Genomic DNA, 144179 nt, shown 5'->3' on the forward strand with positions numbered 1-144179 from the left:
TTAAGATCTTTTCGAGGTTAGCAGTCAAATTATTACTAGAAACCCAATTATGCAATCAATGACTAATTTTGCTAATTGCTTTTCAATGAATGATAGATAACACCATCATCACAGCCACGAAAAATCCCAGGCATGGTAAATAGCGATCACATGTTTTGATAGCTATGTCCATCCAGTGCTGGATACATAGTATAGTGTTCTGTTTATTTTACTAGGTCCACACAAAAAGCTAAATTATTTGCAGGCTGATACCTTGTAATTAGACCTATGACGGAGAATAATAAAACCTTAATCACAAATTGTATTATTTGCATAACAATAAAGCAATTAAAGGCATAGTGATACAAGAGAAAAGACAGCGCAAACGCAATAGTGAAGTACTTTCAAATTATATTGAACAAATGAAAATGTATAATATCTGTGTACATCAAGTTAGAACATATCAAGCATGTCATGCACTCAGGCATAGGTTACCAAGCACCGCTCACCGTGGGCATCAGGAACACTCCTTCGCAGGGCCACGCAGATGTAGTACAGCTGAACCCTCAGAGTGGATGTCTGTATATTATGTAGCTGTTCTCATATCGACATCAGGGGACTTCCCCCTGGCATATGGAGAACCTCCGTCCAGCTGGTCGAAGATGACTGTGTGGTAGCAGCACAAGCCGCAGTACAGCTCACAACTCAGCTTCTCTGTGCAGTTGCGCGACAAGTTGCAAAGTGATGACAGCTGTCAGCTGTTTACGGCGTCGCTCAGAATGGCAGTGGGCACCCGTAGAGTTTTGATTACAATGACTGGAGATACCCCTAGATAGTTGGAGTCTCTCGTAAAACAGTAATCCTACGCGTTTCGTAGCCAAAGCCACTCCCTCAGGGATTATTGATCATTTAAATCATAGGGTAGTGATAATTGATTTGTCTTTCAAAGAAAGAGAAGATGTGACAAAGTTTATTTCCCAAAAGAGTACTAAATGCATGGAGCCATCCCCCAGTAGAAGGGGTGAATGGATATTACAGTAAATTAATTGCAGAATGCTTGTAATATTCACATTGTCACATTAAGGGATTATATGCACAGAGTATACAACTAGCTTCATCTTAAAACGGATCTATTGTGTAAAAGTATATAGAGGAAGAGAGCAGACTTGGGGGCTAATTCTATATCCGCTGAACAGGCTGTTTGCAGCCGAAAATGGTCCATTCAGCCGCTTTGGCGGACATAGAATAAGCCCCATAGTGGGCTATATAGACCTTAGCTGTCATCAATGTGTAGAATGCCTGTGCATCAGAAAAACAAGTCCTTTGATATTTGAACATCTGCAGTTGAACAACTCCCAATAAGCTATATTGCAATAAAGTTACTCTAATAGGGTTTGAGGGACTAGTACTTAATGCCACAGGCACCAATAAATAATAGTACAACCAATGTCCCAAATAGTGAGAATAAGAGGGTATGGCAACTCACAAGTATAACTCACTTTTTGAATTCCAGGATCCAGGGAAGTATTCCACAGCAGGGATGAGTAGCGTGCAGTCCACCAGTATAAGAATAAGGAACAGGTAGAAAAAAAGGCAGTGCACTGCCTAGAAAAACAGGAGGAGGCTCACGGAAGCAAAAGCAAATATTTATTTCATAAAAAGATCAGACAAAAGTCCCCCCTAGCCACAGCAAGTATCCACCTACGCGTTTCGGGCTCTATGCCCTTTCTCAAGGTGTACCCTACTCTATAGAAAGCCGGTATTTAAACCTGCACGCCGATCGCGCTACCGAGTGACGTCACATCCCAATTGACCAATCGGCTGGCGTCTCCTACTATGCGCGTCCCTATTGGATAAGGGGATCGCGTCACATTCAACAAGCTTTAATAAGAACAGACAAATCCCTCTGTCTTACCAGTGGGATGTAAGCTCTAAGGAGAAGCCCTCCGATTGGCCAATGAACTTGTCAATGTGTTTAACTTTATTAAAGCTGACAGAACATCCTATAACTATGTCATCTGTGACGTCAGTCATTCGGCTTTCTCACCCTGTGCAAACAAAACTTTATCAAACAAAAAAACATATTTAGAAAAATAAAAAAATACATAGAAAACAATATTAATCTAATGTTTAAAGGATAAATAAATAACTCCCAAACATAAACAAATCTTATTATTAAAAAGATGCAGTATTTACACAACAGCAACACACACATTAAAAGGGCAAAAAGAAAAAGGATTTCTTTTACACATCTCTTTTACACTTAGCTGTCATCAGTTTATATATTTTAATTTTCAGTTGCACAAGCATTACATATAATGAACAATTCATAATTGTAACTGAAAGCAAAAGGGGAAACAACAGCTTACCAGCAATCTGAAATACTGCTGCCCATAGAGCAAAATAGATCACAAACACACTCATGGTGTTCTCAGCATGGCCTTCTACACATTATTTGTTTTATGTTTTACTTATTGTTTTTTTTTTTTCCTACGGGCAGCATTCATAGGACCTAAAACAACACAATGACACAAGTGTGATCATCCATAAACAGGAAATGCAGAAATAAAAGTTGTTAGTGGTGACATAATAATGCACAGAAAATATTCCTTTTTCCCTTGGCGCAAGACTGCACATTTTGTAAAACCTTAAAAGTGTAAGTCCCCTTTTGGCCGAGATAACACAGAGTTAAAGGGCAATACAGGAAGTCCCCACTAATACGCCGTGTTCCGTTCTGAGGACCCGTCATAAAGCGAAAATTGGCGGAAAGTGGAACCGGCGATTTTCGTTGGGTGCGCATGCGCAGACCGGCATTGCGCCGTTCCGCATGCGCGACCCCTGGCCGGCCCGTTCTGCGCATGCGTGACCCCTGGATGGCCCGCTCTGCGCATGCGCGGACATGGCGTCAACATGACGGCCCCCTTCTCGGCACCGCCGTATTGGCGAATCGCCAAAAAGCGGAGCGCCGAGAAGCGGGGCCCTGCTGTATGCTTCAAAGTTCCCGGCTGCAAAACTTTAGGAGAAAAACTGCACCGTATTTATCAAAGTAAAAATTCCCAATATGGGGCATTATGCTTTACTAAACGTGGTGCATTTTTTGCCCTAGTCTTGCAAGACTGATACACAGAGTATGCTACAGTAAGTGAAGATTGCAGCATGTGAAATATCCGGCCTGCCAAAAAAATTGCTTTCCACTATACCCAATACAATAACCTCTAAATCACCCTTTTTGTGAGAATTAATACTCGTGCAAGGTCACAGAAACAAACACCTACTGTATATACAGACCACTCTTGAACAACTAGAATTTTATTTGTGAACAATGGGTTAACAACAACCTCACTATTTTCCTCAGAAACGTAAATACAGCATGAATTCCATAACACATCGCTGCCTACAGAGCTAATACCTATCAAAGGGAGGTAGCATGAATGGAATTAGACAATCACCACCTGACAAACTTACCTGACCCCTTGTCCAGATTACTTCTCAAGCCTGCCAGCTGCAAGACCATTCGTGTGAATGTATTCCCATTTGCATGCAGTATCCATTGGCTCACAGCTGTTAACATTTGCTCTATTTGTTTTTCAACTCCAAATAAATTTTTTTTCTAGTGGCTTACAATAAAATACATATTTATCACTCTAATATTTTGTTTAGTCTTTCTGTTTATTGAGTGCAACGATGTGTGTAATAATAACTTGACACAAAAATGGGTCATATTCCTCGACCAAGACTCAGCATAGATTCGCTATTATTTATTATGGGGTAAATCAAGAAAGCCTAGTTAAATCAGGGCTCATAACGGGATGTTACCAAAAACAGTAATGGGTGTTATTTTCCTGAGGTTTTCGCATATCCTCAAGGTTAATAACATGCAAAACCCACGGTCGTTGTATATCTCAGTAACATAAGCGTAACATAATGTTATTGTAGCACAACATTGCATTAGCTTCCAATAATGTGATAAGTATTTCTTACTCTCATCCAGACCCTGAAAAGAACTGTGTTGGTGGTCGAGGAGGAGAAGATCCACCACCATCACAGTCCTTTTACTGGGTCTGGATGTGAGCAACGCCAAGTTTAGATATGACTTAACCAATGTAACATGAAGTCCCTACATTAACCTTTATTTATTAAATATTTTACTAGGAATTATAGGGTAAAGCTGTTTAATTCCAGGCATTATTGAAATCCCTGCTCTCTGATTGGTTAAAATTCCAGGCATTATCCAATCAGTAATGGCATGAAATATTTGGCACCTTTCTGCGTTTTTCAGCCAATCAGCTTTCAGTTCTCATACACACAGAGTGAGATCAGCTCTCAGACAGGGGTGGTGATTGGACAGGAGGCTCTTGCAAGGCACTGGCTCCTCCCCCGCCCTGCCTGCAGAGAGCACCGCACAGGAGAGTCAGGGGAAAGGTGTGTGTGTGTCTGTCTGCTGTGTGTTTTGTGGGTGTAGAGGGGAGCAGCAGAGTGTTTTTTCCGTGTGTGTGTGTGTGTCTGCAGTGTGTGGGTTTACAGGGGGCTGCAGTGGGTGTAGAGTAGGGCTGCTGGTGTATGTTTTGTGGGTGCAGAGAGGGGCAGCAGTGTGTGTGTCTTCACTGGGTGTAGAGGGTGGAGGAGGTCTGCAGAGTGTGTTTTGTTGGTGTGTGTCTGCAGTTTTGTGGATTTACAGGGGGCTGCAGTGTGTGTTTGTGGTTTTAGAGGGGGCTGCTATGTGTGTTGTGTGTGTCGTGTATGTTTGTGTCTTCAGTGTGTGTTTTGTGAGTGTAGAGGGTGGAGGTGGGATGCAGTGTGTTTTGTGGGTGTAGAGGGGGGTGGGGGAGCCCTGCAGAGTGTGTGTAGGGGGGGCTGCAGAGTGGGTGTGTATATAGAGGGGGCTGGGTATATGTACAATTTCATTTTAATAAACACATGCAGTAAAAGCAAAAGAATATAATCAATCATGCTGATAAAAAAACAATATGACATTAGTATTTTTTCCACCTGTGCTGCCTGCTGCTGGGTTAGGATCTGGGCTTGCTGCTTCAGTAGTAGTCCGTTTTGGTTCGCCTGTTGGTCTGCAGAAACTCCTTTAAAAAAAAAAAAAATCTGTGTGGCCCTTTGGTTGCAAGGGCCGCTCAATATCCCACTTCTTACACCATATGAGTAGGCAACGACACATGGGGTTCTGAGTATAGGTTTTTTATTTTGCCTTAAAATGTGCAACACAAAAAGAGTTTGCATTCAGCATATGTGCAAAAGAACATAAAGCAGCATCCTTTCAGCAGGGTTTAGAATAGTCCATTCAAACAGTCCATAACGTGGCTGAGCGCTTGGTCCGCAAGGCTCAGTCTTTACACAAGAAAAGGGTTCTGTGATTCCAGTAACTGCATGGTCCTTCAGGGTTCCACAGTCAGCCACAGACTGCAGCTGGTTCCAGGTCTTTAAACCCGTGGATCACAGGCGTGGATGCAGTGAACTACTTTTTGGAAAAGGGTGTATACTCTAAATTGAGTTCTTTTCAGGAGTCCCAAAACCTCCCATTTGTGCCAACGCAATGAGTTACAGCTATGACTCCACTGTCTATAGCCAACTCTAAGGCTGCGTTTATAGTACTGGCTACAGCGACTGCGACATTGCGCAGCGCCATAGTAAGTACATTCAGTCCGTCGCCGGTGCCCATAGTTGGCGTGACAGCGATGGCTGACGTCACGCGGTCGCTGGAAGTCAAAGGATTTTGACTTCTTCAGCGATCGGTGCGTGACGTCAGCAGTTCAGCCAATGAGGGCGAACCACTCACTACCACGCCTCCGCCACGACCCCCGATCGCCCTCTCCTGTAGCAGAGTGCAGGAAACGCTACAGGGACGGCGACAGCTGACGTCACACTGTTTCGTCGCGGTAGCCCTTACGATAAACCCAGTCTAAATCAGCCCCCTGAAGATCAAATCTCTGTATGTACAGTTTACGTACATTTTATTGTAACACATTAGGAACAACAGGCATGCATTCATAAACACTATTTTTAACATGGTGCTATTCCATTATAATAATATTTTTGTTCTTTCTTGTATAGCACTGACAGTGTACACAGCACTGTACATATAATTGTAACGGGTATTCCAACCCACCCAATCGCAGATATAGTGTGAGTGCGGAGAACCTACAGTTACCAGGTGTGGTGCTTTACCTGTTAGGCTCACAAGAGGGCTGAGCTTCCGCCACGGGGAACCTGGGGCAATTATATTAAGAGTAACCCTGTACTCGGTGCAGCGCCTCCACCTGCGATGGTTCCTAGCAGAGCAGGAATTGTTCCTCGCAGGACACATATATATATCACTCCACACAACGTATGTAAACAATCAATGACTTTACTTTGCATATAAAGCCATAAGCAGATGCACGTATATCAACAGGTGTCCCTCCCTAGAGGAGACACTAACAACCGCGTCGCGCAGGACGCTACCTTCTCTCACAAACCCCACCGGATGATCCCACCCAGTGTCCAGTAGCCCCACACAGTATTACCCCACCCTTCAAGTGAGATGTGTATGTGTGACTGCGCACCCACTATGTCCCGTGTGAATGTGAGAGGAATCGTTGGTGCACTTGTGGATTACCTGCCGGACACTCCGGTGCCCGGACCTGCCAAGGAACTTCACAAAGGATCCGAAGAATGATGTCGGCTGAATGCAGGAGCTACGTCCGGGGCGATCCCACCCGGAGGGCTACTGCAACGACAGCGAAGGTCTGAGCCCAAACCTCTGGACGGACGCGCAGCTTCTGCTGTGTCCCTAACTGGCTCTAGAAAGTAAGTGGCAGGGTCCCTAACCTGAGGGCTGTCCCTGACACAACTCACTCTACTGGGTGGTTTAGGGCTATCTCGGGCCTTGGGGGCTGCTGGCCTAGTGCAGGGAGTCACTGACTCCTGCACCCTACCTCCTTCCCCGGGCTGCTCCTGGCTCTAACTGAACTGCGTGCTCCAAGCCCGCGAAATGTATCTATTTGCTCCTGCAGGGTCATCCTCCAGCCCTATTGGCTCCCTGGCGTCATGTGGGGCGCTACAGAGGCTCATGGGACTTATAGCCCCTTCCAAGAGCCTTCCCTGGTAGGCTAGCGTCTCGCACGCTATCACTGCGCATGCGCGAGCTTCCCTGGTGGCCACCGCACAAAGAGGTTCACTGCGCATGCTCAAACTCATGCGAAATGGCGCCGCCCTGCCCTGGTAGCGCCGTGTGTCCTCGGGTGCGCACGTCCCCGGCAACCCCCCGAAGCAGATCCTACCGCCCCCACTCTTGCGGCTGCCCGACGGGACCACCATTGGGCTCGGCGGCCCCCGCAATCGCCAGCAAGGTGGGGGGGGGGGGTTGGACTGGCAGGGGGGACCTGGCTACATAATTTTTGCAGGCACAAGTCCCTGCCCCATAAAGCTTACAATCTATGATTTTGGTTGGTGCTGCTAAGGGCATTCTTACAACACTACACTTTAGATAAATTGGCTCCTTTTTTACAACCAGACACAAAGTAAGTTAAAAAGTGACAAAAACACTCCACTGTACAATGGGCAGGAAATATCACTTGGGAGTACATTCACGTCGCAGACAGGTCCACAACCTGCCTTTCACTGTTATCTCTTAGCATAAAGTGCTTCCACTACAGCCAGGGATTCTGGGTAATGACATGCAAATAAGCCCCCACAGTGAGTCACTTTTTGCTTCTTGTCCATTTTAACAGGGACCCCTAAAAGCTTATGCCTGCCGTATTAGGCCGAGACCATACTGTGTGAACGCGTGGCGTCGCACGCGCCTGTAGCAGAGGCGATTTGTGGCCTAGGGGGAGAAGTGATGTGGAGGTGTGGCTGTGGCGTTGCCATGACGTCATGGAGCTGGTTCGCCCTCATTGGCTGAACCGCTCACGTGACCTGGCCGTTGTGCGACAAAATCAAATAATTTTGAAGCGGAAACATCAGCTGCACCGTCGCCCCCACGCACGCTCTATGGCCGTCCTCATTGAGGCACGCCCATTTGTTCGCACACACCCTCATGCTAAGGCTGGACGCAGTGAGGCGGGGGGAGGCAGAGGGAGGAGGGGCAGTGACGTCGCTGGGCCAATCGCCCGCAACGCACCGACGTCAACGTCACGGCGCCGTGACGTTGATGCTGCTTCGCGCTGATTGGATATTTTCAGCCGACAGTGCTCTGAAAAACAGCTTGGCGCTCGGCTGAAAACTCCAGCGCCTCAGCACGCCTGCGGACGCTCGCGTGAGCCCCCTCTAAAGACATCCTCATGGAGGATGCGGTGGCTCATCGTGGAGCGTCCGCACGGCTCAGCGCGGCTTGTCCTTTTATGGACGTGGCCAAACACAGCTTTTTCAGCACAGCCTGGGTTAAATAAGTGCATAGCCAGTAAACCTAATCACTCCTTTAACTAAACTGCAGTTTTTGCAAATTATGAAAACATTTATTGAACGAAAATAAAAATGATAAATAGATGTTACAATACGTGAGCTTTCAAAATTACTTCCTTGTCTTGAAATACTGCTTAGGGCAAGGGTGAGCAAACTGGGGGGCGCGAAATGTGCTAAGGCGGGTGCCGAACCAAGCCCCGCGCTTACGGACACCCCTTGCTCTTCTCCACAATATTTAGGCCCGGGCCATAGAGGGGTGAGGAGATCCGAGCCGCGCTGACGCTGAGGCTCGCCTGCTGAAATCTGCGCGATTTCATGCCCATGCAGGCGAGCCAGCGGGCGCGATCGGAGGCTTGGGGAGACTGAGGGAGGCGGGACAGTGACGTCGCTGGGCCAATCGCCCTCGCCGCACTGACGTCGACGTCACGGCGCCGACGTCACGGCGCCGTGACGTTGACACTGCTGTGCTGTGATTGGAGGTTTTCAGCCGACAGCGCGCTGAAAAACAGCTTGGCGCTTGGCTGAAAACTCCAACTCATCAGCATGCCTGCGGACGCTCGCGTGAGCCCCCTCTCAAGGCATCCTCATTGAGGATGCAGGGGCTCAGCGCGGAGCGTCCGCACGCCTCAGCACGGCCTGTCCGTCTATGGACTCGGCCTTAAACTGATTGCCGGGGGAGAGCGCGGGGCCTCCTTAACAGTCTCTTACCTTCTCTTTGGCTTCTCCTCCTTCATCTTCTGATAGCGATGGCGCATAGCCATGACATGGGGGGGGAGGGGGCAGGGAAGGAGGCGCGACTTAAAAGTTAGCTCACCCCATGCTTAGGGGCTCCAGGCCACTCGCACAGTTCTAGACAATCAACATTTTTAAAGCAGCCTAGAATGTAATAGGCTTGAAATGAACAAAGTTGATTGTTAGGAATCTTAGTATGTACAGCAGGGCCCCGGGTATACGGCGGGTTCCGTTCCAGGGGCCCCGGGTATACGGCGGGTTCCGTTCCAGGGGCCCCGGGTATACGGCGGGTTCCGTTCCAGGGGCCCGCCTTATAGTGAAAATCGCCGGAAAGCGGATCCGGAGTTTTTCACTTCTGCGCATGCGCAAACCGGCCTTTTTGCCGTTCTGCGCATGTGCAACCTATGATATGCGCGCACAATCTATGGTATGCGCGCGCAACCTGCGGTCTGCACATGCGCGCCGGGCGCCCCCGCCCGTTCTGTACATGTGTGATTTACAAACCAACATGGCGGCCCCCTTCTCGGTGCTGCCGTATCAGCGGATCGCCGAGAAGCGAAGCGCCGTGAAGCGGGGCCCTGCTGTATGTATGTATGTATGTCTTTATTTGTATAGCGCCATTAATGTACATAGCGCTTCACAGCAGTAATAGTTACATTCATATAAATACCAAATAATACAAATAACACATAAAGGGGAGAAGTGCTTCAGACATAAATGTAACATTTAGGAAGAGGAGTCCCTGCTCCGAAGAGCTTACAATCTAATTGGTAGGTAGGAAGAACGTACAGAGACAGTAGGAGGGCATTCTGGTAAGTGCGTCTGCAGGGGGCCAAGGTTAATGTATGAGGTGTTAATTATTAGATAGGAAGTCCCACATAGTCCAGGTTACTTTGTCTCCCAACCTTGTTTAAAAACCTGGACTGTGTCAGTCTGTTTACTGGAAGTGGGTGTCTATCATGTGTGCTCTTAAAGAATTGTGTGCACAAATTACATTTATGTATTTTTATGTTCTTTTTTTTCCCAATAAAATGTGTCTCATCTTAGAAGTGATTAATTATTCAGTGGCGATGCCGTTTATGTAGCTCTCACCACGATGTATTATTTATACTGTAATGACTTCAATCTGTTTGATGACTGCTAACGGAGCAAAGGAAACATTATTGCATAATAAATACTATATACTGTATATTAGATAAGTATGTAACAGTAGTGGAGTCTGCTCCAAAAATATTGGGATCCCTTTTATTACAGCAGCTACAGGAAAGGAATAATTCAAAGGATTTAACAGAACAACTAAACCAACGCAAGGTTGAAAATGAATAATTATATTTTGTTTTGACATTGGCATTTTATATTGAGGATACAAGTTTGGCTTTTCTTTTTCCTTCGGGAATGTAAGTGAGCATATGTTATGGAACGGAAAGTCATCAAAAACACCTACCGACGAGCAGGCAGCGCAATGTGGTGGAGCTGCCTTTGCTATGATCTATGTCAGATTTAGTCACTTGATTGTGAAGGTAAATAACAAGCAGTACTCTTAATATCATGCTATCAAACCCCACAGGGCTAAGCGGCTATCGAGAATGCATGTTTCAATGGACTGAAGCAAATGAGGTCAAGGGACTAGAAATAGCTATACTTGAAATAGATATCAAGTCTGTATGCGTCATGGAGATAAGGTTATCGTTTGACTGGCACATTCCTTATAAAACCCACCTCCTATATGATGTCTCGCAGCAGACATAACTTATATTGACCATATTCAACATGCTATGAAGTTGCTTCTCAGGGCAGGAAAAGAGTTCAACGCTACTGAAATGAATGGGACTCAAATATTCTTTGTTACATGAGAGCATGATGGTGGCTTTATGTCATAACGAATACAAGGACAAAATCCACACACTTTGGGGATAAAAATACTGAAGAAAAATCTATTTAGTTCAAAATGTAAAAAGTGTTTGCTACTTTTTCCCCCCAAACAAAAACAACATCTAAACTGGTTTTATCCCATTTAGTAATTGTTTGAGATAAAATGACATTTTCTGTTGCTTAAAATGTATCATATCTATTTTAAGACTTTAGTTTAAAAAAAAAATAATAATATAGAAATGAGGTGTAGTAACAGTTAGTATATAGCGAGGCTGCTAAACGTAACAATAGGATTCTAAGGGACTTGTTCTATATCTGCCAAATCAGCCGATCAGGCTGTTTTCAGCCAATGTTTCCCATTGACTTCGATGGGGTATTGTGGCTGAAAAAGGCCCAGTCGGCTGCTTCGTCAGATATAGTATAATTCCCTAAATCTAATACCGTGTGCTGTGTGCTGTGTGTCTCCTGCTGGGGGGTAGGGGGGACTACACTGGGTCACTCGACGTGACACAGAGCACTGGGAATGAGCACCTCTGCTTTCCGTAATTGCTAGAAGATTAGCCTAATAGGAACGTTTCCCCACTCCTACTGTATATAGAACTGGGAAGTCAAGGCAACTTCTCCGGGTGCGTTTCTCAGCCATTTGCAAAATTATTCAAAATATGTTTGTGTTACAAGTAGTTTGAGTAACACAACAGTCATACAATTTGAATAACATTATGAAAACCAAACGTAACTAAAGACAATATGTTTAATGGACCATGCAGCATTGCATTTAGCACATATTTGTAAATCGGGTTACTACTACAACATCGGCCAGTAAAAAGCTTCATGGAGATTATGTTGCTATTGTTTGTCAGGTGAGTTTTGCTGTTAACACCAGACAGTATGAGGGTTATGTGTCAATGTCTCTCAGTTACAAACTGGGGCAAAAGTGGTTTAAAAAAATAAATCACCATCTGGCCTCAGCACCGTCTCTATTAACCCTTATATTTGGAAACCCAGAGTTCCCCCCTGGTTGATCACAAAAATACTTCACGCAACTTAGGGAATTAAATATCAAAATAGCAGCCGACTTGGTGGAGGAATGGAAGATCTTGTCCTTCCAGGAGCTACAAAAATAATACCGCACACAGGATTTTCAGCCCTTTAGATACCTCCAGGTTAGACACTTCCTGCAGACAATTTCACAGAAAAGCAAATTTCCCGAATTTGACAACATTCGAAAGGTTAAGCGGAAAAAGGTACATATCAGAGGGGTCTGATTTCGGAGATATACACGGGAATAGCATCGTCAGCGGCGGCTCAAAACCACAATTATATGTTGAAAGGGTCGGAAGACCTCAACATCGAAATAGATAGAGACGACTGGGAGGATATCTTGGAATCGGCAGCCAAAACTTCAATTTGTACGACCCCAAAGGAAAACATATATAACATTTTATTTCAATGGTACTTAACTCCGAGTAGGCTGAGCCAGATCTTCCCGGGAACACCGGATCTATGTTGGAGGAGAAGGTGTGGCCTGAGAGGAGATATGGCACATATTTGGTGGACATGACCACAGATACAGAATTTTTGGATTATGGTCCAAAGAATGATTCAGGAGATTACAGATCTGAGAGTTTAGTTGGATCCGCTGACCTTTTTGTTGGCTAAACCCATAGTAGACCTACAGTCCCCCATGAGAAAACTGGCCTCCTTTATCCTAACAGCGGCTCGCTGCTCTATAGCCGCGGCTTGGAAGAAAATAAAAAGCGCACCGTAATCAAAAGAGTGAACGAGGTCTGGCTCATGCAGAAACTGTCAGCCCAATTAAATCAAAATTTGGAACAATTTTATAAGATTTGGGAACCGTGGCCCCAGAACTAGAAAAGCGTCAAAGTAAATAAGAAAAAGGGAAGTGATGTAGGATACTAAAATAAGAAAAAGGGTATCTAAGAGTTTGGCAGCTTTGGAAGCCTGGGGAGGTTGGGAGGGGGGGGGGGGAGACGGTGCCCTGGCTCTTCCCCCTTCCTTTTCCCCTCGTCCTCCTCTACATCTAGAAATCCGCCTGACCGACCCCCCCACCCATCCCAGCTTTCTCCCCCTTTCTTTCTTCTACTATTTATCACTTCTCTTATCCTTTTCAATCTCTAGAAGGGTTTTACTGCATGTTAGTCCCTTATAAATACAGTATGGAGGAAGTATTCTATGCCTCTTGGAAGCAGAAACGGAACAAGTAATATGTGATCTGTTTAGCATAAATCTTTCTGTGGAAATGTACAAAATTCTCAGATGAAAATACTTGTTCAAGCTAACGTTAAAGCGTAAAAATTGTAAAACCCTGCAAAAATCAATAAACAAGATTTAAACAAAAAAAAAAGATCACCAGATGTATTATTGAAAGTAATTGAGTTTTTTTCTTTGATAAGACCAGTGTTATGCATACCCCTGCACACATCTCTTGCATATGGTGTCAGAAGTTGGGATGAGAGGTGGCCCTTTAAGTTCAATGGGCCCCCGGGGACTGCCTGTGAAAATGTTTGTGCTTTTGCCTGCATAAGTTCCTGCAACAGTCTGAGCAACAAAACACATGCAGAAGTGACCAGAATTAAAGGACTACACATCCAGACAGGAAAACTAAACTGCACTGGAGAAATCCGCAATGCCACAGTTGGACTGGGAGGACTGCTACAGACAGTGACCCACACAAGGGACTGATGCTGTGACCAGAGTCTACCCCACCACTTGTGGGAAAAAAAACCCCATGGGATTTTAAAATGGCTGCCCAGCTGAAGTCAAATACAGACTGTGCAAGAATGGGGAAGAAAATGTGTTCCGGGTGTAAAGAGCCCAGCCACATGGAGCAGTGTCCCTTCAGGCTTTATTCGGATGATGAGGATGATCCCTACGGCCCCAGAAAAAGGGCAACAGCCAGAGGAATATTTTTTCAATGAGCCAAGGAACGGCAGCAGCAAGCAATGCGCTGTCGTCACAAGGAAGGTACAGAAGTTTTACGTAGCAAGTGCACATCCAGAATTACTGATGATAAAGAATGTGTGCACAGTACTGCTGATGTTTCAAAACATACCAAAGTAAAGAAGAAAAAGAAAAAGTCTACAGAGACGCTTGTGAGAGCTACAAACTCTGCAAGCAAAGTCTGCCCATCTGTAGCACTACCAGCGAATACAGTGAAAACAGCTGCAATAGCGCCTCCTGAGGTCAAGAAGAAAAATACTCCAATAGCACCAAAATGGAGAACAAGATGTGGAGTTCCTGTATTGAACCCTACCCCACGGATGAGTGGCCCTTCCAGTCCTATGAGGATAAGGATGAAGATATCTCTTATGGGGAACTCGATACGAGTCACACCCACAAAAAAACCCATGGATGGTGGAGGGGCCTGAACTCAGTACGCACCGAAAAGACCGCTCTCTATGATGACAGATGTGATTGGTGGGAGCAGCAGATCACTGAATATTTACACCAGCTAACGCAACTGCAAGAAAAGCCTGGCAGATACAGTGAAACTGCTGAAATGTCAAATAAAGACGGATAACCCAGTATCCCTGATGAGACAGAGTCGTCCAAAACAAAAAGGCGGAAAAATAAAAGAGGTTCTCCACTTACCATTTAAGGATCAGACACGGCCGCATATCCCACGGAGATAAATGGGGGCCGAGATGCCCTGCAGCCTAGAACAAATGGAGAATTCGTCCCGCGGATGACAGAATATGCAGAGGGCCCAAGGCAGAAGTCGTGTACCCCAAAGAAGTGTCTGGTGCTGACAGTGATAAACCCTTAAACTATATCAGGGAAGCAGAGCCGGAACCAATGAGTGACAATCCCTTGGCCAGCCCTGAAAATGCAAGGCATGACTGTGATCTGCTCCTTGAACCATTGAAACTGGAGAGGAAAGATAACGATGAGCTACAGAAGACTGTTCTCGCAATGTACTCTGAATCCGGTACTGAATTGGAGGATCTACGGACAGTTCTAGATACTGCAAATGTTGCTATTACCGCCATGGAGGAAAAGCAGAGCCAATCTGACTGAATGATTGCTAATCTGAAATAGAAGTATGAGGAGGCACTGAAAGATATTACAGTCTTTCAGCAAGAGGTTCACGATTGCCATAGAGAGTTGGAAGTCTCTCAGAATGAGGTTCATACTCTCTGCATAGAACTGGATGCCTCACACCAAGAGATCAGCAGTTGCCGCACAGAATTGGAAGTCTCTAAAAAGGAACTTCACAGTCTCGCTGAGGAGCTGGACATCTCTCAAAAAGCTGTATACGGTCTAAGTATGGATCTTAAAGTCTCTATGTAGGAGCTTCACACCCTCAACTAGAGATAGAAGTCTCACGCCAGGAGACCGGGAGTCTCAACTCAGAAATGCATAAATGGAAGGAGGTCTACAAGGAGGCCCTGAATATTATAGAGACTGTAAGAAGAGAAAATACAAGGCTGAAAGATGAAAGGCAGAAGCATTGGAGCAATGCACACAAGCTGAGCACCTACTGCAAGGTCTGCGTATGCACTTACAGATTGCCAAAGAGAAGCAACGATCTCTGCAGGAAGAAAATCTGCAGGCTGCTAAAGAAGTACAAGTGCTGCAGGAACGTCTGATTACCCAGTGTGTCCCCGCAAAGCAGCATGAGAAACTGATGGCTACACTGAGCATCAACAGAGCATCGCTAGAGGCCAAGCTTAGAGACCAGGTGACTTGGTACAAGAGGGAGTACAAGAAGGTCCAGAAACTGAGGCAAGCAGCTGCAGCCCAAGCGAGGAAATCCACAAAGCTCCAAAATATAATGGAGAATGCGTTGATGCACACTCAGAGTAAGCTCCAGAAACAGGATTCTCTCGCTGATGAGCTAAACTTCTTAAAAAGGGAGAAAAGCAGCAGAGTAATTCAGAAGTACTACAAAGCTCTTGTCCAAGCAAGGTTGGAATGAGAAATGTATCTGCGCAAACGCTCTGCAGCGCTCACCATACGGGCTGCCTACAGAGGAATGGAAACTCGTCGGCTAAATCACCAGAATAAAGCAGCCTGCCTTCTCCAATCCATATGGAGAATGCAACGTCAATGAAAGAATGATGAACATTTGAAGCAGTTTCTAGTCTTACTTCAGTCAAATGTTAGGAAGTGTTTACAGCAAAGATACTACAAAAAAATGAAGGAAGCTGCTGATGTGATTCAATCCAGATATAGGTCCTACATCACAACCAAGCAAGCTGTGCATTGCTATAAGCGTACCCACAATGCCATCTCTGTACTACGATCGGCTTTCCACGCAAATCAGGAAAGAAGAACCGAATTACGACTGAGAAGCGCAATACCAATACAGTCATGCTACTGTGACCCCAGGGCCCAAGCCATATTCCTCACAATAAAGATAGCCGCTAGAAAGATACAGTCTTTAGCTATATTGAGGCAGAACTGTTTTGGTGTTCACACCTCTACAGGAACAACACTAGGTAACTACCAAGCTGAGATGCCACAGAAGTCAATTGGTATGGATAAAAACTCCGGCCAGCTTGAACCACCCGTGAATATGGCTACAGAACCCGATGCAGGTGGTCACCCTAAACTCAGGGAAGAAAGGATCACCTGACGCAGGGGAAAATACGTGACCAAGCGGTCAGAAGAAAGACTGTGCTTGGGAAAAGTCCTCCTCGAGCAACTAAAGAGTGCTGAGCTCAAGCACCTTCTTGAGGAGACATTACTGACCTGAAGAAAGGGCTCCAATCCCAGCAGGACTGAGTGTTTTCGTTCTCTATCCACTCTCATTAAAGCCGCAGGGATATATCTAGTGAGAGTGGAAGGATGGGCTTTAGACGTGGCAAGTCCAAGCTTCCCACAAACAGGGGAGGTATGTAACAGGGACTTATCACTGTTTGAGAGAAACAGCCTCTAAATCCAGCAGTGTGCTTCTTAATTGCACACAGGCAATCAACCAGACTCCACCTGAATAATTAGGACTTTTAGAAAAGCTTGATTTGAGACACAGAAAGGAGATTTTCCTCAGTACACAAGGGTGCAAACAAGAAGAAAGAGTGTAACGCGTAGCTCACCACTAATGAGGTGCGACCGTGGGGCTGAGGTAGGGATTGGTATAGAACGCCGACTACAACCGCGAGGGTGCGTCTAGAGTGTAGGATAGTCTTGCAGGCTGAATCAGGGTAATAGAGGTCAGCGTAAACGTGGTACTTGCCGGGTCTAGGAGTGTAGAGTAGCGGATCGTTGGGGTACGTAGCCAGAGTCAGGATTGGAGAGAGTAGAGTTGTCGTATAGCCAAAGCCAGGGTCAGTGCAGGAGCGAGCAGCGTCATCGTTTTCCAAAGCCACGGTCAGTGCAGGAGAGAGTAGAGTCGTCGTATCCAAAGCCAAGGTCAGCGCAGGAGAGTATCACAAAGTCCAAGGTTCCAGGCAAGGTCAGGCAGCAAGGTAAGGCAGACAGGCACGGAATAATAAGGTTCAGCGTCACACACAGAAGTTATGCTCAGCAAGGCATGAGAGCACAGAGAGCATATTAAAAGGACCTCCCACCAATGGGAGGCATCCATGAAGTTGCAGTCACTGATAGACTGTTGGACCGCGCAGGTGCGTCCTATTAGACAGCCGATTGAGACCGCATCAGAAAGTGCGCGCAACCCGCGAATCATGCTGGCGACCCGGTTGCACGCCGTCAGTGCGCGCCATGACATCCGCGCCAGTCCGGGGGGCGGAGACAGGAGGCGGGACCCGCGGGAACAGAGGAGGAGCGCTGAGTATAGCCACGCTGTGTAACTCTGACGTCAGGACAGGGGCAGGGATTGGTAGCAGGGACCGCAGATCGCCGGGGAGACTGTGCACCGCTCATGCATCGCGCATCAATGCCCGAGGACCGGGAGCGCCCCCTGAGCCCAGGAACAGAAAAGACCGACGGAACCCGCACCGTGCCCGCGCGCCGCGCGTAAGTACTACCATTAGGTTGCCTCTCTTGAGTGCCACAGGAACCAGATAAGCGAGAAAGGGTTAAGGGGACAGAACTGCCAGAATGGCGAAACCTCACAAAGAGGTCTTGAGTGCACCGCAGGACTGGGCATTGAAAAGAAGACAGAAGGGGAACAGACCTCTTTTTCTGGACACAGGACCCAGGAACCTGCCAGAGGCTGGACCTTCCAACACACCAAGACACCTGGACACCACTGACCTGAAGGGCCACCTGCTTTAAGGTACAACTGAGACTTTGGGGGTAGTATACTTGTAAGGAGCTTTCCCCCCCAGTCTAACAGATAGGGACTGGGGGGTGAGTTAGCCCTTACACAGGGATAGGTGTTTGTTGTTTTATGTATATTTTTTTTAGTTTGCTGTGTTATTTAAAGGAACAGGCAATAAAGCCTTATATTAATTTCACCCTAAAAACTGTCTCCATTTTGCATGCCTCTGCACACATCTCTTACAGTGTTACAAGGAGAAGAGTCCACAGTAATGAGAGTGACCGAATAATGGACAGCCGGGGGGCTTTTCCTGCAACTTGAGTATTTTTTCCACTTGCATGTTAGCAATAAAATTGCTTTGTGGGGCACATCTTGAACCGGCACAACGGAGATACAGAAAGCGGCATATGGTCTCACTGCCGTGGCATCCAGATACAGGTCTCCACCTTGGCATCTGGTGTAGCTGCTTCTGTGTCACATGATGTTCCTCTTATCTCGTGGTGTTTGGCGTGAGCATTAACATTTGGCCAGTAGGATCTCCACTCATGCGCAATAGGTCACCCTACGCGTTTCGCTTCAGATTCTTCAGGGGTATTGAGACTGATACTTTCCCTTTATTCCCTCTATCAATGAGGATTTAAAGTGACGGTACAGGAAATTGGGAAAGAAATAATATTGGACATAGAAAACAGCTGGTGATATGGACATGATGAAACAAAACAATTAAAGTGTAATAGAAAAACATTTTTAAAAATATATAACGATGACAATACTGAATTTTATAAAGATGGTAGTGTATCGGTATATGGATTGGAAAGAGAGACTCTGATATTGTACTCTCTTACTGTCCAAGCATTGACGTGGACACCAAACATCGCGAGACGGGAGGACTATCACGTGACATGGAAGCAGCTACACCAGATGCCAAGGAGCAGACACGTATCTGGATGGCATGACAGTGAGGTCATATCCCGCTTTCTGAATCTCCGTTGTGCCAAGTCAGGATGTGCCACAAATGCGTTTTTTTTATTGCTAACATGTGAGTGCAATGTGCATCTCTGTTACATTTTAGAATTGTATTAAATTGGATTATGCTATGTTGGCATTTGTTCTCTCTATCCTACATATAACCGTTTGATCTGAGCCAAATATCCATATCCCGGTGGAGGACGTAAGAAATAGGAATCCATCCACAAAAATCTGTTGCTACTTGCTCAACCAACAAGCCTTTCTGTGAGTTCCACATTTTTGTAGTCAGGGGGACACTTTACTTATCACAGTTCATGCTGTTTCTCTTTTTTGATTATTTTTCTCATTCGCTTTAGGTCTTTTTTTTAATGATGTTGGTTTATATCTCTTGGGATGAGAGAGACTACTTGGCTGCATGGAAAGTGAGATTGTACCACTTATGTTGTGCACGGACACTGTTTGACTTAGTTTAAGTCTCACTATAGCACGCTCGAGTGTTACCCAATTATTGTTTTTGAGTTGCGCTATTCCAATTTTCTCTTGATTATTCTTTCTGTATAACACAAACCTCACAAACTGTGTCACCCTTAATAACAGGAATTCCAGAAGCGGTAGACAATGCAGCAATCAAGGAGGCGTTGGCTACAGTGGAAATCTGGGAAAGAGTACAGATAAAAAGAAAAGTGATGCAATATGATGTAAAATTTTTTTATCAGTATTTGGTGTGTGCTCTGAAGTTATTGATCCTGCACGGGGAAATGGGAGATGGAGTGTTATTAATCGACATAGCCCTCCTACTGGCTCTATTGTTTCTGATCACACCCCGGTAGTAGAGGTGTGCCTAGCAAAGAAGAAAAAACTCTGGAGTGTGATGGTGCTCGTCTAAAATCAGGAGGCGGACCCGCAGAGCTAAGGTAGGGATCTAAATAAACCGACGAGAGCCCTGGGACAGAGTCTTGTAAGAGTATTCGTAGTCGGTATGGAAGCAGAGGTCAAGGCTGGCGACAATGGTGCAGAGTCCAGGGGAGAGGCAAAGGATCAGGGCAGGCGGCAGTGGTGCAAAGTCCAGGCAACAGACAAAGGGTCAGGGCAGGTGTAAGGCAGCGAGGCCATGGTCACGGTCCGGAGTAAGCAACAAGGAATCCAAACAGGTAACGGAAAGGGCAACAGCAAAGACCGACAGGAGCTGCAGCCTTATATAGCAGGCTGCCAGTAACCAAAATGGCCACATTGAGTAGAAAGGGCAGGCAGCCTAGAAACACGAACTGGCAGCAAAACCTGGCACTGATCAAGCAGAACCCTTACAATACCCCTCTCTAGGAGAGCCCTCTGGGAGATCTAAGCTGGTTTGGCAGGAAATCTCTGATGAAATGCCCGTACCAGTTTGGGGGCATGGACATCCCTGGATTTGATCCATGAATTTTCCTCGGGTTCATAACCCTTCCAATGGACCAAGTATTGTAGCCCGCCACGGGCTCTTGGGAATCCAGTATCTGGCGTATTTCAAATTCCGCCTGGCCATCCATCAAGAACGGTCTAATGAACTCGGGCCTGAGTTTGGAGGAAGGCAGTTTCAGCCGGGAATTTGTTGTAGCCAGCCAGACCTGATTGCCCACTTGAAACAGGGGGATGGACGTCGCCTTTTATCCACCTGGGTCTCTTGTTGGAGGGCGGCTTTGGCTGGATTCGCCTGGATCTTCTTCCAGAGTAATTGGAGTTCTTGGATTTTATCATCCACTGCAGGAACTCCAGAGAAAGGATTGGAAGAAGGAAGGGCAGTAGGGTGGTACCCATAGGCACAGAAGAACAGTGATTCCAGTGTGGAATCATGTTTCAGGGAATTGCGGGAAAACTTGGCCCACGGGAGCAGATCAACCCAGTCGTCCTGTTCAGATGCAAAACATTGCAGGAATTGCTCCAGGGACTGGCCAGCCCCTTCTGTGAGTCCATTGGACTGGGGATGGTAGGTAGAAGAAAAATGAAGGGAGATGCCCATTCTTTGACAGAACACCTGTCTTGAGACGAATTGGCATCCGTGGTCTGAGACCATAACAGTCGGGACTCCATGAAGGCGAAATATCTTCTTAATAAATTAATTTCAGAAAGTTCAGAGGCTGTAGGTAGCTTCCTGAGGGGAACAAAATGGGCGATCGACTACGACCAGTATGGTAGTCATACCTCTGGAGGGCGGCAATTCCACGACAAAATCCACGGATAAGTGGGTCCACGGACGGGTGGGAATAGGAAAGGGTTCTGCCTTGATTTCTGGTTCCGTAGGGGAGTAACGAGGAGAGGGGGGGGGTAATGAGGAGAGGGGGGGTAACGAGGAGAGGGGGGTAATGAGGAGAGGAGGGGTTAACGAGGAGAGGGGGGTAAAGAAAGGAGGTAAGTGCGGCCTCTAGGGGGGGGTGGCTCTGGGAGCAGGTTGATGGTACAAACGTGAGATTGGTGTGGCGGTAACTCTTCTGCCTGTTTTTTGTCAAATGCATCGGGAAACTCCTGGTAAAAAACTGGAGGGCATGACGAAGAAGTCTCAGTGGGTGGTCAAACCCCGGAAATGGTGCAAGACCTCGAAAGACAAGATTCATGGCAATGTTGTCCCCAAGCTGTGACTTGACTGGTCGCCCAATCGATCTTGAGGTTATGGTGCCGCAACAAGGGAAGGCCTAGGACCACTGGAGTAGAGGGAGAGCAAATGACATAGAATGAAAGTGCCTCCTTGTGGAGTGCCCCCAGCAAAGGCTTAGTTTCGAGGGTGATGGTCACAAGTATCAGAGGTCTTCCATCAATGGCCACTACCGCTACCGGGGTCTCCCTAGTATGGAGGGGAATGTAGTGGAGTTCCGCAAATGCAGGTTGGAGTGGAGAAGGAATAGAAGAAATATTCCTCTATCTTCACTAGGCACTGGGGTTTCCCTGATTTAGAATAATTACAGGCAAGATGACCTTTGAGCCCACAATACAGACACAGCCCCATTTCACGTCTCCTAGTTCTCTCCTGCTCCGGTAATTTGGTATCACCTAATTGCATTGGTTCCTCATCTAGGAGAGCTGCTGGAAGAGGAGTATTGAAGTGGGGAACAGGCCGAATTATTGGAGTTTTTGAAGGACGGTCTCGCTCAATCTGCCGTTCTCGCATCCGGAGATCTATTCTGATACAGAGAGCAATCAATTCCTCCAAATCTTTAGGGGTGTCCTGACAGGTCAGTTCGTCCTTTAAATGCTCAGAGAGGCCTGACAAAAAGCTGCCAGCAGAGCTTCATTGTTCCAGCCCATCTCCGCAGCAAGGGTATGGAATTCAATGGCATACTGGCCCACAGTGTGGGTTCCTTGCCAGATTTTTAGGAGCGTAACAGAAGAAGAGGACCCACGACTGGGAGCGTCAAAAACTCTTTTGAATGCTTGGAGAAAGTCAGCGGCGTTGTCAATCAGTGGGAATTCCTTCTCCCAGAGAGGGTAGGCCTAGGCCAAAGCCTTGTCTGTTAGTAGAGAAATGATGTATGCTACCCTGGAATGATGGCTGCAGAACATGGAGGGCTGGAGTTCAAACTGGATCGAACACTGATTCAAAAATCCTCTGCATGTCATAGGGTCCCCTCCATAATGAAGAGGTGTTGGGATCCGTGGTTCCCTGGGCGTAGGGGATGACAGAACTGGTGCTGGAGTAGCTGCCAGAAATGGCGATGCAGGGGTAGAACCCATTTGGAATGTATCCAGCTGGGGGATAATGTCATGAAGCCGGCTAGAAATGAGTGACAGCTGTTGGTTTTGCTGGGCGAGGCGTCTTCTCATGATCTCAAAGTAGTTCCCCTTGGAGAGATACGGCTCGCGCTTCCACAGCGGGGTCCATGTTTGGACGAGCAAAATGTGACAGTGCTCATCTCAAATCAGGAGGCGGACCCACAGGGCTGAGGTTGGGATGTAAATAAACTGACCAGAGCCCTGGGACGGAGTCCTGTAAGAGTATTCGTAGTCGGTATGGAAGCAGGGGTCAGGGCTGGCGGCAATGGTGCGGAGTCCAGGGGACAGGCAAAAGGTCAGGGCATTGGTGCAAAGTCCAGGCAACAGGCAAAGGGTCAGGGCTGGCGGAAGGCAGTGAGGTCGGGGTCACGGTCTGGGTGTAACATTACTGACTGCAAACAGGATATGGACCCACAGGGCAGAGGCAATACACCGACCTTGGCCTGGGATCAGAGGCTTGGGATGCAAGGGTAGTCAGGTCCGGTTCCGAGGTCGAGGCTGGCAGCAGGCAAAGGGTAGTTAGGTCCGGTTCCGAGGTCGAGGCAGGCAGCAGGCAAAGGGGTAGTCAGGTCCGGTTCCGAGGTCAAGGCAGGCAGCAGGCAAAGGGTGGTCAGATTCAGTTCCAAGGTTGAGGCAGTCAGCAGGCAAAGGGTGTTCAGATTCAGTTCCAAGGTCAAGACAGGTAGCAGGCAAATCAAAGGCAACAGAGAGCTCAGACAGAAAAAGGTATCCAGTAATTTGCGCGAGAAAAGATTAGTAGCAACTGCCTGCCTTTTAAAAGGCCAGTGGCAGCTGCAGGCAATGACAACCAAAGAGAGGTAGAGATCCAAAGATTCCAGCGGTGCACAGCTCATAGGAATAGGAGACCAGCAAGGTGTAAATTTAAAAATGTATATTTATTGAAAAAACATGGTATGGGGGACACCCTCTGACGCGTTTCGGACTGGCGTAGTCCTTAATCATAGTCCTTTATGATTAAGGACTACGCCAGTCCGAAACACGTCAGAGGGTGTCCCCCATACCATGTTTTTTCAATAAATATACATTTTTAAATTGACACCTTGCTGGTCTCCTATTCCTATGAGCTGTGCACCGCTGGAATCTTTGGATCTCTACCACTACATTGCACATTGAGCGTGGATGCACGCACCCAGGGAAGCAGCCTTATGTGAGTATTGCATGTCTCTTTCCATTAGAGACTTGATGACCGGCAACAGTGCAGCAACACAAGGGTCATGTATGGCGCAGTCCTACAAACTAACGGTATGTTAACCCTTATCTCTTTATTTCAAAACGCTATTGTGGATGCATTTATCCAGCACTGGGTCCAATATCTTGCTGTGTTTATAGGCTGACTTCCTGTCAATGGACTTTATCACTCATTCAAGTTCAGACTTAGATTGAGCACTGTACTTGGGACACATGCCCCAAAACTACACGACAACCAAAGAGAGGCTGATTTCCTGTCAGGGGAGTAAGGGCAGGATTTGCCAAGAAGTAGGATGGTCGTGTTAGCTTCGGACCAGATGATGTCACTTCCTTTATGTTCAGACAGACACCTTATAGTATCCCCCCCTTCAGGGTCGAACTCCGGGGTGACCAGGTCCTGTTTTTTCTGGCTGATGACGATGGAACGCCTTGACTAGAGCTGGGGCATGAAGATCCTGAGACTTCACCCAGCTCTTTTCCTCAGGACCATACCCCTTCCAATCAACCAGATATTGAATCGATCCTCTGGAGTTACGAGAGTCAATTATCTGCCGCACTTCATATTCAATTTGACCCTCAACATTTACTGGAATAGGAGGGGGAGGATCCTCAGAAAAGGAATTCCTCACCACAGGTTTCAGGAGGGACACATGGAAAGTGGTGGGAATTTTTAAAGAGATGGGGAGCTCCAGCAGAAAGGTGACCTAATTTATCTTCCGGATGATGCTGTATGGACCAATGAACCGTGGTCCGAGTTTAGCAGAAGGCTGGCGTAAACTGATGTTTTTCATTGAAAGCCATACCTTATCCCAGATGGAGTATGGGTGTGATGGCCTCTGGTGCTTGTCCGCTGATTTCTTTTGTCTCTCGGTAGCCGAGCGAAGGGTTGCCTGAATCCCCTTCCAACGGTCCTGTAAATTCTGTGCCCTGGTATCCGCCGCTGGAACATCTACTGGTGGAGAATGAAGGGGAAGTTTACGGGGATGGTAATCCCAAGCTGCAAAAAATGGGGAACAGCCCAGGGAGTCATGTGATAGACTGTTGCAGGCAAACTCTGCTAGTAGTAAGAGCTCTGCCCAATCGTTCTGATGTTCATTTGTATAGCACCTGAGGTATTGCTCCAGGGATTGATTGGTGCGCTCGGTTTGCCCATTAGATTGTGGGAGGTAAGCAGATGAGAAATTTAGGTCAATCCCTAATCGCCTGCAGAACGCCTTTCAAAATTTTTAGATGAACTGAGACTCCCTGTCTGAGACGATTTCTAAAGTCAGTCCATGCAGACAAAATCTGCATATACCTCCTTGGTGATGTCTGCCAGTTCCGGGAAGGAGGGAAGCTTTTTTAGGGGTACAAAATGAGCCTGTTTTGTGAAACGATCCACAATAACCAAAGTCGTAGTCATGCGTTGAGAGGGGGGAAGTTCCACAATGAAGTCCATGGTGTGTCCAAGGACTGGAGCGTATAGGCAGTGGCGCAGAAGCCCACAAATATGTTTGCGAGGAACCTTAGTTCGGGCACACACACTGCAGGCCGAGACGAAGTCCTGTACTTCAGTTTTTAATTCTGGCCACCAAAAGGTCCTCTCCAGGAGCTCACGTTTTCCGAATCTCCGGGTGGCCTGCGAGCTTGGACTCATGTCCCCATCAAAAAACCTCCTGCCAAAGGAGTGGGGGAACGTAAAGTTTGGATGGGGGAATGGTTATTCCAGCGGGAGCCTTGGTCTGGGCTTTTTGAATACGATGAAGAATCGAAATAGCAGACACAATCTTGGATGAAGGAATTATGGGGCTTTTGTCTGTCGAATCAGTGTCATCTGTGGAGAACTGGCGTGATAGGGCATCTGCCTTTACATTCTTGGAACCCGGCCGGTAGGAGATCACGTAATTAAAGCGAGTGAAAAAAGAGTGCCCATCTAGCCTGGTGAGTGTTTAATCTGCGTGCCCCCTCGAGATATTCCAAGTTTTTATGGTCCGTAAGAATCGTGACTGGTCCGGCGGTTCTCTCAAAAAGGTGTCTCCATTCCTCCAGGGCCATTTTAATGGCTAGAAGTTCACGATTGCCCACATCATAGTTGTGTTCCACAGGAGAAAACTTCTTAGAGAAGAAGGAACACGGATGTAACCGACCCTGAAACTCACTTCTCTGTGACAGGACTGCGCCTGCTCCAACATCAGAGGCATCCACTTCGACGATAAAGGGATGACGAGGATCGGGGTGTTTTAGGACGGGTGCAGAAGAGAAAGGTTTCAACACAGGATCTTTGAGAGGTGACAGACTTTTAAGATTGAGAAAACAAGAGACCTATTGGATATTCAAATTACAAACATTACAACCAGGAGGCCTAAATGAAGATCCGGATGCCCTGGCCATCCAATAAATTGTTTATCTAAGATAACAAGTCACAAATGGATCTACTTTATGTGTTACATATCTTATCATGTTTTAACTGACAAGGGGGATTTTTTTTAAGATGCGCTATAGAGGCATCATGGAAAAACGTAAACCCACCATCTAGGCGCACAGTGATTAAAAGTGTAAACAATGTCACACTTATGGAAAGACTGTCGGCCTAACTGAATCAATCATTAGATTGCTGTTATAAGGTTTGGGAATTATGGCCACCGGACTAGGAACCCCTCCAAAGCAGGGAGGTAAGGTTTAGCCTGAACCCCAAAATAAAACAGAAGAACGCAAGAAAACCGGTCTGCGCCAACCCAGAGAACAGATCCGTTTGTGGGACAGAATGGTAGACCCCCCCCCCCGTCCAAACCTAGCTCCCCCCCACCGCTCTCCCACCCCGCCCACCACTTCCCCATCACCCCTCTTCTTCTTGTCCTCTTCTTCCACCTCTATCTCTCTTTCCTTCTCTTACTTATTGGAAAAAATTAAGGTTTATTTTAAAATTCTTAATATAATCCCACTGAAAGATAATCTGAAACTAGAACACAAAGTAGAAGCAAAAAGCTGAATGTGCACAATATGTTTATCCATCAAACATTGGGTAGAGCAATATGTAAGAGACCACAACTGTACCGCTTCTAAAGAAAAATGTTTGTTAAAATGGATATGTTAGATTCTGTCAAACCTAATAAAAAAGATTGGGGAAAAAAAATGTGTCATCAAGTTATGTAATATGAATGATTCATATGATTGCAATGTTCTCTGTTTTTATATTTTTATACAATATATGTATATATATTTTATGTCAACCTTTTCACCTCCTCATTTTAAACATATTGCACACCCGTCCAACCATTAATTTTATAGAACATCATTTTAGTTATACGTTTGTTTTAGCTATCCCTCATTTTAAATTATCATCCATTCCCTCATTTCATTTTCTCCATTCCATTTTATTTTTCATTTTATTCCAACTCTTAGCATATATTTATGCTATTTAATACATTATAAACCAATCACACCATTTTTTAATTCCTATCAATCAAGTTCCTTATTATTGGTTTTGCAAGGAGAAATTTTAGAGAACAGATTTTGCAAGGATCTAGTTTATAGCACAGATTCAATTACAATTCCCAATCATTTATTGATATACAGTATCATCTCTCAATGTTTCAGCATTGGAAGCATTAGATAGCCCCCTTGCCTTAATTTTTAAGCAAACAACTGAATCAGAATAATTTGAAACCAATAATTCAATCTAAGACATTGTTTTGCTCTCAATGAGCTAGTTTATTCAAGCCTGTTTGTCATAAACCAAAAGCAAGCAATCAACTATAAGAAGTGTAATACACCGTTTATCTCTGGATATCCATTCTTTTGTTATGGTTTGTAATTTTGTAATGATTTTAGCAGAAAAATGGGAACATGAATTATATATCAGTCATTAACTCTGAGTAGAAGCATTTGGTTGTTCACAATCAATGGATATCTTTACATACACTTTTTGAATCATCCAAAGATAAGGAAAACAGCATTGTACCAGTAATTTCATCTCATTTTTTATGTTTTAAGACATTTTTTTATTATCTTTGTGACATGAACCAATCATTAACTGTTGTGAGTCTATCCCAGGGTGATTTGTTTACCCCAGGAGTCAGCAAAAGCTAACTGATACCAACCGCAACTGATTACAATCTTTGCTTAATGGGGTATAAAATCACCCAGGGAAATCACTCCCATTAAACCTGATGAAGCCATTTATATAGGCGAAACGCGTAGGAGGAGGAGCCTATTGAGGGTTACGATCCTATCTACAAGGAGAGCAAACTATTCCTGTGAGCTCTTTGAAAAAAAATCAGCCAACAAGCCAGCCTGAAACAAAGTGACTTCTAGCCAGCCTTTGAACTGTATCTCTCACACACGGGCTAAGCGTCACAACTTGTTACTGACGCCACACCCGCAGCCCCATGTCATTTCCTGTGCTTGGAGAGGAGGAGTAAGCACCTGCCAGCCGCAGAAGCTACCAGCTAACGAGTGAGGCAGTGGGTAGATTGAGACCACTCAGAAGACAACCACTCCAGCCCAGCAGCGCGTTCGAGATCGTCGAGCTAATACAATCACCCCCCTCCACTCACCTGGTAAACATCAGACGGAGAAGATCCCAGGCTCATGCGGGAGAAGGAAATTGGTTTTACCACTACCATTGGCACATTGGCAGCAGTCACAGGCTGTAACGCGTAGCTCACCACAAACCAGATGCGACCTCGAGGCTGAGGTAGGGAATTGTATAAACGCCAACCCACAATCGCGAGGGCGCGCCTAGAGTGTAGATTGGTCTTGCAAGCCAGGTCAGGAGTATTGGAGGTAGAGTAGTCGTTATACTTACAGGGTCTGGATTGGAGAGTAGCGGATTGTTGGGGTACTTTGCCAAGGTCAAGATTGGGGAGTGGAGAGGAATCGTTGCGAGGATAGCCGAGGTCAGGAGTAGAGAGTTCAGAAAGGTTGTACGTAAGCCAGGTGAGGAGAGATGCAGAGTCCATGTACGAAGCAGGGGTCAGGCAGCAGCAGGAACAAGGCAGGATGCAACAAGGTACATGGCAGGGATGTAGCAAGGCACAGCGTCACACAAGGTTATGCTCAGCAATGAGTGAATGAGCAAGGCAGCTATTTAAGGAGCCATCAACCAATGAAAAGCCATGGTGGAGCAGAAGAGGGGAATCCTATAGGCTGCTCGGTCACATTGGTGTGCCCTATGACACAGCCAAATTAGAAGCGGAGGTGTAGCTACGTGTTGCGCATCTCGCCGACGTGGAGGACTCATGACCTGGTCGCGCGTCACTTGCACCCCGCGCATGCCTCTCTGCAGAGCATGCCGGAGTCTTGGAGGCAGTACCGAGCTTGCGCTGATCCGTGAGCGGCACTGGGGTCAGGGGTCGGAGTCCAGTGTGTGTGTGTCACTCCCGCGCTGGGCCTGCCTGTCAAAGGAGCGGGGGCAGAGACTGAGAAGGAGGTTAGAGGGGAGGCTGGGTGAACGAGTATGCCGCACGCCTGTGCGGAGGCGGGGCTTGGAGGTGGAGCCCATGGGAAAACAGATTGAGTGCGCGTAGTCTGCACGTGCGTGCATAACAGGGCCATGAGATTGTGCATCCTGGGCGTCTGTCGCAGCAGGGGTTCTCAGGTGAGGAGAAGGTCTCCAGCCACCAGAATGGCGAATCCTCACAGTACCCCCCCACCTCTAGGAGCGACCTCTGGATGACTCCATTATGGCTTGTTTGGAAATTTTGAATGGAAGATACAGACCAACCTGGCTGCGTGAACACTGTGTCTCGGAATCCAGGATCTTTCCTCCGGGCTGAAACCCTTCCAGTGTACAAGATAATGCAACAAGCCTCTTGAAAATTTGGAGTCCAGAATGGATTGTATATCGTACTCAGGTTGACCTTGCACCATGTGAGAAGAAGTAGGTGAAATTGGAACCGAGTGTACATTCTGGACAACTGGCTTGAGTAAGGAAACATGAAAGACAGACAGAATCCTCATAGAAGAAGGCAGCGAGAGTCGGTATGCGACCGGATTGATCCTTTCTGTGATAGGAAATGGACCGAGAAATCTGGATGCGAATTTCATGGCAGGAACTTTCAGCCTGATGTTTCTGGATGACAGCCAGACCTTGTCGCCGATTTTGAATTCCTGAGCAGGTCTGCGGTGCTGATCTGCCTGGGTCTTCTGCTTATTGGTGGCTGTCCTGATGTTTACCTTGACCTTTTTCCAGAGATTTTGCAGTTCTTTAATCCTGTTGTCTGCAGCTGAGACTCCTGATGAGGAAGAAGAGAGAGGAAGAGTAGACGGGTGGAACCCATAGTTCATGAAAAATGGGGACTCCAGGGTTGATCTGCTTTGTGCGTTGTTATGAGCCAATTCTGCCCAGCGCAAGAGCTCGGACCAGTCGTCCTGGGAATCGGACACAAAACATTGTATGTATTGTTCTAGGGACTGATTGGTCCTCTCAGTCTGACCATTTGTTTGTGGGTGATATCCGGAGGAAAAATGTAGAGAAATGCCCAGTTGTAGGCAAAAAGAGCGCCAGAAGCGAGACACAAACGGAGAACCTCTATCCGATACAATGACCAGTGGTACTCCGTGAAGACGGAAGATTTCTCTGATAAAAATATCAGCTAATTTGGAAGAGTTGGGAAGGCCCTTGAAAGATATAAAGTGGGATTGCTTTGAGAATCGATCCACCACCATGAGGATCGTGATCATGCCCCTGGATACGGGTAAATCAAAAATGAAATCCATGGACAAGTGTGTCCATGGCCGGTCGGGAACAGGTAAGGGCTGAAGACGTCCCGAAGAGAGATTCCTAGGAGTTTTAGTCCTGGCACAAGTTGGGCACGCGGCTACTACGTCCTTGACATCTTTTTGAATCTCGGGCAACCAGAATGTTCTGGAGATGAGATCTAAAGTTCTCTTGGTCCCCGGGTGACCTGCAGATCTGGAGGAGTGACTCCATTGGAGAACTTTTTTGCGGTGCAGGGGAGAAGTGTAAAGACGACCCTCAGGAACTGTAAGATCGGCACAGATGTGATCCTGTTGCCGCACGATATTTTTAATGACGTTGAAGGTAGTTGCAGAAAGGATACATTTGGAAGGAAGGATGGGTTTTTGTTGGTCCTCAGATTTGTCATCCAAAGAGAATTGACGAGAAAGGGCGTCCGCTTTGACATTCTTGGTTCCAGGAAGATAGGAGATTATAAAGTTGAATCTTGAGAAAAAGAGTGACCATCTGGCTTGGCAGGCTCCTAGGCGACGGGCTCCTTCAATGTATAACAGATTTTTATGGTCGTCAAGATTGTTATGGGATCCTCAGTACTTTCCAGAAGGTGTCTCCATTCTTCGAGTGCTAATTTCATGGCCAAGAGTCCACGATTCCCGATATCATAATTGCATTCAGCGGAAGAATTTTTTTTTTTTTAAACGCACAAGGGTGCAACCTGGACTGAGGAGTTTTCCTCTGAGAACGAACAGCGCCAACACCGACATCAGATGCATCGACTTCGAGGGTAAATGGAAGTTTGGGATCGGGATGGATAAGAATAGGTGCGGACACAAACGCCTTTTTAAGGCGAGAAAAAGACTGAATGGCCGTGGGAGACCAAGATGTGGGATCTGCTCCTTTCTTAGTTAATGCTGTAAGAGTGGCTACTAAGGATGAGAAGTTCTGGATAAATCTGCGATAATAGTTGAAAAATATTTTTTAGCGCACAACTTTTACGTAACTGTTTTCTTCTTATTGTATTACGGAAAAAAACATTACAATGCAATCTGTTTATTTTTATATTTTCAATAAAATTACAGGTAACTGCCTGCTTGGGTGGGTGGGTGGTTGACTGCGTGGGTGGGTGTCACGGTAGACCCAGCTTATTAACACTTTACCATCTGGATCCTTTCATTGAATAAAGCATGAAATAAAATAAATTGTATTTATTCACATAAAGAACACACACAGCTTGAATTAAAAAAATTAACACAAATAACACACTTACTGGCATGGGGCAAAACAAAATAAAAATGTCCACGGAATGAAATCCACAGAAAGCCAGTGTCTAGGCAGGAATTCCCACACGTGGGGTTGCTACACAAAAAGAGCCGTGTAACAGTCCTTGGTTAGGGGCGCTAGCGGCAACCCCTGTATCTCCGCCAAGAGTAATATTTTCATTCCCCCAATGCAGGATTAGTTAGCAAATCCTTAGTCCTTACGAATACTGGAAGCTGGATACAAATCTTTGGTTAAGATGGAATCTTCGTTACATGATGGAACTTAGATGGAACTTAATCTCAGATGACTCTGACCTAAGATTGCTGCACCAACTTTTAAAACTTTCACATGTCCCATTTTTTCAGTCTGCAGCGAATCACTGCGTGGGAACCAATTATCCCACCTATAGCAAAAGTTTGCCAGTCACTCCAAAAACTGTCACAAAGCCTCAGTATCGCAACTGAGCCTGTGCAACAAAAATGTCATCTTCCCCCCACTGGCCACTTGCCACTTAGCATATGCCATCCTGCTTTCTTAATGAATGGCGCTCAGTCTAGCTAGGCCAAATGGACCCTTTGAAGTGAGGATAACGGTGTTCCAATTAGCCTTTCCTGCTAGCAATAGATTTAACACCTCTAGGACAAATGTCCCTTTGATCTAGTATCCATAAGCCCGCCCCGCTGAACAAATGGCCCTCACACCTCTATTTCTTTGAAGCTCAGAGGTTTCTTTTTTCCTGCATTTCAAAGCCCAGGATTACACACCCTACATGTCAACAAAAGGTTTAACACCTCTAGGACAAATGTCCTTTTATGTGTTCGTACCTCAGTAATGCCCACACCAAATATCATCTTTCTAGGATGCTCCTAACTAAAGTTAGCTATCGGCATTCATGTGGTTTTAATCTTTTCTCCTCATTCAGAAAACATTGTTATCATAATTCATACATTTAACCCCAATCCTGGATTCAGAGTACCTGGGCATTTATGTGGGTACCTCTGCTATACTGGGTAGGTTGGGGGTATTTTTCACAATCACAGTAATGCATACGCAATGCCCAGGCCCAAGAGCTGACATTCTACATTTGAACTTAAAACCCCTATAACTCTTTTCACCTTATCCCTGGTGAGAGATGTACTGAACCCCACACTGGCGTCTGGGGTTAGGGCATATTTCAAGAACCTTTAATGCAATTCAGTTCCCTGCCCGGTTTTACTGTCCTGGTTTGTGCTGAAGCAGGGGGATATGGCGGTGAGGTGCAAACTGCGTTCTAGGGAGGATTTTGTCCGGTGATCTGTGTTACTCATGTCCTCAGGAATCTGGGGGGATTTCTGAGTACATGTTTCGGGGGATCCCACAACAATGGCCCCTGTCTACCCAAACACACCCTGACAACATTTGGCGGCCCTGAGTTACGGTTACGGTATTACCTCTCTTTTTTACTGGCCAGTGTGTCCAAATACAGGATAGTCCGGTTTGATACTGGACACCTAGGCATTTAATTAAATTGTATGAGACTTTCTGTGTAGCTTCTCAGACCTCTCACAACAGCTCCATGCAGCACTACCTACCTGTGGCATAATGAGCCTGCTATGTATCTTAACTTTGTTCTTTCTCGTGGCCTCATGGAAATGTTACTCCCTCTATCCACTACAAACTCCTCCCTCCTGGCCCACACCCAACATCACCATACACCCTGGACTACTCAAAAGCCTTGCACTATCTACTGAATGTTGGTGGAATACTCTAAAAACTAGCACACCAACAACTGCTCACTCTAATGGCAAACATCACAAATTTACAACTTGCAAACAACTACTCAAATTTCTAGTCATACTATTACTCTCTTTAGCAGGTGATATTGAACCTAACCCAGGTCCTCCCATTTCAGCTCTGTCCCATACCCCTGAGAATTCCACCTTTAAATTCCAAAAAGGGCTATCTGTCGCCCATATAAATATTCGGCGCTACTGCCCAAACTGGATGAACTAAGGGCATGGTGCCTTATGCATAAACCCAAAGCCATTGTTCTCACAGAAACATGGCTAACTCCTAAAACTACCGATGCAAATATTGCCATTCAGGGATACTCCATTTCTAGGAGAGATAGGTCAAAGAGAGGAGGATAGGTGTTATTTTATATTGCAGACACCTTACAATTTACACTGTTAAATTGTCCCCCAAGCCCATCCTCTTTTGAAATCCTAGTTGGCAGAATCTGCCTCCCCTTTTCTAAGCCCATCTTGCTTGCTGGCATCTACCGCCTCCCTAAAGCCCCTCTACAATCCCTGACTGATATCACCCAGTTTCTTGGCTCCATTTCCTCTCTAAATGAGAAGAGTGAGCTGTTAGTTCTTGGGGATTTCAACTTCAATTGGCTTGACCCTAAAAACCACAAAATCCAGATACAACTTAAGTCACTTAACCTATCGCATCTCATTTCCCAACCCACACGGACAAACCTGAAATCGCATAACCATTCCTTGCTAGACTGGATTCTCTCCTCAAATCCCAGCAGATTCCAATCCTCTGGCATCCTTCCTGACATTTTCAGTGACCATGCAATAGTGTACTGTGTAAGGAAAATTAAACCACCCCATTCAAGCCCTAAAGTTCTCATCACTAGAACATTTAGAAACTTTAACTCACAACAGTTTCTGTCTGACCTTACCAACTGCCCTTGGCACAGAATCGATTTAATTCCCGACCCTGATTCTGCGCTCGACTATTTCCAATCCGAGTTCATAAAACTCTGTGATACCCATGCTCCGCTACACAGAATAAGGGAACGGGGGGCCCACCTTCCATGGGTTACAACTGACGTTATAGCGCTCTACCAGTTCAGGGATGCCTTGTGGAAAAGCTACAAAGTAACTGGCACAACGAAGGATCTCAATCACTACAGATGCCTGCGGAACATGTGCACAAGGCAAACAAGGCATGCAAAAGCACAATATTACTCTGACAAACTCCACCAGAATACATCAAACCCAGCTAACTTCTGGAAGGTTATTGTAAGAGCTGTGTGCAGAGGTACGCAATGGAGACTGGTTTTAAGGTGAAATTAAATAAGGCTTTATTGCGCCTGTTGCTTTAAACACAGCAAACATGTGAAAATCCACAAACAAAATCTGCTCCACGTTGGAGTATATTTACACTTGTAGTCCAGCGATTCACCAGCCCAAATCATAGAGACATTTATATATATATATAGCTAAACCCCGTTATAACGCGGGTCTCGGGGTCCACCCCGAGACCACCGCGTTACTAACGGGGTCGCGAGAAAAAAAATGGCCGCCGCGCTTTAGCGCATATTCATCCCGCGGGACAGGAGATGGGAGCGGGCATGTCCCTCCGCTCCCCGCTTCCCCCTGTCACCGCGGGACAGCCCGCGGGGCAGGAGATGGGAGCGGGGATGTCCCTCCTGTCCCCGCGTCCCCCTGTCACCGCGGGACAGGCCGCGGGGCAGGAGATGGGAGCGGGGATGTCCCTCCTGTCCCCGCTTCCCCCTGTCACCGCGGGACAGCCCGCGGGGCAGGAGATGGGAGCGGGGATGTCCCTCCTGTCCCCGCTTCCCCCTGTCACCGCGGGACAGGCCGCGGGGCAGGAGATGGGAGCGGGGATGTCCCTCCTGTCCCCGCTTCCCCCTGTCACCGCGGGACAGGCCGCGGGGCAGGAGATGGGAGCGGGGATGTCCCTCAGGTCGCCGCTTACCTCAGATCCCGCTGCCTGCATGGAGGTGGTAGCGGGGGGTTTCTTCTCCCCACCGCTGTCCCCGGTGCTCCCGCTGCCTGCGCGGGAGGAGGGGGGGGAGCGGGTGGTGGTGCTGGTCGCGGCCTTTCCTCTGCTCCGACCCCACCCCCCGTCTGTGTAGAGTGAGAGAGTGTGTGTGTGTATGTATATATGGGAGAGAAAGTGTGTGTGTGTATATGGGTGTGTGTATGTGGGTGTGAGTGTGTGTAAGTGTCTGTGAGTGTGTGTAAGTGTCTGAGTGTGTATGTAAGTGTGTGTGAGTGTCTGTGAGTGTCTGTGAGTGTGTGTGAGTGTCTGTAAGTGTGTGTGAGTGTGTGTGAGTGTCTGTAAGTGTGTGTGAGTGTGTGTGAGTGTCTGTAAGTGTCTGTAAGTGTGTGTGAGTGTGTGTGAGTGTGTGTGAGTGTCTGTGAGTGTCTAAGTGTGTGTAAGTGTGTGTGAGTGTGTGTGAGTGTGTGTGAGTGTCTGTAAGTGTGTGTGAGTGTGTGTGAGTGTCTGTAAGTGTGTGTGAGTGTGTGTGAGTGTCTGTAAGTGTGTGTGAGTGTGTGTGAGTGTCTGTAAGTGTGTGTGAGTGTGTGTGAGTGTCTGTAAGTGTGTGTGAGTGTGTGTGAGTGTCTGTAAGTGTGTGTGAGTGTGTGTGAGTGTCTGTAAGTGTGTGTGAGTGTGTGTGAGTGTCTGTAAGTGTGTGTGAGTGTGTGTGAGTGTCTGTAAGTGTGTGTGAGTGTCTGTGAGTGTCTGTGAGTGTCTAAGTGTGTCTAAGTGTGTGTAAGTGTGTGTAAGTGTGTGTGAGTGTCTGTAAGTGTCTGTAAGTGTGTGTGCGTGGGTGTGCGTGAGTGTGTGTGAGTGTGTGTGAGTGTCTGTGTGTAAGTGTGTGTGAGTGTGTGTGAGTGTCTGTAAGTGTGTGTGAGTGTGTGTGAGTGTCTGTAAGTGTGTGTGCAGTGTGCAGTGTGTGTGCAGTGTGTCAGTGTGTGCAGTGTCAGCAATGAGCAGTGTGTGTGCAGTGTGTGTGCAGTGTGTGTGCAGTGTGTGTGCAGTGTGTCCAATGAGCAGTGTGTGTGCAGTGTGCAGTGTGTGTGCAGTGTGTCCAATGAGCAGTGTGTCAGTGTGTGCAGTGTGAGCAATGAGCAGTGTGTGTGCAGTGTGCAGTGTGTGTGCAGTGTGTCAGTGTGTGCAGTGTGAGCAATGAGCAGTGTGCAGTGTGTGTGTGCAGTGTGCAGTGTGCGTGCAGTGTGTGTGCAGTGTGTCAGTGTGTGCAGTGTGAGCAATGAGCAGTGTGTGTGCAGTGTGCAGTGTGTGTGCAGTGTGCAGTGTGCGGTGCAGTGTGTGCAGTGTGTCAGTGTGAGCAATGTGCAGTGTGTGTGTGCAGTGTGTGTGTGCAGTGTGCAGTGTGTGTGCAGTGTGTGTGCAGTGTGTCAGTGTGTGCAGTGTGAGCAATGAGCAGTGTGTGTGCAGTGTGCAGTGTGTGTGCAGTGTGCAGTGTGTGTGCAGTGTGTCAGTGTGAGCAATGAGCAGTGTGTGTGCAGTGTGCAGTGTGTGTGCAGTGTGGCAGTGTGAGCAATGAGCAGTGTGTGTGCAGTGAGTGTGTGCAGTGTGTGCAGTGTGCAAAAAAAAAATGTAAAAAAAAAATTTATTTAAATTTTTTTTTTTTTTTTTAAAACGGGAGCCACGGGAAAACCGCATTATAACCGAATCGCGGTATAACGAGGCGCGTTATAACGGGGTTTAGCTGTATATATATAGACAGACATAGATAATCAGTCATAAGAAAGGTCTTATCTGTCTCGTAGTTGTAGGGGGAAGGCTTCTCTCTTTCCTGGGTTGCTGCCTTTTCCTCAGGTTATCTCAGCATTCAGGTGTAGAAGTCTTGTGAGCTCCAGACATCTGTGATCCCTCTGTCAGTCTCATCTGTGAGACTCAGGAACCTCTGCTCTGTCTGTTTCCTTGGTCAGCCCAGTTGTGGACTAAGGAATTTATATTCCTGTCTCAAAGGCAGGCTTTTCTAACCAACCTCTAATCAGCCAGGTGGTGTTGGTTAATTGACTACGAGCAGTTAACCACCACACTGCTGGATTTGAGGCACCTTTTTGAACAGGGACAAATCCCCTGTTACATACCTCCCCTGTTTGTGGGAAGCTCGGGCTTGCCACGGCCAAAGCCCATCCTTCCACTCTCATTCGAGATATCTCAGTGACTTGAATGAGAGTGGATGGAGGAGGAGAACCCTCAGTCCCGCTGGGATTGGAGCCCTTCCTCCAGTTTAGTAGTGTCTCCTCTAGAAGGTGCTTGAGATCAGCAGTCCTCAGTGGCTCAAGGAGAACCTTTTCCAAGTCCAGTCTTTCTACTGACCACGTGGTCATGAGCTTTCCCCTGTGCGGGAGCTCCTCTTTTTGTAGGCAGACTGTATGGCGACAGTCGCAGAGCGTTTATGCAAATCGCTTTCTCTCGCCATCTTTCCCATGTACTCCACTTTAGCACCAAATGTCCACTTCATGGTATCACAAGAGCGCCCAAGAATAGGCCCCTGAGCCCTCAGTTCTTAAAGCTGTCTTCCTGCACTTTTCCCATTCAATGTAGTTGCCAGTTCAGCTTCTTTGGGATTGAGTTGCGATTCCAGCTCCATTTCCAGAGAACGTCCTATCTTTTCAGCTTCCTCAGCTAAGGATTCTTCTGGCTTTGATTCTGCACTCCTACCTCTACCCTGTTGGGCAGCTGCAGGTTTGGCTAGTGCTTTCTTAGGTGGCTCAAACTTCGTAATCTTGTTTTGAAGGTGAGTGGTGTCCCCAGCTCTCACTTTACCCTTGTCCTCACGGGCATTAGTTACTGTGGGATACCGATGCTTGGGCAGAGCCAATACCTTTTTCCGTATTGAAGGCATCTGTAAGTTACTGGTCTGCAGAGTCTCACTCTGTTTCTTGAGTGTATCCTGCCATTCTCCTTTCAGGGTCTTTATTTCTTCCCTGTGCTTTCTCTGAGCTTGCTTCCACCTATCATTCATTATTTTGTGGAGCACTGTGAACTTCTTCGCTTGGGCCGCCGATACTCGTCTCAGTTTCTGGACCTTTTTATGCTCCCTCTTGTACAGAGTCACCTGGCCTCTAAGCTTAGTCTCTACCGATGCTTTGGTGATAGTCAGGGTAGCCTTCAGTTTATCATGCTGCTTTGCGAGGACACACTGGGTAATCAGACGTTCCTGCAGCTCTTGTATGTCATTAGCAGCCTGCAGATTTTCTTCCTGCAGAGTTCGTTGCTTCTCCTTGGCATTCTGGAGGTGTGTATGCAGACCTTGCAGGTGGTTCTACAGTCGGTGCTCTGCTTCAAACTTCTCATCTTCCAACAGTTTCTTTATTTTTTCAAGCTCGTGCAGCTTTTCATTCTTTCCATTGACGTGGTCTGTCAGGAACAAATCCTCCCTAAGTCTGCTGGTCAGAAAGCGTATCGTACAGCAGATGCCAATGCCAATGATCAACTATGGAGACATAGTATATGGCTCAGCACCCCAAACCCACCTTTGCAAACATGACACCTTCTACAATTCAATATGCCGTTTTGTTCTCCAATGCAACTACAAAACACATCACTGCGAAATGCTCAAAGAACTTGATTTGTCATCACTCGAGTCTAGGCGCAAAGTTCACCTTTCCTGTCTTGCCTTCAAATACTTTCTGGGCAAGCTACCCATCTATCTGAACAAGCTCCTCACCCCTACCACATGCAGCACTTATCATCTGAGATCAGACTACAAAAGACTGTGCATGGTACCAAGGTTCAGCAAAGTATCCGTTCGTTCCTCCTTCTCTTACCGTGCACCCCAAAACTGGAACAACCTACCGGAGACTCTCACATCCACCACCAGTTTAAGTTCTTTCAAAACGAAAGCCGTCTCACATTTTAATCTGGTCAGTAACTGTTTCATACGCCTATAATATATTTTTTCTTTAAATGTGCATGCAATGTCTTCTATATAATGTATACCCTGTTCATTTATGTAACTGTATTTGTAACCATGTATTATTTGTCTTATTAACTATGTCCAGGACATTCTTGAAAACGAGACGTAACTCTCAATGTATTACTTCCTGGTAAAACCTTTTATTTATAAATAAATAAATAAATCACTCTTATGTGAGTTCCTTGACCGCCATGTCATTCTGACATAATGCTAATGTGGTAGTCTTGGTGCCTACTGATTCTTGGGATAAACGAGACACATCTCGATATAAAAATACTCCATGTTTTTTAAACACAAATGAGCAGGTCTGTTGTAAATAAAACAAGAGGAAAAACAGCACAAACGCATATAGTGAAGTAAACTCAAATTATATTGTAAAAGTATATGGTAAGATATCTGCGTACATCAAGTTAAAACATATCAGGCATGTCGTGCACTATGGCATAGGTTACCAGGCACCGCACGCTGAGGACATCAGGAGCACTTCCTCGCACAACCCCTCAGGTGATGTTCAACTGGAACCTCAGGGTAGATTCCTGGGCTTAGGTGGCTGTTCTCATGCCCACATCAGGGAACTTCCCTCTGACGTGTGTAGGACGTCCGTCTGGTGACTGGCTTGTAATGGCCATTTCGAGCGATGCTGTAATCATCCGACGGTCGTCATCGCTTGGCGGCTTGCCGCAAAATCGTGCGGAGCAACTGAACTGCAAGCTTGACTGCGGCTCGTATTGTTCCTGCACCGTAACCATCAACATTACAAGCCAGTCACCAGACGGACGTCCTACACACGTCAGAGGGAAGTTCCCTGATGTGGGCATGAGAACAGCCATCTAAGCCCAGGAATCTACACTGAGGATCCAGTTGAACATCACCTGGGGGGTTGTGCGAGGAAGTGCTCCTGATGTCCTCGGTGTGCGGTGGCTGGTAACCTATGCCATAGTGCACAACATGCCTGATATGTTTTAACTTGATGTACGCAGATATCTTACCATATACTTTTCCAATATAATTTGAATTGACTTCACTATATGCGTTTGCGCTGTTTTTCTCTTGTTTTACTGTCTCTAGGGGTGCCGAGCCACTCCACATGTAACAGCCGCAGACGCCCTACCAACAATAGAGGTTGTTGTTAGCTTACCATTTCACAGATGTGTTTAACAGGTGAATAATTATTCACATTGACAATTGAGGATCACCATAGTAGCGCACTGTATATATCTCTGTTGTTAATAAAGCTTTGCTTCAGGGATAAAAAAAAAGAAGAAAAAAAAAAAAGGTGCGGTGGGGCATGACGTCACGCTAAGGGCGGAAGCGGCGCCATCTTGTTTAGCTTTGCCAGCAGTTCCCCCTCCTTCCCTGTGTTTCTTCTTCCTGAGGTGAGAGGGCGCAGGCTCCGGGGCGGCTCCCGCTGTCTGTTGGGCCGTGCGGAAGGAGGAGGAGGCGGAGGCATCTAGGAGTGTCGGCGGAGACACCAGGAGGGAGGCCCGGGAGGAGCAGGGCGGCACGACAAGCACCCTCCTGCGGGGGGGACAGGCACGGAGCGGGGAGAAGAGACACCTGAACCGGCCGGGGAGCCTCCTCCATCCTGTCACCGACTGAAAGAGACAGCCCACCGAGGAGGGGACACAGGTACAGTGCTGTGGCAATGACTAGTTACTGACAGACATCTCTCTCATATGCATGTATGTGTAGGAGTGGTGAAACGTGTGTGTATGTGTAGGAGTGGGGAAACGTGTGTGTGTGTGTGTGTGTGTGTGTGTGTGTTATACGTTATACATACACACACTTGCTACAACCCTCACCCACGCAGCCACACCTAGATAGATATAGATGGATATATATGGCCATTTCTAAAACGTGTGCATCTATATAAATACGAGAGACCATTCTTTTCCCTCTGTGGAAGCCATCACATCCCTAGGTGTGTTGCCACCTTCTTGATTTTCTTGCTGTGTTCCTCATTGCTGTTGGTCTTCCTTCCTTCGTTCTTAATTTCATCATAAGGAGTAGTGTGACAGTTTGCCCCCTTCCCTCTCTCAGCTCCCCCTTCCTTCTCTTCCTTTCCACTCCTACACTGCAGAGAAAAGCTAGTTTAATGCTGGTGGATTCAGACTGGTGACCTGACAGAGAATACTGCTCACTGCCTTCCTGTGCTGAGGTCAGGAGAACAGGGGCTTCCAGTACTAGAGGAAGTGTCAACTGGTGCCATTTAATGCCATGTGTTTCTTTTATTGTACTTTTAGCATCCTAATGCCTCCAGTGCTGAAGGGTTTGGCACCTGACCCCTTCAGTGTTGGAGTTAAAATGGGTGTTGCAAGATCGTTTAGCAAAGCAGGGGTTTGCATATACAGATCTTCGTAGATGTTATTACCTAGTTAACTGAAGCAATAATGCAGAATATAGCACATGCGTTAGAGTATGCATGTGTTACGACTGGCTTCAATGGAGCCATGGTATTTCTTGCGTTAACGGATGCAATAACGCATACTACATCTATGTAACATCTCTTATGTCACCCTTTCTCATTCTCTATTGCTCTTCACAACTGGCAATGCTGTGATTGTCCCACCCAGCAAAGTTGCATACCATATAGTATTTTGTTCACCTTGCTTGAACGTCTGTGGAAAGGAGGCCCGTATCCCTTGCTTTGTAGTAAAAAAAAAAAAACCCTGACATCTCTTGGCTGCTGTAGGTGCCTGCAGACATTGCTGTCAGCATTGCATTGCTCAGCAAAAAAGGGATTTAGCAGGAAATAGATTAGCACTGGTCTCCAACCTACAGCGCTAGTAGTTTGTTTTGGCACACACTGCGGTGTCCGGTGGTGCACTGCAATTGGGGAAGAAGATTAATAACGGTAATGTAGATACAGATCAGTGTGAACTTTGACAAATATGCAGAATGAAAGCATAATAATAAACAGGGCGAATAAACACTGCATCAGGGTCTTTAAAGAATGCGTTCATTTAAAGTGACAATCCAGCAGACTAGGAAAATGAATTATTTGGCAAAAAAGTTAAATGACTTCTAGTTTGGATACACCTGGCACTTCTTCCAATGTTATGTAACAGTGCATTTTTTGTGTACATTGGAATATTTGTCCTGTGCACATGGTTGAGACCTCACAAGCCTTGAATGCATTTGTACATTGTGTGTGTTTATCTCTATCTATTTTAATATTATACAGCTGGAGCGCTATCTCTCTCATTTCAATTAAGGGAGGAAGACTTTTAAAAAGTGCAGTCCTTCCTAGGAGTAAAGGAAAGCAGGTTTAAAAGGTTGAATGCTGCAAAAAATAAGACACTGGCGTTACACCCATTCATACCCTTTAAAAGCCCCGCTTCAGGGTCTGGATGTAAGTAACGCCAAGTTAAGGTGTGACCTAGCTAACGCAAGGTTAAGTCCCCACATTAAATTTTTATGCACAAGTGTGAATATTTGATTTTACTGTAATGCCTCGGTTTCATCTTCTTTGCATGTCATCACCATTGCCCATTTTAGCTCTTTAAGGCAGAAAACATGACTTGGCGTTAAAATGATTGTCCTTTGACGATACGGTTAAGCTTAATTTGATAAATTAGATTGTCACTTTAAGTTACTTAATGGAGGTTTGTGGATCTGGGACAGAATTTCATTTTTTTTTTACTTGCTACGTGGGATTATCTCCTTGAGTGCAATCGCACATCTGAAAATATATAAAATACATTTGTACCGTGCTTCAGTCTTGTAGGGCGGTACAACTGTAATCATGAATACTTGCTGTAACTGCAAGACTGCCTGAGTTGAAACAATAACAATTGCATGGTTACTTAAATATTGGCTTCTCTCTGCCCATCACCTTCACCGCTGCAGCACATGGCAATGCAGGAGCCTCAAAGGATTTAGAAAACAGTTGTGATCAGCACATCATTTATCTCTTTACTGCTTTTTAAAGGTACATTACCATCTTGGGACACCTTATTGAAAATGTGTTATACAAAGCAAAAAGAGGTTCTCCATATTAGCAGAAAGGCATCACTGCCTGGAAGAATTACTTTTTTTTTTTTCCAACCCCCGTTCTTATTTTAAGCAAGCTCTTGCCATCCGTTTCTTGTATGAAAACCATGCCTAATTGATATAGTTTCACTGTCACCCAGAATACATTTTTCTGAGGGTGAATCTCTGATCTTTATCGGTACTTTTGGTAATTTAAGATCTGTCAGGAATAATCTGTCAAACCAGTTGGTACTGCAAAGCTTCTCAATCACTTTCACTAAACGGACTCGCCAGCAGGAACTTGTAGCCATTTTGGAAAATGACAAAAAGTCCTTTTAAATAATAAAATGTCACTTTAATTGAGGGGTGATATATGCGAATTGCTGCTTTTTAAAGGTGCAGTTCAAAGCTCAACAATTTATTTTTTTATTTTTAAACTTGGTGTTTTGGGGGGATTTTCAAATAGTGAGTGGTACAGAAATTAAAATTGGGAGAGTGTGGGTGGTAGTTGGGGTTACAGAAATGAAGCACGGACGTGGGTACAGTTCCAGTAGATCAAGACAACATTAGCTGTTACAATTGGTCATACAATTCACTCATCACTGTTTCATGTAAAAGCCAGGCCAGGTTGCTTTAGTCTGAGCAGGATTATTTTGTATTTGTTTCTGGTGTCTGGGGAAGTGTTCTTTACAAGGTGGGGAGGATCGCCTGTCTCAAAGCTTCCTTATGTTGCTTAACCATGGCTCACAAACGTTGTTTAATGTAGTCGAGGAGTCCTCGAGGTAAGCTGTTATATTTTTCTATGTAAAGCCCTTGCCAGACTTTATTGATGATTCTGGTATTTTTCTATAGTAAAGCCCTTGCCAGACTTTATTGATGATTCTGGTGATATCTGGTACCGGCCCCTTCCAAGAAGCCGGTATAGTGCACCTGGTGGTCGCTAAAAGATGGGCAATCAATTTATGTTCCTAGTATGTGGCATTTTGGGTCGGCCTGCTGAGTAATGCCACCCATAGGCTGGTCTCAATTGCCTGATCTATTACCCTGTTATTTCGTTGGAAGACCTTTTTTTGCCATAGATCTGTAGGGCAGCTTCACTTTTTATATGATTTTTTCTTTTTCAACCAATAAAGTAAGATACCGTGAAAGGACTTTTTGTTTGCTGGTATTTATTATACTTTCAGTTCTGTCTGAAACATGGAAAGCAGAGGCAGACGCTCATCTGTGAAACCAGCCATGCAGACTGGCGTGACCTGGAAGATGTAGTGGTGCACCCTCGCTACAGTCTCTGCCTGACATCACCATTATGTGTCTGCCCCTTGTTTCCATGTTCCCAGCAGAACAGAAAGCCAAATATGAAATATAGGGAGGTGGGGAGGCGATACTGAAAACAAATTTTAAATTGGAAAATCCATACACTCGGATAACATGATTGCAGAAAGTTGTGTCCATGTAAAAAACGAAAAGACTAAAAAGTAGTGGCACTCCAGTGGACTTCAAAAAGAAGCAATATGTGTATTGTCCATAGATCTCTGCACATACTTCTTGCTTCTTTTTGAAGATTGTATTGTATGTCTTTATATAGCGCCATAAATGTACATAGCGCTTCACAGTAGTAATACATGTGGTAATAAAATAAATAACAGATAATATAAATAACAGATCATGGGAATAAGTGCTTTAGACATAAAAGTAACATTAAGGAAGAGGAGTCCCTGCCCCGAGGAGCTTACAGTCTAATTGTTAGGTAGGGAGAACATACAGAGACAGTAGGAGGGAGTTCTGGTAAGTGCGTCTGCAGGGGGCCAAGCTTTGTATCATGTGTCCAGTATTATCCACAGTGCTATTCATATGCTTCTTTAAGCAAGTGTCTTAAGGTGGGTCTTAAAGGTGGATAGAGAGGGTGCAAGTCGGGTACTGAGGGGAAGGGCATTCCAGAGGCGTGGGCAGTCAGTGAAAAAGGTTTAAGGCGGGAGAGGGCTTTAGATACAAAGGGGGTAGAAAGAAGACATCCTTGAGAAGAACGCTAGAGTCTGGATGGTGCATAACGAGAAATTAGGGCTGAGATGTAAGGAGGGGCAGAAGAATGTAAAGCTTTAAAAGTGAGAAGAAGAATGGAGTGTGAGATGCGGGATTTGATCGGAAGCAAGGAGAGGGATTTCAGGAGGGGAGATGCTGAGACAGATCTAGGAAAGAGTAGAGTGATTCTGGCTGCAGCGTTTAGGATAGATTGTAGGGGAGACAGGTGAGAGACAGGAAGGCCGGACAGCAGGAGGTTACAGTAATCAAGACGGGAGAGAATGAGGGCCTGAGTCAGAGTTTTAGCAGTCGAGCAACAGAGGAAAGGGCGTATCTTTGTTAAATTGCGGAGGAAAAAGCGACAGGTTTTAGAAATGTTTTGAATGTGAGGGGCGAATGTGAGAGAGGAGTCGAGTGTGACCCCTAGGCAGCGTGCTTGGGCTACTGGGTGAATGATTGTAGTTCCAACAGTAATGTGGAAGGAGGTAGTAGCGCCAGGTTTGGGAGGAAGTATGAGGAGCTCTGTTTTAGCCATGTTGAGTTTTAGGCGGGGGAGGGCCATCCAGGATGATATAGCAGAGAGACATTCAGAAACTTTGGTTTGTACAGCAGGTGTAAGGTCGGGTGTTGAAAAGTATATTTGTGTGTCGTCAGCATAGATGTGATAATTAAACCCAAAATATGTTATTAGGTCACCTAGAGAAAGTGTGTACAGAGAAAAGAGAAGAGGTCCCAGGACAGAGCCCTGGGGTACCCCCACAGAGAGATCAATAGAGGAGGAGGTGTTAGCAGAAGAGACACTGAAAGTACGATGGGAGAGGTAGGATGAGATCCAGGATAGAGCTTTGTTCCGGATACCAAGAGTATGGAGAATGTGAAGGAGAAGAGGGTGGTCCGCGGTGCCAAATGCTGCAGAGAGGTCGAGTAATATGAGCAGAGTGTAATGACCTCTGTCTTTGGCAGAAGGAGGTCGTCAGTTATTTTAGTGAGGGCTGTTTCCGTGGAGTGAGCAGTGCGGAAGCCAGATTGTAGAGGGTCTAGGAGATAATAGGTGTTGAGAAAATGGAGCAAGCGAGAGAATACAAGACGTTCAAGGAGTTTAGAGGCAAAAGGCAGGAGGGAGACAGGTCGATAGTTAGAAAGACAGGTAGGGTCAAGCTTGCTGTTTTTGAGTAATGGTATGACTGTTGCATGTTTGAAGGAGGATGGAAAGGTTCCAGAGCAGAGGGAGGAGTTAAAAATGTGTGTGAGCGTAGGGATTATAGTAGGAGCAAGAGGTTTTAGGAGATGGGAAGGAATGGGGTCAAGAGGGCAAGTGGTAGAGGGAGAAGAGGCGATCACTGCATTGCCGCTACTTTTTTATTCTTTTGATTTTCGACGGTTTGTAAGATTACACAGAACTTTTTTACTCAGAACTGTTGTTGCTGAGCACCTGGGCATCTATTTAAAGTACCGTGAGTGCACCTTCTCTTGGACAATGTAAAAAATGAAAATATTTAGCAAACCTTATATTTGTACAATCGTTTTATTGGTCTCCTACACACATATTCTTGCAAGGACAATAGGTCATTCACATTTTCCCCACATGTCTGTTTGCCATTCTTATATGGTGACCGATTTATTGCCCAAGTGGGAAGCTAATTGTAACTTTGAGAGACCCAATCAATATTTCTCCTGCCCTTGACAAGTAGTCATTCAGAAATGCAATACTGTGATTGGTAATCTTTTATTAAGTTGATGTATTCTCCATCTTCTTTTTCCATAGAAAAAGCATATTATCAATATGCTTTTTCTATGACAAAAAATGGAGGAACCACCATTAAAAATGAAGAAATTACATTCATGGCAAAACCCCTTGGAACCATGTTTCGGCCGCAAGAATGAAATAATGGAAAAACTTTCCTTGAGAATATAGTAGAATAATCAAATGTTGATAAATTGGTTCTTGTTAAACCCATCTCTGTAAATACAAAGCGTAACAAACTTTTCCTTTCTTTACTTCTAGGCAGTCCGATAATACAGACCTTGTGAAACGGCTAAATACAAGGCTGTTTTTTTTCCCCGTCTTCACCCCCAGGTCTGGACATCTACCTGCAGACTGCTAAGTACCAACAACTAAAATACTTGGATTGAAATTCTGGACGAGAAGCACTTTGACCAATTGTTCAAGGCAAAAGAAGGCATATTAGTTAGCAGTCTGTCGAGTATTCATAAACTGTTGAATCAGTGATTTTACTCTGGATTATAGGCCCAGTGCCTGCAGCGAGAAGAGACCAGAGCTTACTATATACTTGTGTTATTACACCAGGCTGCGGGTGTTAGAGGCTTATTTGGGTGGAGACGTACTATAGGATGCTGCCATTCTTTTTCCGACGATAAGATGCAGCTCGGCATTGGAAAGGTAAGCTAAAACTTTGTATTTCCCCACTTGGTGGTAGAGCAGCTCTATGGGTTTTTTTTTTTTTTTTTTACGACCGAAAAATCCCATTGACTTCAATGGGGATTTTTGTCCAAACCCGTCCCAAACTGCTGCTTCAGTGGATACAGAATTACCCCTTAAAAGTCTTTGTTTGAAGATGGAGTGATAAAAAACTGCCAATTGGAATAGAAGCTCACAAACCTGCCAAAACAGCGATCGTTGTGCTTTTTTTTTGTTTATTTTTTGTTTATAACATTTATTTGTGTTTTGTAAAGTTAAACAGTCTTTCAATAATTGCAATGTCGAGTAAAGATGACACAGACTTTCCTTGCCACTAGTCTTGGCTTTTTGCTGATTCATCCCAGCAGGACTGCTCTGTGCTACGTGATTAATAGCCAGTGGTGCTGACTTTCATGCCACAAATAAGGTGATTGCCAGGCATAAGCAGACACAGCCAGGTATGTTCTACTTTTGAACACTGAGTTGCGGATGGGTTGGAGATATGAAGACGGTAGGGATTCCTTTATTCATGTAATATTAGCAGAGAGTATTGCAAGTTGTTTACACTTTTATAAGCTATTTTGAGCAGCTTGTTTCCGGTCTGTATGCGCTAGTATAGAAATGTAATTGATCACGTGACTTGGAAACGGACTGTATATTGCTTCTGTGAAACTATAATAATGCAGAAATTGATCCCCTGTTGGATTTTAAACCACAGTAGAATTTTAGAAGAATACAATTGTCTTTATTCTTTGATCAAATGTTACCGTCCTCCCGCTCCCAAAGCAGTTGATTATCCCATAATAAAATAAAAAATATTCAGTCACCATATTAGTAACTCATGGAGAGTTAGAGACCAAGATTGGGAAATGTACTCTTATCGTGAACAGAGCTCAGAATGCAGTTTTCCTGAGCTTGGTGGATATCTTTTATTAATCACAGAGCAAACACAGTGGCCAGGTCTCGTTTTGTCCCTGAGCTGTCACTTGTTAGACTTTGCTGACGACTTTTTCTAAGGCCTCGATTTTATAGTTGCTCCGGCTGTGCGCGCGCAACCTTGTGACGTCACTCGATGTAGGTTTTCAAATTCACTTCAGTATCAACAGTCTACAACTTCAAATGCACCTTCATTTATCAGTTGAGAAACAATGGTAATCAGCATAGTGTAAGTGTGATCTGGTGTAAGCAACCCTTTGCTTCTTGAAAGAGGCAATCCAAGCTGTTCATATATATATATATTTTTTTTTAATAAATAATGGATTGAAGCAGGGGGTCTCTGGAGCTGAACCCCATTAATTTGAGCTCTGTGGACCTCCTGCTTGCGGAGATACAAACCTCCGTAGTGGGTGCTGGTAGCCACTCCAGGGTTCACAATGTGGCTGCTTTTTGAAGCTCCCGGACTCTGTGAGCCAATAGGAAGCCGTGACATAATCCGATGCAGCTTCCTATTGGCCCGTTTGACTCTGGGGCTTTAAACAGCAGAAAACTGCAGGAGATACCTGCGTCCCCTTTGGCGGTAAGTGTGTCTGGAACAGGGGACCCTGGAGCTGAAATTAATGGTGTTCAGCTCTGGAGATCTCCTCCGCCCCCCCCCCCGACGTCCAAACCTGTATTGGAAAAAAATCCGGCTTAGTTTGAGCGATTTTGAAAGGTACCTACCTGCATGTCATTGCCACTGAATAATTCCACATTGTCACTAGCACAGGAAGCTTAACATTTGGAGAACTCTAGCCAGATGAAATAGACCAGCTGCTGTCTAGAATATAGTTTCACAGTGAGAATCCCATTCCGTTAAGAGATTTCTGATGTCATTTAGAGCAGGGGTGACCAGTCAAGGGCCACTAACAGGCCAGGGCTTGAGGACATCCCTGCTTCAGCAAAGGTGGCTGAGTCACTGATTGAGCCACCTGGGCAGAAGCATGGATATCCCTAATACCTGACCTGTTTGTGGCTCTTGAGGACTGGAGTTGGCCACCCCTGATTTAGTGTAATATAACTGAGGGCTGGTTTTTCATTGTGGGTCTTGTAATGAGCGTAAATGTTTCTACCATTTCCTCCTTTACACTGGTATAAATGTAAGGTCCGTTTAACAGAATGTGAAGAAAAAAAAGACAGCGCACGACCTCATAGTGTAAAATAGTACAATTATAAATATTAAAGTGGTATAATATGCACGTACAGCAAGGACAAATCAGTTGGACAGGGCATGTTCAGGGTACGTTACCGCTCTGATGATGAATCAAATACGTCTGGTGAGCGTCAGATAATCCTACGGCTCTCCTGCTCCAGGCACTGCAAAAGGTCCTTTAAACAGGCTGAACAGGGCTTCGGTGTGGACACTCAATCCAGGAACAAGTCTGCTTCTACGCGTTTCGTTAGTCAAACTAACTTCATCAGGAATGACTCCTGATGACGTTAGTTTGACTAACGAAATGCGCAGAAGTGAAAATGAATAGTTTATTGGCAAGTATTATCCCCCCAGCTTACTACTGTGACTTGTCCGGTTAGCCTTCAGCTTTGGAACTGAGCCATCGCGGGCTGGTTGTGGTTCACGGCAAAACCCTGTGACATCGGTGTGCTGCAAGTGGCGCTGTGGAGTCAGAGCTCATACTGTGGGACTCCCCCAGAACCGGAAGTTTATTGGGGTGGCATTGATTCATTTTGCTGAACTGGTACAGAGTTTGCCGCCTTAAAGGGACAGTAAACTTGTGAATCTTCAAGCAAGACTTGTTCCTGGATTGTGTCCACACCGGAGCCCTGTTCAGCCTGTTAAAAGAACCTTTTGCAGTGCCTGGAGCAGGAGAACCGTAGGATTATCTGACGCTCACCAGACGTATTTGATTGGTCATCAGAGTGGTAACGTGTACCCTGAACATGCTCTGTCCAACTGATTTGTCCTTGCTGTACCAATTGAATATTTATAATTATATTTGTACACTTTTACACAGAGGTCGTGCACTGTCTTTTTTTCCTTTTTTTTTTCTTCACATGTGGCCTTTATGGTGTTGAGCCATCATTACTGATGAGCAGACCATCTCCACATCACTTAAAAGGTTAAAAAGTATTTTTCCTTTGGTGCACACATATGGTTTAACCACTGAGTTTTATATAAGGTATTATATATAAGCACTGTCACATTCACCTAAAGTTAATTTTACAATTTGTGCACGTTTTTTTCTATTTCTTTCTTTAACCGTTTAACAGAATGCAAGTTTGCCCCAAGTACATCTCCTTGGTAAGTTTCAGGGAACATTGTGGATATTTCAGAGATAAGCGGCAGAAATCCCCTTTAGGACTTATGGGTACGAACACCCACAACAATTGTGACGATGCAGGAAACAACCATTTTTTATTTTTTTTAAATGAACACCATAACACGTTTCTTTTGGATATTAGCAGCAAAATCATTACCTGCAAGAGAAAATAGTTGCTATTGTAAAGCAGCAACCACCTTACTAGGAGCACCATTTTTAAATTCGATTTACAAGAGATGGAGTACAGAAGGTAAAAATGGGGGGGGGGGGGGGAAGGGTACCACCTTTGTCAGGGATTTACAGTAATGTAGATATAGTGTTATAATACTTATTTTTATATATTCTATCTTTAGGCACATCATTTTATACACAAATATACATTCAGATCATTACCTTTTTTGGTTTCTAGTCTGCGACGTCGGCTTCCTCATACCACGGTTATTACTCTCTCGTCCCAGGGCTCCCAAATTTTATAGAATATTTTTGTTGTGTGCTTAAGGGAGTCTGTCGGCCTCACCATTAGCTTGACCTCACTAATTCTCTGCACTTCTCCTCTTTTTGACGGCGGGGTAGGTTTCTTCCAGGCCGTTGAGATTGAGCACTCGCCTTACATATGTGAGATTAATTTACCTATATGCCAATTTTTATATTTTCCATATTTTTGGATAAAATATAGATGGGTCTAGGGGGATTTTGACCCTCATCACCTCTTCTATTAAATTTGGTATCAAAGCCCAGAATGGCTTGATCACAGGGCATAGATAACAGATATAAGCCATATCTCTTATCATGCCGCAACCTCTATCATGGGTCTGATGTTTCTGGGAATATTTGTTTCAATCTCTGGGTGTAAGGTACCACCTATCTAAAATGTTGTAACTATTTTCCTTTGTGATATGTGCATATTAAAGTCTTTCCGCTGAATATCTATCAGCTTTAGGTTCCCCCCCAGGTACCAGAGATACTAGGTTTAAATCTCAGGCCAATATGAAGCCTGTAGAGGTTGGGGGTGGAGGGGGGATTGTTGCTTTAAAACAACACTCATGGGACACCATCTATATATTATTGAAGTAAGGGATCTCCGGAGCTGAACCAGATTAATTTCAGCTCCGTGGACCCCCTGCTTCCTGAGATACTTGTCTCGGAAGGGAATACCGGTAGCAGCTCCAGCTGTTAGTTGAGGCTAACATGGAGGCTTCAATGTCCTGCGGGTCAATTGGATGCTGGAACATTATCCCTTGCGACCTCCTGTTGGCCCATTTGACTTGGGACATTTAAACTGAGCAGAGATACCGGCACCCCCTTCCGAGGGAAGTATCTTGCGAAGCCGGGTTCCCGTAGCTGGAATCAAAGTGGTTCGGCTCCGGAAACCCCCTGCTTCGAACTTATGTAACGAAAAACCTGAAGATGAGTTGGGAACCTTTTTATTGTAGAGCAACTCTACTGATGGGTACGTGCAGTGCAGTGCTGTTTGCCTCTGAGTTAGTTGCGCAAGCTCATTAACATGCTTTTGGTAATCCTTCAGAGGTAAATGTTCCTGTACTTTCCATTTCCAAACTCGGTTTGAGCTGTTTATGCGAGCAGGCTAACACCTGTTTGAGCCAGACATTGTCCGACCGCAAAGTTATAAAGCATGCCGTGGCAGTAGCTCTGACCCTTTCATTAAAAGCTGCATCACATTAAAGGGTTGGTCAGCAATCTAGTTTGCTTCCTTAGCTGATCTAACCACACTAAAAGCAAACACTTGGCTTCTTTTGTTTTTCTGGAAATGAATTACAGGGTGCATTTCTTAGGGAATTTTGAATCATTGAGTTTTTTAACCTTTTGGTCCTTCTGATCCTTACCAGGGTAGGGGCTGTGCCTGTGCAAACTCTTGTTGAACGTGGTGATATCAGACAAGATGGAGAATCCTGAGGAAATCAAACCTTAACCACTTGTTTGTTTACTAACTATAAAAGAAAAGAAATAAAATACGTATAGGTAATATATCCATTAAGAGGCATTAACCACCCCATATGGATCTGCTTAAATATATCGCTGCCATTATTACACTTTATTCCTAGGAACGGTTACATAGTTACATAGTAGACGAGGTTGAAAAAAGACTTCCGTCCATCAAGTTCAACCTATGCTAAATTTAGACAACAGATACATTATCCTATATCTATACTTATTGATCCAGAGGAAGGCAAACAAAAAAACCCCATTAAGGGGAAAAATTAATTCGTTCCTGACTCCAAGAATTGGCAATCTGATTAATCCCTGGATCAACATCCTTCCCATGTATACTTATTTGGTATATCCCTGTATAACTTTCCTTTCTAAAAAGATGTCCAACCTTTATTTGAACAAATCTATTCTATCTGCCATCACAGTCTCCATGGGTAATGAATTCCACATTTTAACTGCCCTTACTGTAAAAACCCTTTCCTTTGTTTCTGGAGAAATGTCCTTTCCTCCAACCTTAAGGGATGGCCCCGAGTCCTTTGTACTGCCCGTGGGATGAATAGTTCTTTTGAAAGCTCCTTGTATTGTCCCTGAATATATTTGTATATAGTTATCATATCCCCTCTTAGACGCCTCTTTTCTAATGTAAATAAATCTAATTTAGCTAGCCTCTCCTCATAAGTTAGAATGTCTATCCCCTTTATTAATTTGGTGGCTCTTCTCTGCACTCTCTCTAGTTCCATAATGTCTTTTCTTAGGATTGGTGCCCACAATTGTACTCCATATTCAAGGTGTGGTCTTACTAATGCTTTGTAAAGGGGCATAATTATGTTTACTTCCCTTCCATCCATTGCCCGTTTGATGCAAGATAAGATCTTGTTTGCCTTTGCAGCTACTGCATGACATTGGGCACTATTGCTAAGCCTGCTGTCTACAACCACTCCTAAATCCTTCTCCATCAAGGATTCCACCAATATATCTCCATTTAATTTGTAAGTCACCTTTTTATTCTTGCTTCCCAAATGCATAACCTTACATTTATCTATATTAAACCTCATCTGCCATTTACCTGCCCACGTTTCCAGTCTCTCCAAGTCCTTCTGAAGAGAAATTACATCCTGCTCTGATTCTATTACCTTACACAATTTAGTATCATCAGCAAAGATGGAGACTTTGCTCTCGATCCCAACCTCAAGGTCATTAATAAACAAGTTAAAAAGCAGGGGTCCCAGTACCGATCCCTGAGGTACTCCACTCACGACTTTAGCCTAACCTGAAAAAGTTCCATTTATGACAACCCTCTGTTGTCTTTCCTTTAACCAGTTTTCAATCCAGGTGCATATATTATTACTGAGTCCAACTTTCTTTATTTTGTACACCAACCTCTTGTGTGAAACCGTATCAAAAGCCTTTGCAAAATCTAAGTAGACCACATCAACGGCATTACCCTGGTCTAGATTCCTACTTACCTCCTCAAAGAAACAAATAAGGTTAGTTTGGCAAGATCTATCCTTCATAAATCCATGCTGACTATTACTAATAATTTTATTTTCCATTAGGTATTCCTGAATATTATCCCGTATTAAACCTTCAAGTAGTTTCCCTACTATTGAAGTCAGGCTTACAGGTCTCTAATTTCCCGGTTGTGATCTAGCTCCCTTTTTAAATATAGGCACCACATCTGCTTTATGCCAATCTTGTGGTACTGAGCCTGTGGAAATGGAGTCCTTGAATATTAAATATAATGGTTTTGCTATTACTAAGCTTAACTCCTTGAGAACTCTTGGATGTATGCCATCGGGGCCAGGTGCCTTATTTACTTTAATTTTTTCAAGTTGCTTATGTACTTCTTCCTCAGTTAACCAATTGTTCATTAATATGGAGGTTGTGGCTTCCTCCTGCGGCACTACTATTGAACTTGATTCTTCCCTGGTAAACACAGAGGCAAAGAATTTGTTTAATACCTCAGCTTTTTCCTTATCTCCAATAATCTGCCTACCCATCTCACACTGAAAGGGTCCTATATTTTCTTTTCTCATTTTTTTGTTATTAAGGTACTTAAAGAACATTTTAGGGTTGACCTTACTTTCTATTGCAATCCTTTTTTCATTATCCATTTTTGCTAATTTGATTGCCCTTTTGCAATTTTTGTTACATTCCTTATAATTCTGATACGATGTCTCCATCCCTTCTGACTTAAAGAATCTAAACGCCTTCCTCTTCTTGTCCATTTCCTCCCCAACCTGTTTATTTAGCCACATTGGTTTTGACTTATTTCTTTTATACTTATTACCCAAGGGTATACACTGATAAGTGTGTTTTTCTAACAATGTTTTAAAGACTGCCCATTTATCTTCTACATTTTTCCCTGCAAAAACATCATCCCATTGTATTACTACTAGATTAGACCTCAGTTTATTAAAATCTGCCTTTCCAAAGTTGAAGGTCTTTGTTGAACCCAAGTAATTTGTTTTTTGATAATTTATTTCAAATGAGACCATGTTATGATCACTATTACCCAAATGTTCCAGGACTTGAATATTTGTTATTACTTCTACATTGTTTCATATGACCAAATCCAGAACTGCCCCTCTCCTGGTTGGTTCCTCAATAATTTGGGTCATATAATTGTCTTTATTATTGCCCCTTCAAGTTGTGTTCTCTCCCCCCACCTGTGGAGTTGCCCAATTGGAAGCTGCATTATGATCTCAGACGGTCACCACTTCCTATTGGCTGCCACAGTGAGGATGACCTCAAGGATCCTTGGAAATTGGGAATTTCAGAATTAAATTGGGAGTGCTGCAGTTCGTATCTGGTGGACGCCTTGTTTATAATTTAGAAAAAAAAAATTACATCGGGGATGGAAAAATCCTGGGTGCATAAAATGTCCTCCCTGTACTGATTGACAGGTCAAATCACCGCTGCGCCGCTTGATGAGGATAGAGGGGGATTAAAGTTGGGGGACGGGGTTATTCAGCAGAGATGAGTGTTTGTTTGTGTCACACACACACTCGTACAGAGCTGACAAGTGGGGAGGGATAGTGGGTTAGCCAGAAAGCCCCCTGCACGCTCCTAAGTATTTTATATTTGTGGCCACCCCTGATTTTAGGTATATTTATAACACGAGCAGCGTATATTGCTGCATTAAGGTCTTGGGCGAGTGTGGTGTTTGCAGTATTTCATTGTGCCTGTGTTCTATGTTGTATAGCTCTGTATGCGCCAAACAACTGCAAGATCTTCACAATGCCCGGTAATATGGCAGGTATTAAAGTTCTCAAAAATAACCTAACAACTCGCTGACAAACATCCAAAACCACATGTTTTAATTTTGCTTTTGTTATCTGTGCACGTGGAAATTAAAGTCATACAGTAGTAGAAGTGGTTAAGGGACTTTTCAAAAGAAAAAGAAAATAAAGTTTCAATTTGTTCAATGGGCCATAGTAGATTTATTTATGTAGGACAGGTAATGAGGGAGTGCACATGGACCACACATTTTAGGGCTTAAAAGGCCCATATTTTAATAATCTGCGACTGTCTTCTCTGTGCTCATGTTCATTACCTGTGCTTTGGGAGGTAGTTACTATACCTATATTACTAGTGTTACTTCACGCTATTAATTTATTTCCAATATGACAAGTCAGATGACTGCCTGTTTTCGCATATTTTAAAGTTGAAAACTGCAGTGTCAAATTTTGTCACTGCGACTGTCTATTTTCATTATTTAGATTTCTTTTCAAAGCATTTAATGGAATAAAAATGTCATCAAATATTCAGGTGGTTGTAGTTGGTGCGGACGTTTCTTAGGGCTGGTACCCGCTGCGCTCGGTGGCGCGGGCGGCCACACGAGCGTTCCCCACCAGCAGGGGAATCCTCCCGAGCCGGTCCCCCCTGGCTGCACAGCTCACTACACGCTGTGACGCGTCAGCCATTAGGGGATTCAAGAGAATTGTAATCCCTAGTGTCGACGCGTCACGTGGTGTGGCTGTGAGCCAATGAGGAGGGGAGGCTTCGGGAGGAGGGGTGGCTTCGGGGAGCGGGGAGGAGTGTGGAGGGAAAGCAGCGTGAGTGCCTGTCTGTGTGTGTTTGTATGTGTGTGTCTGAGTGCCTGTCTCTGTGTGTGTCTGCCTATCTGTGTTTGTGTATGTGTGTGCCTGAGTGCGTGAGTGCTTGCCTCTGTGTGTGTGTGTGTGTGTGTGTGTGCATGAGTGTCAGCGTGTGAGCCCGCAGCATCTCCCGAGCCCGAGGAGGGGGGGGGGTAGCGGGTCTCTCCGCTTAAACCACGCCTCCCCTCCCACTCCAGCCCCGGCTCCCGCTCCCTACAGACCGCATATCGCGGTCTGTGTCTGTCTGCAGTGCGGGCGCGCCGACTGAGGGAGCGGGGCCTTAGCCTTAGGCTGCGCTTATGGCGACAGCGACGTTGCGTCAAAACAAATGTATTGCCACAGTCGCGTGCGCTTATAGTAAGCGCGGCACGGCGTGACGGCTTGGTCGCGATTGCTGGAAGTCATCTCTATTTAATTTTTCCAGCGACCGCAGCCTAACGTCACCGTCGTGTCGCCGGCACTATAAGCGTAGTCTTAGGGTCTCCTCCTTGCATTTCTATTTGATACTCGCACTTTAATATATTATCCTCTTAATTTAGTAAAGTAGCAATCCCCTCTTTTAATTTATCACCGACACATGGAAAGTGAATACTAATTTTTTTTGTGTGCAAAATCCTGAGTGCGCTAATCATGTGTCTGGGTTTAGCGATTTCATGTTGTCGTGTGCCGGGTCCAAGTTCCCTGTCGGCACAGTGCCTTCCAGATGTCTTGTTTGTTTATAGGATGGGGCGTGCCGTTGCCGGTTGGTGCCAGGGGTACATTTTTTGTTTTTGTTTTTTCATACGGTGTGTATATTATTATTTTGCACCACCCCGGGTTGGTGGGGTATGTCTGTCACCACTCTGCTAAATGATGCTGTCCCCACAAGGCCTCATATAGCCGTATCTGTTGGGTGTAGCTCCACGTCACCCCTTGGGGGAGGGGTAGTAAGTATCTGGAGAGCCTCAGTGATATTTTTCAAGCCCCTGTTCTTGTTTGCTTGGTCACTATTCAGATGGCTGATATTTTTCAAGTCGTCCATCTGTCCCCTGTATTTTTGCATCAGCAGTTCCATCACTGTGCTCAGCATAAAAAAAAGTGAAGTGTAGCAGGTGCCTTATTTTATTATTTATGATTTCTTGGCATTGGACGTGGGTGAAATTGTACGTTGGTAAAATGTATGAAAATTGACTTATGTGCCTTTGAGAGTGAACGCATGATTTATGAAAGCCACGTTTAAAACGTTACCTGCTGTGAAATAGCCAGCTGTGCTGCCACTCCAAATCTGTTATCATGTGTGCAAAGTGAGCGTGTTTATTCCCGCTGGTATTTCTGTCGTTGTGGAGGTTAAAGTTCATTCCTATCTCTAGTAAGCAATAAAAAGGCACCAAGCTCAATGTCTAGGCAGGTGTGGCCAACTCCAGTCCTCAAGGGCCACCAACAGGTCAGGTTTTCAGGATATCCCAATGACTGAGCCACCTGCGCTGAAGGAGGGATATCCTGAAGACATGTCCCGTTGATGGCTCTTGAGGACTGGTGTTGGCCACCCTTGCTCTAGGAGTTGATGGTCTTTGTGTAGCGAGCAGTAAAGCGCATTAGGACATCTTCACACGTAAATTACTTCTTTGCGCCTCTGCCCTGTTCGGTTGGTATGAGCTTAAAAGTGGCAGCCTGCTCTGCTCACTATTAACCCTTAAGGTGCTCCAAGACAGTCATGTCATGGGGTCCGGCACACCAAGAGCCCCATTACGTGTTGGCCTCGTCACGCCCTTAGGGGAGATTGCGTGCAGGAGCGCAGGGCGCGTTCTGTACTAGAGGAGTGGAAGAGGACGCCTTTTCCGGGTTAAGGGAGGCTGAGATCATGTACATGATTGCACTTTTGCCGAAGGGGCCGCGGCACTCCGTTGCTATGGACCTTTTTGCAACCAAAGGGTTAAACAAATGTCTGTCTTTTTGCCATTGCCAAGTGCATGTGGTGCAATTCGTAGCAATCCCGTCCTTTTTTCAATTCTGTAGTTGCGTTCTGGATAGATCAGCTGCTAAAAATTTGCCTCTGGGAGGTTAAAATGGCTGTTGTCATTAACACTTTATTAAGGCTACAGCAGTTGCCAAATAACGGCTGAGATCTCGGTCAAAAAATTAAGAATGAAAAATGTTTTTTTTTTATGCGGTGCTAATCTATTTCTATCAGGTTACGGTAAAATATATTTTATTGTTTTAGGGGATCCGACAGCGGATTTAATATTGGATTGCATTATTTTTAGCTAATGTCTTGTTGCTGTTGCGTGCAGTAAGACCATACACGCAGTGATTATCTACCACTCACAATTCAGCCGTTCCTTTTACATATGTGATTTTTGAACCATTGAGTCATAAATATAGATGGATATATTATAAAGATATATTATATACATTTTTTTTTTTTTACTGAATTAAGAGGTGGCCCCACTTATTCAGGGAACCAAAAACCAGCAAATCTGTATAGCTGGGTGCTTGTGTTAGCTAATAATCTTGATATACTGTACTTTCTATATGTTTTTAATTTCCTTTTGCAAAATACAAATCTATTAAAGCAGATCTTTAATGGATTAGTAAAACTGTGTTGATGGGGAACTGTTTCCACGTATACGATAAGCTATTTGTAATTTCCAATTATAACCATCTGGTTATTTTCTGTATAATAGGAATTGATCACGACAGAGCAGCATAAGTGAACTGCATCCGCTAGCCTGTAACCCTTCAAAACCTATCCATTTCCATTAATCCTATATGGGCCTCTTCAGCTGGTCAGCCAGCTCTGAGAAACCCAACAAATAGGTTGTCGTACTGAAGAAGAATGTAGTAAAACAATACAATACAATTAAAACAAAATATGCACAATAACATTAAACACACCTGTTGCTTTGAGATTCTTTTCAAGAGCCATACACTAACACATGCTTAAAATAAGTCATTTGTGTGTCATCAAGAAGTAGAAATATTTTGCAAGGAACAGTAATGTCACATAAACCTTTCCTGTCTCTGTCTCTTCAAAGAGATGTGGTATATGTGGTGCTCAGAATCGAACCGGTAACTTCATGTACATATTATTAATAAGACCATAAGCTTGGTGGTCTGACGATGACGGAGTGCCCCTCAATAATGCAATAAATGCGTGATGACTGTAGGGGAAGTGACAAGTGGAGTCAGTTGGGACAGCCACCGTGATGTACACAATAATCACCCTGACAGTATAATAAGAAAGGAACTATGTCCATTGAGTAGCAGGATTTGGATAAGGCACATTGGCACTTTACCTGCTCATCCAGGGGGTACTCTCAGGATCAGTAGCGTGCAGTCCATCAAATGAGGAGTCCAAGAGGGTGGTTGGTGTAGACAGAGCACAGCTTCAGACGCCCTGCAATGTGAAGCAGGGAAAACAAAACCAGGCCACTACGCAGTAGTATCAAAAAAAATGTATTAAGCCAGAAAACACATACAGGGAACAAAAATAGGACAGATAGAACGCACCTACGCGTTTCGTACAATAGTAGGTGCGTTCTATCTGTCCTATTTTTGTTCCCTGTATGTGTTTTCTGGCTTAAAACATTTTTTTTGATACTACTGCGGAGTGGCCTGGTTTTGTTTTCCCTGCTTCACATTGCAGGGCGTCTGAAGCTGTGCTCTATCTACACCAACCACCCTCCTGTCTCTGTCTCTCTCTGTCTCTCTCTGTCTCTGTCTCTCTGTCTCTCTCTCTGTCTCTCTCTCTGTCTCTCTCTCTGTCTCTCTCTCTGTCTCTCTCTGTCTCTCTCTCTGTCTCTCTCTCTCTCTCTGTCTCTCTCTCTGTCTCTCTCTCTGTCTCTCTCTCTGTCTCTCTCTCTGTCTCTCTCTCTGTCTCGCTCTCTGTCTCGCTCTGTCTCGCTCTCTGTCTCTGTCTCTGTCTCTCTCTCTCTCTCTCTCTCTCTCTCTCTCTCTCTCTCTGTCTCTGTCTCTGTCTCTGTCTCTGTCTCTCTCTGTCTGTCTGTCTGTCTCTCTCTCTCTCTGTCTGTCTCTGTCTCTGTCTGTCTCTCTCTCTCTCTGTCTGTCTCTGTCTCTGTCTCTCTCTCTCTCTGTCTGTGTAAATTATACGATATCATACAGAAATCGAACCCAGGACGTTTCATATGCTAGTACCAATTCTTTACCTGCAAGCCAAGGGATTTGTGTGATGTCAGACTCTAAAAACAAACTTAATATATAGTACACAGTGCAATCCACTGTGCTGTAGATGTTAAGTATATTTATAGAGTCTGTTTTATCACACCAATCCTGGCAGGTAGGGAATTGATACCAGCATATGAAAGGTCCTGGGTTCGATTTCTGCATGTATATTATATAAAATGTGTTCTTGTTCAATTCTCACGTGTGTGTGTGTGTCCCCGTTAGGAAATGTTTTTAAATCAGGAGCCACGCTCAGACCGCGTTATAAGCAGATCCACGTTGTAGCGGATTGCGCTATTGTGTGTGTGTGTGTGTGTGTGTGTGTGTGTGTGTGTGTGTGTGTGTGTGTGTGTGTGTGTGTGTGTGTGTGTACGAAATGCTATTTTCTTCATCTCTAACGTGTGTCCTCCTGGGCACTTAATATTCAGATGTTTGTATCTCCTGAACAGAGCATCACATTTTTAGAAATATTGGAAAGGACAAGGCGAGCGATCTCAAAGTAAAATACAGAAAGGCAATTACCGGTAGCGCAGACTTTAAAAAAAATAATATAATAATAAAACAAAAGCTCATACAGCCTGTATTGCTACTTTGAGCTGAGTGACCTGGGCCTTAAAGCTGCAGACTAAACAATATCCCACATGTATTTTTTTTACATTTTTATTATAATAAATCAGTTCTGTACTATGAGAAAATACTTGTAGTCGTTAAAAAAAACAACTCTGACATTTCTGATGTATTATGTAACAAGCATTTTTGATTCTATGGCAACCATTTACAAAGTCACCCTTCCTCTTCTGAAACAGGCTCTGGCACACCCCTTTTTGAGCCCTGCCCCCTCTCTAGCAGTTCACCAATTGTATCTAGTGACTGCCTGGTCACATGATCTTCCCCCCAGAACTTTGCATCTTTGGTTCTCTTTTGCTGCACTGACAGCCATTTAGTGAACCCCCAAGCAAAATCTTCGCCGATCGATTACAGGAGAACGGATCACTTGGCAATTTAGCTAATTACTTATTGTGTGGATTGTATTGATGCACATATTAAAGGGGAATATAAATGTAAAAAAACAGCAGCTTGGACTGCTGCCTTAAAGCAGCACTCCAGTTTTCTTTCTTCTAGTATTAGGATTGAAGCAGGGGCTGTCCGGAGCTGAACTACGTTCATTTCTGCTCCGATGACACCCTGCTTCCTGAGATGCTTGCCTCCGTAGGGGGTGCCAGTATCTCTCCTATTGGCCCACAAGACGCGGGGTATTTAAAGCCGCTATTGTTATCCATACAGCCCAGTTGGAGCTGCTATATGAAGATATCGGCACACCCTACAGAGTATCTCGGGAAGCAGGGGTTCCCAGGAGCTGAAAGTAACACAGATCAGCTCCCGAGACCCGCTGCTTCAATCCTGTAACGTAAAAAACAAAACCAGAAATGCAACCTGGAGAGCTGCGTTCAAATGGGTCACAAAAGATGTTCACATTGGTCGTCCTGTTATTTCCCTGCTGCTTTCTCCCCAGTTTTTCATGGTTCATGTCGCTGTAGCTTTTAACATTTATTTTTTTCTTTTTCCCCGGAGGGACTAATAATGCATTCCATAGAAGCGGTAAAGTTTGCAGAGCAACTTGTAATGTAGTTTAAACTTAAAGCACTACTGGTATACCCCACCCAAACAAAGTGCCCCCACCCCCAGGTTTAAAGTAGGGGATCCAGAGCTCAACCACATGAATTTCAGTTAGTTGCTAGAGGTTTATATACGGTGTATTACCCCTGGAACTCACCAGGTAAGGTATCTTTTTCAGGTGCTAGTAGAAACCACTACAGGATGATGCAACTATAAACTATAATTAAAGTTGCTGCACACTGTTACAATTCAAAAATAGTATATTGTCACAAACCTTAATATAGCATCAACATGTATATAATCTCTTCATAGAGAGAGAAATACAGTGCACGCACACGCTACAATATTCAAATTACAGAGATTATGCTGAGATTACAAACGCAGACGTCCATTTAGTCCCCACCTAGAGGGCAAATTGCACATTAAGGAGTGAGGACATTAATTTGTAAGCATTATTTTTAAGATTGTGTTAGTGACACGATAAACAACAACAATCGCTTGAAGGTAAGACGCAAGTAATAGACTTACAAAATGTTATAAAATTAAAAAAAAAAATTGTTTTTGATCTTTTTTGTAACCTACAGTTTATTGTATTCAGTCTTAAATAGTATAATGATAAACTGGAACAATAGTGATGTGATACCGACCAATCTGCTATTTGGGATACTTTGAGGAATAAGTAACTCATGGCATGCTTGTTGGGGCCTGTTGTCACCGTTGCTGCTTTCAAAACTTTGTTCCCCTCCTCCCCCTTGACCCATACCTGCATCCTTTTTTTTTTTGGTGTGTTTAACACCCCACCTGGGAAAAAAAATAATAGTATTTGGTCTAAATAATGTATTTTGTCTCAAGCCCATCCCCTCACATAAAAAGAAAACTTGATCACAGTGGATCCCTTAAACACAGGGTGTTGGACTACCTGAATAAATTGTATTCTTGAAAAAATAAAATAAAGATAAGCTGTAAATTAAATTGGTTAAAGAAGAATACCCAAGAAAAACTCCCTTTTCTTCCACGTCCTCTGACAGGCCAGATTGGAATAGCTTCTCCTTCCAGCTGGGGTAGGACAAGAACTTCAGTGACCAGTATAAAGGTGTGGTCCATCCCTGGTCCATTATTCTTGTCCTACCCTAGATGGGGGATGGATGCAGGCGTTCCGCTTGCTAAAAGGTTTTCCTCTTGAGGAGGGTTTCCTCTGAATTATCTGCTGTATGGCTGCCGTTTGCGGAGGGGATCCAGCGGTACTGCAGCCCCGGTAATGGCGCTGCTCTGCAGCTTCCGGCTCAGCGCAAGGGCCCGTGCAGCCTGCAAGGGTATTAGAACTGGTCGGAGTCATTGTGGCACAATGCGGCTCCGTCCATTTCCGGTTGGAGGGACATGGAGAACGCTGGATCTGTACACCAGGTAGTTGTCCCATTTTCTTCCTTATCCACTGTTCCTATGGGGCAGGTGTACTGGTGTTTTTAAAATGGCAGCTGTAGCGAGGGACCATTGGCCTTGGCAGTCTCAGCAGGCGGCTCACGTGATTTTAAGCCTAAAAAGGCTGTTTAAGAATTGTAAATATTGTGCTGAATCTGATGTGAAACTCCACACTTTATACGAAGAGATTTTGTTCAGACTGCCTTAAAGTGATGGACGAGGAAGGGCTTTCTCCGTTACGTTGAGTGGATGAAGACGTTGCTTCAGTCATTTGACAAGGTTCAGTCTGACGCACCTGAAGAGATCCAAATCTACGGGATCTCTGGATCTGGAGTGTCACGTACGGCTCACCGGATAGCACATGACCTGTATATGGGACAAGAGTTAATACAGAGCTACGCATCTGATTCACTTTTCTCCATACATAGACCCTCAAATGAATCCCATTTCCCCTCAATGCATCCCAATATACTATCTGTCAAGAAAAGCACACTTGTGAGCATGTGACATACAGCAAGGCCCCGCTTCTTGACGATCCGCTGATACGGCGGCACCGAGAAGGGGGCCGCCATGTCTCCTCAGAAGCTTTTGCCACCGGCGCGCATGCGCAGAACGTAGCTTGCGCGCGCAGAACGTAGCTTGCGCGCGCAGAACATAGGTTGTGCGCGCACAAGGAAAAATGCCGGGTTGCGTATGCGCACAAGGGGGAAAATGCCGGGCTGCGCATGCGCACAGCTGAAATTCGCCAGTTCTGCTTTCCGCCGATTTTCACTATACTGCGGGCCTTTAGAACGGATCCGCCGTATGCCTGAGGCCCTGCTGTATATGCAACCAGGCTTAATACACACATCCAACTCACTGCCTCAACTTTCTCCATCGAAAGGTACTTAAAATGAGTTAATCTTTATCCATGCTTTGTTACAATATATATTTAACCCACTGCCACCACTCAAGAAATATCAAATATGTAATAATTTGCAGTCTCATGATCCCTGTTTATTAAGAAAATTATGCAAAATGTGTCCGAAAATGTAAATTACAATCTTCAAAGCATACAACAGTTCAATCGGAGCCCAAAGTATTACTTAAACTTTAAAAACCGGTGCCTTAAAGTCCAAATATGTATCCAAAACTGCAGATAAAAGTTGTGACTTAAACTTTAATATACAAAAAGTACAGAGCTTCTAACACCGGTATATCCAATTTCATCAAAAGAATAAGGATAAACAAAGAATTCCTATACGTTGCCTCTAAATATGTATAAGGTTTCTTCCTCACAAAGGTATTGAGTTGAAAAATATGAAACTTCACATCTTGTTGACGTCAGATACTCCCTTGGTTGAAATCTACTTCATAATTAAAAGTAGGGTTTTATATTACAAATTCTCTTAATTGAGAACATAAACCCACCTTTGTGTTTTCAATCCACCACTTTCATCACTCTGACATTTTTACGATTTTAGAAAAAAAACCTTTTCTTTTGACATTTAAACGTTGCCTTAATATATAAAATACTTCATAACTTTGTTTCCATAATACTAAGATAAACACTATCTTCTCTGTTGCGTCTGTGTACATAAGATACACACCTGAATGACATATGATCACCTACTGTCTATTTTCACAGGATAAACAGATTTTAGAGATCATACATAGAAAATCTAGGGTTTTGGTATAATTTGATTTGTGTAATTGCAATGGTTACAAATATCTATTCTTGTAACGTTTGGCAAACTATCAACTTTTGGGTCTGTAGTGCTAGATGTGCCCCCATATACTCTGCAGAATCCCTCAAAGAATGCCCTTTTGGGTACATATAAAAGGGTCCTGTTTATTCTAGTCAGGGAAGCCATATTTCAAGCCCCCCCCCCAACCCCCCTCATACAAAACCAGATATCCTTTATCCTTCGATCAGTACCTAAAAGTAGTCATGGATGGGCAGTTAGTCCTGCAATAAAACAATTGATGTATCTTTAAGATGATTTGTAACCAACGTTAACCTCGTGTCAGATTTGATTAAAATGCTTAATATCATGAGATCATTACATGGAGTATGAGGTTTTTACAAATGATCAAGGGAGTTATGCTGAGGTGAGGAAGAGGAATGATCTTCATCTGAGTAAGGAGGAACCCAGAATGAAATGGGAGCCTTAAAGTTAGACTCCATAGATAAACTGATTAAGAATGAGGGCAATTCTGAATAGAAGACGCAATGGTAAAGTAATCTTCAATGTAATTCCTTAGGCTGCGGCCCAGCTAGCGCTGAGCGGGCGGTGCTTGGCGAGGTGACTTGCATATATATATATATATGCAAGTCCCCGCTCACGCGATGCACGCCCGCGTATGCGCGGGCACACACGCGATGCGCTTAAGTAAATAAAAAAATTATACTTACCCGCTCGCTCAATATTCTGCAATGCCACCACCTTCCCCCGCGCGCGAGCAGACGCAGGACACCCGCCACGCATGCTTTGAGCGCAAGCGCGCTCAGCGCTTGCAGGGCCGCAGCCTTATTTAACATTTAATTGAGACCCTTTCAGCGTTGGCATTGTTTAAGGATATCTATCCCAGATAATGTCAGCACTAAGTCTGGACATACAAATTGTATTTACCTGTTAAACACAGGCGTCTCTTACCAAATGAGCCGTATGTCTTTGATCCAAGATATATATCAACTTATAGAGCCACAGATTTAAGGACATTTTTATTGTTTAAATACTATTCCAAGTGTTTAAATATTTTTTTTTTTAAAGCTTTTGTTTGCATTCCAGCCATTCATTCCTTTTACTGTGCACAGCCACTTGTTTTGCTTCGTTTTACCTCTCCATGCCACAGGAAGCACGCTAACGGAACTTCCATCATCAGGGATCCTGAGAGTATTGTGATACGCACTTAGCTCTGTGGGTACTATTCAGCTATATATGAACTTTGGAGAGAATTTTGTGTTGTCCTTTGGAAGGCAGGTGACACAATTCTCGAGACACCTGCAGCCCAGCAGTTCTCTGTTTCTAATAGAGCTGACCCCAGTACATGCCTAATTGTGAGCTCACCCTACCTGCCAAACATCTTAGATCTTTTACTCATGATCTATTTACAAATTATTTTGAAATAACCCCAAGCCACTACAGAAACATTTTGTTTATATCATATACCATCAACACGGTACCTTGTACCTTTAATTTTGGCTGATACAACACAGCAACTGCCATATAGGTTTTGAAGCACTGGTACTGGACTTTGGTCCTTCTTTTTTTTTTTTTTTTGTATGCACATGATGATTTAAAAAACAAAACAAAAAAAAAACTTTTTATCCAGATTATGGCTGGATTATTAATGTAGAAAAGAGTGATCCAGTTCTTTGTAGTTGTCAGCCAAAAAGGACTTGTCCTTGCCAGTCACCAAAGCCCTCCAGATCCATAAAAGAAGGTAACGTCTTCAGGAAGTTTCCAAGGTTGTCAAAAATGCAGTTTATGCATATGATGGAGCGCCTCAATTCGGTAATTAAAGTGGTATCTTGGGCCATGTTCCATTCAAGACAATTACACAAAAATTTCCTATGATTTGGAGGTCAACGAAATCCCACGAATCACATAATGCGGTTATTCTGGGCCATGAAGAGCAGTCTCCAGTCAGGGACCAAGAAGCAGAATTTGTCTGCATGATTTCTGCTATCTGGTAGGTGTTAAAAACCGACACGTGTCAAACGATGGGTAGCTGTCTACCATAGCAAATTACTTCCGTCAAGCCAGGAGAAGTCTATTCCCATCAATCTGCTGGAGGTCCAAGCTTTATTTTATTCCATTAAAAGTCTGCAAGGCATGTTACGTGGTTCCCCATTCAAAATCCTGTCGGACAATGTTACATCGGTAGCATGTCCCAACCTCCAAGGTGGCGGCGTTCAGAAGCGTCAAAGATGTTGGCCTGGGCAGAACAAACGGTTTCATGCATCTCCGCTACATATATTTTGGAAGACAGAGTAATTGCGAAGCAAACTTTCTGAGCAGACATCTGGTTCGGCCAAGACAATGGGAACTAAATTAACAGGTGTTAGATCAGATAGTACAGAAGTTGGGCCGATCGGTGATGGATCCGATGGTATCGACACACAACAGACCCGTTCAGATGTATTGAGATGTTGGGATCCGTGTGCAGTGGCATGGGATGCCTGCACGATGTGCTGAAGTTCTCATCCGGATTACATATTCTTTCCGTTACTGCAATCAGGAGGGATAGGACGCAAGTGATATTAATAGTCCCTTACTGGCTCGTGTGAACCTGGTTTGCGCATCTCGTAAGCCAATCTGTAGCAGTGCCATGAACTCTATCTGCAATCCCAACGTTATTGTCCGGGTCCTATACATCATACAAACCCTCAATTTTCTAAAATTGACGACATGGAAATTGTGAGGGGAAATTCCTAAAGTTTCTGACCAGGTAATAACCTTGATGCAGCCTACCAAAGTGGAAACTTTCCAATGTAATTTTTAAATGGTCTTGGAGTTCTTACAACAAAGAATTTATTGGATTGAAACCAGCGTCCGTAAAGGTCCAAGTGGCAGCATTGTGAGATTGCTCTGGTCCCCATCATTCGTATGTTTATTAAAACTGCAACCAGGATCAAACACAACTCCCCTCTAGTCAAACTGAATAGTGAAACATTCTTGTTACAATGACTGGTTCTGACGCAGAAAAGTGATCACACACAAGTAGCACTGTGATCGAATCCATGGGCGCGCAAACTTATTTTGCTGCGCCCCCCTGTCTTGCTACCTCCGTTCCTGTGTCGTCAAATGACGACACCGGGTCTTGTGACGTCACATGACCCCGCTGTGTCATTTGACGCCACGTTGCCATGGTCACGTGTCCAGAAGCCGGCTAAACCTTGGTAAGTAGAGGTTGCAGAGGCCTCGCGTGGTCCCCCGGCATTTAATTTAAATGTCTCAGGGAAGAGCGCGAGACCTCTGCAGCCACCTGCACCCCCCCCCCCCAAAAGAAAATCTCACGTCCCCCAGGTTGTGCACCTCTAATTAGTGAAAGATTTCAAAGTGTAATTCTACCTATTCTGAGAACAGTTTGAGAATCGGTGCCTGTGGCGCTCACTGGTGCCTATGCAGTGAAACTATTCCCAAATGAACTCAATGAGAACGTGAATAAGAAGCTAGTGACCATAAGAGAGCCTTTCTCTCTCTTTTTTTTTTTTATTTGTCGAAATTGATATAACTCGAAGTACTGTTGTAGGGCTGCTTTTACCATGCAAAGCTCCTTGTTCTTGAACTCCTGGTTCCCTACACCCATAGATCATTGCTGCTACTTTGTGACTCGCTAGTGTTCTTGAAATCATGTAGTATTCTTTTTAAATTCTGTTTTTGCACATTTAGGATTTCATACAGTTCTGTTATCCAGCAGGAAGCAAATGTCAGCGCAGTCTTTCCCTTTTAATTTGGAAATGAGCTCAACAGGTATTGCCCATGTTCTGTAATCCTCGGCTTGGAGCGATGGTTCCAAAACTCTTTCCATACTTTTTAACAACCACAATCCCTTTCATGACCGCCTCAATTTTGTATACAGTACATCTATATTGGTTGTTTAATTGAAGAATAAAATAATTACGAATTATAACCTCCCTATTTAGCAGTAGCTTGTGTGTTTCCCCCCCCCCCCCCTCCCCCCATCTCTTTTCCACACACTGATTTATTTCTAAACATGTTTTCTTCGTTTTAATGAATCCCCTCCTGCCTGGCTCTCCAAATCTGTAACAAAGAAAAAACACAAAACAAAAAACCTGCATTTTATGTTCTTAGGGGAGGCCTAAAAGAGACACCCATACATGCGACTATCAAAATATTGTATTTAAAATCAACCTACTGTTACTATATAGTAGTTATTACAAACTGCATGTTGGAACAGGGGTCTCCAAAGTGTCGATCACGAGCGACCGGTAGCTCGCTGGCTGCCGGGGGCCCAACCGGCGCTGCAAGTTGGGCTGGCCAGAGATCAAGCCCTAATTCTGCGTCTGACTGCCAGGCCTCTAGTTGCTGCCGGCCCTCCCGGGCCCCTCTGCTGTTGGTTCGTACCGGACGTTAGTGCGTGTTTGGGGGGAGTGTTTTCAATGTTGAAAGCTATGTCTGATAAATGAAAATTATCTGAAGCTACTACATTACAGAAAAGGTTGGAGACACCTGTTAGAATAATGCATATTACCAGTTGACCTCTGGGAAGATGAAACGGCATCCCGCATCCCTCATCCTCCTACCCAAATCATTGGTGGTGTTGGATAATTTCTCTCTCTGGAGCTGCTCCGGTCTCTAGCTTTTTATGCTAGTTTTCGGGTACCTCTGCTGACACATGTCCGTGTACAATTCTGATTTGAGTAGATTTTCTGGACAATCACACTAGTTCCAAGATACTGACAACTGGTGAGGTGAGAACTTGGTATTAGATCAGCCACCAGTGCCTCGTATTTATGGCCCTCTTGTGCTAGTATTACTATACAGCTGTGTATGGTTAGAAATGTTATAGTATGAATGTTTGCAGTTTCTCGTATAAATCAGGAAGGAAGCTGTTTTCCCTGTGAATCAGATGCTACTGGAATGCAGTTTCTTTCTAGATTTCACACCTTAGTGTGTGTATCTATATCTGACCTGAATGTGTTTACATATGCGCGCGCACACATTTCAATATTCAATTTTTGTTTTGTCTGTGATATCAGCATTAATGCAAATTTCTAGAAAAGTGGCCCTGACTGACCCTATGGGACCCAAAACATTAGTACTTCATTCCATATGTATTCCATACATTATTGATTAAGAATGTTATTGAATGCTTTCACGGTCACCTAAAAAGCTTCTCGGAAACACAGGGCTCTTTAAATTGCTAATCATTTCACACTTGTAGAATTTTCCAAGAAATAAATTAATTACCTTGGTAGCATAAACATATTTTTTCCCTTCCTGTCCATGAGGGTTGTCTGCTCTAAAAATATACTCTAGGCTCGTATTGAAAATCCTCTGGGGTTTGCAGATGCTGTTCAAGAATACATGTAACCTAATCATTTCCTCTGCTGCCTCCCAATTTGGGATTTTTTTATATTGCTGGTCTTAGTTAGTGTAGAAAGAAATTCCCTTTTGGTTTACAGCAATTTTGAATTTGGTGTCAGTAGAAACGCTCGCACGTTGCAAATTGGCAATAGCCGAGGTGGAAATGTACATTTCATATATATTTTTTGGACATCTAGAATGAAGCTCGAAAGCGGCAAATTTTAGGGGTTGTATAGATCCTCTAATCTCCGAGACATACTTCAGATTTTGTGCAATTGACTTCTGAACAATTCCACGGTTTCTGATGTTCATTGCAACCAAAAACACAATGACAAGGCCATAAAAATTCTGTGAACGCCAGTTGCCAGAAATCAAAATTTATACCTGAGTTGAGCAACAGCCATGTAGGACTTTGCTAATGAAACTGCGATACAGCCAAACCGTGCACTAAGCGCAGTCTCCAATTTTAAGTCACTGGGATTTGCCATGCGATTGTTCCCCGATCGGCACCATCACAGTTTAGTGAATAACCCTCTTGGACATCTCATGCACCTATATATTGGATATATTCTTTAAATCCGGTGTAAAGCTAAAAAAAATTGATAAATGACCCTTCGTATTTATCTATTTCCGTGTAGTAACGCCAAAGTACTACAATAAAAAGCAAAACAATGTTCAAGGAAATACTGCCCATATTATGGCTGTTTTAACTTTACAAGTGTTCGATGTGTTTCTGGACTCTTATTTAGTAACAAAGGAGTGACGGGGTAAGGTGGTATGATGCCTTTTTATAGAACCAACACGTAGTTATGTTACAAGCTTTTGAACCTCTCGGGGTTCTTCATCGGGTATGACAGAAAATTCTGCCATACCTGATAACCCCCAAAGAGGTTCCAAGGCCGCGCTTATAGTGCCGGCGACGTCGCCCGAAAACAAATACATTGCCGCCGCCGCGTGCGCTTATAGTGCACGCGACGGAGCGGAAACTGGAAGCCGGCAAAATGTCATTTTTCAAGGGCTGTCGCGTCACGTGACGGTCCTTGAACAAATCAAATTGCTGGAATCCCGCGACCCCCGCCGCCCGGCGAAACATAATTTTCGCCGGTGGTGACGGGTGGCGTCGCCAACGACGGCACTATAGACCCGGCCTAAAGCTTATAACATAAGCTACTTGTTGGTCTACTAAAATGCATCATACCACCTTACCCCCTCTCACTCCATTGTTACTACATGGTAGAAAGGACCAACACTGCTACCCTTTCTATGAGCTGGGTACGCATGCCGGTGTCCATTTAAATCCGCATTTTGCAAGCTTATTGTGTCTGATATGCATTGTGCTTGTGCCTGTTTGTTGCATGAGGTTTTGCTAAGAGCAGCTGCCTTCCCTCCTCTGCTTTGTACCATCTCACGCCCTCGCCAGCTGCGTCTTCACCCATACAAGAAATCGTGGCGTGCCATGGCAACAAACTCTGTAGCACCGTGTTTTGCCGGTGGCACATGCTACCGACTCAATCACCAGTAAGTGCCAAAGTGGAACTTTTATTTCATATAGCTGTTTGCCAGGGTAGAGGCCACAGTTTAAATTTTTGGTTACATCCTAAATGTCTACAGAGAATGATTGAGTAATCCACAGTGCTTGAAGCTTCCATCTTCTCGTAAGTATGACAGCCAGAGCTGAATAACTATGATGGCGATTAATTGCATTAATGCTTTATTTAAGAAGCCATATTGGCATTGATTTAAGGGAATCTCTGAGAACCACGTTTAAATATTCTTGTAAATGTGCATTCCCAGTTAGATGACCATTTTTACGCATGTTGGCAAGTATGCCAGCTTTTATTGACCCCATCACTACCAAAAGGATTCTGCATTCTTTGTCAGTGTTGTCTGGCCCTTTAGCAGCAAAGGGGTTAAAATGGGTGCAAGGATCGCACAATTGCGAAGTCTCTGCTGTTTTGTTGTTAAATGGATCTGAGGCAAAGCCCAGGACTCGTTAACTGTCCCTTTACAAAACGTACAGATTTTCATCTTCTTAAACCCTTTGAGTAAGACTAAATTCACAGTTTATTTCAACAAGTCCACTTCCATACATTAAATAACTCTAAAGGAACAAAATGTTTGAAGAATTATGTTTAGATATTTAGCTTCAAATCGTACAACTAACGAGCAGAATATTTTGTGGGCAGCGGGGAGTATCCCACGGGCGACGGGCAGGGCGGGGAGTATCCCACGGGCAGGGCGGGGAGTATCCCACGGGCGACGGGCAGGGCGGGGAGTATCCCACGGGCGACGGGCAGGGCGGGGAGTATCCCACGGGCGACGGGCAGGGCGGGGAGTATCCCACGCGCGACGGGCAGGGCGGGGAGTATCCCACGCGCGACGGGCAGGGCGGGGAGTATCCCACGGGCGACTGGCAGGGCGGGGAGAATCTCACGGGCAACGGGCAGGGCGGGGAGAATCCCACGCGCGACGGGCAGGGCGGGGAGTATCCCACGCGCGACGGGCAGGGCGGGGAGTATCCCACGCGCGACGGGCAGGGCGGGGAGTATCCCACGCGCAACGGGCAGGGCGGGGAGTATCCCACGCGCATTTTTTTTTTTCTCCCTGGCTACAGATAAATTGATACAATGCTCAGTGACGGCTGCAACTTTGGACTCCTGCAGCAATCAAAGGCCTAACCTCTCTCCACCTGAGTGTTAACCCTTAGCATAAGTGTGTGCGTATTAAACCTCACCCTTTTTTTTTGCTTCCGTACACACACACACACACACACACACACACACACGTGTACACACACACGTGTACACACACACGTGTACACACACACGTGTACCACGTGTACACACACACGTGTACACACACACGTGTACACACGTACACACACGTACACACACGTACACACACGTACACACACGTACACACACGTACACACACGTACACACACGTACACACACACACGTACACACGTACACACGTACACACACGTAAGGAAGAAATGTGAAATTAAAAAAAATTGTAATGAATGGAGTGTGTATTTAAAGGACCATTTTGTTGTCCTTACAGTAGGGCATATCACCAGCTGATTGCAGGGAAAGTAGAAGCTGGGTGCTCGGCAGTGTGGAAGGAAGGAGCACATTGCCCAGTCACACTGACTTGTACAGATTGCACCTCCGTCACAGCCACTTCCTGTTTCTCCTTTAAGGAGCTTTTACCCAGAGTTCAGAGATTGAGGCGTTTGTGCTTTTTGGGCTGTGACCTCAATTTGTCTGAGGACTTTAAGAGGACTAAAAACAAATTCCTATAGTTAACCCATTCAGTACTAAATTGATGAATCTGTTAACACATAACACTTATTGTTGCAGTATCATACAGGGATTTATTAGAGACAGTCCCTCCTACAACCAGTGGGAACTGATGCCAGTGACCTGTTTATGGGGTTACATCTCGGGGATGGACTGGTAATTTTAACCCATTTCTTACACTTATAAGGATTTTAAAATATATATTTTGTTATTTTTTTAAACATGGTGATCTGAGGTTTGGGAGATGGTTTGATTTCCTCTGGTTTGCTCCCTTTTGTGTGATATCTGTGTTCAGCAAGTGCTTGTTAGCCCGATTCCCCGCTCCCCACCTTCATATCTTTATTGACTCGCTGATCATGACTTTGGTCCAAGGGAATGAAAATCCCCTTCCCATTCAATGTTGTAATTTCCCCAATGTGAAAGCAGAAACATATTTGCCATTAGCGTGGTTCAATTGCCTTAAGGAAACCATTTGGACGGTTTAAAAATACTTACAAAAGAATGGCCGGCTAATTGGCATGGCTCCTTCAACTGAATATAAGCCAAGCTGTCCTTTACCTGTTGCAGCATTGTAAATGGCTGGTCACTAATGAAGCTCATTGTTTTCTATTTGTTCAATTCTAATAACTTTGTCTTTATTATATTGTGTTACTTAAAACCTCTCTTAACAATTCTTCATTCGTTGGTAATTGGCTTTCTGTTGGAGCAGGGGTGCTTAACTCCAGTCCTCAAGCACCACCCCCTCTACTGGTCAGGTTTAAGGATATGCCTGCTTCAGCACAGGTGGCTCAATCAGGTGGGTCTTTGACTGAGCCACCTGTGCTGAAGCAGTGATAGCCTTAAAGCTGCAGACCATGGAATATCCTACATTTGTTTATTTAAAAAAAAAAAAAAACATCCGTTTTGTACCATGAGAAAATACTTGTAGCATTTTATTTTTTGGAACTAATTTCTTTTTTTTTATTTTTTATTATGTATTCTAAAGTAACAAGCATTTTTTAATATGTATTGGGGGGGAGCAGAGGTCTTAATGTGTTTTGTTTGGGGGGGTTGACAGAAGGTGTAAGAGTGAGACGCGTGGGGGGGATGTGAGTGAGACGGAGGGGAGAAAAATACATGGGAAGACGGGGGAGTAGGGGGGCTCGGGAGGTGTGAAATGGGGGGGCTCGTCGGTGTGACAGGGGTGGGGGGATCATTATACCGCCGACGGGGAAAAGAGGGTCCGGAAGTAACTAGTCCTGGGCCCTGAGATGTGTCAGTGGCCCTGCCAAAGATTGTTCACGTCAGGTAATCGCTCATCTTGCTGCACATGTAATGTTTCTAATTGGCTACTTTAGATGCCACCCAGTAGTTGTGTAATTTCTGCGCGTGTGTGTGTGTGTGTGTGTGTGTGTGTGTGTGTGTGTGTGTGTGTGTGTGTGTGTGTGTGTGTGTGTGTGTGTGTGTGTGTGTAGATAAATGATACTGCACTAAAAATTGTAAGCTATCCAACACTAGGCTAAAGCAGAAATGTTACAAGAAGCTAAACCGGAATTTTTTTTTTTTAATGTATGGACCTTTTTGGAACAGAACCTGTATTAACCTTACTCTTGCTGCTGAAGGGAACTTGTGTTGTTGGGCTGCGTCCATCGTGCAGGATATGGCGCGAGCTGCACAGCTTGCGCCGAAACAAACACTAGGACGCCAATGCATATGCACATAGTTCGCATGCACATTTGCTACAGAGAGAGTGGTGCTTCGCGATACAAACAAGTTTGTATTTCCCGCGCGACTCCAGATCAGAGTGCGGAAGCAAGCGCGTTCTACTGTGGACGCAGCCTACGTTCTTGGCCCAGGGGTTGACTACCAATAAATACATTGTGTTGTAAAACGAATGTGCATACATTTTCTACTTCATTATTATACCTGTTTTAATATTTTTAAAGATGTGTGACCGGTCTGTCTGTTTCTGGCCAGTCACTTTACGCAGTGCTCTTTATTTCTGATATTTCCTATGGTAGACAAGTGTTTTTGTTGAGTGAAATTCACCGAATTAACAAAAGATTAGGGAGAAGTCTCCAGAACATATCAATAATATAACAAATGGAAATGTTAGCACTAATCCCCCTGCATGGATCCGGTTCTCTTATATATATATATATATATATATATTTTTTTTTTTTTTGCGGCTTGAATCGGATGGGATCATCCTCATATTCCAGACTTGTTGGCATTCTCTCCTACGTTGTGTGTTTAAAAAATAAATAAATAAAAAATGATGGAGATGAAGATGTATATATTGAACTTCTGTCATGGTGGCCACTGACCATCTTCCTCCCTATGAGCTAAGCAGTAATGGTGCGGTCCTACGTTACTGTCCCTGACTGGCTAACTGCCCGCTTCCTCTATTTAGTGAGCCGTTTATATTCTCAGTGTGTTGGTGCAATGGAGTGGGTTGTATCTTATTTCTGCTGCATGGGCTACTTTTTGTTGTACAAATGGGACGCATTTTGAAGGCCAGTTTAGTAGACTAGTTTTTGACAGGTCTGGAAAACAGAGGGAAATATCTTGGAACGCTTATCTTCCAAAAAGACCACATCTGGTGTGCAAGATAATTTGCAGTGTTTAGGGAAGTTTAAATTCCACCAGAGCTTTGGGGAACAGCTGAGGCAGCCAGAAGAAGCAATTGTGATGTACTGGAATTCAGCAGACAAATGGATATATTCATTTGCATCGTGATGGTGTATTTTTAAGCAGCAAAGAAACTTGTTGAAGTGTGTGAAGTTGCTTAAAGATGCTCCAATGGGATCTGAATTACATTTAAGAGCCTCAGTGACACAAACCTGCAATGGTATACAGCATATTATAGACAGAAAACACAATAATGTGGGTTTGCTCTGTACTTCAAGGTAGGCTGTACAAGCTGTAAGTATGGGATGTTGCTGTTTAAAGGAGCAGTTCCTCCTATTTTTTTTCTTAAGCCTCCATTGTTTTATGCGCCCTCTTCCCGCTCCCCCCCCCCCACCCCCTTCCCCCAAGCGCTACTATTTTCAGCTTCTGAGACACCGTAGTTCCTGAGATACTGGTGAAATGAGTCCTTCAGGTGAAGCAGCAACATCATTGGTTGGGACTTCCAATTGGGTGGCCATTTAAAACCCCATTTTGAAACCAGGAAGCAATACCTATAACCACCAGTAAGTATCTTGGGAACCAGGGAGTCCCAGAGCTGAAAATAGCACAGTTAACCTCCTGGGGTACCTACTCCCCTCTACCTCCCTGGTTCCAATCCTGTACAAAAAGTGTGTGTGTGTCTCAAACAAGCAGAAGGAACGAGGATGAAGCTTGTGTAAGAAGTATGCACTGCAAATCGGTGCCATGTACAAAATGAAAGTATACAGACATTGAAAATTGATTCATTGCTGGTTTTCTGAATGTTTGCACAGTCTGTGCATTCTTCCGGTGGGTGCTCACCCAATTTGGAATGATGGTGATTTTCTAAATGCACGGTTTGGACCTATTCAATAGATATTGCTACACAAATGCAGCTCTGTGGCGTATGAAACATCCCAGATTCTTGGCATTTAAAGAGCTTGTGTTTTCTCATGCACTTTAAAATCACCATGGCAGCATCATTCAGATGTAAGGAAGTCTGCAATTCTCACTTTTTAGCAAACACAATAGTAACTTTTCCGTTTCATAATGACATGAGTTCTGCTGGACTATCTATGGCCATGAATGCAAAACCAGCAGCAAGTTACCAACACGTTCTAAACCCCAATGCTGCAGTAACGTCTACGTCTCACCAACTTTGTTGATCCTCTCTTTGTTCTGTTCAGTGTGTGTAGTTTAAATCTGTACTTTTATGTCTCCAATACGTTTTATTGGGCCTATTGATCACATGCTTCACAACACAAATGGCCCGAGGGGAGAAGATGAGCAATAGAGTGCTCCATTTAGTCAGTGTTCCCTTTTAGCTGTACAGCATATAATAAGTTAGGCTTGAACCTTTGCAAGTTGTCGCTATGAATGGGTTAGGGCTCCCAAATACTGCTACATTGCAAATACTGCTACATTGCATGTCCACACCCAAAATCCTCTGAGACTTCCTAGTTCCATCTGGATAAACCCCATACAACCTTTCTAGCTCTTACACATGTACATAACATAATGCAAATTTCAGGCAAGCGACCCGATGATTTGTAGAATGTAATGCTGATTAAGCATCTGGTTTTTTTTAATGCTTAAAAGTAAAACAAAGTAATTTATAAGGTTTCCAGATTTCTTTTCTTTTACATCCATAAATGTTGCTAGAACTATTTAGTCTCCACTCTCAATTTCCCCTGCTAATGTGTTTATGCCATTATGCTGTTGTGTTTATGCCATTGCACCCCCTGGAAACCTTATCTCCTTACAACCTTAAAATGTAACATGTCCTGGAATCTGCTCATAAATAGATTTCTTTTGATTTTATATAACATGACTGGGTAGCAGAGATGTTGTATGTGATGGAGAGCGTGACTAACGGACACTTGTGAATTATATAGATATATTCTATAGCATGTTGTATCCTGTCGGCTCTATACAAAAATGCAACAAGATCATTGATGTATAATGCAAACATGAAATCTATCTGTAGCACAGGGGAGCGCAACCTTGAGGGGCGCAAGATGTTCCTGGGGGGTGTGGCGGTTGGAGGCCCCGCGCTCTTCCCCCAAGGCATTTAAATTAAATGCCTGGGGATTGATTGCGTGAGGCCTCTGCAACTTCCCTTGTTTTCGGCAGCGTGACGTCAAATGACGCTTTGGGGGTCACGGTGCCATGGCAATGTGACGTCACTTGACGCCGGAGACAGGGTAAGGAGGGGAGCGAGCAGGCAGGGGGAAAAGTTTGTGCACCACTAGTCTAGCAGTGTTTTTCAACCACGATTCCTAGATTCCCCAGGGATCCCTAAAGGGTTCCCTGCAATTATCTGGTCATTTGAAAATGGTATCATATACAGAAAAAATTACAATGCATTTGATCTCAGACGTGCTTTTAGAGAGGGTTGGGGTTCATTACAATGCATTTGATCTCAAGAGTTGCTATTCCCCGGAAGGGAATGTAATTGTTACAGGGCTCAGAGAAAGGGGGCGGCCGATGAAATTGGTGGGGCATTTTAGTAGTTCAATAGACAGCAGCTGCACAGTTGGGATGTATTCATTCTCTGGCATGTTGTAAGCATGCGAACAATTTTCTGACATGTTGTAAGCATGTGAATAATAGGCCCAATAAAAGCATTTGAGACTGTAAAGCCCAGATACAAACACTTTAACCGAACAAAGAAAGAATCCACAAAGTTGTTGAGAAGCAGACTTTGCTGCAGCATTGTGTTGGTAACTTGCTGCTGGTTTTGCATTCATGGCCATAGCCCAGCAGCACTCGTCATTATTATGAAACTGAAAGTTACTATTGTGTTTGATAAAAAGTGAGAATTGCAGACTTTCTTGCATCTGAATTATGCTGCCAAGGTGATTTTTATACTTTGCTTCTTTAGCTGCACTTTTCTCCAATAGACAGTTACCCCTATTTATTTTATTAAGTCCCAACTTAATTTTTTTTAGCAGGGGGTTTCCGGTGTTGAACCATGTTTATTTCAGCTCTGTGGACCCCCTGGTCCTTGAGATACATTCCTGGGAAGGTGCTGCTGATACTGTTCCCTCCAGGGGAAACAGAATACAGCTTTTACATTTCCCTTGTGGCAAAAAGCACGGGTGATGCATGTGATTTAAACCTCCATGAAGTACCGGTGCAACACCAATCTAGTGTCACGGGCTGGTAAATCACAACGATGGCCTTTACATAACTATTGTCATCACACACGGCTGGTTCAGAGTTGCAGCTAAACTATATTTAGGGAAGTAGTTCTGTATCCCACACATGAATCTGCAAGTGAAGCACCTTTTTAAATCCTGCATGCAGCTAGTACAGAGTGTTTTCATTTCTAAATCTCTGGGTCCGGTTTCTCTGCAACGGGTGTCCTTGTCACGTTTTGAAGTAGATAAATTGGAAACCATTTGCATGAATTCCTTGTTCTTAAGATATAAGGGTATTCAGTGTGCTAGATATGTTTAAGGAATTCTCAAATTCTGGCTAAATGTACACGGATTGTTTTGGTAAGTGAATTTTAGATTGACACCTATAAATAGCTTTGTAATGTACAGTAGGTATGCTGTGTGTTCATTTGAAGTATGTCAGAGTTTCAATGGAATACAGTGTGGTCTTTGTCTACATATAACAAAGATTAACTCACAATAAAAGTGAGTGCTTACACTGACAGCATATAACAATGAGTAAATGGTGATAGGCATAGTGCTTTGTACAGATGCGACATATGCTGATTGAAAGGAATGCAGCAGCATATTGCGTGGCATTTCATTGCAGGCCCATCTGGAAGCATGAGGTCTTCAATAGCTCAAAAACAGGAGTCTGTGTGGTATTCTTTGGGGGTAAATCCCTTTTCCGTATAATGGAGTTTTTTCCGTATGTGTGTAAAGGATTCTTCGTATTTATCACTTTCTCCTAAAAGTCGTGACGTGCATTGAAAAATAATCCTTTCTATGCCACTCATATAAAGAGTAAACAATTTACTTTGTCTTGATGAATATACCAGCTGCTTTATCAAATGGTAACAAACCTAACAGATTTGCTTCCTGTGTACCATGTGTGGGATCGGTGTCCTTCAGCGTACAATATAATGGAACTAAAAACAGAAAACATGAATGGGATTTTAGAGGTAGCTTCTTTAATTTTTACACTATAATCTATATATAATTTAGTTTTTGTCTTCTGTGTTTTCAGATGTGGCTCTAATGGATTTACAATGCCAGAACTTTGTATTGATGGAAAACACATCAGGACATCCTAAACGTACCTGAGGAAGGAGACTGTTGTTTTTGGATGCCCTGAACATCGTTTAAGTTGACCAGTATTTAAGCCGAGCTGCAAAGAACCTTCCGTTGCAAAAGAACATCTTAAGTAGTGTGACCAGGCAACCCTCCTCCATATTATATATCCTACAGAAGTCCTTTTGTGAGTTGACCTTTCTCTTCTGCCACTTGCCATAGATCTGGCCAACATGTCTACCTCCTCGTTGCGCCGTCAGATGAAAAACATAGTCCATAATTACTCTGAGGCAGAGATCAAAGTGAGAGAGGCCACATCCAATGACCCGTGGGGCCCATCCAGCTCTCTTATGTCTGAAATCGCAGACCTTACCTACAATGTGGTGGCCTTCTCTGAAATCATGAGCATGATATGGAAGCGACTGAATGACCATGGGAAGAACTGGCGACATGTCTATAAAGTAAGGCTGCATTCACTTCTCATGCCTTTATGCTCTTCTATATTTAGATTATGAATGCTTCTAATATTACATTTTGAAGGTTTGTGTAAAGCAGACATTCTATATATTGTACTCTGTATGGCAACTGGTTTTTTTTGGGCTGTGATTTGTCCTATTTAAGTGTCTAAGTGTGCACCGTAACCCCTTAACCCTTTAAATATTGACTTTAGTTTTAGAGGTTGAGGCATCTGTAATTCTAATGAAATTAAGGCTAGTAGGACTGACTGATGGTTTTACAACTCTTTCCGACAAACCTTCCTCATTGGCTTTCTTGCTGTTTTGGTAGTTTTGATGTTGGAGTGGGACTGGTATAGGTTTCCTGATTGGGCAGCAAAGAGACGCCAATATTTTCCTCATTTCAATAGAGGACTTGAGTGGTATCATAGAAAGGTATTTAAACGGGCAGACCAACCTAGCATGCAAAGTTGTTTTTTCAAACACTTGTTTATTCATATCTGCTTCATTAGAAAGGCAGTCCTTCGAGCATGAATCGTCGTCTATGCGGAAAAATTAATTCATTTTATTTTCTTTTTTCTGCGAATCCATTGAATTCAAAATCTTGTTTGGACATTTTTTTTTTTTTCCACTTCATCGGTCAAGCCAATGAAAGCAGAATTATTAGATCAAACAAAACAACAAAGGGGAAAAGTCAGGATCAACAACTTACCCGTGTATACAAAAGTTTATAAATAGTCGCATTTCGAAAGGTTTGGTAAAGATAGACTATCCAAAGCATTTGGTTACTATGGAAACATTAAAGAAATCGTAAAAAAACAACCTTTTTTTTGTGTTTCATTTTAAATGGTGTCAACCACATTACATGTACCAGTGAAATGTTGCTGCGATGACTTCACTTTGGTCTTAGAAAGGGTTGTAGTTGGAAATGCCGGTCACCTAGGAAGCGGTACAAAAATCAGATTAAAAATAAAACAGTGGTCATTTGAGAATAACTTTTTTTTTTTTTATTTTTTTTTTTTTACAAATTAACAATGACAAACTGCTTTTTTTTTTTTAATAAAAATCTAAAGTGGAGTAAATGGCTGAGTGTTCATTGTTTCTTAGCTGTGACAACGTCCTGAACCTACAAGAGAATAAGCTTCCAATCACATTGTTCCCTCCTTCAAATGACACTATACTCCAAATGTGCACATTCAGAGGTCCTGAATTATCCAAGGTCAAAATGATGCTGAAGAATTACTAGTGCAGTGTGACAAAGCAAAACACATAGTTTGAAGAGGCTCTCTGGAGCTGAATCATGTTCATTTCGGCTGTGGGGACCCCCTGCTTCTGGAGATTGTTACCTGTGACTTAGGTGCTGGTAGCAGCTCTCCTTGGCAGGGTCCACAATGTCTGCTGCTCAGAGCTCTCAGGCACTGTGGGCCAATAGGTGGGAAGCTGTTTGGTGAGGCTTCCATGTGACACTGTACAGTAGCTTCAAACCTGAAATCCCTGCTTGCTGATCCAGATCAGTTACCGGCACCTATTTCGGAGGCAAGTATCTTTGGAAGGAAGAGGTCCACTGAGCTGAAATTAACGGGGTTCAGCTCAAGAGAACCCCTGCTTTAATTCTCTATTTAATATTAAAAAATAATAATAATAATAATTGCTTGCTGGGATTGCCTTTTTAAGGAAATGTGTATGCTCTTTTTAATTCATAGTGGGTGATTCTCTAAGATCCTTGCAGGATAACACAGCCAATCTAGCGTAACTGCTATTGATTTGAATGTCAGTTACCGGTGTATTAAGTATGTTAACCCGCAAAGGACCTTAGTGCCTTGGATAATAGTGCGGCTGTAAATTTGATGTTGATCACATGTACTCTTAATGGCTCAAATTTACATATTAATGTATATCCTGCTTGTGTGTCAATTTTTCAAAGCACAGAAACATATGTTTACTAATTCAATCCGCACCAAAGCAGACAACGGATCCTGTTCAAGCCCTTTTAAAGCGATAGTGTTTAGGATCAGCCTTTTTATACTAACATTTCTTAATGCGTGTATATTTATTGCTACAAAAATAAAATGTTGTTCCTGGTGTATGTACCTAACTAGCCCAAAGCCCCTGTCTCACTCTTTTATCGTTGATTCTCAGGCTTTTAAACATGTGCTTAATTCTGTAACTAATAGGTTTCCCTCCTTGGTTTCCCTATAGGCCATGACTCTAATGGAATACTTAATTAAGACTGGCTCAGAGCGGGTAGCACAGCAGTGCAAAGAAAACATATACGCTATTCAAACATTGAAAGATTTCCAGTATGTGGACAGAGATGGGAAAGACCAGGGAGTGAATGTCCGAGAAAAAGCTAAACAGTTAGTGTCTCTACTGAAGGACGATGAGAGACTCAAAGAAGAAAGAACACATGCCCTAAAGACCAAGGAGAAGCTGGCACAGACCTCAACATGTAAGGTCATCTTGGTTCTCTGTCGTATGCAGAGTGGCAGGGGGGAGCATGTCTAAACTAGAGCTCTGCTATTATTTATTTAATTATCTATTAAATAGTACACAACTGCTAGTTCTTTTTTCAAAGTCCAAAGTTGTATATTTTAGTTTTTGTTAGTTAGTTCTGTTTTTTTCTGTGGTCACCCTCATTTTAAGAGTTGCCCACAACGTGTTGCTTGTTACATGCAAAAGGCCCCATTTGGAACTGTGGAAATACTTATGAGGTGTTTGTGACAAAGGAGGGGGCGGTGGCAGTTTTAGAGAATTTGAAACACTTGCAGTCTCAAACTGAATCTGAGTGCCTCTGAAAAGAATCGGGTTACATTTTAGCGAATCGTTCAGGTTGGTCATCTCTCCAGTCTGCAACTGGAATTGTGGAGTGGTGTGCGATAAGACAACCTGTAGAAATGTGTAAATACTTACATGCCTGACCTGCCCTCTGTTTATCTGAGGTATCTATGCTTGGATCCTTTTTATTCCACCCACATGCCTTATCAGTTTATTAGTTATGAGTGGCTACAGACCTTTGTACCTTTTTTAAACAGAGCCTACTTTGTCCGTAAATTGCACTTCCAAAAGGCATTACTCAGACACATGGGAGACTCTCTGCCTGAATTCCCACAGCTTCTGATGGAACAAAAAGGACCTTGAATGTAATTTTGCAATGAGCTGTGCAGTTATGCCATTAAACTCGCCATTCTTGTCAGGTCACATTAAATCCACTTTGGTACTCTGGCGTCAGTCAGGACTCTCTCAGTGTTGGCGCGGAGACATTTCATGTTTGTCAATCCAATGTTGGCTATGATCTTGATAAGACCCGCTTAGACACTCAAAGGGAGTGACAGTGAGTTATGTCCCTAATTACATTTCCTCTGTAAATGATTTAAGAAATTGGGAAATACACAAAAAAAAGCTTGAACTGTTAAACTAGTAACACTGCAGCTGTAGGATCTTTTAATACATTGAAAGTAAATAGTAGACATTTATAGGAGTAACCCTGAAATAAATATCAAATTGATATTGTAAAGAAAATATTCTAACTGGGGAATGACGCCTTTGTTGCTGATAAAGGTTCTTTAATCTCTTAATATTGGCATTTGGGTTTACTTGTACAGCTGCAAAATTGCTCTAAATTGATCAGACCCTTGTATCCAAAATCATGTAAGATCTTGATGTTATGAACAGTCTATTTATGAAGAACCCTCCATGCATCTTTGTAAGGTACCATTACTTGCAAAAAGAATGTGCTTCAACAGACAAATAAAATGATTAACTTTTGGCAAACCGGCTGTTACAGCAGCAGTTCAAGCAATATCCTACATGTGTTTTGTTTTTTTTTTTAAATGGGTTCTGTACTATGAGAAAATACTTGTAGCATTAAAAAAAAATGTTTTAAAGATATTGCACTCTCTAGCAGTGCACCAATTGAATCTAGTAACTGTCCAGTCAATCATATTCCAGGGCTACATTGCCCACAATGCTGGGCAGGAACTGCATTAAATAACCCGGAGCAAGCGATCGATTACAGGAGAACGGATCGATCTGCGGCTCAGCTAATCACTTGTCAGTGTGCCGATTGTATTGATGCACATATTGAATGAATGGGATTTTTTTTTTTTTAAATGGCAGCTTGAACTGCAGCTTTAACAAAATTTGTTTGCATCATTTACAAGCAAATCTGACCTTTGTGAAGGTCAGCTTTTCTAAACTGCATCATCTCAAAGTACTGGGGTAAAGCATTTGTAAAAGGAAGTGAATAATCTTGAGTCTTATCGCACAAACAAGTTCATGGTCTTCCAGTTGGAAAACTATTCATTTGTGTTTATGGTGATGTTATCTGACTAATGAAGCCAGTTTAAGTTGTGTAAGATTTTTGTAAGGGTATACAACCTTTTAGCAATGCAGTCACATGTAGACCCAAATGAAACTAATTACATCAATATGTGACGAGTACTGTAGGTGTTGTACTCTTAGAAAAAATCGGATACGAATTTAGAATATTTGACACTACATTTTTGAAAGTTTGGAAATATTCCATTGTATTTATTGGAAAACAGGAACGAAGAATGGGTGGGTAACTGAGAATCTCCCTCTGGTATAAGGTAGTAATATTACTCTACATGTCTCCTGCATGTCACATTACCAACTAGAAAAGAGCAGGGACAGATCAAGCATAATCCGTGCAGTATTCCTGCTACATTTATGTATGAGTCATGACTCATTAACTACATAGTAGCATGTGGCTTATATTATAGGGTCCTTGCAATTTGCTGTACATTTAGAAATTAGGCTATTGGCCTCGACGTCAAAGGCAAACAAACAAATCTTAAATCTGCAGACCAAGCAATATCGTACATGTGTGTTTTTTTTAAATCAGTCCTGTACTATGAGAAAATACTTGTAGTATTTTTAAAAAAAAACTAAGTTAAATGTGTTATGTATTATAATGTAAAAGCATTTTTTGTTTCAATAGCAACCATTTACAAAGTCACATTCCCTTACTCTTCTGAAACAGGATCAGACACACCCCTTTCAATAGACACATCAATGTGCTGCTAAATGTTACTGATATAGTTATTGGCTTTCGTTGTAAAAGTACATTACGTATAAAACAAACATGAACTTTACCACTCATTATTGGAATTCCTGCTTTAGTGAGCCTCGCCTGTGCATTATGACCTTTACCCCCTGATTTCCATCAATCTAATCTCAGAATCTTCAACTGCTGATGCAACCAGCCAGCAAATCAATGGATACTGAAATGGCTTGGGGGCCCCGGGCAGACAGGGGTCCCCCTGAATTCTTTTGGAACTGGCAGTGCTCAATATTACAAAGCTATTGGGCGGTATATCAATCAAATTCTTTATATTTATGGACTGTGCAATCCAAGCAGAGGCTGATTTACAAGTGAATGGGAAATTGCACATTTTTTCAAATGTATTGCACCTTCCAGTGACCATAATAAGAGAGTGCCATACTTTATCCATTTGTCCATGTGTTTTGAATGAAGGAAAACATTGACTTAACATGTACTATATTTAAGTAATAATCCCAGAACGAGCCATTACTGGCCAATAATGCCCTGGCCGGTAGAGTTGAAGGCCAGAGGTGAAGCCGAGGGACTTATTGGCCAGTAATGTCCTGTTCTGAGGGGATTATTACTATTATAAGCTAAATGTAGGCTTTATTTTTTTTATAAAAAAATATAGACACTTTTCTAACCATATTGATTTTTATCAGCATGATTGTCTACATTATTTTGCTTTTACTGCACAGTTTATTAAAAGGAAATTGTACATACACACAGCTCCCCTCTATATGCACACTCTGCAGCCCTCCTCCACCCTCAACAGTCACAAAACACACACTGAAGACACATATCAAACAGAGCAGACCCCCTCTACACCCACACACTGCAGCCCCCTGTAAACCCACAAAACTGTAGACACACATACCAACACACTGCAGCCCTCCTCCACCCTCTACACCCACTGACACACACACTGAAGCCCCCCTCTAAACCCCAAAAACACACTGCAGACACACACACACCAACAAAACAGACTGCTGCCCCCTGTACATCCACAAAACACCCCAGCAGCCCTCGTATATATAATATAATATATAAGTGGGATCACTAAGGCCAAGTTCAGGGTGGATGCTACGCAACTTCGGGTTGTTCGGTGGGAGTTTTTAAACTGAAAACTCCACCGGTGGTAAAGTGCAGCGTTGACGCTGCTACATTTTGCCGCTACAACCCAAAATGATATTTTGGGCTACAGTCACGTTAGCTGGTTCAGCGAACCAGCTCCGTGCCACATTCGCCACGCCGCGACCGAACTCCTGCAGCTAAGTCACAGATCGCTGAGGTTGCAGGAGCACGCGGCGGAGGCGCGCACGGAAGCTTGCACCCGTACCATCCACCCTGAACTCAGCCTAACACAGCAAAGGGGTAAGACAATTAAAAAAAACATCTATCTATCTGCAAAGGGAATAATGTAACATAATTACACAATGACACAGTATGTAAATTATTAATCTTTACAAGTCTTATCATGGAGAAAAAAATGAACCCATGGCTTATTAGATCAATACGGGGCCTGATAATAAACCTACTATATGCAAATATTTTAATGTCATACTTACTATATGCATGAATCAAATATTTGTATTATGAGAAGCAATTTATCAGCAATACATCTTTAGATTCTTCTGGCGCTGTTCCCTGCGCACTATCCAGTAGTCCTCCTTTGCAGAGTTTCCCCAAGTTTTCGTTTCGTTGCCCCCTTGAATCTGAGAGGAATTGCACTAGCACTGAAGTGGTTAAATAACATGGTGACATCACCCAATCAAAAAATGTGCATTATACAACACAAAACAATCCGACTTCTTGATGAATCGCATATTCTAATATCTTTAACTGCTATAACTTCTTGGGTTCACACAGCATCTTCTGCATCGTCAACGGTGAACCCAGCCCCACCAGAAGCAGAGCAGGCCTGGCCTCAGAGCAGCGGAGAGGAAGAACTGCAGCTCCAGCTGGCTCTGGCCATGAGCAAAGAAGAAGCGGAGCAGGTAAGAGCAAAGGTAAATTCCGAGGGGGGGATCCTGGGATAGTGCTTTCTCAATGGTACCAATGAATCTGTGTTCATATTTTGTTGTTCTTCATTTGAGGCAAATTGGTAACGTTATTGGAAAACTTGCATAAAGTATTTTCTGGTGAAGAAATGTTACTTTCGGACAACTGACTGGATCTTCGCCGAGACAGTTTCACGTCTTGGCAGACAGCAAAAATCGTCAGCGCTGCCCATTTTAAAGTGGGTATTTGTGTGGTTTGTATATCGGTCATTTTTACATATTGGTTTTACATGTGTGATATGCCTTGGTGTAGAATGGAATTCTAATTGTCTGGGAGGAGACCCAACTCTCACTGACATCGTCAAACGTTTGGGTGCTGATTTGGGTTAGGACACTGTTACCAATGCATGGATATTCTGCGAACCCTTTTAGTTGTACATACCTAAAAAGCAAACATAAAATCAAATACTGTTCAATAGTTGATAGAAAATATTGCTCCGACAGTGCTTTATCTGAATAATTGGATTATTTAAAACCGGTGTACTTTTTAATGCCCAGAATACATTTTAGGATTGGTACTTATAGAGGAAGGGGTTTTTACAGTATCTGAATTTGAAAGACGTGCTTTACAATGTGTAAAAAATATATACTATCCTCTTCAATTTCATTATTTTTCTTCCTACAATAAAACGAAGTCTGTCCTTTTACGGTTGCCATTGTTTCCTGAAAGAGGTGGCAGTGCGGAACCAAATGACAGGAAGTAAATCTGTTTTTGCCATCAATAAATCCAAATGTGGATTTATTGGTCCTTTCTGCTTCAATAATATTTACTTATGCTTTATACCTGTCAAGCCTACTCTGTATGTAGTATATGTACATAAGTTATATAAAATAACATTCTTGAAGGTTACAGGTTCCCTCTAGGACACACACAAAGTAGACCTCTACTCGCCAGTTCATAATGCAATTCTCCATTTAATATGACAGCCAAGAACAGTGGAAAGATGTTTCAGGTCCAATATGACCTTTCATCCATATGAGCCTTGAAACGTTGCCTTTCCACTGTGATTGGCTGTCACATTGGATGGGGAATTGCATTATAAGCTTGTGAGTAGGGCTCTACTATGTATCTCTGTCTTAGAGGGGACCTGTACATTGATGAATTTGTTTGTCTATGTTGTGTTGGCTGCACAAGCCGGATTCTCCTCCTCGCCTAAAACCGTTTCCCCGCACTTTGGAACTGCACCATAAGTTTTATATAAGAAATCTCTATATTAAATCCATATCGCTTTTATGCACTTCAAATGTTTTATTTGCAGACAATAACCATAGCTACAGTGGAAGGTTACAAACTCTAAAGCTAAAGTGGTTTCCAATCAAAGAACAGATTTGATTTCCCTGCACTAGGCTCCCTTATCACTCCACAGCTTTTGTTGGTCTCGGGGTTTATTCATAGCTATTGTCCCCAAAATGAGAGAAATTGCAGTCTCTCTTTCAATTCCTGTTTTGGACCAGTTGAAAGAACCTTCTCTTACCTTCCTTTCCTGACACTTTTCATTCCTTCCCCCCCCCCATTTTCTAGCACGTGCCCTTTTTTTGCAGATACATGGTGTTTGATGTTTCTCTATTTGTTTCACAGTTTTATTAATTTGGTGTTTTTATTGGTTTTAAGGCCTCAGTATCCCAGCTTCAGCCCTTATAATCTCTTTAGCGATTCATGGACTCAACGTTATTAACTAAAACAAATACATTGGTTTAGGTACAGATTAGAATCATCATATTTCAATGGTTTGTCTGTTCCCTGCATTCAGATATTAAAATGAAATTAATTTGACATAAACTGCCCTATCAGTGCCTGGGGAGATCTGTGGACTCCCCTAACACGGAAGGCATGAACAGATGAGTTAACGCTATTTATTGTTCATACCAGGAATTGTTGCTTCAATTACCATTTTTCTAGTTTGGGAAGAATTCAAAGTAAATTCTGATTCCGTTCATTGCTTCTCAAATTATTCGCCTAACTAAACCTGTTTTGCAGGGATATCTGTTGATTAGGTCAGTGTTTTTCAACAGGGTTGTCCTATAAACCCTTGCGTTTCCTGGACTTCCTTAAATGGTTCCCTGTCATTTTCAGGTAATTTGACAATTGAACCAAGCACATAAGAATTTACAATGCATCTGATCTCAGACGCGCTATTAGAGAGGGTTGGGGTTCATTACAGTGCATCTGATCTCAGACGTGCTATTGGAGAGGGTTCGGGTACCGCAGAATTTCACAATATAATGATGGGATTCCTTAACAACAACAAAAATAAACACGATTAGGTCTTCATTATAAGCTCCTCACTGAGGGCTGAAGCTCTGCTATACATGGCTGTATATGGTCTTTTATTTCATCTGTCTTCATCCACCTTCCTTATGCCTCCTTCCCCTTTTCCTCCAACTCTTGACTCACTCCCCCACCTTTTGCTCCCCTCCCCCCCACCCTTTACTTCCCTCCCACCATGCTTGTGTCGTGTGCTTTTATTTTGTTTTTCTTTCCCAGCCCCCTCCTGTGCCTGAAGAGGAAATGCAGCTTCAGCTTGCTCTTAACTTGAGCAAAGAGGAACACGACAAGGTAGAGCTGATGAGAGTTTGGTACCCAAAAAATTAAAATAAAATAACAAATTATAACAATCAGACCCTCGCCAGCAGTCCCTCCAAGTCTGTCTTTTTAAATTCCTGCTTGGTGTGAAGGAGAGGACAAAGGTGAGGTGCCCCGTAACCTCAACTAACCTCTTTCTGCTTCCTTGTACTTCCCGCTTGCTTGGCTTGAGAGCTGGAGAAGAGAACAAGGGATTCAATTGGCCACAACATTTAGAGAAATTTATGGGGTCACTAGTTAATGCTCCAGTATATTAACCACACATTCTTTAAAGCCATTTTACAAAACTATTCACTACGCGAGCATCATGTTGGAAACCATGAATGGTTATCTATGGCTTAACGGTTGACGTAAGACACTTCTGTGTGTTATCCTGGTCTTGTAGGAAGCATTTTTCGCATTACTCTTTCTAAAACCAGCAACTCCCCTTTTTTTTTTTGGTCTATGTAGATATTAAACACAGTTCGTTATAAGTTTGTAAAAGTAGCAAAAATGTCATTGTTATAACTACAATGATCAAGGAAGTATACAAGTGTTGTAAATAGTTTATCTGGGGCAGATGTGTTGCAGATAGCTGTACATTTACTCTGAAGTTTTTTGCTCCTTTCTGAATTGGCCCATATGTACCAATTTTGCACTAGCGTGATTAGATTATGTTGAGCCCTATGGCATGGTAAAGTTCTGAGTCTTTATTTGAATACCAAGTATTCTTTGATTTTTTTTTTTGTAGATTGTCTTATGTTAGGATCCATAAAGACAATTCAAAACCTACTGAATAAGAGGCTGTAAAATGGCATAAACATTCTACACACCAAAAAACATTTGTTCTGTACTATAAAATATGGATGCCATTAAAGGGCATTGCACGTCTATTCCTGTAATATGCAGTGAACTGTATTTTAGGAACATTCTATATAAAAAAATATTGTCCCTGGTTGTCTGCTATTCTCTCCAGCCCCCAAAATGTCTATGCTTGGATTTGCTAAACATTGATTTTAGATGATTTTAATTAAAACTGTGGGAGTAATATCCGTGAATTGCACTCTTTGCTTCTCACTCTTTCTAGTTACTTTACTATCACTATTTCCCTTCTACTGCTACATTTGAAATCCTTACTTGTTTTTCGTTTCCAATTAACTTGCTGCAAATGCTAAACAGGCAGACAGGTTTTTTTTTCCCCTATTACACATTTTAGTGGAATAGTGGAAGAGAGAAAGAGAAATGTGTGTAGGTAGTTCTTCATTTAGATTTCGGGCATCCTCAGCCAGATGGCGTCTGATTTACAAATGTTGCTTAAGATACTAGAATTTGGGGGTTTATAAAACCATACCATCTCCAGAATGAGCCTCACTTTCCTCATACAAGACAACCGTGCCCAGAAATAAAGATCATTAAAAAAATGGTGGTAAAATGTATTTTAGGGAGGTTATTGGCAGCAACTAAGCTCATGATTGTCGCAACAAATGGAACCACTTTGTTTGGAACTAGTTTGTGCATGCATGTTAGTCCATGATGTTAATGGTTTTGCCAGGTGGAAGAGTATAAAGGTTTTTTTTTGTCTTTTGTAATTCCGAAATGGACTAATCCTTTTCTCATTGATTCTCTGCCCTCTCCCTTTCATGCATTAGTTATTAATTAATATTTATTCCTTTTTTAATTAAAAAAAAAACCATTTAATGATGTAAGGAGATTATCTTGTTACTGAAAATATGCCTTTAAATCCCAATTTTTTTATTTGTGAAATGTGGCTTAAAAAGGTAAGTATATTAAGTGCTTTTCCCCCCTACCCCCTGCAAAGGCAATGCTAGAAAACGTGCAGGTAAGGAATCTTCATGAGAATGCTGAGAGAAGAATCTCTTTTGAAGCGACAGTGATATACAAATTAATTCCGCTTAACAAGAATAAGGTACTTCCCAAGAAAACATTACATGAAGTAGAAATCTATTCATAAAATAATTTGTTATGCATAAAGGATTTGGTGATCTACAATTTGCGAAGGTTTGAAACACTGGTTTTGACCCTTTGTCAGAACAATTCAGTTTGGAGGAATTCATGTTTCAATTTTCTACCTTTACATTTGGCCTACAAATCTAGACTGTAGATGTGATTGTTTAGGAACAGTCCAACCTGCATGCAATATCTTGAAACGCCTTGCCATCTGATTGTATCTTTAAAACCATCTGGCCTTGCATGCATCACAGCCCGATTTTGTTACTTTCATAAGAACACCCAACTTCCCCCCAACACAAAGCAATGGACATTGGTCGATCCAATCCCTGCATTATTTTTAGACTGTCACATAAGCCAAAAAAGTGAGGAAAGTTGCATTTTCGTGCTTTGCTTTGAACCCATGAACAGGTAGTTTGTGATTTTTGTAGTTATGTAAAAAAAAAAAAAAAAGGGGGGATATATAGTTCAAGATACTAGTAGCACATTGCTCTGTGTTTGTTTTTTTGGAGGTTCTTCTGTATAAATCCAAAATATCCTTATTTACCCTTAGTCCCACCTTCATGGATGTAACATTAATAACACTGTACCTCTTCCTGTTTTCTTGTGTATATACCTCCCACCTTCTTTGCACTGTGGCTTTACACATTTTTGGGGGGCATATCAGTACACATTGTAGAGCTTGATGTTATCATCTTTTTCCTGGATTTGCAAATTCTATCCCCTCCACCACCACATTATTTAGCAGTACTGTTAAATAGGTATTGTGGTAAGAAAGTTACCATTACGTGTCCATGTACCGACCTCGTTTGTAACCCTGTTAAGCCTAACCTTTTTTTCTCTTTTTTCCTTTCTATTTATATTTAATGTCATCCTCTTGTTTTTTTTTGGCTGCCTTAAGGAAATGGCTAGATGTTTCATTATCCACTTGTTCTCAAATTAGGAGGAAAGGATTAGAAGGGGCGATGACCTCCGTCTCCAAATGGCTATCGAAGAAAGCAGGAAAGAAGCGCCTTCCAAACAGGAAGAGGTGAATTATCACGAACGCTTTAATTTACCTTTTTGTGTATTTTACCTTCCAATATGGTTTTCTAAGAAGGGTTCTTGCATCCGAGCTACTCCATGTTTTTAATTAAATCTTATTTTTTTTTGTTTTCTGTTCTATTCTTTCACCTATTTGATCATGCTAGTTTTGTACTCCTGTTTGCTGCAGTCCTCCCTGATGGATCTAGCAGATGTCTTCAGCTCTCCTGCTCTTCCCTCTTCGGACCCATGGGGGGCATCAGCTGCTCCTCCGACAGATCCATGGTCTGGTGCTGTTCCTGCTCCCACACTACAAGCCACTTCTGACCCTTGGGGGGGCCCTCCGGTTGCCACAGGTGCTAGCAGTGATCCGTGGGGTACCGGTGTACAGCCTACCCCAGCTCCCAGTGACCCCTGGGGAGGGACCCCAGCTGTTTCCTCTGTAGATGCCAAATCTGTATCTGATCCATGGAATCCAGGTGGTAAGTCTAAACTCGGCCTACCAGGCAACATACTTTATTCACAAAGTTTTAAGCGGAAACGTACAAGGAGGAATAATGTTTTTGTGTCATCAAATTATTTATTACATGTTTTCAATGCAAATAAAGACCAACTAACATGCTTTTTTTTCTCTTCTTTCCTTTAGACTTTAATGTTAATTACCTTAACTTACTGATGCTCGTATTTCAAAAAGTATATGAAGGCATAAGTCCTAAATTTGTTTCATTTCTCTATTGTTTAAGGGTTACCCTATATAACTTAAAATGGCTACAAGCCTAGTTTCATCCATATAGACTTATTTAATTTTTAAGCTTAACCTTAGGAAGGCTGAGGAGACTATAATTTGTATTGCTTGCCCATCAAAGACCCAAGATATCTTACCTTATCTGTTCTTTCATTTCATTAGGTGCTACCGCTGCTGGTGGAGCTACCAGTAATGATCCTTGGTCCTCTAGTCCATCTGTGGCACCTCCAACTAAGCAGCCTACAGACCCCTGGGCCCCAGCTGTGTCTTTCTCTGACCCCTGGGGAGGATCACCCTCTAGGCCGAGCACAAATGGGACCACAGGTAGGTCAGAGATCTGGCTTCAAAAATGTCTTTGGTTACTTGCTAGGATGGTTTAGAATTACATAGATTCATGCATGTACATATTAAAATGTATTGCTAGTTATTTAACCATATATAATTGCCAGTGACAGTCGGCCACAGTAAAATGTGTTGGCCAGAACCTCTTTCTGTGACATTGGACAGTAGAAGATGCATCTTATGACCATGGTGCTATGGCTGTTTTAGGCCAAGTTGATGCTACAGTTGGAAGTTTGTATACTATAATATTTGAGTAGTTCTAGCTAGTGGTGGCATTCCTCACAGATTGTGTTTTTGTTTGTGTCCTGTGTTCAGCTAAATGCTTGATGTTGCTGAGTTCTTTCTTTCCACTCCACTTGAGGGAGTATTGGCTTCCACTATACTATTCTTGTTATACCTTCCCCACAGCTCATCTAGTTGCAGAGATCTTCTTTTTTGTTAGTATGGAATTTTCCTTTTTACAAGCGGAAATGAAAGCGTGACTAAAAAAAGGAGTTTAAATGATGGCATTTGTGTCTTTGGAGGAATATTGATAAATGGAGATCAACCCAAACCAATATACAATATAACCATTCCTATTTAGTGAGGGAAAGTTAGACTTGCCCTACATTACAAAAGGGGAACCATAAATGTATTTCCTTTGATTCTAGATGGAACCTGCAGCACTTTGCAGTGCATTTCAGTTCCATCAGAAAATATAGTATGAAAAACTACCCCGTGCAGGCTATAATTGACGCTAAAGACCTTGATGCCTTTTTCATAGTGTTTGTGTATAATGATGACTGATCCAGAACTACAGAAGCTGTGGAAGGAAGTGCCAGTTAAAACAATCCTGTTTTTTGTTTTAGGCTTGTCTGTCTGTTTTTTTTAAATGTTTGTCTTTATGTATGTGTGCCTATTTCCGTCTGCTCCTCCTCCCTTCTTAGCCAGCTCCACCTTTGACGAGTTCGTCAATCCTGCAGATAAAGACGAGTTTTCGGACTTTGACAACCTGAGGACTGCCCTTCCCCAGTCAGGAAGCAGCACAGGTTCGGGAATGCTCTCTTTCCTACCTGCTTGCTTGCTTGCTGTGCTTCAATTTGCATTGCCTTCTGTCCCCCTGCTTTCCCTCTGTTTGACATACCCTTCTATTGTATGTATCCTGAGGTGGCTGCCATTCGTTGTTTGAAGTATTCTTTAGGGTGGATTGTGAAGAGAACAATTGTATTCAAAATCAATCAAATTGAATAAAACGGTCATCAGTTCTATTTACATTTTCTATTCGATGTTACTTGTAAAGTGCAATGTTTTCTCTGCATTCAACTCCTTCACTGAGGACCATCATTGTAGGTTTTTCTTTATGTAAAAGACCACTAAAGACAGCAAGCAAAAGATGGGCTCACATTGGACATGCTCTTTATACCATGCCAAGCATGGCGCTGATACCCTGTTTGTGTTTTGCTAAATGTCTAGCAGCAAAATCTGTTTAAAAAAATAATAATGTATAGCTTGAACAATCTGCTTTGGGAATTCGGAATTCTTTTCTTTCTTTTACCAAGTTTTCCTTCTGTCAAAATTTTCTGTTTGTTTTTCATTTGTAATGTGTACTGAGATTTGTTAACTGACTGGCACAAAGGGCAGGATATTTAAAACTGCATTACATAATGTTTTGCTTCCAAATGCAATACAAAAAGGTTAACGTGCTGCACGCCTCATAAGTATATCAAAATAAGCAAAATACTTGCAGTTGAATACCGGTGCTCCTGGGTCAGGGAAAACCTGTCTAACGAAATCCTAAGCATTGATAGGAATGGAAGATCCAAGGCACTACGGATTTTTAAGGGATTTTTTTATGTCCTGGCATGCCAGTCACTTGATAAAGACCTCTGAGCAGGTCGAAATGTTGTGCTATTTTTGACATAATAAATCCCTTAAAAATCCATAGTGCCTTGGCTCTTCCATTCATATCTTTGCTTCCAAATGTGCCAGTTATTGCCTAATCCAGTGGTTTCCAACCTTTTTTTTGGGTTAAGTGAAATTCTGGGGGACCCCCAACCATCTCTAATAGCAACTCTGTGATCAGGTGCATTATAAATTCTTCTGTGTTTCATAGTTTTCAAATGACCAAAAAAATGCAGGGAACCCTTTAGGCATGCACAGAGAACCCAAGGGTTCCTAGGAACACTGGTTGAAAACACTACTGGTATTACACTGGTATTATCTGCAAATTTAGTGCCCGGACCAGTGGCAGGCACCCTAATCTCAGAAGTGTGCCTCAGATGCAGCAATAGAAAGTTTTACTCAAACCAAACTGCTGTTTTGATCCAAAAATGTTACCTATTCAATTACTTTAGTTTGAATATTTATTTTTATTTTTCCCATTTAAGCTGTGACCACCTTTTATTTCTTATAAGGTATCACTCCTAAAATGTCTGCTTGAGAAATTTGGAGATAGAAAATGACTAGCATTTCCTTCCTGGGAAATAATGGTTTCGATTTAGTGCTTACTTTTTTTTTTTTTTTTTTAAATATAAAATTGAGTGTGTGCATCTCTAGCATAAGGCCTCGAATGCTTTTGTAAATTTCCCCTTACAGTTATGACGACGAGCTTGTGACCTTTCAGCCACCACAGGTCAAAACTAAAGTTTGTGGAAGTGTCATATCAAGCAATTCAGAAATATTTGTCTATTAATCAACAGACATATGGGGTTATGCATATCGTAGAGGTGTAAAAAAAGATTCATTTGCTAGGTACCATAGGGTAATGTTTAGGGGATTGTCCTGTAAATTCAGCAACTGCGTTAGCAATGGTTATTCATTTTGCAGGCTTTGTTTCATTTGCTGATGCTGTGGGACAAATCCCACAAACCTTCTGTTGGCCGATGCAAGGAATTGAGTTTGTTTTTGAAAACGCGCCCTTAAATATTAAATGCATTTAATTTTTTTTTTGGTTTGATTTGATTTGTTTATATATGCAATGGCACCCTTTTGCATTTCTTTGTTGGCTCTTCATCTGTCGACTGATTTTAGTACATTATAAAGCCATGATTTAGAAATCTGATTTTCGGCAGACTTGTTCTGATTATTTTGTCAGAAGCAGACATACAAACATTCTTGGAAGTCTGAAAACAAAAAAGGTATTTCTCGGTCCATTAATTGTAGCCTGCGTCTAGAGCAGCAGTCTACTTTCTTTTTCTGGGTAGGTATGTGTCTCCCCCTAAACTGAGGGGTCCCTCGGAGTTGATCCGTGATGTCCAAACTCCAAGAACTCTCCAATTCCCGAGATATCACCAGTTTTTCTGTACCGGGGATCACCCTTGCTCTGGCAACCAGCATTACAAAGCTGCAACGTCATCTGGAGAGAGAGTGACCCTGTCGCTGTGTCTATCTTGTATAGATATATATTGTACACACTGGCACCAAAAAAGTACAATTATATTGGGCACTGGGAGGGGGGCACAGTTCAGATTGACTGGTTCAGCTCCAGTACATGAGGGGGGGTGGGGAGGGGCTGCTTGAAATACAGGTGTCAATGCATTGTACGGAGGAGGAATACTTACAGATATGCTTGGATTGTCTTGCGTTTTTGGGGTTATTTTAGGTACAATCTTCAGGTGCTTTTGTTTATGCTGCTTTTTCAGCGTGTATAATATTTTCCTCAGGTGAACTAGATCTTCTGGCTGGAGAAGTTCCTATGTCTCGCTCGCTGGGATCAAGGAGCCCCGATGCCTTTGACATGGCAATGATGAGTGGCTCGCTGTCCGAATCCTACAAACCTACTCGAAAAACTCCAGAGTCCTTCCTGGGACCCAACGCTGCCCTAGTAGATTTGGACTCTCTCATCTCCAAACCCACCATACAGAACACAAAGACCTCCAACCCCTTTCTTGTTACAGGTGACAGATCGCTTGGCTCTTAATGAGATACCGTTCTGAACAATATTTAACTTGGTAGATTAGCAGCTTTTCCAAATCGAAGCTTGTTCCAAAAGTGTAAAAGATATTATTCAGTCTTTAAAGCACCAGATGCTAAAAATTCCTTGTAAGAGTCAGAGGATTTTTGTAAATCTTGTAGAGTCCTCATATATATACGGTTCTAAATATCGGATAATTTCCATTTTATGTACTGAATTATAACATCAAAGTATCAGACAAATATTCAAGTAGCACAGCAAAATATCCGATTTATAGGCTTCAGCAATGTATCAACTTAAAAAAATGCTATATAACCTGTTCAATGTTAACGTATTGTGTTTTGTGGTGCGCTTATTTGACAATCTACAACATATACATGAAAAAAGGATGTAGTTGCAGGGGTTAAATGGTGTAATTACTCAAAATGAGTGATGACAATTATTATAAGTTGATGCATGAGAATATGCCACCATTCTAAGATTGAATTTGTGATTATAGTAAAAAGCAAGAGACTAAGCTATTGCATTTCTTTTACATTTTTGCTTAGCACTTGGATACATATACACAGCCAGATTAATAAGGGCATAAGTATACAAGAATGTGTTTTATGAACATTTCTCTTGTGCATACTGAATGTGAAATGCAATCTTATTTTATGCACCACAATGTATATACACAAAACCTAATATCTCCTTTCATTTCCCCCCCTTACCCTCAGGAGCAACCAGTACAACCACGACAAATCCATTCCAACCCAATCAACAGTCATCTCTTACTTTGAACCAGCTTCGATCCAGCCCTGTGATGTCATTGGGACAGCCAGTTACACCAGCGGGCCCTACACCTGCAGCCATTCCATTTAGTTCTGTCTCTCCCATGGTGTCTGTGTCCCCATTGGCCCCTGGAATTCCTCTAGCCAATATGTCACCAATGCTTGGAATGCAGCCTATTGGTGGAGTGACGGGCATTCCAGGTGCTGCAGTGGCTCCTGGCTTACCTGCTATGGGCTTGCCCTCCATGATGCCACCGCAGCAGTTGGTGACGCAACCACTCGTCCCGAATTTATCGGCACAGGCTCTGACAAGTACTAACCCTTTCCTGTTATAATAGTGTGTGGGATCATTGAGTTTGTAGTGGTGATGACCAGGGGTGATGGGTCAAGAATGGTATCTTCATACTACTACCACCACAGAAAGTCCCCATTATCTTAACATCTTTTGTGGCAAACCCATTTAAGCAGCAGAAATGTTTGATTCCTGCTTCTCATTCACTGTGCCTCTAAATACCAGTAAATAGTATTTAATCCACTGAGCAGTACAGGAAAGGCATTGTTAAATAAACTAGAAGACCATAAATGTGTATTCTGCAGGTTAATTGATAAACATTAGTACTATGCCAGAACTTGCTGTCTGCATTCTTTCCCTGTTCCACTTCTGTCCTTTTTTGCATTAAGAAGCAGTACTTCACATTATTTGTGGCTTGTTTTGTTTGCTTTTGACCTGTAGCTGTCAAAGGGCTCCCAAAATGTAACCTAAAGCGTTGCACCTTTTACTTCACATCTGGCATTAAGGTTTCTCCATACTAAAGTGCATTTTCTTATACTGTTAAGGACCTCATTTTACCCCCCCCCCCCCCCCAAAAAAAAAAACCTGCCTTCGAGTATTAAAAACTAACTGCAGAAACATACTGGACTGAATATCCGGGTGACATTGTTCATTAATTTTGGTATCCATCCCGTAGTTATTAAAAACTTGTTGGTCTACACAGTTTTTCATATTTGCTCCCATAAATACAGACCCTTCACTAGAGTACGTCTGTGTTACTGGTCTGTCGTTAAAATTAAGTGCTGTGTAGAAATATATATTGAAACTATAGCTGAAACACTAAAAAGTGAGCTGTCTGACTTATGGACTTATCTATATTATGTTACGTTAATTGTTCTGGAGGACATACTTTCATCTTTGTGGTCCATTCTCTATTCATTAGGATGAATTCATGAATGCTGACTGAGTGGCTTTTTAATTCAAAGCCTTAAATCTATAAAGATGCAAATCCTTTCCCATTCACATTAGAAATCTAATCTGTGATTATGGTTTTTACCATCTCTGATTAATTTGAGAACTACTTAATACACTGGCTTTTGCTTGGTGTACTTTTCACCCAGTACCATGCAATATGCATTTATACCTTACGTTGGCCTCATCAGAAAAGATAGCTGTTTGAATAAAGTCAAAGCAGGGAGAGTGCAATTAACCTTTCCTTTATATTATTGTACAAATGTTGATTATCAAAAAACTTTATTTTTGGTGTGTCTGGAGTAATATTTAGACAGTTGAGGACTGCAACCAGAAGCTGATATTACTAACCTGATTGACTTGTAGGTGTTGTATCACCCTTGTGGCTGGTGGGACCTACAGTATAAAGCATTGAACTGTATTGGAAGCAGTTAAGCACTGGTGTTGCATGAATTCTGTCAATGATTTGGATTGAGCATGCAGCTGGTGGCCTAAAGTTAAACCATACTGCTTTCTCCCTGGCCACTTGTTTGTGTTTAACTTCTTTTCCTTAAAGTTAAATAGCTAGTTTCAATCAAGTTGTAGGAATAAGACAGGAAGCTTAAATAAAATAGATGCATTTAAATCTGGTGTGTAAATATACTGAATAGTGTGAACTTTCAGGCTGTATATGGCATAGCAGCGTGTAAATGCATTTAATTTACAATACCCCTTACACATTAGCTTTTGTTTTTCTTTATTAGTTTTAGCTTTCTTTTTCTTTATTAGTTTTAGCTTTCTTTTTCTGTATTAGTTTTGGGTATGTGTGTATACCTTCTATAGTAAGATCAGGACCAAACGCTTCACTAACCCTTCTATTGTCAGAGATGCCTGCAGCACACTGCAAAGCAACCACTCTCTTTGCCAATACAACTAATTCACATTAGTATTTTTGTATACGTTTTTAATTGATCCTCATAATCTATCTATTTGGTTTTGGGAGCATTCAAGCAAATATATGAACATTCGTAAGACATTAAGGAGGTTGTTTGCAGAACTGTGGTAGCTGTTACAGCTACAGTAGATATTAACCATTAAATGAAATGCCTGATGCACAGTATCACTGCTGTGCTTTAGTGAATAATCTCCCAACTATTAAACCATTTAGCAATGGTATGGTAACACAGGTCCTTCAAACTTCATATAACTTACAAAATTACAGTCCAGGGGGTCTGTATTAAGCATACAGAATATACAAAATATATTCAGTTCCAAGCAAGACTTGTAATCTTTATAGCGAAGTGGGACAAAGCAGTATGCTTAAAGCTAGGCTTCAAGCATTTTTCTTTTATAGAAATAGTTTTTGGCACCAACAAAACATTTATATCATCTCATTGACATTACGCTAGTTAAGCTTTACTGAAACTGTTACCTCTAGCTTTTCCAGACTATGGTCTCTTGTCCAATTACTGTACCAGTTGCTGGAAACTTGCATCAGAGAAGGTCTTGGTTTTCAGAATTATCACTATCTTCTACAGCTAAATATTTGTACTGCTTTCCTCTTATCCGCATTTGGTTCATCTGGCAATTTTTAAAAGGGATTAACTACTAACGAATATCCAGTTAAGATATATATTTTTTGGTCACAGAAGAAAACAAGATGCAAGCGTTTCATGCTCTGGATTGCAGCCGTTTTTTGCAATGTTTGACGCCATGTATTTGATGCCCTGGAAAATACATTTTGGGATTACATGCCACGCAATGTTATGCTGTATGTAAAAGTGTTTTTGCAATTGGAGAGAGTGATCCTCATTACAATTTTAACCCTAGGTGAAGTGCATGCTTTTGCTTTGGAACATTTGATTTTGAAGCAGTTTGGATCTGCAGTGGTTTGTAGACGGAAATCTTTCCTTTTGTGTTCTAAAATAAGATGTTTTGCAAAAAAACTAGAGAATAAGAAAGCGTTGGAGAAACTGAGTGAGTTACCATTTCAAGAGCGATAGGGTAATACAGTTGTGCAGATAACACTAAACTACCAAACTGCATCATTATGACTCCCGTCTGAGCATTTCTGTGTCATGCTTTACAAAACATGCACTGTTCTAATGGATGCCTATTGACCAAATCGTGGAGTTGCGTTTCCAGGAGCTACACTTGGGGCTGTTTGTAGTGAAAACTTTCAACATTGCTGAACGGGATCTCTGAAAGAGCGGCTAAAGTGTGAAAGTCTGCTGGAATCTTATTTGTTCATGATTTGAATGTATGAAACGTGTGCTGGTTCCCCTGTTTATTTACAGGTTCCCTAGTTAATAAATACATTCTTTTGATGGGAAGAAGCTCCTTGTATAAATAATCTTCAGCAGATCTCATAGTTGTAATGGGCATTAAGAACGTCTGTGAACAACATATAGGCCCATATTTTTGAAGCTGTGCTATGCCATTAGACCTCTTTTGGTCCATTCAAACGAATGAACTATAAGGTTCTTGCACTCCCAGAAGCTGTCTTATGGCGTTGCTTATTGAATATTTCTCATTGTCTCTCAGAATCAAAGTGGAATGAAAAATTGGGGGGTTCTGTTTCTACGGGTTAGTTAATTTTAAGAGCTCTCCCAATTCAAATGTCTTGCCTAAACAGTGAGATGCAGTGTAATATAACTTAAACTTCTTCTACGGTATAAACGTTTAATGGCGTGGCATTGTGGTCTTTTGACATGCTGTTAACAAGGCTTGTTTTAGTGGGTGGGGGGAATCCATTTTGTTTCTTATTTAGCTGCAATGAAAGCTTGGGAGCTTGTAGCCCCTTTACAAATTCTAATGCAAACAAACCATTTTGGTAATAAGGCATGAAAAATAAATAGGATTCTAGTCTTGGGAATGTGAAAAAAAAGTAACTTGAAGTTGAGAGCTGAATCAGTAAATGCACGGTTGAAGATGAAATCTCTGAAAAATGAAGTCAAACCCAATTCTAATGAAAATATAACTTTATTTTTACAGTGGTATTATGCCATTAGATTTGTGCAAAACTTGAAGACATTTTTTTCCCCTTTGCCATTTTTTTATTCCACTGTACGTCAATTCTGTTTTCTATTGAAAAATGTACATAATTTATTGTTCTCAACAGGATTCCATTTCCTACAACGCCTTTGTTTTTAAACTAATCCTATGAGGGCATCCCTTGTTACTCAGGAAAAGGACATTTCTGTAGAATGTATGGTGAAGATAAAATAATATAGTGATAATATTCGACTACTACTTCTATTTCTTGGAGGCTCAATGAATTAAAATGTCTAGGTTTTCACAAAGTTAATAAAGTGTAGTCCAATCAAATGGATACGGGAACAGCTATAGACTGATTAAACTTTGTCTTGCCATGTCCGTTAAGAGATTTTTGAGGGGTATAACTTTCAGTCCTTGATTTAAAAAAGAAAATGTTTTTGTATGTGCTTATTCTAAACGCAACTTCTATTTCCTCAAAAGGCACACATTTTTATTTATATATTTTAAATAAAACCCAATAAAATCTGAAAGGGAAAAACAAAACAAAAACCTAAAGGGATTTGCAATAAGGACCATTCGACATTCCTCAGTTTGTCTTTTTTTTAATTCTAATCGATTTGCCATTGGTTTTATGCGGAGGCCTCCTTGCTTTTCTTATATTTGCCAAAACGTTATAGCCCTGTCCCAACTGTTTGCAAAGTCAGGTGAAGAACGTATTGACAGAGCTTTCTGTGCTCTTTAATAATGTCTGATAGAAACACCTTCTGTAAAGACTGCAAGAGGGGCAAGATGGGCTTAGGGGAATGGGCAGCAAGGTGATGAGTAGTGTGGTTATTTAATTACAGTGGCTATTTTTAAGTGAAAGGGTTTGCAGTTTGCTCTTTAACCTTTATAATTCATTTTTTGGGGATCGGAAGTGGACTTGGTAGCTCAAGCTCCTTTTGTCATTTTAAAATACATGTTTGGATCCAGTTGAATCCCGGCATCAATCCCTATACCTGTGACCCTTTTTTTCTGGGATGGGTGGGCAGGGCAATAGGGGAGAGAAGAGAACAGCTTAAAGAAGTCAATCAATGTTTTGGAAAATACAGGACAAAAAGTTATCATACTATGTGATTTTATTTTATTTGTTAATTATACTTGTATGCATAATATGATAAATGAATTGGGGAAAATAAAACAAATTCTCATAATGTATTATACAACATTTGTGACTTTTTATTAATGTAATGAAAATGACCCTATTCTATTTGGCTGCGTAAAAACTGGCTACTAATGCACCCAAATCACCTCAATACAGTAATATTACAACACTTAATTTGTATAAGGAATAAACACTCCCCCTCCTCGCCCTTCCTCATCGGTTCTGTACTGAGAAAATAGTATTTAAAAAAAAACGACTCTGAATAACATTTCTAATGTATTATAATGTAACAAGCATTATAATGTAACAAGCATTTTTGTTTCTATAGCAACCATTTACAAAGTCACATTCCCTTCCTCTAATGAAACAGTCTCTGGCACTCCCCTTTTTTGAGCCCTGTCCTCTCTAGCAGTGCACCAATTGTATCTAGTGACTGCCTGGTCACATGATCTTCCCCACAGAACTTTGCATCTTTGGTCCTCTTCAGCTGCACTGACAGACATTTATAGAACCCCCGAGCTGAATCTTCACCGATCAACTACAGGAGAACCGATAGATCGGCAGCTTGGCTAATTATCTTTATCGGTTAATTATCAGCTTGGACTGCTGCTCATATTTACTAATCGCAAAACTATCCATACATCACCAAAAACCTTATAAAGACCCAATTCTCTAAAGTGCTTCCTCACAATAAAGAATGACGACAGAAAATAAAAAGCAGAGCGCATAAACAGGGGAGAGACCAGGAACATGGCTTTTAAATACAAGAGGATTGCATGCTTCACCTATTAACCCCTTGGCTGCCACCACCGTGGCATGCAACACGTTTTGACAGATTATTTTCCAGATACTGGGAATTTTCACTGGATTTCAGACAATATTCCACGTCGTGAGTTTTTGTCGTGCACCAGTCATCCTGGAACTTGAGCCATGGAGCCTAGAGAGCACGGTTGAGTTGGCAATGGGAGGAATGTGTAAGTGTAGTGAAATCGGCTAGTAGAGGGGGGAGATGTTAATTTGCTATTGTGTTGCCGGTATACATGAACAATAAAGTAGATCATATTTTGCCTGCCTTCAGAGTACAGTTCTAAATACTTTTCAACTAAGACACTTGTGGTAACATTCAGGAATGCCAACGTGAGTATCCTTCCTCCTGTAATCGTATGAAGAGATTGTCGTTAAAACACAAATATGTTAGTTACACAAAATTAATATCCCCATCTTTTCAGCCAAACTAGCCTCTTAAAAAAAAAAAAAATATACAAATAAAGAAACCTCCCATGGATAGTGGTTTATTTGTATTTCTCCGTTCATATCAGACTTTGAGTAGCCTTCTCCTCTGAGTTCTCTTCCAAGTTGTCTCATGCATCATTTGCATTGTGCTACAGTTGTTGGTCTATTGTCGAGTTGTTTTCATCTTTCTAAGTCACTGGTGTATCTGCTGTTTTGTCAGCTGTCATTTTATTTAATTTTTCTTTTTTTTTCCAGTAAGCAAAGCTGCAGAAGAGACCCATCACATGCATGAATTGCATAGAGATCAACAATGTGTGGCAGTTTTAGTGATCTGAGAAAAATGTCCTAAAGGGAAAATAAAGCCGCCCTGCCGTGCAAATCGAGGCAAACCCCAAACCTCACTTATAAGTGCTTTTATATTGATAGGAAATGTGTTGCCGTCAAAGCAGTTTATAGCTAAAATTGGTCTTGATGAGGGATATTTGTTGAAATCTTCCAGCTGCAAAACTTAATTAAAATGTCATGCAACAAACTGCAACAGATTATTCAAAGGAAACAAATCCCATTGCTTTTGTAAATTAGCCATATTACTGTACATATGTGCAGTGCCATCATTGCAAGGATGTGAGAGGCTGACGTTTATTGATTTTGCTTATTAATCCTGTGTTCTACTTCCTCTAAACAAACAAGTACAGGCATACCCCAGATTAACGTATGCAAAGGGTCCAGAGCATGTATGTAAAGCGAAAATGTACTTAAAGTGAAGCACTACCTTTTCCCACTTATCGATGCATGTACTGTACTGCAATCGTCATATACGTGCATAACTGATGTAAATAACGCATTTGTAACAGGCTCCATAGTCTCCCCGCTTGCGCACAGCTTCGGTACAGGTAGGGAGCCGGTATTGCTGTTCAGGACGTGCTGACGGACTCCTGTGAGCTGCCGTTTGCCTATTGGGCGATATGTCCTTATTCGCAAGTGTACTTAAAGTGAGTGTCCTTAAACCGGGGTATGCCTGTAACCACTCAACCGCTAATAGGTAGGTGCACTAGGGGAAATAGTGAATCAACAAGCAAACAAGTCTCCCAGCAAATATGGAGGGAAGACAAAAATCCCCCAATTCGGTGCACACTATATAATACACAATAATAGGGTGGAGAATTATTATGATGTAGTATTGAACCTGCTGGATGTCTTATTTGGTGACCAGGTTACGGCCGGGGATAGGGAAAGGACAAGGAACGTATTGCTAAAACCTTTAGTAGATGGCCAGTGTGACTAGAATTTAAAATTAATGTTTAATTATAAAGAAAGGTGGGTAACAAATAAGAGATGCTATAATTCAGGGGGTTACAAGACATCTGTCCCAGTGACTGGTCACTGGTCAGAAAATGAAAGAACTTTTGTTGGTTGAAAATTGCAACTATTCGAAACCTTTTCTAACATCAGAAATGATGGTGAAGCCGGAGAAGGTTAATGATCCACTTGCTGTCACTTTGTACGTGGTGGTTGAGTTTATCAGAATTTAAAAGCCCAATTGACAGATTTGTTCGCTGCAAGTTGTAGCAGTTACTTCCACAGTGTCAAATGGCCGCAGCATAACTACTGGAACTCCGTTACAGACTCTGAACCATCCACTGTCACTGTATTCAGTAATTACAAGGACCCCAATTGGGCTTCTGTTTTACCTATGTAACACTATTCACTAGCCTTCAGATTTTTGACACTGCAATTTAACTTTTGGCGTTTGCAATTAATACAGCTCTCATAAGGACAGTTGATTCAACTGTGGCCATTTAACACTGTACAAGAAGCTGCTGCAACTTGCAGTGAACACATCTGTCAATTCACATTTGAAACTGGTAAACTCAACCACCATGTACAAAGTGACAGCAAGTGGATAATTAGCCTTCTGCTTGCAATCTGCACTTTAATAGATTCACTGTTCTTTCTGATGTTACAAGCTTTGTTTCGAATGGTTGCAATTTGCAACCAGCAAAAGTCTTCCATTTTCTGATCTGATCGTGCATTATGAAGTGCAAGTGTATATGGAGTTATCTGTTTTTTTGTAATGAATAGTGACCTTTTTACATCACTTCTCCATCGGTCACCATAATACTGAGGGGACGCATTGCAATAGAAGAGCACCCGAAGTCATCACGGTTAAAAGTGTGTGTGTGTGTGTGTGTGTGTGTGTGTTCCCAAGTCTCCCCTTTTCTTGGTACAAACCTCTGCTGTCTCTATTCCTGAGACACACAGAGAAAACCTAGAAGTTTGGTGTCCAACCGTAGAAGTGCATGCTGCAACAGAGTTGTCTAAGGCCTCGTTCAGGGTGCAGGCTTCGGAGGGAGGGCGTGCTGCCGTGGGACACAAAATATTCAAATTGAATACTGGTTGCCAGGGTAGCAGCTGCCCTGTCTCCGAAGGCCGGAGTTGACGCTGGCTACAGTTTCAATAAACGAAAAAATCGTTTTTTGAAGCTGCAGCAGCGTCACTGGGACCTCGGCAGCCAATGAAATCATTCTTGAGAATGATTTCATGACTGCAACTTGGATCCCTAAGCTCCCGTCTGTAGCCCCGCCCCCTCCCCGCCCCCTCAACTGAAACAGTCTGCTGGGGATGAACACACATAGCCCAGCAAACTGCCGCCCTCCCTCCCTCCAACTCCTATCTCTGGCACCCTGAACGAGGCCTAACTCTGCAACAGATGTGCAGGCCACTCGCACATGGCCGTGTGAGTGTTTACATTTGCATATTATTACTTTTCCCATACCTCATTCACTCACCCTTTTCCTATTTTTCACGCTGTTTTCATCATACGTGTACCAGGAGTTATCAAAAAGTGTGCTACAGCAGTCATCCAACTCTGCAACATATGCGCAGGCCACTCACACATGGCCGTGTGAGTGATTAATCTGACTATTATTATTTCTTTATATCCTATACCCTGTATCCATCTCCCATTCTGCATTCATCTCATATGTTTGCTAGGAGTAATTAAATACACGCGATACATTTTTATCATTTTTATTTTCTCTTTCTGCGCTCGCTGTTAACTTGCTTCTACCTACCTTTATGAGGATCTTCTTACAGCTGAGCAGCAGCAAAAGTCTGGGGCCAGTATATCTTGATATTTTTTGGTTCTCTTCTTTTGTTCACCCTATGTCTTCTATCTTTCTTTAATTTAGAGTTTACTGTTGGTCTTCTCTGACTAATCATTTAGGGCAGGGGGCGCAAAATTTTTCCCTGCGGTTCCCTCAGATACGTGCCCCACCTCACCCCCGCTCTGGCAACATGATGACGCCATGGTGACGCGTGTGAAAAGCCGCCGAAGCCAAGGTAAGTTAGGTTTACAGAGGCCCTGCAGCTCCCCCGGCACTTAAGTGCCTTCGGGAAGCGCGTGGGGCATCTGTATACCCCGCGTGCCCTCCACCTGCACTCAGTCTCGCACCCACCAGTTTGCGCACCGCTGATTTAGGGTGCGTCCCAGATTCTTTAGTCTTAATTTTCTGATCTGTGACCAGTCACTGGGATAGATGTCTTCTTGTAACCCCCTGTATTATAGCAGCTCGTATTTGTTCCACAACTTTCTTTACAATTTGTATGTGTAGCCCCCTTTAAGGGAAACTACCTGTGCTGCCTATACCTGAGGGGCTTACAGAAGGCCTAATCGTCCGCCGAAGGGAGCCTGGGGTGATCATGTTCGCTAGTACACAGCACCTCCACCTGTGAAGGATCCTAACACCGTAGGATAGCCCCTCCCGGGACAATACAGCAGTAAATACACACACTGGGTATGATAATGGAAAATTTACTGAGCATGCAGATTATACTAAACAGCTGTGCAACATAGTACACACAATAACACCGGGAAGTATCCCAAGACTACTTAGGGTGTGGTGGCACCAGTATCACAAGTGTCCTTTCCACAACGCCAGTCCCCACCCAAAAGTGTAGGGAGTAGCGCTACCCCTGTGGACCGTTGGTGCACGTTACCGCCCTGGTCACTCCTGTACCAAGGTACCACCGATTGAACAGAAGGATCCGTCTGATCCCCCCGACGTGAGGTCCCTCAGAATTCCTCCACTCTGCATGCTCCAATCCACCGCGTGGGGTGAACTGCTGGATGGGTCTCACCATGAGTCTCTGATGTATATGCCTGGATCTGGTCACAGACCACAGGCATCCCGTAATGTCTTGTCCTTGGTGTACTAACATGGGTGATGCTATGATGGAAGTGTCCCTATTTCGGGGCCTTCCCTGTAGCAGCCACAAACTAATAATGGTCGGGCCTGTGGGGTAACTCTAGGCCTAGTCCGGGAGCCACTGGTACCCGGACACTACCTGTCCCTGTCTCCGACTGGCGAGGTCCCTCAAGCGTGCCAGTTGTATCACTCCGCGCCGAGATCTAGGCAGCCCTATTGGCTCTGTGCCTACATGTGATCTGCAGCCCGAGAGGCTGCTGGGAACTGTAGTCCCTTGCGGAGCCCTATTCAAGATGGTTGCCGCAGTGCTTTAACCCATTGCGAATGCGCCCTGTAGCTCCTGCGCATGCACAAGCTGTACCTAAGATGGCGGCACCACTGCGGAGCTCTGGCAACCCGCTCGCCATGCTAGCTATACTGCTGGGTTCCCTGCTCCTATCCGGGTCTGTCAGCAGCGCTGGTGGCACTTGGCAGCTCCCGGAAACTCCCCCCTTCACGTGCCCCGGACCGAGAAGTTAGGGGACCGGGATACATACGATTTGAACATTAATTTTAAATCCTAGTCACACTACCCATCTGCTAGGGGTTTAGCAATACGTTCATTGTCCTTTCCCTATCTGGGAGGTTCAATACTACCTCATTCTCCACCCTGTTATAGGGGTTTGATATGTCTCGAAGTGGATGGGAAAAAATAATTGGAATGGTGGATCCCAGGCAGTGTAGTGGGGTAATGAGCCCCTGGTCTAGACCAATGGGGTGTTTGTTATATTAATTAAAACATTTTTTTAGAAGGAGCTTGTTTGGATGGTGAGGGTACGTAAAAGACTTGTGATGCGAGACATAAGGGTTTGGCAGTACCTAGCTGTGCCACCTCTACACCTCTCCTACAGGGAAGATTGAGTATAGAATACTGTAGCAACAAAGCAGAGGTTCTTCCTGCCCCCGCCAGTCAATTGCTTTCTGTTTGTGCACAGATTAATACTGCCTTGTGCCTAAGACCTAGTCTGTAGCAGTACAGAATAAAACTAAATATTGAACGGCCCAATGGCAGGAAGCAGCTGCTTTATAGGAGACAGGCTCGCTTACTAGGATTCTCGAACCCTCTACACTGGGGATAGGTATGGGGGACAGAGAGACAGGAGGGGAGTGGTCCCCTGGCCACTTGGAAGACGTTGACTGGCTAGGTATCGTCTGCAGGTGACCGTTTGAAGAGCCCAGTTCTAGCCCATCTTCGTGTTCAAAGGAAATTTTAATTGCTTGTGTTACTGAAGATGCAGCTCACTTATTTGTATTTTGAATTGGAGGTAAAAACCTATTGCACTGTTTGGTTTGATTTTGCACTCTTGGACACTTTATTTGCTAATCATGAGATATCATCAAGACTTTGGTTGACCAAACACAGATTCACTGTACCTCTGGAAATTAAGTCTCCTTTTTTCATATCATTTTCTCTCATGCTGCAATAACTGGCTGTGCTAATTATGACTGCTCTGTATTAATTTTGGATAGGCATTGATTAGCATTATTGTATCTTTCAGTTTTCTCTGCCTGTCTCAGCACGGAATGTGGCTATACAGAGAATAAGTTGCTTGTCATACATGTGCCAAAGAAACTCCTACATCTCTTGGCATAACCTTTGTCCAATTTTTTTCTGTCAAAATAACATCAGCCCTGAACTGGTTTAAATTTTGCATCCAATGAGAGAAACTTCACAAACGAGCGAATGCTAAGGAGTGGAATATTTAATAATGAATACACCAAATCACTCGGGCAGCTGGATTCATACCCAGTGAGCTTGTTGGAGTAAGGGATGTTACACTATTCCTAAGAGTTGGTTGAGTTATTTTTGTTATCTGGATAACTTAAATGTTTATTCTCTTTGTAGTAACATGTAAAGGGTCATTCGCAGTGAATTTAGGACGTCTGTATTGAAGTACTACATTTGGATGTTTTCCTCCCTTTCCATGGAGGTAATACAAAATTAATTTACATTACTCACCCACCAATAGCCGCAATCACAGCTATTCCTCCAAAGATGAGAACTACCACCAGGACCATGTTGACTCCTTAGACACAAAATGACATAGTAAATGTAAGATTGACAGTGTAGTGGTACGTGACAGCAGACATTTTTATACTTGTCCATAAAGAATTATGTATTACTTTTTTTTTTTTTTTAACGTGAGTTCAGATAGGAATATGCGGCTATCTTTCACTGGCTTGCTTTGAAACATTTTGTTAAGATTTAGAAACTTGTATATTTTGCTTTTCTACTAGCATTTTAATATTGATTTTTTTTAATCTAATTATAAGAGACACCCAGACAATATCAAGTGATGCTAGGCAAGTCACATTTTTATCTTCATGCCGAAGATGCTCAAAGAAGGCTTTAAAGCAGCAGTACATCAGAACATAATTCCAACTATTGCTTCAATTCGGAACAGAATCTGGTCTGTATGCCAGATGGAAAAGTTAACGAGTTTGGTTAATGATACTGGCGCTAAATTTCTAAAAGTCTTGTGGCTAGCACAGACAGACATTCCAGGAGTAGATGGTACTTCAATTTTGCTATGACAATGTCAGAAACAGAATAGCGTTCTCCGCTGACCCACAGGAGCTGGGACACAGGGCTATTGAGTCTTAGGAGAGGGATGTAGAGCAGGGTTGCAGAGCTACAGGCCACGCGGGAGGAAGTGCCTAGAGCGGAGCCCAAGAAAAAATGTAAGCACAGAAGAAGATGAGAGAGAAGATAGAGAGGAGGACAGACCCCATTTCCCCCCCATTCCCTCTTTTTTGTTTATTTGTTGTTACATGCAAGTATTATAGCATAACTATGTCGATTTATATGCAGGCCGATGTACACCGTGTTTGGTGTTAAAGTCTCAATAAAATCTGATATATAAAAAAGCAGCAGCAGTACAGGCTGTTTTTTGGGGGAGAGAGGGAGGCACACAGGTCGTGCTTTCGGGCATCTTGAGCCGTGTAAAGGTGGGTGATTCCGAAGCTGCGAAGATTTAGAGAAGGTATTCACATTTGGCCACATGATTATACATGGTATGTTTGATACACTTGCCTGTTTTTGGTCTGTTTTACCATGAGAAAAGATTGGACCTTCTAGTGCAGAAAAAGGAACATTTTGAACATACCTGAACATATTATGTCATCGTAACAAGCGGCTTTAAATTTTAAGCAGGTTTTACATTCAGTAACTTCGTAAGACTCCGTTTCTGTAAAAAGGAAATTCCCCGTTAGGATTTAGGTGATTTTATGGTGAAGATGTACACTTAACGTCCATTGAAACTTGGACCTAGATTGTCTTAAAAAAATCAATATTGCTGCATTTAAAAAAGAGCATGATCAAATGTTGAATATTTTTTGTACAATTTCATCATATTTACTCAAACACTTACGAGCACATTCAAGTCTCGGCTCCATAAACCTGCCTTGTCCTATCTGCACCCAGGGACTAACTAACTTTAATTTGTGTACCATATTTACTAAGAATTTCGTAAACCTAAGAGGTTTGTAATATTAAATATTATTTGCATATACCAAATAAGCATTACCTCGGCATTAAATAACGCTAGGAATACAAATTAATGTTGACGCGTAGAATTTTGCATTAATCTGTGCTAGCGCTGCAATTGTGTGCTCTTGGGGGGAGGGGTTGGAGATATCGCTCACTTCTACCACGCATTATGTAATGGGCCTTTTAACAAAACTCTATGGTACAAAATGAATCCCTTTTTTTTTTTTTTTTTTTTCAACTTTAAATTTTTTATTGGAAAAATACATATACAGCCATTATTCCACAGCCCATTATCGTCTTTCCAAATTTAGTAAACATATAACATATTGCCTCTGAGACTCAACCATTTGAGGCTGTACATACAGGACTAGACAAACTAGACAGGGAAACAGGGGAAGAGGGTGGGGGAGGGGGGGGGGGTGGATGGCCAGGCAAAATCGTGTCTTTTTCTTTGTGTCTCGGCCCTAATGATAGGCCAAAACCAAGGAGTTTATATGTGGCGGGTCCTCCTATGGGTTCTTTTTAGTATTAGAGTTATCTTATCTTGGGGCCGTGTAAAGGTCTGTTCTCCGCGCGTCACTATGTCTTTTTGTCTAATCTGACCTCAAAGGAGAACGCATTTATTTTAATTAGTGCAGGATTGAGGTGGCCTCCACTCCGGGGATGTCTGCCTGGGTCAACCATGGATCCCAGACTTTTAGAAAGTTTGTGCCGGTGTCATTAACTAAACTCGTTAATTGTTCCATCCGGCAGACGTGCCAAATTCTGTTTTTGATCTTTGGGATAATTGGTACCTCCTGCTGTTTCCATAGTGCTGCGATCTCGCATCTTGTGGCAGTGGCGAAATGCGCGATTAATTTATGCGACGCATTCGATATACCCTGGATCCGCCTGCCCAAGAGGAACAGCCACGGGTCCAAGGGGATCTCTAAATCGAGAATCCGCTGAATCCAGTCTCTGATATGTTCCCAAATAGGGGCCACTTTAGTGCAAGACCACAGCATATGTCGGAGATCTGCAGGCTCCCCACACTGTTTAGGGCAGAGAGGGGAGTAGCCTTTTACAAATTTCGCTAGGCGCGTCGGAGTGTAGTACCATCTCATAAGGACTTTATATGCGTTCTCCTTTAATGTGGTGCAGATTGAGCTTTTTGCTGCCGCCTTAATAATTTCGTCCCATTCATCGTCCTCTAAAGTCTCGCCTAGATCGGATTCCCAATGTCTCATATAACTCAGTCTGTTGTCTAGAGGCGACTTCTGACAGACCACTTCCCTGTACATTCTAGATGTGAGTCCCCTTGTGTCCGTAGCTCTAGAACACAGCTGCTCAAAATTTGTTCGCGCCGGTCGAATTGGCGTCTTATTGTAGAAATTTCTGATCTGGAGGTACCTAAAAAATTCGCTGTTTGGGATATTCTTAGAGGATTTAATTTGCTCAAATGATTGTATGGTCTTTCTGCTCTCCAGATCTAGTAGTCGGGACAATCCATTTTGTGTCCATTTTAGAAAGTTTTTGCTATTCAGGCCCGGAGCGAAATCTGCGTTACCCACTATTGGTGTCATTAGCGATGTTTTGGTGGTCAGATTATATTTGAATTTCGTGGCCCCCCAGACTTTTAACGAATTGACCATGGTCTGTGTTAGGTTGTTCATCTTGCGTACCCCGGTATTGGGTAGCCAGATTAAATTGTGGAGTTCAATTGGTGCACAACAACTTTTCTCCAATTCGACCCATCTCCGTAAGCTTGGGTCTGTGTGCCATTGGAAAATCTGCCCTAATTGGGCTGCTTTATAGTAGGCCAACAAGCAGGGCACCGCTAATCCTCCGCCTGTTGTAGGACGTTTTAATATTCCTTTCTTGATTCTTGGGTTTTTCCCGTTCCAGATAAATTTCATAATTTTTGACTGGAGGGAGAGGATGTCTGCCTGTACTAAAGGAATAGGGAGGCTCTGGAAGAGATATAACATCTTTGGGAGGAGATTCATTTTCACGCTATGTATCCTCCCAATCCATGATATGCTCCCTTTCATCCAGGTTCGTAGATCCTCCCCCAGCGTCTTTATGATCTTGGGGAAATTTGCATTATATAGTGTTTTGTACTCCCTTGTGAGATACACCCCTAAATATTTGATGGCGGAGGGTTGCCATTTGAATTGAAAATTGAGGTCAATCAGTTTTTCGACTTCTTTTGGTAAATTAATATTGAGGGCTTCAGATTTGGACTGATTGATTTTAAATCCCGAAATTTGGTTGAATTTACCCAGTATGTTAAATACATTAGGGAGAGAGGTGAGGGGTTTGGTTAGTGTGAGTATGACATCATCCGCATAAAGAGCGGCTTTGTGCATTTGGTCTCCCAGTGGGATACCAGAGATATCTGGGCTATTTCTGATATGTGCCGCCAAAGGCTCAATACATAAAGCGAACAATAAAGGTGACAGCGGGCATCCCTGACGAGTTCCGCTTTTAATTTCAAATTGTTCTGATGGGGACCCTTGATATCTCACTCTTGCCGTGGGGTTTTTGTATAGCGCCAAGATGGCCTGCAGGAGGCGTCCTTCGAAGCCAAATGCTCTTAGTGTTTCCGCTAAGTAGGGCCAGTCTATTCTATCGAAGGCTTTCTCAGCGTCTAGACTTAACACCATGGAGTGAATTTTTCTTTTTTGGGCCAGATCAATTAGGTCAATGATTCTCCTGGTGTTATCTGCCGCTTGTCTACCTCCGATAAACCCTACTTGATCTGTGTGTATTAACCCGGGAAGAACGCTACCCACCCTGTTGGCTATAAGTTTAGAATATATTTTGAGGTCTGAATTAATCAGTGAAATGGGCCGGTAGCTCTTACAGTCTGCCGGGTCCTTTCCGGGTTTATGGATCACTGTTATTGAAGCTTGGAGCATTTGTGCTGGGAATGAGGCCCCTGCTAAGATTTCGTTGAATAGCTTCAACATATGAGGAGCTAGGATTTTTAAATATTTCTTATAATATAAATTCGAGAAGCCATCTGGCCCTGGGGCTTTAGCTGGTTTTAGCGCTTTTATGACCCCAGAGAGTTCCTCCATCGTGAAATCCGACTGGAGTGCCTCCCTATCGCCTCTCTTCAGACTGGGTAAATGTGCCTCTTTCAAGAAGGTCTTAAGGTCTTCTTTTGTTTTGGGGTTATGGGTCACCTTATCTCCGTTATATAGTGCTTCGTAATATTTTTTAAATTCTCCCGCAATGTTTGCTGGGATGGATGTAAGGTCCCCATTTTGGTTCCGAATCGCGTGAATGTGGTTATTTGGGGGCTTATTTTTTAGCTTATTGGCAAGTAGTGTGTCAGGCTTGTTGGCTTTTTCAAAAAATTTCCGCTTAGACCAGGCCAATTCCTTCTCAGCCTGGGCGGAGAGGAGGAGGTTAAGACTTGTTTTGGTGGCTAGTATTTGAGTCAATGTGTGGGCTTTTTTGTCTTTTTTGTGAAGAGAGGAAAGCTTCGCTAGCTGGTCCTCTAGCTTCAAGATTTTACTCTCTCTTTCCTTTTTTCGTCTAGCGGCCAGGTTCATAATGACCCCCCTGAGGGTAGCCTTATGGGCCTCCCACAGTGTAGAGTGTGTGGCCACGCTCCCCTCATTTTCCTCAAAATATTGTGAAATTTTTTGCTCAATTTCTAGCTGTAGAGCTGGGATTTTCAGCAGAATTTCGTTTAGTTTCCAGTTCGCTCTGGGTCTGTCTAGTGGGATTAGTGTGCATCGCAGCTCTATAGATGCATGGTCAGACCATGAAATATCATGGATCTCGGTATGAGAGACCCCAGGGACCATTCTGTTAGATACAAGGAAGTAATCTATCCTACTATATGTGTCGTGTGGGTGTGAGTAGAAGGTGTATTCTTTCTGTCTCTGATGTTGTTCTCTCCAGATATCGAGTAGCTGACAGTCGCGTATTCCCTGTTTGAGTGTTAGTACGTCGGGTCTGTGTGTATTTTTAGTAGCTGTACATCTGTCAAGGTCTTCCCGTAACGTTCTATTCAGATCCCCCGCGACAATGATATTGCCTCTGGCTACTCTGCTGAGTTTTCCAAAGAAGGAAGAAAAAAAACCCGGAGCTATCTCGTTCGGGGCGTAGATTGTTGCTAAGGTAATTGGAAACCCTTGAATTGTCCCTCTCACTATAAGGTAACGTCCCTCCTTATCTATAAAGGTCCTGTCATGTAAGAACGGTATTCCTCTGTGAATTAGTATAGCTACCCCTCTTTTCTTGACCTTTGCGGAGGACAAGAAGTACGTCGGGAAGTCTCTATCTAAGAATTTGGGGAAATTATCTTTGGAAAAGTGGGTTTCTTGTAGGAACAGGATTTCTGCCCCTTTACGCTTATAATCCCTGAAGGCGATCCTGCGTTTGGTCGGATTATTGAACCCCTTAGTGTTGTGTGATACGAGCCTGAGTTCTTTATTCATTTGAAGGAGTGAGATGGTGGAGCTGCTGATTCTCTGGGCCCGATCTCTATTCTTCTTTCCGTCTCTCGTTGTGATGCCTCACTATGCCCTTGGTTGTGGGGCTTACTTCTGGAGCGGTGTTTCTTCCACTTATTCTGGTTCGGCACTCTCTCGCCTGGGGGGAAAAAAAGGGAGGGGCACACAAAAGGGGAAACCGGGGGGGACATAGACAACACATAACACCTTTCACAGCATATACTTTCTCGACGTCTTGACGAGATCGTCCTTCCGTCGAGATCTTTTCCTTTAGGTTTCCGAACTCTGTTCCAGTAGTCCGGGGTTGGCTTGGAGCGGGTGATGCCCCGTCCAAGAGTCCTGTCCCAAAGGTTTTCACTAGAGGCTGGGGGAGACTCCCTCCCCCTCTCTAGTGTGAGGCCCATACTGACGTCGAGGTGTGTCACCGCCAGTGGCTCCTGCCTTGCTTATCTCTGAATCTTTTTCTTTGAACAAAACCCAACGATTAGTGGGTGTCCCCTTAACCCAGCTCTAGCCTGTCTTATTGTAACCATCTCTTCCTAGCCATATCTCTGCTTAATCTTCCTTTTACTGCCCTTGTTTGTATCTCTTTATCCTGTGCTTACCTTTCCCGAGCTTCCCCTCTCCTAATGTGTTAAATTATGTATTAACTCTACATCTAACTTTGACTGTATAATTTGTCTTCTTAGTCTTCTTCTCAGCCATCTGCGCAGAATGGTGTCTACACTAGCTTATTTCCTTCATAACCTAAACTTATCTACCCTTTTCCCAATCAACTTATCTTGCTCTTCTCTGTTACTTGTTTTTGTCCCTTCCTAGCCTACCCACACTTACTAGCCTATCTCGGCCCGTTCTGTCACTTCCCCCTACCTCTCTTCTCTCAGTCTCCACTCTCTACTCCTTCCGCACCTGCTCTACTATCCTTTTGTCTAACTTCCTGTAAGCTTCCTTTCCCTTAGTGCCCCCTTACTATCATCCTTCATCCGCTTTTTAACTTGCCTATTTGTCTCCTCCCGTTTCCTCTTTGCCGTTCTCTAGCTCTGTTCCGGCTTCTTTTGTGCTGCCGATTCAAATTTCCCGCTGGCGGTTTCATTTTCGTGGGATGTCCCGGGCTTGCCTATTGTGCCGGTCCGGCGCTTCTTGGACACCTATCGGGGCCTCTGGTGGTAGCTGTATCGGCCGCAGACGTCATCAGCGTGCGGCATCGGGGTCCGTCTTTGTGCCACCTCCAAGATGGCGTCGCTCTTTCCGGGTCTACCTTATGACGTGCATCCGGGCCGCCGCCATTTTGGATCTTGCGTCTCATCAGGCTGGCAGCATGGGCGTCTGTTCCTGCTCCTTGTTCTTCCGGCTCCTGCGCTTCACTGTGGGTTCCCGCCAATCCAGGTACCTTCGCCATCTTGGAGCGGGATTTGCTGAAATGGTAGGCCTTTGATTTTTTGATTATGTTTACTTTTATGTCTTCTTTGCTTTTGCTCCATTGATGTCGTTCTCCTCCTGGTGTGTTAGGGGGAAGTCATCGGGTGTTAGGTGTCTATTGCACTTCCTTTGGGGGAGTGAGGCCTATCTGCAGCAGAGTGTCTCTGGGGACCGGGGACCCCCTTTTAATGTTTTTATTTGAATGTAACTTGTTATGAAGAACTGCGGCCATTGCCGAAACTTTGGTTTTAACTTGTGGACGTCTTCCCTTCATTCTTTTCCACTCTGCCTTCTGGGAGACTTGGTGTTCTGCTCCCATATGGGTTCTGGGAGTGGACTCCTCGGGTCTGAGACCACGGGGGCCTCACCCAGGCCCAACTTATGTAGGAAGGTTGGTCCTTCTTCCGGATCTTTTATTGTGGTCACTTTGCCTCCCCTCGCCACTAACAGACCAAAGGGGAATGTCCATCTATATCTGACCCCTTTCTCTCGTAGGACCTTCGTGATCGGTAGCAGGGATCTGCGGCGAGCCAGTGTCACAGGGGACAAGTCCTGGAAGACCGACAGCCTCGTGCCCTCAAACTCCACTACAGGTAGGGGTCTTGTTTTATGGAGAACTGCTTCTTTGGTCCTGTAGTGGTGCATCCGGAGCACAATGTCCCTGGGCTGCTCATTTTGCAGCGGTTTAGCTCTTAGGGCCCGGTGGCACCTGTCTAGCGTCAGGAGGTCTTTAGGAGTGTCTGGCAGAAGGGTCTCCAGCCATCTTGTTATGTATTCATCGCAGTCCTGAATAGCTTCAGCGATCCCTCTAATCCTGAGATTATTTCGCCTATCTCTATTCTCGGCGTCCTCCTGACGCTCCTGTAGTGCATTCACCTGCTCCTGGAGGTCCTTGAGGTTCCGGTCTTGTTTTTTGATCGCCTTAATTGAGTGGTCCACTTTAGTTTCTAAAATGTTTGTCCGTTCTCCTAGGCCCGACACTTCTTTCTTGAGGTCTTTGATCTCCGCTTGGAAGAGTGTTTTTAGATCCGTATATAGTTTAGTGAAGTCTCCCTGTCTGGCCGGGCGCATCGCCTGTTCAGCATGCTCTTCTTCCTCGCAATCCGGCTCTGAGTCCGAGCCGGCATTTGAATTCGCCGCCATTTCTGTCCCCGCTCCGCTCATTCTGGCGCGGCTGAAGTACTCCGGCATCCCTTTCTTTTTTGCGGTTTTAGGGCCTTTCTTTGACATCGCGGGGCGGTATTATCTTTAATACGGGGAAATTTGAGTGGTTTTGGGGGTCTTGTTGGGTGTTAGCTCGCGTTTTTCCTCAAGCAAGGCACGGAGCTCTTAGCCTATGCGACCATGTCTCTCTCCGTCGCGCATGCGCCTCTCAATGAATCCCTTTTTAATGCCCGAGGCTTCGAATGCATTTCAAAGGAATGCCATCAGACACCATAAGGGTTAACATACAATATAAGCACACTACAAATAAAATCCAAAAAAGCAGATCTATATGTTCAAAATGTTAAAGGAAAGCAATCCATTTAGCCAATTTGGCGAGAGATTGCCATGACCAGGCAATGCCAGCCCCCCCTCCCCCCCCCACTCACCTCAATAGGGTCTCTAGGCCGCCATCGCAGCCTGGGGTTGTGGCTAAGGGGAAGCCTTAAGGCACAGCCGGGAGCGAGCGGGAGCGTTCATTCTGCTCCCGGCTGTAGTGAAATTGGCTCCCCTCCTGTCTGCAGTACTGTCCCTTCTGCGCAATTTTGTACTTTCATGCCTGCATTTGAACATTGCGTTCAGGGCACGGCATGTTCCGGGAGTTGCAAATAACATTGCAGATTCTTTATCCCGGTTACAGATGGCACAGTTTCGGGAAGCTGGCACCGGAGGCAGACCCGAACGGCAGCTCATGCCCAGCAGACTGGGAACTGGCGATTACCCGGTGACCGCACTCTGGCTCCTGGTACGTGGCGGGCCTTCACGGCGACTTGGCGTGATTAACAGAGCCTAGCGGGGGAATTGGATCTGGAAGTATCAGGAATAGGGACCCTGCTATCATTCGTATTGAACATAAGAGCAAAGGGTTTAACAGGAGGATCCATAGGGAAGAAACTGACGAGGGTTTCCTTCTTTTTGAGGCTAGAAGCAAGGAGGATCCGACGAAAGAGTTTAGTCAAAAGGGTGTTGGCAGGGTTAACAAAGGGGACATCATCGAAGACAGCAAAAGGCCAGTATCACCACCGATACTAGATGGTCCAATGCAGACGACAGAACGAGTATGTTTTTCCACGTTCGAGGCGAGACTTTTTCGGCTGACGTTTGCGTTGGCCTTCTTTGCAGTTTTGCGAGCCGGGGAGCTAGTTTGCGCATCACGCAAAGGATAGGGGGGCCTGCAGGTCAAAGACGTAATTTTAGGGGATGGGTTGGTTAAGCTGCACATTCAAAGGTCAAAAATGGACCGGGAGGGGAGCTTGGATCTCATTGCTAGGTCTACCAGGGACTGTTTTTTGCCCCTTTACTGCGCTCAAGGATTACTTGGAATGCAGGCCAGGCGGGCATGGTCCTCTACTTCTACACACGGAAGGGGTACAGTTATCTAGATTTCAGTACCTGCGGGTTTTCCGCATGTGCCTTAAACACCAGGGTCTAGATGAGTCACAGTACGGAACACATTAGTTCTGGATTGGGGCGGCAATGGAAGCGACATGCGTGGGGCTATCAGCAGCAGCAATACGGAAGATGGGTCGGTGGAAGTCTAGAAGACTACATCAGGCCCACGGTAACGGGGGAATAACGCTTGTTGGAATAAACCACTACAACCCTTATGCCTCTCAGATTCCGCAGATGCATGGATCATCGGGGACTCGCTCATACACTGGGCAGAAAAGCAAGCCATCAAGTGCCCATACGGGAGAAACCTCGGATTGCGTGCCGAGCATGCAAAGGTGTTATGGTGGGGAGGTAGGGGGCTGCGGTGGGCACAATTGCTTCCACAGCTAATGGTGATGGCTAGGGATGGAACAGCGCCATGGATCCTGATCCTTCACGCCAGGGGCAACGACCTGACTGCGCAACGGTACTTCGAGCTGGTCAACGCAATAAAACAAGACCTGACCCTCATCCTCACCCTTTGACCGGGAATTCAGATTGTCTGGTCAGACATGGTCTGCAGGGCGTTGTGGAAGGCAAGCGGGCCCCGGGAGACGTTGACCGAGCGCGCGTATAATTGAACATGGTGGGAAAATTTGTGACGCAGTGCAGAGGGAGGGGGGGTGTCGGATCAGCCACTCTGATCACAAACTAGTTGACCAATTTTAGGGCGGACGGCGTACACTTATCAGAGATTGGGACAGATTTGTTCAACAACTTGCACGAAGGGTTGGAGAGGGTCCTAGCAGGTGTGGCGGCACAGGCCTAATTTAAGGGGGTTAAATAGACCCGTTGGTGGCGGACGTTTGGGGGGTAAGTGCTTGTGCTTGCCAGACGGGCTCGAGCTGGCTGTGCCCGAGGGTAGTAGCGAGTGGGTGGGGTCAACTGAGCGGGACTCCCGGGAACACACTCACGACAACGGCCGGCACCTTGGGGCTCGGACGGCTGCGGGGGCAGCAGGACAGGGCCTGGGTAACCCCCTTCCATTAACCCATTAAGCGAGCACTCTGTCAGGTACTAGCGATTTTTTTTATAACTTGTATTTTATTAAAGGGTAAATGCATGGTATACATAAAAAACAGATCAAAAGTACATAGTGTGGGGTAGTATGAACTGTACTATAACAGAAGCATAATAAGCACACGCGGTTTTTCGAGCCCTACTTAACCGCGTGAGAGGAGATTGTCAATTATATTTTGAAGTGCTAAAGTAAAAATAAAAATTGTTATGAATGGGGGAAAAAAAAAAAAAGGGGGAGGAGGGGGGGGGAATAGGGGAACGGAGAGAGGGAAGGGGGTTCAGAGGGTGAGAATGCGAATGCAACGGCTTCCGGAGGCTACTGAGACGGTTCTAGAGCTGTGTTATAACTAACGGTCTTGTGAGAGTATAAGCGATTGCTCCAAAGGAGTGAGGCGTTCTACGTGTGGACTTGTTTTTCCTTTAACTGAAGGAGAACGCATTTGTTACTTTTATAGCCAAATTGTGTCACACTCTACCCCAGGGATGTCTGTCTGAGCTAGCCAAGGTGCCTAGACTTTTAGATAATTGTCACCAGTGTCGTTAACTAAGCTCGTTAACTTTTCCATCTGGCATATAAACCAAATTCGATTTCCGAATCTTTGGGATAATTGGAACATACTGCTGCGATCTCGCATTGCGTGGCTAATGCGAAATGTGCAATTAGTTTATTGTGTGACTTTGATAGGCCCTTTAGGGGTCTGTTTAGGAGAAACAGCCAAAGGTCTGGGGGAATAGTGAGATCAAATATTCTCTGGATCCAATTTCTGATTTTTTCCCAAATTGGGGATATCAGCGGGCAAGACCACAGCATATGTAACAGGTCAGCTGTTCCTCCACATTGTTTTGGGCACAATGGGGAGGACCCTGGCATAAATTTAGATAATTTGAGTGGGGTGAGGTACCATCTCATGAGAACCTTATATGCGTTCTCCTTTAGTGTGGTGCATATCGAACTTTTTGCGGCACCCAGGAATATAGTGTTCCACTCGTCGTCTTCCAGGGTTTCCCCTAGGTCTTTTTCCCATTGGAGACGGAATGAAGGTATTTGTTGCCTTGAGACTGCAGATTCGACCACCTCTCCATAAATCGTAGATATGAGTCCCTTAGTGTCGGTTTCTGCCCGACAGAGCTTTTCAAAGTTCGTCAATGGGGGGTATGGGGCGAATTTATTATAAAATGCTCTAAGCTGGAGGTATTTATAGAATTCAGCATGGGGAATATCGTTTTCAAGTCTGAGATGGTCAAATGATTTCATTTTTAAATTATAGCCCTCCAGATCTTTGAGTCTATTGTAACCTTTTTGTTTCCAAATTGAGTGATTGTGGCCAATAAGACCCGGCGCAAAGCTAGGATTATTCCAAATGGGTGACATCAGAGAACTTGCTGAGGTAAGTGAGTTTTTTAATCTTGTACCTTCCCAAACAGAGATGGAATTAGTCATTGAGGTAAGCGGTAGTATAGCGTTTTTCCTTGATGTTTTAGGTAGCCAAATCAGGTTATTAAGCTCTGATGGGGAGCAGGCCGCATTTTCAAGCTCCACCCATCTTTTTAATTTGGGATCAGAATGCCATTGTATGATCTGACTTAATTGAGCCGCTTTAAAATATGACAACAGGCAGGGTACCGCTAAGCCTCCGGCTAAGGTAGGTCTCTTCATATTCAGTTTATTTACTCTCGGTTTTTTGCCTCCCCAGATAAAGTTAGATATTCCAGACTGAAGTGAGAGTATGTCCTTCAGTTTGAGTGGCACAGGTAATGTCTGGAAGAGGTATAGGATACGGGGAAGTAGATTCATCTTAACGCTATGAATCCTTCCAATCCAAGAAATCTTCTTGGAAGACCATCTGATTAGGTCTTTTTGAGTCCAAATCAGTTTGGGATAATTTGCCTTATAGATGCTTTTTGCATCTTTGGTGATCTGAATCCCCAAATATTTTATTGAATTCTTTTGCCAGTTAAAATTGAAATTCAGTTTTAGTAGTTTCTCTGTATGTCTAGGGAGGTTGATATTCAGAGCTTCAGATTTGGACTGGTTAATCTTAAATCCAGAGACCTTAGAGAATTTATCTAGTAGGTCAAACAGATTAGGTAATGATATGAGGGGTTTTGAGATAACTAATAAGATATCATCAGCATACAGGGCCGCTTTGTGTGATTGGGAATAAGCGTTTAACCCTGAGATATCCGAACCATCACGAATTCGTGCCGCCAGGGGTTCAATACATAAGGCAAACAGGAGGGGAGATAGAGGGCATCCCTGTCTTGTGCCACTTTGAATTTGAAATGGGACCGAGGGGAAGGCCTGATGTATGACCCTGGCAGTCGGGCCTGAGTACAGCGACATAATCGCTCCACTCACCCGATTTCCGAAGCCAAATGCTGCAAGCGTCTCCTTTAAGTATGGCCAGTCTATCCGATCAAAAGCTTTTTCTGCATCCAGACTTAATAACATACTTTTTGTGTTTTTTTGTTAGCCAATTCTAGCAGATCAATAAATCGTCGGGTGTTATCCGCTGCCTGCCTCCCCTTAACAAAACCGACTTGATCTGGGTGTATTAGTCTGGGTAGGATGAGACTTAGTCTATTGGCCAGTAATTTAGCATATATTTTTATATCGGTATTAATTAGAGAAATTGGCCTATAGCTTTTACAATTTAGCGGATCCTTGCCAGGTTTATGTATAAGTCATATAGACGCCCGCAGCATATCTTCAGGAATAGGGGCTCCTGCTAATATAGCATTAAACATTTGGAGCAACCGCGGGGCAAGTAACTCTGAGAACTTCTTATAATAAACCCCCGAAAAGCCATCAGGGCCCGGTGCCTTTGATGGTTTAGAAGGTAGAAGGGAAGGAATGGTCACTACTTCCTAGTGAACCAAAGCAAGTGTTTGATGAATAAAAAGTTCTTTATTACAAAAAGCTGGACATCATGCAAACAGCTCTGACGCGTTTCATCCCTTTGATAAAGTCCCTTCTAAGGGATGAAACGCGTCAGAGCTGTTTGCATGATGTCCAGCTTTTTGTAATAAAGAACTTTTTATTCATCAAACACTTGCTTTGGTTCACTAGGAAGTAGTGACCATTCCTTCCTTTCTACCTTCTATGCCACGTTTTACGAATGGAGCACACAGGAGTCTATCGGTAGCAGGTGATTCACTTCATCCACGGAGGGGGCGGTATCCAGCTGACACACGCTGCAAGGCATCGCACACTGGCTCCCCGGTCTCAACACAGCTGATTGCCTTCTGGATGCGGCTCGAGGACGACCTGTGCGTGCATACGCACCATCACGTGGGTCCCCAGATCGGCGCGGCTGGTTGCAGAGACGCAGCTCCTGTTCCAACAACACCGGTGAGCGGAGGGGTGGGCTCGCAAGCCAGATAGCGGTGCAGCGATACCTTCTACCGGTGTGTCCCGCAAGAACGCCATACACGTGGGATCTACAGCTATTGTGTACCCGGCAGCCGTGCATGGTTCAATACGGGACACTACTTCAGCATACAGCTTGGCTTCAGGGGTTGGTTCGGATACCAGTCGGGTAAGGTTAGCATTATTGGGACTTTTATGGGTCACAGCATATGTTACGGTGGTTGCATTTCCCTGTGCCCCTGGTCCACATTTGCTTATTAACCCCCGACTGGTTTGTTTTATACCTATATAACCACCCTATATCTTACCATATACTTTTTCTATTTTATACCTGCTGGAGACTCCAATCCTAGATACACCTGGACAGTGATTGCACATCATTATACATATGATTGGTTAGCATTGGAACTCAGGAGTGCACTCTCCATTTTTTTCTGCCTTTGATGATTTAAGCTCCCTGATTGCTTGCGACACTTCTTCTATTGTGAAGTCAGCGCCCATAGCTTCTCTGTCTAACTCTGTCAATCTCTCTAGTTTTGAGCTGGCTAAGAAATCTCTCAGTGCACTGCTCGTGTTATTATTATGTGCCACTTTCTTACCATCGTATAGGGAACCATAAAATGAACCGAATTCGTCTACTATGTTTTTAGGGTTGGCCGTGATTGTACCCGATTTTAAGCGTATAGCTTGGATATTAAACTTAGATTGCCTATTCTTTAGTGCTCGTGCTCGCATCGTATCCGGCCTGTTTGCTTTTTCATAAAACTTCCTCTTAGACCAACATAAGGAATTATCTGCTCGGGACGTCAATAACATATTTAATTCAATTTTTGTGTCTTTCAGTTCCTGTGCCGTGATCGGGTCCGGGTTGATCTTGTGATTTGATAACAGGGAATGTAATTTGGATTGGAGCATCCGAATTTTAGAGTTTCTTATTCTTTTCCTTTTGACTGTAGTATTAATTAATATGCCCCTTAAGGTTGCTTTGTGAGCCTCCCATAGAACTGTATGGGATTCAACAGAGCCTGTATTTATCTCGAAGAATTGAGCTATTTCTTGGCCTATTGTATCGCAAATTTCGGGTATTTTGAGAATAGATTCATTGAGTTTCCAGTTTGCGCCTGGTCGATTGGCTTGTATATTGTTGCACCTGAGCTCAATTGGTGCGTGGTCAGACCATGAAATATCATGGATCAGCGTATGCTTGACCTTAGGAACCATGTGGCCCGAAACGAAGAGGTAATCAATCCTGCTGTATGAGGTATGTGGGTGAGAGTAAAAAGTGTAATCCCTAGTCGTGGGGTGGAGCTCCCTCCATATATCAACTAGTTGATTATCCTTCAAGGCCCCGCGCAGTGTGTCTTGAGTTTTTTTATTTTCAGAGTCGCCTCCCCCTGATCTGTCTAATGAAGACTGCATTGTAATGTTGAAGTCTCCCCCTATAATAGTATATCCTTTAGCTACGGCGTTTAATATGCGGAAGAATCTTTCGAAGAAAGCTGCCTCTTGTGTACGGGGGGCGTAGAGGGAGGCCAACGTAATGGGCTGTTCATGTATTGTTCCTGTTAATATAATAAAACGTCCTTCCGTGTCCTTTTTGATTGTCTGGGCAACAAATGGGGTTGTATTACTAAATAAGATGGCAACGCCTCTTTTTTTGACTGATGCTGATGCCGTATAGAATTGGGAAAAGCCCTTGTCTCAGAATTTAGGTGAATTATGATTACTAAAATGGGTTTCCTGTAAGAATAACACCTCTGCGCGCCTTCTCTTGTAGTCCGTAAAGGCAAGCTTTCTTTTGATCGGGCTATTTAAAGCCCTTTACATTATGTGAGATTAGTGTTAACGCCATGTTCTATGGTATAAGAGATAACGTTTGCGGTGATCTGCGTACTTACTTATGAAGTTATTCCTGAAGATCTTTCCAGATATGTCCATACTTGCTATATCCGATTGATGTTTCAGCCGGTTGCCGTGCATTCTAGGGAGGGAAGGGGGAGGGAGAGGGTGGGGCAGGATAGACAAGACAGGGGAAGCAACAACGGGGCAAACGCGGGCGGGGGAGAGAAAACAAACAGAGAAAAAATGGAAAAAGGGAAAAATAGGAAACAGGAGCACATCCCGGGAGCCCCCGGGGGTAGCTCCTGCGCCCAGAGGGTGGATCGTCAGGCTCCATTTTATGGATGGGCCCAACTCCTGTTAGGGAGGATGACCGCCCTGGGTCTTGGGAACGGCCCCCCAAAACTGGGGACCGAAATAGAGAACACATGTGCGCAGGAGGAAAGCTCCTCCGGCACTTATGCCAAACAATGTGTAACAAGTTAACTATATCTAAATTATAAAACCTTAATATTAACATATTGATAATCAAAGACCAATACTGGTGAGTTATATCAAGAACAAAAGCAACGATAATAACGTTAGTCAGCTGAGATAACAAAGCATGTATAGATGGAAGAAACCTAAAATGTATATAACATCTATACTCTATATCAAATCTCATAAACCCGCCGTACTTTGAAATGACCCCTCTCCTTAGGGTGAAGTTGCTTCAGAGAGGTGTAGTAGTGTGTGTTCACCACATATAAAGAACTTATCTAACATAACTAACCTAACTGAATAAACTTTCTTAATTACTACATAACTTTCATGTAAAATAAATTATATATACGCCCTATATCCCCCATATATATCCTCCCATCCTATAACCTTTACTTAACATTCTATAACATATTTCAATCAACCCTTAGCATATAACATATATAAAGTATAAATCCTATAACCTGAAACATTAAAACCTAAACATGAGTAGCCTGTAAGTAGATTGATATCTAAATAACTACATATCCTCTACAGCATAGTTTTAAGCTAAGGAGCTTATATTAATTATGCAGGGGCTAAACCCCTGCAATTGGTGACATTTATCCAGATTTATCTAAATCTCTTTGTTAGTTCGTGGTCGACTACTGTTGGGGGGGGGGTTCTTTTTTTTAAATTTATTTATTTTTATTTCTTAATTTTTTTATTGGGAGGGAAGGCGAGAGTGCTTGTGACTGTGGCCGAGTCTTGAGTGTTTGGAGGAAGAGATGTTGCTGTCCCATCTGTCCTCCAGCTTTGCTCCGCTGCGGTGGCTGTCAGGTGCTTGTCTTCCTCTACGGAACCCATCCTGACGTCATCGAGGGGCGGTCGAGATCTCGCGATGAGAGGACGCTTGATGGTGACGTCACGTTGTAAGCGCGCGAAAGCCATTGCTCCTCCCGCGCGAGACCAGGAAGGACCTCCGCAAGATGGCTGCCGCTTCCAAGTCGGGTGCGGGTCTGCTCCGGATGAAAACTGCTCCTTCGCCTCCCAGCCATCAGGTGCTTACCGGGTAAGTCTCTGTGAGGTTCCGAACGTCCCCGGAGCTCCCAGCTCTGCCATTGTTTCCAGGTTGGATATAGGGGAGGTCAGGAGATTATGTAGGGTTATATGGATTAGACTTTAGGCTTTATTGGGGCTCATTGCCTCCAAGTCTGTGCTGCCTTTAGGTTTGCTGGGGGTGCGGGAGGACCCCGCTTGGCTCCAGATAGGTGTGAGGGTTGTTGAACCGGCTGGCGAGGGGAGAGGTGAGCCTTGGTGTAGCCCTGAGAGTCCGAGTTTAGCTAGGAATCTTTCACCCTCTTCTAGCCTGCGGAGTGTGTGTGCTACGCCATTTTTGATAGACATGAGGGCACATGGAAATAGCCATCTGTATTTGGTGTTATTCTCCCTCAGGATCTTCGTGATAGGAGCGAGGGCTTTCCGTTTGGCTAGGGTGGCAGGTGCTAGGTCCTGGAATACTTGGAGTTTGACTCCATCATATTCCAAGGAGTGATCCTCTGGCAAGCCTGCAGACCTCCTCCTTCGTGCGGAAGTGGTGGAAGCGAGCCACTATGTCTCTGGGGGGATCACCTTTTTGGGGCTTGCTGCGGAGAGCCCTGTGGCATCTATCTAGCCGGATCTCAGACTCAGGCTTGTCAGGGAATATATGCTCTAACCAACTGTTAGTGAAATCCTCTGGGTCAAGGATAGTTTCAGGGACTCCTCTCAGTCTTATGTTGCAACGCCTGTCGCGATTCTCGGCGTCCTGCACCTTATCTTCTAGAAATCCGATTTTTTTCATTCATCACGGAGATTTGGTCCTGATTTTGCGTTACCGCGGTTGTTGTTGCGTCCGCTTTTTTTTCCAGGGTGTCAGTTCTATCGCCCAGCATATCCACCTCCTTTCTTAGAGCCCACAGTTCATTTTTGAAGAACTTTTGCATTTGGGCACAAAATTCTTTTAAGTCTTTGCGATGGACCATTTCCTCATCCCTGTCATCTTCCAGGGAGGGATCGCTATCAGGGTCCATGTTGGAGGTTCGCGCGGGAAGCTCCGGCCTCTCTGCTTGAGTCACCGCTTTACTTTTAAAATATTTGGAAACCGGCTGACTCCTCGCTCGAGTCGTTTTGCCTGTTGCCATCCTGAGATGTTTATTGATCTAACGATATATTTTTAACCACTGTTTGATTGCTACTGCGTCTTTAAATTGCTATCTATGTGCCGGAGGGAGTGGAGCTCATAAATCATGGCTCCATTCTCTTCTCCGTCGCGCATGCGCCTCCAAGCTGCAGCCTTTTATACCTCCAAACCGAGTCTCTCGTTGCTTTCCTGTTGTTATATGTGGGAATCGGTTAAGGGGAGGTCCCGGGGAGGGGGGGTCCCTCACAGCCTCTCTTAGTGAAGCAATCCCTCTAGCCAATTAGGCGAGGGATAGCCATGATCAGGGGGCAAGCCCCCCCTCCCTCTCACCTCAATAGGGTCTCTGGGCTGCCGTCGTGGCATGGGGAAGCCTTAAGGCACAGCCGGGAGTGGGAGCGTTCATTCTGCTCCTGGCTGTAGTGAAATTCCCACCCACCCATCCCGTTTTAGAAGGTATTCGGGGGCAAGTACTTGCCCTTGGCCACTCATTTATAAGAGGGAGAGTGAGCGCATCATTGTTGAGCGGCTGAGCTATTCTGCTTGTAAACTTTTTTAACATGGCAAAGTCGGAAGACTTCCCGAGAAATAAAAAGGACTGAAGTTCCTAAAGGAGGGGTCAGTTTGACCATGTTGCCACTGTCGTGGTGGTAGTTTGGGGGTTAAGTGCTTGTCCTTGCCAGACGGGCTCAGGGCTGGCGGTGCCCGTGGGTAGTAGCGAGTGGGCGGGGTCAACTGAACGGGACTCCCGGGAACCCACTTGCGACAGTGGCCGGGTCTTTGGGGCTCGGCTGGATGCGGGCCCGGCAGGACGAGGCCTGGCTGACCCCCTTCCATTAACCCATTAATCGAGCACTCTGGCAGGGATTAGTGGTTACTCTTACTGTTTAATAAACAAAGCTGCGGCCTTGTATTCCTCCAAACCAAGTCTGTCATTACTTGTCTGCTATATGTGGGTATCGGTTAACAAGGGGGGGTCCCTCACAGCCTCTCTTGGTCATGAATGACCCTTTACCTACCCACTTGTATAAGTAGTTGTGGGTTGGCCTTGACTAGCTGGCCGCTTGGGCTTCTAAGGGCATAACATATTCAGTTCAACCTTGTTACATATCTTGCCTATGCCTGAAGAGGCAAAATCTGTCTGGGGTAGGTACAGCATGTCAATTTGCAATACTGTCGTTAAATGTAATGCTCTTGTAATTAAATTAGGCGAGGCATAGTGATTCACAAACTAATTGGCAATCCTGGCATTACATTTAGTCCACGCTTGTCGCTGTGATGACTAATTTTATTGCTGCATTATTGAAGCGTTAAAACTTTTGTAATAAATACATCGGTTAAAGTTACTATTTTTATTTTTTGGAGCATTAACACACAGCGATATTAATATCAAAGTTTAGTAGATCTTAGGCCTGCAGTAGTTTACCAGGTAATATCACCAAATCTGGGTAGAAATGCATTAAAAAGTGGATACTGCAGGGGAAAAAAATCTAGGTTTGCCATTTCTGTGCATTGTAAGCATCATATTTTCAGTGTTAACAGAAATTCTACCCCATCTGACTGGAGTGGCTGTGAGTGAAGACAATGGCACGGAGTTTGAAGCAGGGGAGCCTGGTTCAAATCCTTGTGTTTGCTGCTTATGACCTTGGGCAAGTCACTTTATCTCCCTGTGCCTCGGGCACCAAAAACAGATTGTCAGCTCCACGGGGCAGGGATTCGAGCTTGTAAAAATTATATGTATATTTACAATGTCAGCGCTATACAAGTGTAACACCCCTATCCCCCAGGGCAGCAGGGATAGGGTGTACAGTGAAAAATCAGGTAGATAGTCTGTGTGAATTGACAGGGTTTTCACCTGTTCAAAAGGGTATTCGCTCAGTGGTTACCTGTGCATCTCGGGGTTCACTTGGTGGATTAGTGCCGGCTTGTAGTAAGGTGTTTATAAGAGGAGAGGGCGCCAGGAACTTTATAACTTAGTCTTTATAAAGACATAAAAATAGGCAGATCAACAGAACAGATTTTTCATCAGTCTTGGAACTCTTGATCTCGGTGTTCTCTATATCAGGGGCGCGCAATCTTTCCCTGCTGCGCCCCCCTGCCTGATACCCTCCCTGTTCATGCCCTCTCCCCCCCCCCCCCCTCATCTTCGGCTCTCGGCGTCAGGGTCACATTGTCATGGCGACACGTTGCCGAAGACAAGCTATGTGAAGTTGCAGAGGCCTCACGATCCTGGCATTAATTGAAATGCCTTGGGGGAGGAGTGCGGGGGCCTCTGCAACCACTCTGCGCCCCCCAGTTTGAGCACCCCTACTCTACCACGGCAGGTGATGCTCAGGGGACCCAGAGGATTTGACCCAGGCCCTCCTAGCATTGACCCATCTTGTGAACTAGATAAGGAACCACACCTTCAAAGGCATAGACTTCCTAATCTCCTCGGTCATAAGGGCCCCCCTAATTCTGGGAACTTGCCCTGACTGGAGAAACAATAAAAGGGTTGTGTTGCCTTCCTTACCCCATAAGCCAGCATAGCCTGGAGACCTCCCTGGTGATATCTGGAGTTGGGGGTCTATTGATTCAGGAATCCCTGGCATCTAAGGATCCATAGAAATCCTGGGGGGTACCCTGATGGTATGGGTCCTTGGAGGGCTCCCCTGGTATTGAGCGATCCTCCCTAGGTCTGAGGATAAAAGGGTGGATCCCCACCTTTTTTACCTAGGGAGAGGCCAACACTCCGCCCCAGTAACTGAGCAGAATAACTGTTGCCACTTGGTCACACCAATAGGTGACACTCTTGCAATTTCCAAAAAAGCGCCCGGACCTAACGTGCCTGGAAGGGCAACATTTAGAAACATAACAGGGACTAACTCGCATGTCTGGTTTTGTGAGCGCTGTTTAACCCTGGCACTGCCTGCAACTACCCGGGCTGACATGCAGGGCAAGGGGATTTTTTAGCAGGGTGCTACAAAAGAAAAAATATATTCTTATGAACTCCTGCCTGATTTTAAACCGTGTTTGGATTCCCAGCTTGGCTGTTTAAGAAGAAGAAATGTACAAGTGATTTAATTCTTATGTAACATTGTTCATAGTGTCTTCGACCATCCAGCATCATTGCAAGAGCCCTCACTCTTTCTCCTTGAAAAATGCTGCATTCCTTTAGACCTAAAGACTTGAGGTTATAATTCACTATGTAGCGCCTGGAATGAAGATGTAGATGGAGCTGGTGGCGGTAGGTTAGGATAGTGGATATATGGAACCGCCTTCACGCAGGAGATGGGACCAAATATGGAAAAAGAATGCAAGCATGAAATATGGTAAAACAAACTGCGTAGAATAGAAGGGAACTAGGTGACAGCGACAAAATGATGCTTAATTATAGACTACAGTTTGCAAAACCAGTAACTAGATGAACCTAATGGTGAAAAGAAATGGGTATCGGCTGCTGTCAATGTTTCTAAAAAGATTGAAAGGTGTTGGAACATATAGGGTAGTCCTGTCCACACTGCCCATGGATTTTTGTAGACAAGAAAGGATGTATGCAACACACTGAAAGTATCAAGCACAATGTTATGATACAAAATGCATTTGCTTAGAGCTTCGTGATGGACAAAAAAAAACAGAACTGAAAGTTTCAGATCCACCCCCAGTTTGGTCATACGATCAGACAAAAGGGCTGCTGCCCTAAATCTTTCAGTTCTGTTATTTTTTGTCCATCACGAAGCTCTAAGTAAACATTGTTTTTGATTCTTTCAATGGACTCAATGGTGCACTGGTGCCATCAACTTCTAGCTTAGTGCCATTTTAAGGAAATAAACAGATATTCATCAAAGGGATTGATGGTACCCCAACATCAGCGCACACAAACTCTCTACACCTAAACTCAAATGGGTAACATCAAATACACAGTTCCTACTAAGCCGAGAAACTGAATTCTAGGGGTTGAACTGTGTTCCACCATTGGCAACTAAGCTGACTGAATCCAGGTGATCACCAGAACAGATTGGTCCAGTCACTGCAACTGCTCAACCATTACTTTTTTCATCTTCAGAAAGGAAGTGTAGTGCCCCGGCGTACCTGTCCTCCAGGGCTGGTAAGGGGTGCGTGCCAGTTTGCGGCTGCCTTCTGATTGGGGGCGCTGGGGGTGTGCCACATTCAAGTTCTGGTCTGTTGTCTCCCGAGACCAGATTCTGTCTGCAGTACAGTCAGAAATGTTCTGTCTAATGTTAATAAAGATAATCTTTTGAGTGGTCTTTTGTCAGCTAATGTGTGCGACGATGGATGTACACGTGCGCGCTTCCCCCATTGGTTATATGGCCTAGATTCACTAAAGTCAGATACTTTATTTATTTTATTTATAAAATGTTTTACCAGGAAGTAATACATTGAGAGTTGCCTCTCGTTTTCAAGTATGTCCTGGGCATAGATAATGACAAATAATACATGGTTACAAATACAGTTACATCAAAGAACAGGGTATACATTATATACAAGACATTGCATGCACAGCTAGAGGAGATGTATATTATAGGCGTATGTAACAGTTACAGACCAGATTAAAATGTGAGACAGCCTTAGTTATGAAAGAACTTAAACTGGTGGAGTATGTGAGAGACTCCGGTAGGTTGTTCCAGTTTTGGGGTGCACGGTAAGAGGAGGGGCGGCTGGATACTTTGTTGAGCCTTGGGACCATGAACAGTCTTTTGGAGTCAGATCTCAGATAAGTGCTGCATGTGGAAGGGGTGAGGAACTTGTTCAGATAGATGGGTGGCTTGCCAGAAAGTATTTGAATGCAAGACAGAAAAGGTGAACTTTGCGCCTAGACTCAAGTGATGACCAATCTAGTACTTTGAGCATTTCGCAGTGATGTGTGTTGTAGTTGCATTGGAGAACGAAACGACAAATTGAATTGTAGAGGGTGTCAAGTTTGCTAAGGTGGGTTTGAGGTGCCGAGCCATATACTATGTCTCCATAGTCAACAATTGGCATTAGCATCTGCTGTGCGATACGTTTTCTGACCAGCAGACTTAGGGAGGATTTGTTCCTGTAAAGTACACCTAGTTTGGCATAGGTTTTGGATGTCAGGGCATCAATATGCATTCCGAATGTTAAATGGGAGTCAAACCATAAGCCCAGGTATTTAAAACTAGTTACAGAAGTTAGGGTGGTGTTAGCGTTGGTTCTGATCTGGAGCTCAGTCACTGGAAGCTTTAAAAATGTAGTCTTGGTCCCAAATACCATTGTTACAGTATGCACAATAGTCCACATTAAATTGCTTCCCAGCATGCTCCTGCCCAGCCCTGGGGGATAGGTACATTGGAGCAGTACAAGAGATTAAAGAGATTGACTGGATCAACCAGTTTATGAAACCATTACAGAATTACATATGTGCATGTAGGTGCATAGGTAAGATTCAGAATGGAGTTCCAGTCTGAATTATTTCAACAAAATGTCTTAAATAGGCACCGGTCCAGTTCTCTAAAGCTATTGTAAGATTTATTTAACCAATGGAAATGTGTTCGATACCTTATCTTTAAAGCTGCAGTTCAGTCAATATCCTGCATGTGTGTTTTTTTTAATAAATCAGTTCTGTACTGTGAGAAAATACTTGTAGCATTTTCTTTTTTTTAAAAAACAACTTTGAAAGACAATTTTTAATGTATTCTAATGTAACGAGCATTTTTGTTCCCATAGCAACCCTTTAGAAAGGCACAACCCCTTCCTTTTCTGTAACAGGCTCTGGCACACCCCTATGTGAGTCCTGCCCCCTCCACAGCCATGCACGTGCATGAGCACAAATGTATCAGTCATTGCCTGGTCACATGATCTTCCCCACAGAACAGCAGAAAAGGAGAGTAGCTCAGAATTAATTAATTAAACCTTATTCCATTGCACGTGTGTAGTTAATGTTAAATATTAACAACTCATTTAAAATCAAATCTGTATATATCATACTGTAAACAATATGTATATTTAATTTTGTGTATGTGAATGTGTATAATTCAATGTGTGTTATTAAAATTAATAATGGCTCATGTAATGACAGCTGCCCGCTGTGTTATTGCGGCTGCCTGGAAAAAGGTAAATGCGCCTTCTAGGCAGACTGTCTTACGGAGACTAAGGGAAATAAAGATGATGGAGCTCCTCACAGCACAGTTGAACCAGAAAACTGACAAATTTCACAAAATTTGGGAAATATGGCCAGGAAACTAGGGACCCCATAGAAATAAATACAGAAAGACCAGACAAATGGGCTCGTCCTACCCCCCCCCCTTCCACCCCTCCCACCCTTCTTTTTCTTCTTTTCTACGTTCTTCTCTTTCCTTTGTTAAGCCCATGAGAGACGCTTACGAAAGCGACTGCTTCCCTAACACAACCGGAAATAGGAAGACAGACCACACTTATTCAAAAACAGTGTTATAGCAACTATTTTATTTCAGTAATGATGACGAACTGTTAATGCCCTTTGTTGTATGGACAAGTGACACTGTTAAAACATCACATGTATTCCAAGACTATATATTTGTTATGTCTCTCTAAAACAATAAAAAAAAAATTGAAACTAAAATTAATAATGGCTTGTTCTTGTATAGCGCTGCTATTTTTACATAGCACTTTACAGAGACATTTTGCAGGCACAGGGCCCTGCGGAGCTAAGGTGTGTATGTATGTTAGGGTGACCATTCGTACCGGTTTTACCGGTACAGTCCCGTTTTTTTGAGGCCTGTACCGGTTTAAGTCTGTCCCGGTTTTTGTCCCGGTTTTTGTCCCTGGTCCCGGTATTGCGGTGCAGCGGCGGTGAGGAGAATGCGGCGGCCGGTAAGTATTTTGTATGTGTGTGTGTGAATGCTGCCGGGGGGACTGAATGATGGAGAATGCCGGGGGCGGGACTTAGAATGCCGGCCGGCCCGCAGGGGATTGGATGAATGATGATGCCGGGGGCGGGACTTAGAATGCCGGCTGGCCCGCAGGGGATTGGTTGCAGGCAGGTCAGAGGAAGCCGGGGGCGGGACTTCCGCTTTGTGCAGAGCACACGTGTCTTCCCGGCTTCCTCTGTGCGCGTGAGTGTCCCCCTTCTGTCCCGGGTCCCAGCCCGGGGGGGGTAATAGGAGGCGGTAGCGGGGGTGCGCCTGCCTTTGTACCACCTTGTACCTTTGCCCCCCCCAGGCGCTCCCAGCATTGCCCCTCCTGGCGCTCCCAGCATTGCCCCCCCCCCCCCGGCGCTCCCAGCATTGCCCCCCCGGCGCTCCCAGCATTGCCCCCCCCGGCGCTCCCAGCATTGCCCCCCCGGCGCTCCCAGCATTGCCCCCCCCCGGCGCTCCCACTATTGCCCCCCCGGCGCTCCCACCGTTGCCCCCCCGGCACTCCCACCATTGCCCCCCCGGCGCTCCCACCATTGCCCCCCCGGCGCTCCCACCATTGTTCATCGGCGCTCCCAGCTTTGCCCACCCGGCGCTCACAGCTTTGCCCCCCGGCGCTCACAGCTTTGCCCCCCGGCGCTCACTTCCCCCCGTCCCCTTGGTGTGGGAAATGGGCTCGGGGGTGGGTAGTGGTTGCTGCGCGGTCGCGGGCGGTGCAGGGGCTGGCGGGGTGTATCTGTGTGTGTGTGTGTGTGTGTGTGTGTGTATGTGTATCAGTGTGTGTATCAGTGTGTATGTGTATCAGTGTGTATGTGTGTGTGTATCAGTGGGTGTGTATCAGTGGGTGTGTGTGTATCAGTGGGTGTGTGTATCAGTGTGTGTGTGTGTGTGTATCAGTGTGTGTGTGTGTATCAGTGTATGTGTGTGTATCAGTGTGTGTGTGTGTGTATCAGTGTGTGTGTATCAGTGGGTGTGTGTGTGTGTGTATCAGTGTGTGTGTGTGTGTGTGGGGGTGTGTGTGTATCAGTGGGGGTGTGTGTGTATCAGTGGGGGGGTGTGTGTATCAGTGGGGGTGTGTGTGTATCAGTGGGGGGGGGGGTGTGTATCAGTGGGGGTATGTGTGTGTATCAGTGGGGGTATGTGTGTGTATCAGTGGGGGGGGGGTGTATCAGTGGGGGTGTGTGTGTGTATCAGTGGGTGTGTGTGTATCAGTGGGTGTGTGTGTGTGTGTATCAGTGGGTGTGTGTGTGTGTATCAGTGTGTGTGTGTGTGTGTATCTGTGTGTGTGTGTGTGTGTGTGTGTGTATCTGTGTGTGTGTGTGTGTGTATATCAGTGGGTGTGGGTGTATCAGTGGGTGTGTGTGTGTGTGTGTATCAGTGGGGGTGTGTGTGTGTATCAGTGGGTGTGTGTGTGTGTATCAGTGGGGGGTGTGTGTGTATCAGTGGGGGTGTGTGTGTGTATCAGTGGGGGTGGGGGTGTATCAGTGGGGGGGTGTGTATCAGTGTGGGGGGGGGGGGGTATCAGTGTGGGGGTGTGTGTATCAGTGGGGGGGGGTGTGTGTATCAGTGGGGGTGTGGGGGTGTATCAGTGTGGGGGGGGTGTATCAGTGGGGGGGTGTGTGTGTGTATCAGTGTGTGTGTGTGTATCAGTATCAGTGTGTGTGTGTATCAGTATCAGTGTGTGTGTATCAGTATCAGTGTGTGTGTGTATCAGTATCAGTGTGTGTGTGTATCAGTGTGTGTGTCAGTGGGTGTGTGTCTCTCTCTCTCCCTCCCTCTCTCTCCCCCACCCTGTCTCCCTCCTTCCCTCCCACCCTGTCTCCCTCCTTTCCTCCCACCCTGTCTCCCACCCTGTCTCCCTCCTTCCCTCCCACCCTGTCTCCCACCCTGTCTCCCTCCTTTCCTCCCACCCTGTCTCCCACCCTGTCTCCCACCCTGTCTCCCACCCTGTCTCCCACCCTGTCTCCCACCCTGTCTCCCACCCTGTCTCCCACCCTGTCTCCCACCCTGTCTCCCACCCTGTCTCCCACCCTGTCTCCCACCCTGTCTCCCACCCTGTCTCCCACCCTGTCTCCCACCCTGTCTCCCACCCTGTCTCCCACCCTGTCTCCCACCCTGTCTCCCACCCTGTCTCCCACCCTGTCTCCCACCCTGTCTCCCACCCTGTCTCCCACCCTGTCTCCCACCCTGTCTCCCACCCTGTCTCCCACCCTGTCTCCCACCCTGTCTCCCACCCTGTCTCCCACCCTGTCTCCCACCCTGTCTCCCACCCTGTCTCCCACCCTGTCTCCCACCCTGTCTCCCTCCTTCCCTCCCACCCTGTCTCCCTCCTTCCCTCCCACCCTGTCTCCCTCCTTCCCTCCCACCCTGTCTCCCTCCTTCCCTCCCACCCTGTCTCCCTCCTTCCCTCCCACCCTGTCTCCCTCCTTCCCTCCCACCCTGTCTCCCTCCTTCCCTCCCACCCTGTCTCCCTCCTTCCCTCCCACCCTGTCTCCCTCCTTCCCTCCCACCCTGTCTCCCTCCTTCCCTCCCACCCTGTCTCCCTCCTTCCCAGTCTCCCACCCTCCCACCCTCCTTCCCAGTCTCCCACCCTCCCACCCTCCTTCCCAGTCTCCCACCCTCCTTCTCCCCCTCCCTCCTTCCCAGTCTCCCACCCTCCCACCCTCCTTCCCAGTCTCCACCCTCCACCCTCCTTCCCAGTCTCCCACCCTCCCACCCTCCTTCCCAGTCTCCCACCCTCCCACCCTCCTTCCCAGTCTCCCACCCTCCCACCCTCCTTCCCAGTCTCCCACCCTCCCACCCTCCTTCCCAGTCTCCCACCCTCCCACCCTCCTTCCCAGTCTCCCACCCTCCCACCCTCCTTCCCAGTCTCCCACCCTCCCACCCTCCTTCCCAGTCTCCCACCCTCCCACCCTCCCTGTCTCACCCTCCCACCCTCCCTGTCTCACCCTCCCTGTCTCACCCTCCCTGTCTCACCCTCCCACCCTCCCTGTCTCACCCTCCCTGTCTCACCCTCCCTGTCTCACCCTCCCACCCTCCCTGTCTCACCCTCCCTGTCTCACCCTCCCTGTCTCACCCTCCCACCCTCCCTGTCTCACCCTCCCTGTCTCACCCTCCCTGTCTCACCCTCCCACCCTCCTGTCTCACCCTCCCTGTCTCACCCTCCCTGTCTCACCCTCCACCCTCCCTGTCTCACCCTCCCTGTCTCACCCTCCCTGTCTCACCCTCCCTGTCTCACCCTCCCACCCTCCCTGTCTCACCCTCCCTGTCTCACCCTCCCACCCTCCCTGTCTCACCCTCCCACCCTCACCCTCCCACCCTCCCTGTCTCACCCTCCACCCTCCCTGTCTCACCCTCCCACCCTCCCTGTCTCACCCTCCCACCCTCCCTGTCTCACCCTCCCTGTCTCACCCTCTCACCCTCCCTGTCTCACCCTCCCACCCTCCCTGTCTCACCCTCCCACCCTCCCTGTCTCACCCTCCCACCCTCACCCTCCCACCCTCCCTGTCTCACCCTCCCACCCTCCCTGTCTCACCCTCCCACCCTCCCTGTCTCACCCTCCCACCCTCCCTGTCTCACCCTCCCACCCTCCCTGTCTCACCCTCCCACCCTCCCTGTCTCACCCTCCCACCCTCCCTGTCTCACCCTCCCACCCTCCCTGTCTCACCCTCCCACCCTCCCTGTCTCACCCTCCCACCCTCCCTGTCTCACCCTCCCACCCTCCCTGTCTCACCCTCCCACCCTCCCTGTCTCACCCTCCCACCCTCCCTGTCTCACCCTCCCACCCTCCCTGTCTCACCCTCCCACCCTCCCTGTCTCACCCTCCCTCCCTCCCTGTCTCACCCTCCCACCCTCCCTGTCTCACCCTCCCTCCCTCCCTGTCTCACCCTCCCTCCCTCCCTGTCTCACCCTCCCTCCCTCCCTGTCTCACCCTCCTCCCTCCCTGTCTCACCCTCCCTCCCTCCCTGTCTCACCCTCCCTCACTCCCTGTCTCACCCTCCCTCACACTCCCTGTCTCACCCTCCCTCCCTGTCTCACCCTCCCTCCCTGTCTCACCCTCCCTCACACTCCCTGTCTCACCCTCCCTCACACTCCCTGTCTCACCCTCCCTCCCTGTCTCACCCTCCCTCACCCTCCCTCCCTGTCTCACCCTCCCTGTCTCACCCTCCCTCACCCTCCCTGTCTCACCCTCCCACCCTCCCTGTCTCACCCTCCCTCACCCTCCCTGTCTCACCCTCCCACCCTCCCTGTCTCACCCTCCCTCACCCTCCCTGTCTCACCCTCCCACCCTCCCTGTCTCACCCTCCCTGTCTCACACTCCCTCACCCTCCCTGTGTCACCCTCCCTGTCTCACACTCCCTCACCCTCCCTGTGTCACCCTCTCACCCTCCCTCACCCTCCCTGTGTCACCCTCCCTGTCTCACACTCCCTCACCCTCCCTGTGTCACCCTCCCTGTCTCACACTCCCTCACCCTCCCTGTGTCACCCTCTCACCCTCCCTCACCCTCCCTGTATCACCCTCTCACCCTCCCTCACCCTCCCTGTCTCACCCTCCCTATCTCACCCTCCCTGTCTCACCCTCCCTCCCTGTCTCCCTCCCTCGCCCTCCCTCCCTCGCCCTCCCTCCCTGTCTCCCTCCCTCGCCCTCCCTCCCTCGCCCTCCCTCCCTGTCTCCCTCCCTCGCCCTCCCTCCCTCGCCCTCCCTCCCTGTCTCCCTCCCTCGCCCTCCCTCCCTCGCCCTCCCTCCCTGTCTCCCTCCCTCACCCTCCCTCCCTCGCCCTCCCTCCCTGTCTGTCTCACTCCCTCGCCCTCCCTTCCTGTCTCCCTCCCTCGCCCTCCCTCCCTCGCCCTCACTGTCTCCCTCGCTCGCCCTGTCTCCCTCCCTCCCTGTCTCCCTCCCTCCCTGTC

General features: G+C 44.3%; 1 protein-coding gene and 1 long non-coding RNA gene across 11 annotated transcripts; one reads left to right on the top strand and one right to left on the bottom strand.

The window, feature by feature from the left end:
* The first annotated feature begins 41052 nt into the window (after positions 1–41052).
* Positions 41053–106129, top strand: EPN1 (epsin 1). Of its 10 annotated transcripts, XM_075605258.1 has the most exons (13): positions 41054–41346; positions 47714–48109; positions 51332–51631; positions 81784–82288; positions 84482–84731; positions 89217–89356; positions 91893–91964; positions 94882–94968; positions 95152–95443; positions 95869–96030; positions 96975–97076; positions 99690–99923; positions 100660–106129. In XM_075605258.1, exons 4-13 carry the CDS (start codon positions 82061–82063, stop codon positions 101046–101048), a joined length of 1956 nt encoding a protein of 651 aa, XP_075461373.1. In that variant the 5' UTR covers positions 41054–41346; positions 47714–48109; positions 51332–51631; positions 81784–82060; the 3' UTR covers positions 101049–106129. The 10 variants fall into 10 exon arrangements, with proteins under 10 accessions (XP_075461376.1, XP_075461379.1, XP_075461373.1 ...); XM_075605261.1 differs by lacking the exon at positions 51332–51631 and having other exon boundaries at positions 41053–41346; positions 89217–89344; XM_075605257.1 differs by lacking the exon at positions 51332–51631.
* Positions 105637–114811, bottom strand: LOC142497457 (uncharacterized). The gene is made up of 3 exons (XR_012802261.1): positions 114664–114811; positions 113517–113583; positions 105637–107573 (listed from the first exon to the last, which is right to left on the bottom strand). It is a non-coding gene; the product is annotated as an uncharacterized LOC142497457 (long non-coding RNA).
* Between the last annotated feature and the right edge of the window lie 29368 nt (positions 114812–144179).

This window comes from Ascaphus truei, chromosome 6 (genome assembly GCF_040206685.1).
Source record: "Ascaphus truei isolate aAscTru1 chromosome 6, aAscTru1.hap1, whole genome shotgun sequence".
NCBI lineage: Eukaryota > Metazoa > Chordata > Amphibia > Anura > Ascaphidae > Ascaphus > Ascaphus truei.

What these genes read in the sequence shown, in the direction of transcription:
- EPN1 (XM_075605258.1), top strand. Translation starts at nt 82,061, where the DNA reads ATGTCTACCTCCTCGTTGCGCCGTCAGATGAAAAACATAGTCCATAAT. An exon ending in ACTGGCGACATGTCTATAAA is followed by an intron (nt 82,289 to 84,481) that starts GTAAGGCTGCAT and finishes GTTTCCCTATAG; the next exon opens with GCCATGACTCTAATGGAATA. An exon ending in CGGAGCAGGTAAGAGCAAAG is followed by an intron (nt 89,357 to 91,892) that starts GTAAATTCCGAG and finishes TTTCTTTCCCAG; the next exon opens with CCCCCTCCTGTGCCTGAAGA.